The sequence below is a fragment of the Balaenoptera acutorostrata genome, chromosome 17, assembly GCF_949987535.1.
Source record: "Balaenoptera acutorostrata chromosome 17, mBalAcu1.1, whole genome shotgun sequence".
NCBI lineage: Eukaryota > Metazoa > Chordata > Mammalia > Artiodactyla > Balaenopteridae > Balaenoptera > Balaenoptera acutorostrata.
The window spans coordinates 64,089,176-64,233,354 of NC_080080.1; the positions used below are offsets into that span (position 1 = coordinate 64,089,176).

Sequence of the window (144,179 nt, forward strand, 5' to 3'; positions counted from 1 at the left end):
CATTGATTTGGTTGAAATAATTGCGATGGTTTCAACTAGTTTACCAGAGCTCTAATCAACTTGACTCCTATACTTATCACCGTGCTTCTCAAAGTGTGGTCCCCTGACAAGCAGATCAATATCACCTGGGAACCTGTTAGAAATGCACATTCTACTCTGAAGGTGGAGCCCAGCAGTGGTGTTTTTAAAAGCCCTCCAGGTTTTTCTGATGCACGTTAAGTCTGAGAACTATCAATTTAGTGTATAACTGATGAACCATCTCAATTCTCAGTCCCTAGTTTGCCACATCTGTAAAATTGGTAGAGCAGAATAGTGCATGAAAGCCAAAGGCTGACTTATGGTATCTGGAAGAAAAGGTTAAATAATTTGGAAGCACTTCCACAAAATAGCCGGGTAAAACCCCACGGTGCCAAGCCACCAGTTAGAGTTTACAGGCGCAAGATGCCAAGACTCCTTCGCTTTCCCCTCAGAAAATGTAGATTACTCTCTGCGGGCTTCTAGGCAAAAGCCTCAATAACCTTAGAATAGCCCAGACTTGCTTTTGAAACTCCAAAATGCATCCCAGAGCAAAGAGTCATATTTAATACCAAGTGCAACTTACTAATTCAGGAGGCTCTCATTGTGAGGTTACTGTAAACTTATAATAATTTTATTAATTTCCTAGTTTCTCGAAGAATCACTACTAATGTTGACGATGCACTAAACTATTTTTTAGTAGAGAATTCACTTTGAGCCGTATTTCTGGTGGAAAGGATTTGACATATCTGTCCACCCACTCTTACCCATCTCTACTGGTGTACATTTCAGAATAAATACATGGATGGTGGACATTTCAGAATAAATTCATGAATATGGACCAGTATACAGTTAAAACAAAGACGCATTTACACTACATGGTTGCTAATATTTTTTGAAGTGTTTACTGTGTACCAGGAACTATTTTGAAGACTTTATATGTGGATTCTGTTTTAACACTTGCAAAATCCCTTAAGGCAGGGAGAAATATCATCCCTGTTTTCTAGATGAGGATATTAAGGCACAGAGAGGTCAGGAAATTTCCCAAACTCACACTAATAAGTGTCAAAACTGGGACTTAGCCCCACACGTTCATTTCTGGACTTCAGGCTGTGCTCACTGGAGTACTACACTAAAAGAATACTTTGGTGATTACATTAATATTATGCAAATATCACTTATGGGGACAAAAGAAATTAAGGAGGAAAAAAAGGAGTCACTTCGCAGCATGCTTTACTGGTATTTGAATAATAGCTCTAACATTTCTTTCATTAATGTTACAATAATAAAGAGATCTATTCATAAATGTTTGATGAAAGCCTCTAGGATATTTAGATGTGAAAAAAGTGTATTCCACAGAGAATACTTATTGCTTATGTCTGAAATTGCAGCTTTTGATGAGTTATGTTTCCCAAAGTTAATGTTTTCCTACTAATTTACAGTCCGCTTATGTACCAATCACCCTTTCATCATAACCACAGAATTGCCATTCTCTTGGTGGAGGATACCTTTTTCTTCCTGTTTCCCAATAAATGATCCAAGTAGTTTTCCAGGACACCTTCTTTTATCACTTTCTTTTTATGTTTAAAGGAATCTTTCCAGGGATTTAAGATCATTTAGCATTTAGCCTGGTAATTCAAATTAGAATATTTAATAATACATTGGAATTTCTTTTTCCAATGTCCTTGCTTTTGTGTTCTTTTAATCACTAAATAATAAGCAGAGAAGTTAATTTATGCCTGCATTGTCCCTGGCCACATGAGAAAAATGGCATTAAAACTCAGAGACATAAGCTTTAAAGAAAGAAAATGCTAATGTTGCAAGGATTGTTCTAAGTCAGATTTCGCTTTGTGAATGTATAAATAGGACAAGATAAGGTTCTGGGCAGCAGCGGATACCAGGCACCAAACAGTCATCTCTGTTCCTTTGGCACCAACTTCAGCACTCTGGCATGATTTTTTTCTTGACCACCCAACGTCACCAGGGATGTCGAGAGAACAAACATGAGAGCTAGTGCTATAAAAACTACTTCATTTATCTTGCTGGTCTTAATAAAATCCTAAAGAAGCATGAGATAATAGTGACAATAAAACACAGTGCTGAAGTTTATATTCAGATACGAAAGTCCAAAGCAACATTTCCTTTCATTTTTTATGTGCTGTATTTTCCGAATGAAAGCAATATTGTGATCCATGGAGAAAAGAGTCATTTAAATCCTAAGCATGTAACTGAAAGCGTGGAATCGAATCTGTGCCTGTTAAAGCTACGTGAGGGAGACAGGTGACACGTGGCCACAGTGAACCTGTTTCCAGTGACCCCCTGTGTGACATTGGGAACTGGTTGGAGAGACCAAGTGAACCACAGAGATCCAGAGAGAAGGAGCTGGGCTTTATAAGAAATTATATCCTTTTAGAGCAGGGAAGTTTAGCAGAAAAAGGAAAACTGGTCAAATTCAGGTGATGCTTTGGTTTTCGAAACATGGAAAAAAATCAGGTACACATATATTAGCTTAAACTGATTTCAGGCTAAAAGACTACTGCTGTATGCAAGTTATGAAAATGTAAAAGCCCAATTTGGCCAATTCCACGTGGCAAAAGAATGTAAAGATGGTAAAACCACAACCACCCAGAAACATGGCCATATATTATATAAAATTGAAACGTGTCTGAAAAGGGACACAGGAAGATGAAGCACTCGGAATCACAGAAATGGTGAGAGCCCGGGGGGCTGGTCTGCAAAGGGAGACTTGAGGAGGTCTGAAGGGAGGGAGACGCCACTTCCTCCGAGACCTCCCGGAGCAAAGGTGCTGATTCTGTACGATGAAGGGGCTGAAATCCTATGGGCCCGCTTTAAATAACTGATGACCACCGAGAGCCCTCTTTTTCACCTTCCTTCTTACGCATGTGCCCTGATGGCTGTGGCAGCTGCAGATAACAGCAAGTTCTCAGGCAGACATGCAGGGAAGTTCTGGGCTCAGCTCTGCAGAGCCCTGAGCCAGCTGTCAGGAAAGCCGATTTAGAATGGACCCCCATGTGGCCAGAAGGGTGCCTTCGCTCTGCGGTGGGGTTTGTGCCCTCCTTCTTTGCGTGCTAAGTCACCTCTCCAAAATGAAGCCTCTCCGTCAGCGTCAACTTTTGCGCAGGTTTCCTCCAAACCCCTGAGCCAGCCTCCCAAGGCCGGCAGGCGTTGGGTGCCGCAAATGTGATCCTGTCTGTCGTTTCGTCCTCAGCAGAAGAGCGACATGACCATATTTATTGCTGTTGCTATTCTGGGGGCTGGGTGACGTTTTTCTCCCCTTGCGGCTGAGCACTGCCCGTTCATCTTTCACCACTCCCTCCAAGTCTGCAAGGCTAAAACCAGTGATACAAATAGATTCTATCAGGAGGAAAGTTAAAACGAGAAGTTATGAAGTATTCCCAAATCTATTCGCTTATGGCTTGAAAAGCTATAAGTTCTGTGGTCCTGTATTTTAAATGTGTACCGTTAGCACCCCACTATTATCATAAACTGCTATTGGTGGTATCTCTGCTAAGGAAAGAAAACATGGACGGGCGGGGGGCAGGGCGGCGGTGACAATCTGGCTGATAAACACGGCTTGGAAATTTGGCAAATGTTGAGTTTTCCACTGTTGAGTGTTGGGAGTGTCCAAATGTTACCAGAACACTTGAAGCTTTTCGCTTGCCTCATACTCTTCCTTACTAAGACACTCCTCTTTTGTGACGCGAAAGGGACTAAATGACAAGCCACAGAAACTCCTATTAAGGATACAATGGTGCAGGGCACAGGTGACACGGCTCCTAGAAAGTAACTGTATACAGACCTTCTAAATGAAGAACTTAGATACATAAATAACTAATTACCACATGCGTTACACGGTGCACCAAATGAGAGGGATTCTGACTTTACCACGGACCCCTGTTCTTTACCGAGTGGTCAGATCTTCGCCGTAGCTTGTAATCACTCCACGTTCGCGCTCACCTGGCTGATCGTCAGCGCTCGGCAGCAGTTGTGTCTCTAGCTTTGCAAAAGTGACTCTTCAGATTCCATGAGTCCTGCTGCAATTCCACTCTGTAACATACAAGGCAGCAGAACATTCTAGAGGAGGCAGTGGGTTGCAGAGGTGGGTGCATGGGCTCTGGAGCCCGCTGCCAGGGTTTGTCCTGGCTAGCCAGCTGTGGGACCTCTTTAAGCCTCCCTTTCCTCTGCAAAATTAGGACGATAACAGGAGGCTTGCTGTCATCTCCGAGCAGGGACGTTTAACCTCCCTCCAGCATGTTTCTTTTGCCTCAACTGTAGTTGGTCTTCAAACTGTTCACTCTCAAAATCACTATAGGCCATTGTGCTGCAGATTCAGAGGTTTCTGGCTGTCTGCCTGGGAAATACCTTTCCAGTATCCAGGGGGATATTTAAAGTGCACTCTCAGCTGGCAGGTCGGCTGATTTTCACCTGAAATGTCCGTAAACTATAGGAGTATTTCAGTAAAGGGCCTTACAACAAGGCCTAGTTCTTCCTGTTAAGAAAGTGATATATATAAATACATATCACAACGATGGCTTTTTTGCCCTGGTATGGTTTTGGTCTTTCTTCCCTCTTTTCGGTTGCCTATTTCTGTACCATCACACCTCAGATGTGTAAACATGGAACTGTTTTATTTCTCTAGGACCAAAATTAACAGCTCTAGAGACTTATTTCCACTGATAGTGGAAACACTCTTAATTTTGTCCCTTTCAGGGTAACTCAGCCATTCTAATACAATACAGATGTCTTTGGGGGAAATATTCAGTCACTCTTCTTTTTCCCTCTGGTGGTGGTAGGGAGGGTGGGGAATGGATCTAATTTTCTGGTGGTTTACAATTCACCTGACCTCAAGAGAGGGGGTTTGAAAGCAATCCCCTTGTCCTCAATAGTCTCCCCTGAGATGTCTTGCCCAGCTGGATCTTCGAGACTTGACCCCTGGCCTTGCTGCATGTGCTGAAGTTTTCATAGCTGGCCAGTCCTTCCAGCATCAGGCATGGGCAACATGTGGCCATCCAGCCCTCCCCCGCAATGCTGACTCTGTCTTTGCTCTGACTGATCCTCTGAAATTCAACCACACCTTCCAACCAGTCCCTGCCTTTGTAACACCCATCCAAAGCCTTACCTCTCACCACACCAAGGAAACCCACGAGCAGTCCACCTCCTCAAAACCCTCATCAATATCAAGTCAGGAGAACTCATCTCTGGCTTCCTCCGTATTTCAACCCCCAAGCCCCAAAGCTAAGAGAGACCTAGGAGGCCTGTTGTAGCTAATGTTCCCCAGGAAACCGCCGTTGAGATTTGCCTGTAAAAGGTTTATTGGCAAATGTTCTCCAGAACAACACTTGTAAGGGAATGAGGGAAGCTGGGTGAGCAGAGAGAGAAGTTACTACTGCCATGCAGTTGCAAAGAAGCTGATAGTACTGGGAGCTCTGGAACTGGGAGGGCATTTCAGAGTTGTTCCAATAGATGCAAGGGGTCTAGACCTTTCTATCCCCAACAATGGACCAGTCATTGGAGATATGCTGCCTTAGGGAGTTCATTTGACCTTGGGCTAGGAGGCCTTCTTTGGCTAAGGGCAATGCTTGGAGATGGACTCAGCTGCAAGGCATCGGCTGCCAGGACTCACAGCAGCCGGGGAACGAGTACCTGACCCGGGAGGGGTATCTGGGCAGCACATCAATGTCCACTGCACGGCCATCTCAGGCCGCCTGCCCAAATATCCACTCCATCCCCTCTGTCCTAACGTGGCTGTCCTGTGCTGCTTCCAACTGTCTGAGGAGGTGTTGCCACCCTTCTCCCCAGATGTCCAGGAGGGAAGTAGAATATGCAATCCTTGTGCCCTCAGATTCTCTGTGTATCTGGGAATATGTCTGGGAATTTTCATTCCCACTCATCCTCTCCCAGATCCCTCCAAACTGCTCTGATGTCATAGCCTACATCCTCTCTAATCCATGTTCCACCCTAAAAACCCTGTGTTCAAGTCTCCAACTGATGGCTTTGGGGAACCCCACAAAGCATTTCTTTTTCTTAGCAAAGCCTGAATCTTACAAATATTTGGCTTGGCATCTTGTAGACCTTTTCTTATGTAAAATTTGTTTTCAAGCTGAAAGTTTCAAGTTTAGTCCTTTGTACCTTGCCCACCCCTCTCCCTGAAGTAATGGATATTATTGATGGATGGAAGACTAGTGACACCTTGAAACAGTAAAACTTAACTTCAGTTGACATTTCATATATATTAACCTGATCAACTTACAATAATAGACGACATGATATTCTACCTTATCAGAAAATGCACACTTCTTTTCCTGGCTGCTCTTCGTGTTTGGTAAATTATACAAACTGTTGAGAGCTCTCAGTTTTACAGAGCCCCCACTCACACTTCTTTGAGAGCTGCTCTTTATGTGCCTGAGATCAGGGCTCAGGTCTCCCAGGGCTCTTAATATTTTCTTCCCACACCCCACAGGTTTGTGCACCTGACTTGGGAGGCTAGTGCTATAAGCCTTTTTCAGCCAATTGACCAGAAACGTCTGGGAGGCAGAGACATCTCAGTCGCCTCTTTCTAATCTTGTCTGTCCTGAGTACCATAGCAGGAACCACAGGGACTTGTGACCACACCCAAGTTGGTCTCTCCTTTCACTCAAATATTAATGATCCCTCTTGACCCTACCAAACCTTGGATTCCAGTGATCCCTTTTTAGAATGTTAGAAGGAACAATTTATCCTGTCTCCATGGCTCTACGTGAGAAGGAATAGTGCCCTTTTTTCTCCTCTAGGAAGTCTCTGGGAATAATCTTCTCTCATATTTAGAACTATTTTCCAAACGAAAGTCCACACACTTATGGGAGTTCAGCTATGTATTCTAAGGGGTCTGGTAATTTTCTCTAATTTTTAATCTCTGTGGACTGTCACTTGATTTTGGTGGTTAATCTTGTGTGTATGTTCAAGCAGACTTTGCCATTGAGTCTTTCTACTTTAATTGCTTCTGACTAATGAGAAGAGAGACAGATCTAATATGTAAATGATGTATATCCACCAAGCAATAGCCAAATGGTATACCAGCACTCTATACAAAGAAAGACTTCCTAAGAAATCCTATAGAGGAGTCCTCAGTGGCATCTAGCAGGATGCATTTGCTGAATCAGGAGAAGCTGTGCCTCTGTGGGCAGCGCCATAACTTTTTTAAATGCAAGCAGCAATTTTATTTCATCAAAACATCATGTCACATTAAATTCAGGTTGTTAATTTCAAAATTACCAGTTTTCAATTTATGTTGGTTTTATGTTGTAAATAAATTATAAGCATACAGAGGTATACCTTATCTGATGGTTTATATATTTAAGTGCATATATACAAAGAATGTATATTTAAATATATATAAAATTATTGAACCCACCATGGGCAAGAGGTCTGGATAAATTTTTGTTTTTCTTCAAAAGCTATCTGTGCATTTTTCAAGTTTGAAAAACACTATTCTGTAGCAGAGGGGGGTCATATCTTGCTTCAGGGTGTGTATCAGAATCAATAAGGAGGGGCTGGTATTTAACACCCTTTTTATATTTTCTTTCCAATATTATACTTCTTCCTCGTTTCATTTCTCTGCCCTACCCCCAGCTATGGGGGAAGTGCCTAGACAGTCATCATTTCTTATGAGCTCTTAGAATAAGATGACAACCATATCCTGGTGCCTGCCTCCCTCCCCACCATCATCTCTTACCAAGATCCTCTCCCTTGCTCAATGAATCCAAACACACTGTCCTGTTTTCAGTTACTTCTATGTGCCAAGCTGTTTCTAGCTCAGAGTTGTTTCCTCTTCTCCAGCTGATCTCCTCCTTACTTTCCAGGCCATCTCCTACTCATCCTTCAGAGCTTAGCTTACCTGTCACTTTATTGTAAATAACCCTAAAGTTCATACGGAACCACAAAAGACCCCGAATTGCCAAAGCAATCTTCAGAAAAAAGAACAGAGCTTGAGGTATCACACTCCCTGACATCAGACTATACTACAAAGCTACAATAATCAAAACAGCATGGTACTGGCACAAAAACAGACACATAGGTCAATGCAACAGAATAGAGAGCCCAGAAATAAACCCACACACAATCATGGATACATTCTCCTGCTGTGTATTCGACTCTAAGCCCCTCCTATCTCAATACTGCTCTAAACCCCCAGGAGTGATGGACAAGAAAACCAGCTAATCCAGGTGCCTCTAATCAGGAGCAGGGGGCAGGCCAGTGTGTCTGGCTGCCATAGTGCCCAGCTAGTCCAGGGTCATGTAAAATTTGCCAGCAGGATCAAGGCTACAATTCTAAACTACTGAAAACCTCAGGAGCTGGGGCTAGGGGTACTCTGCTGTGTGGTAACCCTAAACTCAGGCCCTATGCCCTGTCACTTATCCAAGATGGGTGAAAGAGATAGACCTGTGAAGGCCAGTGATCTCTAAAGACAGCACAACTCCCTGAGTTCACACTCCAGAGACACTGAGGAAGGAATGGAGACTTCACAAGTCCACCAACTGATTTGGTCTAGAGTTATCAGGTTTCTGTTAAGTTCTGGATTTCAAGGTCACCTCATTAATAGCTTCTTTTACTGCATAAGTATTCACTATCTATTGTACACTTATCCTTAGCAAGCATGCTCTTACATAGCACTTTTGAATTTTGACTTTTAAATGATGAGGAGGATATAGTTTATAATTATTAAAGACTTTGTGAGGGAATTCATGCGAGAAAGATAAAGTAATATTAGGATCACTAATATCAGGCAACTTTGAAATTATTTTATCAGTTTATGGAATCTAAGTTAGCCCACATGAGGCTACATAACCCTACAGTAATGTCTCCCTGAAGACTCAGAGTATTTATTAAAATCACAGATTCCTGAGCCCCAACTCAAACCCACTGAATCAGAATTCACCATGGGAGAAACCTGGGCATGCATATATTTAACAAGTGCCCCCTAGTGATTGTCATCAGGGGATTTTTGGAAATAGCCCTACAGAAATGATTCTTCATCAGAAATACATTAGGGGGACTTCCCTGGTGGTGCAGTGGTTAGGAATCCGCCTGCCAATGCAGGCGGCACGGGTTCGATCCCCGGTGGGGGAAGGTCCCACATGCCACGGAGCAACTAAGCCCGTGTGCCACAACTGCTGAGCCTGCACTCTAGAACCTGTGAGCCACAGCTGCTGAGCTCGTGTGCCACAACCACTGAAGCCCGCACACCTAGAGCCCGTGCTCCACAACAAGAGAGGCCACCTCGATGAGAAGCCTGCGCACGGCAACGAGGAGTGACCCTCGCTCGCCACAACTAGAGAAAGCCCATACACAGCAATGAAGACCCAGTGCAGCCGAAAAAAAAAAAGAAAAAGAAAAAAGAAATCCATTAGGATCTCTGGGGAACATATGTGATGGGGCCTCTCTCACAGATTTTGCCAGGGGAGGGTTAAACCTGGACAAGCATCTTTTGAAAATGCTCGACAAGGGATTCTTACCTGCACTCTGATGAAGTATTTGTACTAAACGAATATTTAGTATGGATCTGAGGTGTGGAAACGAGGCATAATTTAGCCTAGGCTGTAACATTCAGGAAGGAAATGGCAGTGCATACTTCTTTCTAGAAGTAGCAAAACGTTGAGACCAGCAAACATGGCGGGACTGACAACAGTATACAGCTGGCAGTTTCTAAATGTCCACTCTGTCACACTCAGGTAGAGAGGCTATGAATTATTCAATCAGTTGGTGAGTTAGAAATCACTCAGGCCATCTAGATCACCCAGACTGTCTTTTTCCAACTGGGAGACTACATTTTAGGGGGTCCTTAAGTTTATCAGGTCCACTCACTGCTGTACATAAGTTACTGTATCATATGCCAACAGGCAGTTATGTTCAATCACATATAAAGGATTGATTTTTAAGATAATAATGTGCAAAGATGCTGAAGATTGACATTTCAATTTAATTACTAATAGGTAGTACAATTTCAAGGTGCAAAATAAAAACAAATCAAAATGTTCTTTACTGAGCATTGCCATTCCCATCCCCTTTATTTTTCTTTTTCTTTGTATCTTTACAGGGTTTTTTTTTCCCCCCCACCTCTCCTCCCCAACAGGTTTTTACATAGATTCAAGTACAGAAAAAATCATCATGTTACATACACTATTCCATACATTGCTTTTTTCCACCTAATAGATCTTGGGGATTTTTCCACATCAGTACACGGAGAGCTTCCTCATTCTTTTTTAAAGACCATGAAATCTGATTTTCAATTCAATTTTATCAAGTTCTAAAGCAGACTTTCATCTCTCTTTGACCATGGCTCACCTGTAAATGTAAGTGTGTGAGTGTGTATGTTTATATTTGAAAGATCACGGGGTGTGTGTCATTTCAGGGCCTCCAACAAGCAGATGTCAGGACAGAATTAGACATACGAGAGATTTACTGGGGTGAACACATGTGAGGCATAAAGGTCAAAGGAAGTAGGAGTAGGTGGGCAGAGCCTTTGGGTCACAATGCAGGTCTGAAACCTGTGAAAGGAAGGAGGGAAGGAAGGAGGATTGGGTAGAGGAAACACAGAATGCAGAATAGCTCTAAGAAAGTTCCAGCCAGGTCAATGGGGAGCACAGAAAATACGAGCCTGTCAGAGGAGGCCTGTGTTGAGAAGGCATGGTCCAGCTCTAGCAATCCCACTGTGCTCAGCTATTGACTGGAGACAGTCTAGGTAGAGTCCTGGGTTTTTGGTGCCCCTTCCATGGAGGCCATTGACATGTAGCACAAAACTCTGTACACATTCCCATAGGTTCAGCCACATGCGTCTACTCTGGACCTCCATGTCTCCCATCTTCCAGTCCTTTCCCTTCCAGGCCTCTGACCAGATGGCCAGGCTGTTGGCCACTGCCCAGAAATCTACATATTTTCCCACCTCAGGCCACTTTTCCTTTCACATAAAAAAGATGACCAGGTTCACCACTCACAGCTCTGCCCCTTGGAAAGATTTTCCCTCTCTGCATACTTTCAAGACCACTCCTGAGTGTGTCTGTAATGCAGCCTCCATTCATTTTCAGCTTCATCCACATAATAGCCTGTCCATCGATAAACCAAGTGCAGGCTTTTCTTCCTCTTTAGCTGGTTGAATGGAACCCCAATCTTCCCACAGGTAAGAGCTGGGGAAGGGGTGCTAGTGCAATTCTAGGGGACATGGGGCTCTGGGCCACCTGTTCTTGCAGCTTACTTGTGTCCTCTGGTTCTGCTCGGCTTGACCCTGGATATACCATGTTCATCTAACAATAGACTGCTTCTGGGTCTGTACAACTTTGTTTTGGCAGGGTCTACAGGACCCAGCTCATAATAGGAAATTCTAAAGTAACAGTCATTTGGGGTCCCATGGCCAAGCAGTGGGGTTTTTTTTGCCAAAGTCAAGGAACTGATTCTCAGAAGCTCTATAGTCTCTTCTGCAGACGCTATGGCCTTGCTTCAGATCTCCACAGACCCGCACTGTGATTCTTCCACTGGGGCTTGCCACAATCTTCCAATCGTATCTTTTCTCACCACTGACACCAAACGCCAGCACCAAAGGATATACCTGATCGTATGGCCCAAGAGGCAGGGCTGCTTGCCTGGGCCTCCTGCAAAACTCTTTCCTGCTCTGAGCCCTCTCAAAGCTGGCAGCCTTCCATCCATGTCGCTCAGCATATAGGCTGGAGCAGTTTCTAAGTGTGGTGTTGCTTCCAGAATCCAAGAGGCCTACTGGGTCCTCTGCTCTTTGTTGTTGTTGTTGTTGTATATCAGAGGCCACGAGATGCAGCGATTTGCCTTTTACTTTGGGGGGGATGTCCCAGGGCACAGCATGGCCTTGACTGCAAACACCACCACAGATCTGAAGTTGCCGCAGCTGGAGGCTATGCGCCAAGTACCCTCCTCGCCGCAGGTTCTCTTGGAGGGAGATCTCAGCAGTGCACCCCTGCAGCCATCCCATGGGGTGTTCCTCCTTCTCAGTAAGCTTGAAAAAGCGCTTGCTATGTGAAAGTAGTAAGTGAGATGCAAGTGATAACGAACATTCTAGAGTGTGTTTAAGGAAAGGAAGAGGAATTTAAGCTGTATTCGGAATGCAGTCAGTATCTGAAGAATCCACCAGGGCTCTAAGGTGTGTGTGCTGAGGTGATATGTGGATGGGGACTGCAGCACTTGGCAAGGACACAACAGTCCCCAATGTCGCTCAGTTAGAGGGAAGCCTTTCCTATTATTGACCATTGTTTCAAATCCCATTCCAGAGCTCTTGGTACCATTCATTCCCCAGTTATAATTTGCGTTTCTTTACTGCCTAATAATGGATTTGTTTTTTTCTCTCCTTCAGCTATCAGTCACTTGGCAACCACTTACTCCTTAGTTGTGCTTTCAGCAATATTGTGCACCTCCCTTCTTGGTTAAAAAAACATTTTTTATTGAGGTATAGTTGATTTACAATGTTGTGTTAGATTCTGGTGTACAGCAAAGTGATTCAGTTATACATATATATGTATACTTTTTCATACTCTTTTTAATTATATGTTATTTCAAGATATTAAATATATTTTCCTGTGCTTTGCAGTAGGACCTTGTTGTTTATCTATTTTATATATAGTAGTATGTATATGTTAATCCAATCTCCTAACTTACCCCTCCCCCCCTTTCCCCTTAGGGAAGTTTGTTTCTATGTCTGTGAGTGTTTCCGTTTTGTAAATAAGTCCATTTGCATCATATTTTAGATTCCACATATAAGTGATATATGATATTTGTCTTTCTCTGTTTGACTTACTTCACTCAGTATGATAATCTGTAGGTCCATCCATGTTGCTGCAAATGGCATTATTTCATTCTTTTTTATGGCTGAGTAATATTCCATTGTATATATGTACCACATCTTCCTTATCCATTCACCTGTCAATGGACATTTAGGTTGCTTCCATGTCTTGGCTATTGTAAATAGTGCTGCTATGAACATTGGGGTGCATGTATCTTTTTGAATTTTAGTTTTGTCTGGATATATGCCCAGGGTATACGTCCAGTAGTGGGATTGCTGGGTCATATGGTAGTTCTACTTTTAGTCTTTTAAGGAACCTCCATACTGTGCTCCATAGTGGCTATACCAATTTACATTCCCACCAACAGTGTAGGAGGGTTCCTTTTTCTCTACACCCTCTCCAGCATTTTTATCATTTGTGGACTTTTTAATGACGGCCATTCTGACCAGTGTGAGGTGATACCTCATTGTGTTTTTGATTTGCATTTCTCTAATAATTAGCTATGTGGAGCATCTTTTCATGTGTCTATCGGCCATCTGTATGCCCTCTTTCAAGAAACGTCTATTTAGATCTTCTGCCCATATTTTGACTGGGCTGTTTGGGTTTTTGTTATTGAGTTATATGAACAATTTGTATATTTTGGAAACTAAGCCCTTGTTGGTCGCATCGTTTGCAAAGACTTTCTCCCAGTCCATAGGCTGTCTTTTCACTTTGTTTATGGTTTCCTTTGCTGTGCAAAAGCTTTTAAGTTTGATTAGGTCCCATCTGTTTATTTTTGCTTTTATTTCTATTGCTACCTTAGGAAACTGACCTAAGAAAACATTGCTACAACTTATGTCAGAGAATCTTTTGCCTATGTTCTCTTCTAGAAGTTTTATGGTGTCCTTGTCTTATATTTAAGTCTTTAAGCCATTTTGAGTTTATTTTTGTGTACGGTGTGAGGGAGTGTTCTAACTTCATTGATTTACATGTAGCTGTCCAGTTTTCCCAGTACCACTTGCTGAAGAGACTGTCTTTTCTCCATTGTATATTCTTGCTTCCTTTGTCAAAGATTAATTGACCTTAGGTGTATGGGTTTATTTCTGGGCTCTCTATTCTGGTCCATTGATCCATATGTCTGTTTTTGTGCCAATACCATGCTGTTTTGACTACTGTAGCTTTGTGGTATTATTTTCTGATGTCTCAGAGTGTAATGCCTCCAGCTTTGCTCTTTTTCCTCAGGACTGCTTTGGCAATTCTTGGGCAATTTGGCTGAGTCTTTTGTGATTCCATATAAATTTTAGGATTATTTGTTCTAGTTCTGTGAGAAATGTCATGGGTAATTTGATTGGGATCACATTAAATCTGTAGATTGCTTTGGGTAGTAAGGCCATTTTAACAATATTAATTCTTCCAATCCAAGAGCATGTGATATCCTTCCATTTCTTTAAATCATCTTCAATTTCCTTTATCAATGTTTTCTAGTTCTCAGCATATATGTCTTTCACCTCCTTGGTCAGGTTTATTCCTAAGTATTTTATTTTTTTGATGCAATTCTAAAAGAGATTTTTTTTTTTTTACTTTCCCTTTCTGATATTTCATTGTTAGTGTAAGGAAATGCAACCAATTTCTGTATGTTTATCTTGTATGCTGCTACCTTGCTGAATTCATTTATTACTTCTAGTAGTTTTTGTGTGGAGTCTTTACGGTTTTCTATGTATAGTGTCATGTATTCTGCATATGACAATTTTACTCCTTCCCTTCCAATTCAGGTACATTTAATTTCTTTTTATCATCTGATTGCTGTGGCTAGGACTTTTAATACTATGTCGAATAGAGGTGGTGAGAGTGGGCATCCTTGTCTTGTTCCAGATTTTAGTGGGAAGGTTTTCAACTTTTCACCATTGAGTATTATGTTGGCTGTGGGTTTGTTATAAATAGCTTTTATTACGTTGAGATATGTTCCCTCTATACGCACTTTGGAAAGAGTCTTTATCATGAATGGATGTTGATGTACTGCCCTTCTCTATTCAACCTCTTTAGGAAATGGTTATCCGATCAATTTTCACAACTTTTACCACCTTAATAGCAACACTCTCAAGTATGTTTTTATAGTCCCTTGCCCCCACCCCCAATTTGTGTTATTTCAAATTCTGAGTTGCCTTTCATCCATATTTTCAGAATAAAGCATTATGATTTTCACTGTTGCATGAGAGAGATGAACTCATCCTCTTTTCTCCTTCAATTCCAGGGACCTCTTTTCCAGGAGGTCTCCTCTATTCTCCCAATCACAGTCATGGATTCCCCTCATTCCTTCCCTCTGTACAGTGTCTCTTAAGAAGACCATCCCTTTAGAGATATCTGGAAGGATGCCCCTTCTACATTATCCACAAAGCTAAACAGTATGTCCATGATTCCTGAGAATCGTTTCAACTATAGCAGCCCACAAAACTACTCTATCCTCTGAACCCTTATCACACTTGGTGCTTGTTTGCTTATAGTTGTCTCCCTTGCACTTTTATTATTTTTCATTTTTATCTCCTGCCTCTTTAGTTATGTTTTATACCCTTAAGAGCAAGGTCTGAGCTACTTCTCTGTCTCCAAACCTAACCAAGTAATCATATATACAAGTGCATAGATATACATACACACACACACACACACATATATACACACACATAGAAATACATTTTATGGTTTGCTTCAGGTACTAGGTCTTCAATGCACAGACCTAGTACCTGAAACAATCTACTCTGTGTCTTCAAGCTTACTATCTCTTTTAAGTCTCCCTTTAACCTGTCATTTACATTTTTCACTGTTAGAACTTTTCTGAAACTCCCTGTGAGCCTCATCATTGGACACATATGCTAAGTCTAGTGGACCTCCGCTCATTAAAAAGAGCAGGCAGAGAGCCACAAGGGACAAGTCATGGGAAGAAACCAAAGAACTGCCCTTGAGACTTAAACAAGGCTCAGCTGGTGTTTTTATATCAGAATTAGACTATTTCTAAATTAGACTCTTGGGGCCTAGGGCAGGATTGCCTAGTTGTATAAAATAAGCCAACAAGTATCCAGTAATTACACGATATTTGGCTACGCTGAAGCTAATGTTTTGGACACAAAAGATAGCCTAAGGAGATTAGAAAGGGATAAGAAGAAAAATACACAGGGAGTGAGACAGCTAAAGTGGTAGGAGAGGAAGAGGGAGAGAAGAGATAAGCCGAGAGATATGGGTTTTACAGAAGCTGAGGGAGGTTAAGTGTTCACAAATATCAAACTCGCAGCTGCCACTCCTAGCAGGATAGGAATTGAAGAGATGCCATTGTATCTGTCAACTAGGAGGTCCCTAATGGCTAAACAAGCTTCACTAGACTGGTGAGGATAGAACCCAAATCGAGTGGCGTGAGAATGAGAGGTGGGGAGGAAAGACTTGAACATAACCTACTCATTCAGGGAAGTCTGCAGTTTCCAGAACAGACAGGAGCTTGAGGTGAAAGCGGGACCAGGAAATGAAGGCTGTTTTAACATAGAGGACACATGAGCACCTCTGTTGGAGGGAAGAAAAGAAATTAAAATATATCCAAGAGAGAAGGCGTTGACCCAGAACGTGGAGAGGAAAAGGTACATCTTTTCCTCTGGGATGAGGTCATGAAGAGAGGAAGAAAATGAGAACCAATCTGAAGAGAAGGAAGGTGTTCCCAGGGGTTAGCTCTTTTCCTCCATGAGGGAGAAGACAAGTAGGAAAGAAAGAGGGGCTCAGGGATGATGATGGGCTTCTGGAAGTTGCCTGGGAAGAGATCGGCCATGCAGTGTGGAGGGGTTAGCCTGAGGCTTGACACCCATGATTTGCAATGGCAATTGGTAAATGTGATTCTCTCCAGAAGGGGCTTCCTAGGAGCAGGGGATGAGAAACTGTGGCTTAGGCTTGGGGGCTGGGCAGGCAGATGAACTAGGAGGTCACTATAGAAAGGACAGTGCTGAGGAAAGGACGCATTAGGGCCTTCAGGCAGGATAGGGAAGGGCCAGGAGGACATGAAGGGCATCAAAGGAGTGGAGACTTGGCTAAGAGTCCATGGCTTGTTCAGTGAATGGGAAAGACCAGCGAGTGTTGTCAAAGAGAGAGATTGTCAAGTTCTAGTTTTCAGTGGTGGCCTACGTATGGGTCACAGTAAGGGCCACGCTATGTCTGAGGACTTTAAGATAAAGGCCATGATGCTGAGAAAGACGACAGATGGTGAGGCCAGGATGAGGCTGCTTGGGACAATGGCAGGCAACAGCAGGTAGGGGGAGAGCAGCTCAGCCTTTGGTCCTATATAAACAAGGGGAGTGACCTAGAGAAGATGGATTTTCTGAAAAATACAGCACAGAGCAAGTTGCTGGCTTCCTAAAGAGTGGGCCAGCGTGAATGGTACAAGTCTCAAAGGGAAGGGCTACTGAAAGAGAGCTGTCAGAAGAGAAATTCAGGGATTACAGTTGGCCTTCCTTATGCTGCATCAGATTCAACATCCACAGATTCAACCAACCACAGATTGAAAGTATTTGAAAAAAAAAAAAGAATTCCAGAAAGTTTCAAAAAACAAAGCTTGAACTTGCCACTTGCTGGCAACTATTTACATAGCATTTGCATTATATTAGTTATTATAGGTAAATCTAGATCGGATTGAAAGAATATGGGAAGATGTACATAGGTTAGGTACCAATACTCTGCCATTTTCTATAAGGGACTTGAACATCGTGGGTTTTGGTATTGGGAGGGGCAGTCCTGGAACCGATCTTCCACAGATACTGAGGACAACTATATTTACTTATCAACTAATTTATTTTTAGTTCTTGACCTGCATTACCAACTGCCTATTGAACATCTCTGAGATGTATTTCTGGATCATCTTTTCCTATATGAACCTATCTTCCCAACCTCTATAATTTACTCTTCTTCCTCCATTTCTTTCATTCTGGCCAGTAGCATCACCGCCATCTGGGCAGCTATTCTAAAAAATAAATAAAGTCATCTTCACCACCCCTTCTTGCTCTCCACCCAGCCTGCTTCCTTCCTCCATTTGGAAGTTCTTACCCTCACTCTAATAAAGAGTGGTAATAAAGAGCATCAGACAGACTTGGTTTAAATTCCAGCTCAACCATTTCTACCTCGAATGATCTTGGGCACATAACTGTTTTGTTTTTTTGTTTTTTTAAAAATTTATTTATTTATTTATTTTTGGCTGTGTTGGGTCTTCGTTTCTGTGCGAGGGCTTTCTCTAGTTGCGGCGAGCGGGGGCCACTCTTCATCGCGGTGCGCGGGCCTCTCACTGTCGCGGCCTCTCTTGTTGCGGAGCACAGGCTCCAGACGCGCAGGCTCAGTAGTTGTGGCTCACGGGCCCAGTTGCTCTGCGGCATGTGGGATCTTCCCAGACCAGGGCTCGAACCCGTGTCCCCTGCATTGGCAGGCGGATTCTCAACCACTGCACCACAAGGGAAGCCCACATAACTGTTTTAAGGCTTATTTTCTTCTTCTGTAAAATGGTTATAACACTAGTACTACTCACATGGGTTATTATGAGATTTGAATGAATTAATGAATGTAAAGAACTTACCACGTAATCTGGCATACCGTAATTTCCTTCAAAGTAGTGAAGATCATTAATTTCGAAGTCGCTTCCTCTTCTGACTTCATGGTATCTGCAAACCTTATGGCCATATTTCTTAACTTTTTTATTTATTGTGGGCAAGTTTTTAAAATTTTTATGTATCTTTAATCACAAATATGCTAATAATACTCTGAAATTTTACTGAAGTATAGTTGATTTACAATTTGTGTCAATTTCTGCTGTACAGCAAAGTGATTCAGTTATACATATATATGCTTTTTCATATTCTTTTCCATTATGGTTTGTCATAGGATATTGATATAGTTCCCTGTGCTATACAGTAGGACTTTCTTGTTTATCCGTCCTATATATAACAGTAGTAAAACTCATTTTGACTTATATAATAAATCAAGTAATTAAATTCTACTTGCTTTTTTACACACTTTGAATCAATAAACACACTTTGGACAGCATACACCTCCAGATTAGCTTTCTGTCATTTGTAGTTTTATTAAAACTTCTCAGTAACTAATTCTAATATGTAAATAAAATGAAATCACCAATAAAATTTTAAACACATCTTCTATTAAAAAAAGATCAAATTCTAAGCAAAACATCCTCACCAACATGTTGTTACTAGACATTCACACTCAAATGGCTTACTTTTTGTTACAAAATTCTCTAGAATGGAAATCTACAAGCGCCGCGTTTTGAACAGTGGAGAAAAACCAAGCGCTAGCGTGGCTGCTGGCCCCTGGGCTTTAATGGCCTCCCCCACCCCACCTGTCAAACCAACATTCATATTCTCTTCTTACTAATCTCCACCTAAAGCGAAATTCAACTCCCCCTTTATCCAGGGCAAAGGTTCAGAGTGAGAGGGAAAATAAGGACATTAGTAACCCCAACTAGTAAACTGAAGCGTTATTCCTCTACCTCTTACGTGCTGTGCCACCGTTCTCAGCACCTCTTCCTCTTCCTGGTTCTCATTCCCTTGTCTTCTCCAACCACTACCATTGAACCTGAACACTGACGTTAACGAACACATCAGTCAGACTGGGGAAACATTCCACCGGGATGACAGCAGGTAAATGGAAGCATGGGTTATATGCTTTGTATGTATGATTTTTTGCCAAAAATCTCTCAGTGAACTACCAAAAATTCAATACTAATTTTCCCCCGTGAAGAGAGTCAGTGGCAGAGTCGGGTTAGGACTGATTAATTGAAATTTAATAGCAGACACCTGGTGGTGGATTCTTTCTTTTAATGAAGGGTCCTTCCAAGGAAGACACCTATTAGGGATAGCAAGAGGAAAAGATTAAGGGATAAATGGGCATATCATTTACTGTCCCCAAATCTCCATATTCTTCCCAGATGTGTTCGCACCAACGCCCTTTGTCCATCTACCGTAGATGGACTACACATCCATTATAGATCCAGAAACGTACTTACTCTGTGCTGTGTACTTCAGAAAGTCCATCATTTGCCTGAGAGCTAATTAGGAAAAGTGAAAAAGCATTAAATGTTTCCACCATGCTTGCAAACACAAGTTTAGCCCTTAAATGTTCATATATGTAGATCCTAACACACATGGGTGTGTCAAAAATAAAAAGGCAAAGAAACAAAGGTTACTCTATGAAGAAATCCAGTTCAAAATGAGAAAAAAATATGTTGGCCTGAGCAATCATACAGTTTCGCATATCAAAAAGAACCCCAGAACAGATGGAAATGTGACTGTCTACACTAGTTCCTGATCCAGAAAAATGGAATTATGGCTCAGCTGCAAAATCCTGGGCCCTCGTTTTCCCAGTGGCCTAAATCAATCCCCAGCCCAGGACAAGATGCTGAGCAAGGTGCATAATTATTTCAGGCCACTAGGGTAAGCACTATTCCTGGCAACTCTGCAGGCAGCGCCATGGATAAGGGTTTCTAATTCTCTTTGGTGATTTGGTTCTGTGTAAACTGAGATTTTTCTTTCAGTATTTCAGCCAGATAAGCAGGAAAGGCCAGCTCCAGTCCTGAGCTAGAACCAATCAAGGTCAGTTTCAGTTCCTTTTCTGTGCAGTTTACTCTCCTTTTTCCCTGCTGCCTTCCCTGACACCTGTCCTTATATTTTTATCTGACTATCAAAACCTAGTGAGAGAACCTTTGGCAGCCTCTGGTGCTCACTATGTCATCCAAAAGCCTCTCAGCCTAAGGAATACCATGAATACTCTGCAAAGCAGTGTCCTTGAGAGGCTAACCGAAGACCCCTGGCTATGAACCACGGAGAAGTAAGTGTCTCCCATGGGTATTTTAAGGGTGAGGTTGAAACCAGTGCCTGCTTTCCCCAGAGGCAATACTGACTTAGCAACTTGCCTATTAACAAATCTCTGATGTTTGGCTTTACACTGCACCCACAGTATATTCAGTTATTATCTAACATAGAAAGTGAAAGATGAATCTTGCCATTCCCATTTGGAAGATGGTGAAATAGAGGTTTAAAAGTTTAAAAGAGTTGTCTAAAGTGAATTCAACAAAGCAGTGTTGCAGCTGGAAAGTAGATCAGCTGACACCTGTCTCCAGTTTTGTAGGTCAGGGACTCTGTAAGTTTAGAGCAGTGTTTTACTTACCATATTCCTCCTTGAAAGCTTCTATTTACTTTCTTAAACTGTGGATGCCAGTGGAGAGGTACCAGGTGTACATTCCAGACACTTATACAACATACACAGACTGAGCCGTCTGCCCGTTGGGTACACAGCTCCGGGCTGAAGAATTTCTAGGGTTGTTAGAACAATAAATGAGGCATTAGAGGGAACAGGCTCTGAGGTAGAAGCAAATGCCCTACATCCCTGCAAAGACAGGTTAAAAACCCCCTCTTTATTATTACAAACAAAAAAACTCACCAGTTTATTCTGTGCTTTTTCAAACTGCATTGCTCTCCCCCTGTATATTCATTAAATAAATGCAAACACATGTGCTTCGAAATGGGTAGGTGTAAAAGAACATTCTGCACAATTTTATCTAGGCTGTGGCAGACTTATCTCACATGCATACATATATCTGGGGGATGTTAATTCACGGTGACAGCTGAGCATGACAAACGCAACAGTACACAAATTGGAAGGCCGAAGAAATGCAACTACGAACCCCATGCAGTGCAGACAAACACGCATATGAGTTTTCCCTCAACACACACGTGGCCGCACTTATGGGCGCTTCACCACACTGATAAACCCCAAACACAAACACCGGGGCCTCCGCCGCCCGCGAGCTGCCTCCACACACGCGGCCTCGCCTCCGCCTCCAGGCAGGCGGGGACTCGCGCGCGGCCCTGGGCACAATCGCCCTCCCACCCACATCCCGCTGCGCGAACACACGCGCGCCGACCGATCCCGAGCCAGCCCGCCCGCCGGGGAAGCGGCGGCTCCCGGGTCTGGGGGCAGGGCCCGGGGCGGGGGGGGTGGGGCGGTGCGGGAGCGCCGCGGGGCCGGGCCTACGGCGCCTGGGGAGGGGACGAGGGGCGGGCGCGGGGCGGTGCCCGGCTCACGTGGGCGGGCGGGAGCAGCTGAAGGTCCGTTCCGGAGCCCGGGCTGTCCTCTCGCGCGCGGCGCTGGCCAGGGCGGCGGCGGCGGCGAAGGAGGAGGAGGAGAAGGAGGAAGGCGGCGGTGGCGGTGGCGGCGGCGGCAGCAGCAGCGGCGAGAGAAGAGGGGAGGACGGAGGCGGCGTCGGACTGGAGCCGAGCGGCGGCGCGAGCTGCCCGGGGCGCTGTCGTGAGCTCGCCCGCCGGGCCTCCACCCCCGAGCTACACCCTGCCGTGCCCAGCTCTGCCCGCGTCCGTGCCCCCGCGGGGAGCGCGCCGGGGCTGCCCCCCGAATGACGGGCGGAAGGTTCGACTTCGACGATGGCGGCACCTACTGCGGCGGCTGGGAGGAGGGCAAGGCGCACGGGCATGGCATCTGCACGGGGCCCAAGGGCCAGGGCGAGTACTCGGGCTCCTGGTCGCACGGCTTCGAGGTGGTCGGAGGCTACACCTGGCCCAGCGGCAACACCTACCAGGGCTACTGGGCGCAGGGCAAGCGGCACGGGCTGGGGGTGGAGACGAAGGGCAAGTGGATGTACCGGGGGGAGTGGTCACATGGCTTCAAGGGGCGCTACGGGGTTCGGCAGAGCCTGTGCACCCCCGCTCGCTACGAGGGTACCTGGAGTAACGGGCTGCAGGACGGGTACGGCGTGGAGACCTACGGGGACGGAGGTGAGCGGCGTCGCTGGCGGCTCGGCTGCTCCGCGAGCTAGTGCGGTGGGCTTTGCCCAGACTGCGGGGAAGCGGGGAGGACGCGAGGCGCACGTGTCCGGAAACCCGCCAAAACACCTGGGGAAGCCTCCCACCCTCTTCCCGCGCCCGCCCTTCCCGGGAGGGTGCAGTGGGACGCGACTGGTGCGCAAGGGTTGCATCTGACCCGGTTCTTGGAGCGGGCGGTGTGTGCACACCCGGGGGAGCAAGGCGTGAATATACCTGGCCGGCGCCGCGCTGCCACCGGGAGGGAGCGCGCCCGGGAGGGTTGGGCTGGAGAGGGGGACGCTGTCACTTGAGCCCGTCACATTACGTTCCTGATCCCTCCCTCTCCCGGGCGGGTTTGAAATCGCCACTCCCGTGGAGTGAGAGCGAACGTCCTGGGCTTGTGAGGCTGGCGGTCGCTGCGGACCGCTCCTGGGATTGGTTTCACGTGGAGTCGTATTTCGCTTCTGGTCCTCTAGTAGCCTAAAGATAGAAGCCAGAACCCCATTAACTAGGATGTTGGGGAATTGTTCCTTATCTGAGGTGATTTTGGAAACATCCTAGTTATGGGAGTGGAGAGGCCACCTGATGCAGGTGGGATTCGGAGGATGTGGGGTTTTCTTTCTGTTTTTCATTCGGTTTCGTGAAGTATTGGTTTTCCATCAAAAGAAGGTACTCATTGTTGAGCTGCAGATATCTGGACAAATTATGAGGAAAACACTTTAGAAATGAACAATGGAGTCTACGTTTTAAAAAATACAATTGAAAGGTATAGTTGCTAAGTTAACAGCTACTTTACTCTTGAGAATGGCAGTACGGAATCGCCGATTTGCACTAAGGTGTGTGACCGAAATGGTTTGCTGGCTGTGAGCAAAATTCACCTTGTTTTAATATTTAGACAATATTTGCAAAAGAAATTTTGTATATAGGAGGGCAGAGTTCCCCCCCCCTTTTTTTTTCTAACCAGGAAACATATATTATTGAAACAGGTATCAAAATCTGATGAATTCCCTTTTGTACTAAACTGAGAAGCATGAATGTCTTATGCTTTGGCAAAATACATTTTCTTATAATAAACATAATCAGTTAATTGAAGAGGGTTTTAGGAAGCAAGGTCACATTTCAGAATTCTGCAGCTCAGAGTTGGAGGGTATTAAAGGGATCCAGTTAAAAGTTTCTCCAGCGCACGGCAACCCCAGTCAGGCCACTGCTTATATAAAAGCTTATACAATTTGTACACTTCACTTACTCAGAACAGTTGGGCCGTGTTTCAAATGCAAAACGGCAGAATGGTAGGATTTGCTAAAAAGGACATCTTTTCATCCTACAGTATAAATGAAGAATATGGTTCTCATGGATTAAAAGGAGGGGGGGGGGACTTTCTCTAATACTTGTATATGGGCTGCATGAGTTTCAAGTTCCACAGTAGTTAATTAGGGCCCTTAAATGTTCTGAATGCGCATAGAGTGCCTTGGTTGACAGCCTTACAAACATGTTAGCTTGTGATTGGATTTTATTGGAGGCCCCAGGTCTACAATATAAGTAAATTTCATGCTCGAAAGTTGGAATACAAAACTTAGCTTTCACATGTGTGCATTATTTTATAACCTTTCAAGAAGGCCATGGATATTTCTTTTACTTCAGTATTTGGAAGGCTAAAAATAAATGAGTCTTCTTTTAAAGTTACTACTAATTAAACAAAATCTCTTGGTTTAGAGTATTCACTATACCTAGCAATCAAAATATATATGTAGCACAGTAAAGGTCCTCTATGTATGTGTTCTAGAAGCTCAAATAAGTGTCTAGGATGACTGTGGATAATCAGCATCTTGTTTTAAGACTAACTTTTAAAAGAATTTTTTAAAAACCTCAAAATTTGGCATCACTGTAGGACTGTGGTTTTCTTTTTCTACCAAAAACAAAATCTAATATGCTACCAATTAGAAACGGGAGAAAAAACTCTTAAAAATCACTATTGAATTCCTACTCTGTTTCTTTCTTTCATATGCCAATCAGTTAATTAGAAAGTCCTGAATCATAAAATGGGGGTCTAAATGGAAGTGCATTGCTACAATTTATTTCATACAAAGATTTTGGCCAAAACAGGACATATCACTTCCCCTATTTTTTACTTTTTGCCTCTGCACCACAAGTCCATCCCTAGCTACCCTTTCAGACCTAGGGAAAATCTGATCCCATGTATTTTGTGGTGACATTAAACTAGAGGAAGGAAGTCATAATTCCATTGACAAGTATCACTCGGTTTATTTTATTAGTGATTTGTGTGTGAAGTGTTACTGAAATAGAAACCCCCTGAATATTAAGAATAATTTAGTACCATACTCATGAAATCCAAGTCTAGGTGCCCAGAATATTTGGTGCAAATTCTGATCCTGCTGTGGTTCCTTTTTTCACCTGTCATGAAACTATTGAAAATATCTAGGAAGACACATTGTTTTGTTAATTATATGCATACTTGCACATGCACGTACCCATTCATAGCATGTAGATTTAAGTTTGGCATAATAAAGTCTAAATTTGACTGGAATTCTTTCTGAACTGGACGCCTTCCACTACAAGCTTATTTAGTGAAAATGGCTGCATCTAGAAAATCAGCTCCCAGGTACAGAATCATAGAACATAACTTCAAACCCATGAAAATAATTTTTAAACTTGTGAACTATGCATCTATATTTAAGGGATTGCGAGGACCTAATTAGAACTTTATTTGAGCAGCAGGGAGCAGGTGGAAACCACCTGCTTCATAAAGAACTAGAGGCCCTTTTATTTTCTAGGTTCATTGACTAAACTAAACCTGTTTTAAATTTCAGATGAGCCACTAACACTTTGACTGTAAATTGGTTTCTAGCAATTCTGTGGAGGAATTCTTCCATATACTGTTCCTCAACAGAATAGGATGGGAATATAGCCAATGTCATTGTTCTGCTTCTCAACTCGACAGTTAAGCAACAACCTAAACTTTCTAATTATTGCTGTTGCCTTAAACCACTTAGATTTTTCAAGCAATACGTCGTTGGAAATTCTAAATACTTTTTGGAGATAGCAGTTTAAGGAAACTAGCTGTTAATTTCCCCTCAGTGTTAGGAATTCCTAAGACCGTATGGCTGCATTTTAAAAGTGTAAATACTTCTTGATATTAAACAGTATGTTGGAAGTTGTTCTAGCAAAATTAACTTGTCATTATGTAGAAAAGTTAGAAGGATACAATTATAGCATTCCTTGTTTATTTAAACAAAGTATTTAAAAATAAGGTAGTTTTAGTGCATGTAAGTCAGGTTGTGTAACTTTTATCTTAGAACTTAAAATTTTATCAGGAAAAGGGCAAGTCAGTTGCAATTTCCTAATAATTCAATTTCCTTCCCTGTTAGAGAAATAATTATTAAGGAAATAATTTAGTTTCCTTTCTTGTTTGGAGATGGCTAATATTCAGTAGAAAGCTTCTTGATCTGAAATGTTCTATTTGACTATCTTATCCTTTGGGGTTTATGCCCACCTCCTCAGAAGTTCTTAGGTGTCAGGTTATAGATGTTAAGACCTACCCAGAATATGACATTCACAGTACCAGACCCACTTCATATTTCATTGTCGCCCTGCTACTGTCTATTTATATACCAAAAATATATCAGAATGAACAGAAAGAGATGGTAGTCTTGAAATTAGTCAGAACTTTTGACTTTGGAGTCATTATGGCTTTAACTTTTAAGTGCAATAATCAGCCCTTGTTAACACAGTGATATAAAACTATGAGCAGCACTTCTCGGTATTTTAAAAATAAATGTATGCCATGCAATAGAAATCTTTTCACGGCAATATAAAATGGCAAGGTAGCTCTGTATAATCAGAAACTGAAAGAAGTCAAGACAGACTGTTATCATGATTGATCTTCTGTGGTATTGTGAGTTAGGAATAATAAAGAAGTAATTACATCTTAAAATTTCTACATAGCTTCTTTTGGGGGATATTTTAATTTAAAATTTTCCTTTAATTAAAAGGAAATGAACTTGATGTAGAAGAGAAAATTCGAAGTTCCCTAATCTTAACATTCAGTTCCTCCTAAGGTTATTTAAAAAGCTGCTCCAGATTAATTTTTAAACGTCTTTGCTAATTTATGTAATAGAAAAACTTACTGAAAACAAATGCTTTCGATTAGAGATTATCCTATTCCTGAGAAGGCATAATATTCATTGACAAAGTGATCTGGTGTCAACAAAGTTTTAGTGGACACTGTCAAGCACACCTTTGCTCTGAGATGAATTCCATAATGTTAAGTGTGGAAGTTTTCCTCTGGCCTTATCTCAGTTTTCCAAAAGGTAAACAGTGCACGCTTTTTAGCCACCACAGCTGTATACAAAAAGCCTATATACAATTACAGAAAAGGTCTAGACACAACATCTCAGGGACGGGATTCACAAATGGAATTTTAAAAGCATCCCTAAGAGTTGACTTGGCAATGTGCGGGATTGGACCTTGGGCCGCCGGGCCTGCGCGCAGGGCTCCCGCCGTGCGCGCCCCGCGCTCGCAGGCGCCAGCGCCCTCTCGGCCCCAGACTCACGCTGTGCTCTCTTGCGGTCTCTCGAAGGTACCTACCAGGGCCAGTGGGCCGGCGGCATGCGGCACGGCTACGGCGTGCGCCAGAGCGTGCCCTACGGCATGGCCACGGTGATCCGCTCGCCGCTGCGCACGTCGCTGGCCTCGCTGCGCAGCGAGCAGAGCAACGGCAGCGTGCTCCACGACGCCGCGGCCGCCGCTGACAGCCCGGCCGGCAGCCGCGGGGGCTTCGTACTCAACTTCCATGCCGACGCCGAGCTCGCGGGCAAGAAGAAGGGCGGCCTCTTCCGCCGGGGCTCCCTCTTGGGAAGCATGAAACTGCGCAAGTCCGAATCCAAGTCCTCCATCTCCAGCAAGCGCAGCTCGGTCCGCAGCGACGCGGCCATGAGCCGAATCAGCTCCAGCGACGCCAACTCTACCATCAGCTTCGGCGACGTAGATTGTGATTTCTGCCCGGTGGAAGACCACGTGGACGCCACCACCACGGAAACCTACATGGGCGAGTGGAAGAACGACAAGCGCACTGGCTTCGGCATCAGCGAGCGCTCCAACGGCATGAAGTATGAAGGCGAGTGGGCAAATAACAAGAGGCACGGGTACGGCTGCACCGTGTTTCCCGACGGCTCCAAGGAAGAGGGAAAATACAAAAATAATATTCTGGTCCGGGGAATAAGGAAGCAGCTTATACCAATAAGAAATACAAAAACTAGGGAGAAGGTGGACAGAGCGATCGAAGGCGCGCAAAGGGCAGCCGCCATGGCGAGAACCAAAGTGGAAATAGCAAATTCAAGGTACGTACGCACAGGATGGGTGGTTCTGCCCGGGTCCTTCGCAACAGTGGAATATGAAATAATATGTTTGTCAGTCCTTTGGTGACATCACCACATAGGTTCTACAACTGCCAGAATCAAAGGTGGAAAATGATTAAGCCCAATAGAATGAGTCAGAAATGTACCTGCACTCTTCTGAAAGTTTCCGCCCTCAAACAATGTCGAAGGCACATTGCGGTTCCGTCTCTTTCCAGATGCCTTGCTTTAATGACTACTTTAGATACAGAGTTTTGCAACTTGCTCAGTGCTTCCTGGCCCTTCTAGCAGTTGTTATTAATGGTTTTTGCTTTTAAAAATATCAAAAGTTTAAGAACGTAAAGACACTCTTCCCCTTCCCCTGCCCCAGTGATGGCAGAATAAGAACTAGAAAGTAAGACTCCTAGCAGCGGCCACTGTTGAAATCACTAGTTCAACATTAGCAACAAAGGGAGATGATCTGTTAATAGTTATTGACCGCTTCAGATTGCCTCCCTGATAGTGTTAATTATTATTGTATCACTGTTATTTTTTATGCTACAGAGATTTTTGTTTGTTTCTGAAATCCCAGGGAAATGGATCCGCTTTTGTACCATCACCTTATTTTATCTGGAAACAAAGCCTAGCTTTGAGGGAAAATAATTACATTCTCTGCAAATGGCTCCTCAGGGAAATCAGGAGACATGGAACTAACCATCTTCGGCCCAAAGATTCAGGAAAACATGGTAGATCTGTGGATCTTTCCTTTACTTCATTGAAGACGGAGTGGTGTATCTTCCCAGTAAACACAGGAGGCTTATTTCTGAAGGCTTATTAATGGACCCCTGTTTAATTCTTATAGATCAGGGAATACGAGGATGACAGAGAAGAGGTAGTAGATGGTAGAAATAATGCAATAGAATCAGTAGTCACTGAAAGTTTCCTAGCAGGCTAGCACTTAAAGAGTTAAAACTTTATAAAAATTAAAGAAAAAAAAAAAAAGAGTTAAAACTTTAAAGGGATGCTAATAATTTGCCAGCTCCTATAACCTTTCTTTAGGTGTCTCTTCTAATTCCAAAAGTTTATATGATTTTATGCTTATAAGATTTTTTAAAAAATGTTTTGTTCTCCTCTTGTCTTGGCCCTGAGGGTAAAAATCACCACATGGAATTGAGAAAATGTCTCCACCTTGTTTTTTAAGGAATGTGCAAGAGAAAGGGGAGCAACTCTGAACATTTCAAGCGCCTCATTTTCAGAGGCAGAGACTGAGGTTCTGCCCAAGGTCACCCCACTGTCCCTGTCATTTCGGTCATTTTTCTCATTTGGTCATTTTTTACTCCACTAACTCTTGTCTCCAATAATTCCTTAAGAGAGATGTTCAAATGACTGTTCCTTGAGAAAAATATTTTAAGGAGGGATTTTAAGGTGAGGCATTTGGTTGAGGCATTTAAGTGACCCTTGGAGAACCACACTTCCATGGAAATGAATAGATAATTTAGGGAGGGGTGTAGACAGAGGAAGAGCTTTGTAGAACCTGGGCCTTAGAAGGAGTAGTTATGGTAAAGGGTGGAAGAGGTGTGGTGAAAAGGATGGGAGAGCTCTGGCCTAAAGCATCTGAGAACCACAGGTATTTGTTTATACTAGCTTCGTTGTTATTAGATTAGAAGAAAGAAAACTAAGAAGGGAGGATAGAGGGGAATGGGATAGTGACCCTTACTCACTAGCTCTGTGGCCAGCCTCACTGCAGCTAGTCGGGTGGTGGGCTGGGAATCCCCCAGGACCACTGTGAAGTGTCAGTGGTGGGTCGGGCTGGCCAGTGGGGTGGAGCTGTCTGCTCCCAACCTCTCGCCAACCATTAGTGCCACTTCAGGTGGTAACGGCAGCACTAGACAGGGAATGTGCTGTCATGTCCCCTGCCCAGCCCTGCTGTGCTTGTCACAGGTGTAGCTGTACAGGGGGATGGAAGCAGCCAGATAGCACGTGGAGGACCTCAGCATCAAGGGATCTGGTGAGCTTGCTCTGTCCGTTTGCAGAACCAGAGATTGGATTCCCTGTTTGCCGACTTTGGGCTTACATATTAAACTGACAGGTTTTTTTTTTAATCCTACAGGAAAAATATATTTCCCATCCTTCTCTTTTAAAAAGGTACATTACAATTTCATGCCACTCTCCCCCTTTCCTCCATGCCCAGAATGACTCAGCCACTACAGCTTTCCTTCAGGGAAGTCTTTGCTCATCCCTCCCTCTGGCTGGTACCCAGGCCCGGCTCCCCTGGCCAGCCCCTCGGGCTGCTCCCCACTCTGGTTTAGACATAGAGCCTCTTCTTCACAGAGGGTTTCCCTACCCCCTACCCCTCCGACCCCACCCCCTCAGTCCAAATCCCCCCGTTAGTCTAAATCGTCATAGTATTTCAGTATGTTTGTGTAATATCTCTTTCTCCAGCTTAGATTGGAGAGCCAGGCCCTGAAGGCAGCTGGGCTCACTTTTGTATTACCAGCAGCTAGTTTAGATCAGGGCACTTTCATAAGAGCTCTAGTAAATATTTGTTGAATGAGTGAATCACATCCTCACTACTTTGGGTACGTACACTGCCAGTGTTTCTAATTCCATTTTGCCAGACGTTTTTAAACCGCAGTTCTCCGGCAGGAAACCTAGCTCTCACAGTTCATCACCCTGTAATCTGGCAACAGTCAAGGACATGCAGAAAATGCAAAAGTATGTGTTGGAGGTGCCCTTTTCCCTAATTAGGTCAACATCATTAAAGTGTCAAAACTAAAGCATAGCCAGGGAATAACAGATTCTGGTTAAGCCAAGGTGATAATTCCATTCTTCATGAGCTGGTCCAGTGATACCTGTGAGTGTCCGATAAGAAATTTCCAGGAAGTCAGCTTTTACTAACTACAATAACATTGGCCTATCCTACTTGACATCACCAAAATTTGTGATAAGGCAGAACATAAGAGCTTATTGTCTTTAAAAAAAATCTAAGTTTGCTGAATATTCAGCTGTCTATTTCCTTTTTATTTATTTATTTATTTATTTATTTTTATTTTTGGCTGCATTGGGTTTTGGTTGCTGTGTGCGGGCTTTCTCTTGTTGCGGTGAGCAGGGGTTGCTCCTCGTTGCGGTGCGCAGGCTTCTCATTGCGGTGGCTTCTGTTGCGGAGCACGGGCTCTAGGTGCACGGGCTCAGTAGTTGTGGCATGCGGGCTCGGTAGTTGTGGCTCGTGGGCTCAGTAGTTGTGGCTCGCGGGCTCTAGACCGCAGGCTCAGTAGCTGTGGCGCACGGGCTTAGTTGCTCCGCGGCATGTGGGATCTTCCTGGACCAGGGCTCGAACCCGTGTCCCCTGCATTGGCAGGCAGATTCTTAACCACTGCGCCACCAGGGAAGCCCTGTCTATTTCCTTTTGAAAGGTTTTCTTGTCCAGCCATTTTTCTTTTTGGTCATTTTTCTTTAGCTCAAACAGTAACATTCAGTGGAACAGTCCCTCACAAGATTACTTGACTGCATTCACACCTATTAAAGCGCAAAGTCAACCATGAGCCAGTGCACATTATGGATCCAAATTAAACTTACTACCACCAATTTTGGGAGGAAGCTCCATCTGCCAAGTTATCGTAAAGGGCAAGGCATTTGAGGTTCTAAAATTCTGTTGGACAAAAGTTTTCTCTTTCTCTTTTGAAAATCGATATTATAGTTTATATTTTATCTTTCTTTTCTGTAATATTAGTGGCTATATCACATCTTTAAAAACAATTCTAGGTTACCTTTTCCATGAATTTTGTTGTTTCTTCTACTGGGGCTCTGGTTAATTTTCAACTGTTACTAGCATAAGTGATTTTTCATCAGGAAGGTAGATTCCTTGTAATGCCTCATAAGTCATTTTAATGAAGAGGCTGTTGAATAAGTAAAGAAGTTTGAGGGGTACATCACCTGAAACGTGGGAATTTATGGCTGAGAAGAGCATTGGTTATTTTTTTTCAGTTGTGTCTCCTGTGTTCTTCCATATCTGCCTTTGCTGCCTGTCGCCTTTTCCACCTGCTCTCACCAGCCTATGAGCAGATTCCAGAGGCTTGGTTAAAACACTCAGGCCTTGAGGTGCGGAAAAGCTTCTGTGTGTAGGGACTGATATTTGCCTTTTTCTTCACGGGAGGGTTGTTTTAAGGGTTGAGTGAAAGAGTGGGTGTCATGGGACTTGAACCTGTAAATCCCTACGTCTAGTTAATGTTTTAGAAAATGTGTTGATCCTACAAGTACCATTCCCAAAAGTGAAGGTTGATAGAAGACCAAGAAGCCAGCCTGAGATGGAGGTAAATATGGAAGCAGGAAGGGAAGGAAGGCTTGGGGAGCAGAAATAGGGCTAAGCAAAAAGGAACGGAGTTAAGTCCACCAGGCTTGACCGCCTGTGTGCAGACGTGTGTGTCCAGACTCACCCCTTTCCCAGCCTCAGTCGGTGTGGACTCAATATATTGTCAATATATTGTCATATTGTTTGGATATGTTAGCGTCGGTCACCATTATCCTTTACGTGTGTTGTGGTTTCTGTATTGCACATCAGAGTTTTAAATACATGTTTGTCGTTTTTAACCAAAGGTTGCCCATTTTCCATGGGAGCAAGTGAGGCACCCGCTCTAATTTCCTCACGTTCCTCTCCAGGCTGTTGAAAGAAAGACATGCTTCTTCCTATCACGGGGCCCAGGACTTCTTAAGGGGCCGAGCAGTCACTGAGAATTCTCTGGGTGTGTGGAGAGAGCAGCTGAAACCACAAAGATAACCTAGGCGTCAGCCCTGTCCTGCCCCTAAGCAGGGGGCAGAGCTTGGCTATATAATGCTAGTCCAGAGGCCGAACTGGGAAGCACAGAGAAAGCCCTTGCCCTGCTCTTCTCCTTCAGCTCTGACGTCATATGACATGATGGCTTAACAGGTCATTAACGCATGACATGGGAACACATTGTATCATGAGCACCTTATAAAACGTTCTTAGGCCATCTCATCTCTAAATATCTTTCTTAAAAAAAATTCTTCCTCCAGCCCTCCCAGGGCCAGGCCCATTCAGAAACCCTGAGGCATTGAGGTGAGCCTGAGTTTTAAATATTCACAGGTAGGTCCAAGCAATACAGATTTAATGAAACTCAGTCTTGGGCCACCATGATGGGAGGACCACACAGGTATCCAGGCTCTAGGGCCATTAGAAACATTCCTTTTTAAACCCTGAATCGTGTAAGCGTGGCTCTCCACTTTGAACAGGGAGGGCGAGGAGAAGGTGCCCGTAAGTGGTGTGAGTGGCACGTGAGGTAATAGTCAATTCTGCAGAGACCTGCTGGGTGGAAACCAGCTGTGAAGGCTGGAGGGAAAAAACAGTCCAGGGTGATGATAGCCTAGGCTTGGGGGACACACGTTGGCCTGGTTTTAACTGCAGAAATCTGAGCTTGCCCCAGACAGTACAAATTTCGGCAGATTCCATCTCATTTAGCTGTGAAATAGGACACTTTCCTGATTCAGTCAATGTGGAGCCTTAAGGCAGCAGTTACTTTTTAGTACAGCTTCGTTGTAATGGAAACCACCCTGCTGAACTGTTTTCCGGAAAGGCGAAGGTGTGATTGGGTTCAAGTTCCATCCCGTGTGCTCCATAGGAACTTGGGCTTCGCCCCGGAGAAGCTGTTTTGGGGCCAGTGGCAGGGTTCTGTGCGCGTGCTAACCTAGCGGGGCAGCACCTGGGAGCGGCAGCTGCCAGACGGCCCGAGCACCCAGCTCACAACTTTCCGTCATGGATTAAGCTGACTCTACCAATCTCACTTTACTCAAGACACCAAACTGGACGCTTGCAAGACTAGTGCCTTGCAAATCTTTGAGATGCTTTTCTTATTATAGATGAAATATGAACATTGTGTTTAGGAACAGGATCCAACAAATGCCAAAGGTATTTATGTAAGTCACTCAGCTTCAGTCCAGTGGCCTCTTGGGAATACAACCAAATCAGCTTTTAATAATTTTGCCCTTCTGTTTCAGTTGGTGTTTCACATTTATTTGTATAATATGCTCAATTCAGAATAAGCTGCTTTATCAGAAATTTAATTAACGTGTAAGGAATCCAGATTGCCTCAAAAATAGTACAGCTCTTTGAAGTCAAATCTTAGGATTTCCCTGTGCGCCAAAAGAAACTTATTCAAGCCAAGTACAATACAATTAATTTTTAATTTACTTTCTAGTATTTTAAAACTGATCCGTTATGCCAGAGATTAACAAATCATTGTGTTATATTTTTTGTTAGCATCTAAAAACTTTTAAATGAGGTAAAATTTTTTGCTAAATTTTACAGTATCAAGTCAATCAAATTTTGAGCTCAGTTGCTTGGTCTAAGTGTCCCTCTCAGTTTCATTTCTTTTTATTTTTTTATTTTTTACATTGGTGAGGGAGCATTTTGGAATTAGGATTTCAAGATTTCATACGTATACTTCCGTCTATTAGGGGAAAGGCCTGAGATTCATAGGGGGAGCCTCTTAGTCAAAACTTGTTGAGGAAATATCCCATAGAAGCTGAAGTTTAGGGTTCAAGAGCGAGGATGGTGGGGTGTCAGATGATGGGCCTCCACCCACCCTCCACCAGCCCTAGTCACTTGTTCACACCCCCTCCGACTCCTCCCAATGATTTCAGAATCAGTTGAGCTATGGACTGACAGGCTACCTTGCAAAGATGCAAATGCCCTGACAGCGTGGTACCTTTAGCCCGTATCTGTCATCTGTTAACAAGTTAGTTAACAGCCTGGCCTGGATTCCCAGAAAAGACAGCCCATTTTATAAGGTTTGCTTTCTTATCTCAGTGAAATATTAATTCCAGCCACTCACCGATTACGTACTATGTAAATGTAAAATTATGATTAGGACCTAGTCCTTTCTGTCATAGCATCTGGTTGGTACAGATTGAAAAAGCAGTTACCTATTGGATGATAGGCACCTTGCTGTGAGTTTAGGTAGCACACAGGAGGAGCTTAATCATAGGCTGGGGCTGGAGGCGAGATTCTGCAGGTGGTATCAAGCTGGGAACCAAAGGATGGGTAGATGTTTTCCAGAAGAAGGTGGAGGGTGGTGCAGAGGACAGTGGCACTCGTGTATTTGGGAGGCTGTAAAATGTTTGGTATGGCTGGAAAAGAGGGTGCTAGGTGGCGGTTGTTGAGAGATGAGGTGGAGAAGTAAGCAGGGGCTCACTGACCTATAAGGAATTCAGATGTTATCCCGAAGACAGAGGAGACCTGTTGATAGTTTCAGGCAGAAGAATTACATGATCAAGTATTAGAAAGATCAGTCTGTTTGCAGGTGGTATAGAGATTGGGAAGTGGAAGGGGCAGGCAATAAAACTGGAGACAGATTAAGTTGTAATCGGCTGACCAGGAATCTAGGTAAGAGCCCGTGGGGTGAGCTAAGCAGTGGCAGTGGAGGTGGGAAGAAGTGAATGTATGGGCGAGAGCCTCCCAGGCAGACCCAGTAGGACTTGGTTGATGGTGTGGTGAACCCAGAAGAGTCAGTGACTCGGGTTTCTGGCCTGGACAGCTAGAAGGATGCTGGTCCTGTTTATTGAAACAAGGGACCAGGGAGGAAGGTACAGGTTTAAAGAAGATGAGTTTGGATTTTTGACTTCTTAAATTTTGAGATGCCCAAAAGACAAAAGGGGCCGTGGGCCTGGAACTCAGAAAGATTTGTACTGTATGTAAAGAGCTCAGACGGTAACCCTGAGGAACAATGACATGTAGGAGCCCTGCCACGAAAGAGGAATTCCATGTACGTGATACTAGACACAGCTGTTTTTTAAGAAGTACCAATAAAGCAGTCCTCACATTAAGTGCTTGGGAATCTGTTGCCTTATGACAATGCAATTCAGGTATCCGAATGTCCATTCTTGAATTTGTGAAATTACGCTTTCTAAGATTTGTGCTCAAGGGACATACCCAGCGAGCAAGATAGATATGTTGGCCTGTTTCTTTCTTGGCAACGCACGGGAACAAAATATCACTATCAGAAATTATTAGGCTAAAGAAACATCATTTGGCAAACATTTATTTAGTGCCAGCCCTGTCCAAACATGGCACTAGGCCCTAGGAATACAGAGATGAATAAGAAAGGAAACGTGTTGTTAAGACCAGATACGCTGGCAGGTTCCTGTGCAGCAGGACAGGAGCTGGGAGTGAGGCGGGGCTGCAGGCTGGAGGGCCCACCTGGAAGCACATAACCCAGCCTGGGTGGTTTGTTGCAGACCGTTTCCCGTGCTCTTTGCACAAGCAGCTCCCTCTGCCTGGAATGCCCTCCCTGCCAGGCCCCCTTCCTTTGCCTAACCCCTGTTAGTCTCTTGTGACCACTCTCAAGATGCACAGCAGGCCCGGACTAAATTAAGGAAACTTAATAAAACGTCTCTTCAAATATGTGATGTCACCCCTAACAATAGGAATGTAAAGTAAGGGAAGAACGTAAAGTACAGAAGAATTTTATAATGCGGAAGGGCAGATTAACAGTGCTTTCTTTAAAAAATATTAAACTGTTAAAATACTTAAATTATTTTCGTTTAAATCACATTTTTTAATTTAAATTAAGATTTCTGCATAGAGTCTATAAGATGATTTTTTTTTCATTTTATAATTCATTTATTTATAACAAGGCCTGGTCATAACATCTTAAAAATGTACATAGCCTTTAATACGTTCTACTTTGTGCAATTCAACTGAATAATTGAAAAATGTGTTAAAAGATTGTAATACAAAATTTTCAAAACAGCCCGAATGCCCTATTAGAAAATCAGCTTAAAAAGTTATGATCTAGCCTATGCAATAAAATTATAGTCATCTATTGATAAGATTGCAGATGACTGTTTATTACATGGAAAGTTATTAATATTATGTTATCTGAAAAAAGGATTTTTTTTATTTTTATTTTTATTTTTTTAACATCTTTATTGGAGTATAATTGCTTTACAATGGTGTGTTAGTTTCTGCTTTATAACAAAGTGAATCAGTTATACGTATACATATGTTCCCATATCTCTTCCCTCTTACGTCTCCCTCCCTCCCACCCTCCCTATCCCACCCCTCTAGGTGGTCACAAACCACCGAGCTGATCTCCCTGTGCTATGCGGTTGCTTCCCACTAGCTATCTATTTTACATTTGGTAGTGTATATATGTCCATGCCACTCTCCACTTTGTCCCAGCTTACCCTTCCCCCTCCCCGTATCCTCAATTCCATTCTCTAGTAGGTCTGTGTCTTTATTCCCGTCTTACCCCTAGGTTCTTCATGACCGTTTTTTTTTTTTCTTAGATTCCATATATATGTGTTAGCATACGGTATTTGTTTTTCTCTTTCTGACTTACTTCACTCTGTATGACAGACTCTAGGTCCATCCACCTCACTACAAATAACTCAATTTTGTTTCTTTTTATGGCTGAGTAATATTCCATTGTATATATGTGCCACATCTTCTTTATCCATTCATCTGTCGATGGACACTTAGGTTGCTTCCATGTCCTGGCTATTGTAAATAGAGCTGCAGTGAACATTTTGGTACATGACTCTTTTTGAATTATGGTTTTCTCAGGGTATATGCCCAGTAGTGGGATTGCTGAGTCGTATGGTAGTTCTATTTTAGTTTTTTAAGGGACCTCCATACTGTTCTCCATAGTGGCTGTATCAATTTACATTCCCACCAACAGTGCAAGAGTGTTGCCTTTTCTCCACACCCTCTCCAGTATTTATCGTTTGTAGATTTTTTGATGATGGCCATTCTGACCGGTGTGAGATGATATCTCATTGTAGTTTTGATTTGCATTTCTCTAATGATTAATGATGTTGAGCATTCTTTCATGTGTTTGTTGGCAATCTGTATATCTTCTTTGGAGAAATGTCTAGGTCTTCTGCCCATTTTTGGATTGGGTATATAAGGTGATTTTTGACGGTAGCAGGAATCTCATTAGCAGCCTTTGGATACAGAAACACCAAAGGTAGCTGTTTAGCAGTTAGTGAATTTTTTGGCAGTGTTTCCAGATATGGAAGCAGTGTAGACACTCTAAACGGTTCTCCCGTGTATATCATGCATCAGTGCAAGCGCCCTTCCCCTTTTGCTCTGAGGATAGCAATTGGGGTGCTACCTTTTAGCCACGTGCAGACAGACATGTCTTGCTTGACTGGTTACCTGGTGCCTGGACCTGTGCTGTGAGCTTGTCATCTGTCATCTCACCTAATCCCCATGGCAACTCTGTGAGTAGGTAGGAAACTGAGGTATAGAAAGGTCACAAAACAAGTAGACGACCTATCAAGGGAGGATCCCAGACAGCATAACCATCAGAGCCCAAGGCTTTAACCTCCACTGGATTGTGAGAATTAGGGTAGGATTTTTTTTTTTTTTTTTTTCTTTAACCCACATCCTCTCTCGGTTCCTAAAGGAAGATCTGTCTGGAAGCAGAATTATTTAGTCATATACTTCATTTGCCACTGTTTTCCTTTAACAGACATTATTCATTCAACAGCCACAAACCTTGTGCAGGAGACAAACGTAAACAGATACTGTCAACATAGTATGGTAAATGCTGAGGGAAACCTGTGAGCATGCATAGTGGAAGAGGAACACCAAACGCGCGTGGGGCTTAAGGGAGTGGGGCTGAGCCTGAGCCGTGGAGATGAGGCAGGAAGCAGACGGTGGCAAGGATTCTCCAGACCAAAGGAACATCCTGGGAGGCCAGAGTGGAGTGAAAGCGCGTGGGGTGAGTTCCTGCAAGCAGTGCGACTGGAGGGCAGCACTCCCCAGGCGTGCCCCATCCTCCCCGAGGGCAGATCCCCGAGGGCTGCTGAGAAATTCCTGGTCCTCCCCCTGCTGCTGAATTAACTCTTCTTTGGCCGAGGCCCAGAGGTCTGCATTTTGCAAACCTCCCAGGTTACTCTCAGGCGCACTGAAGTTTGCTACGTTGAGATACGATGGGAGACGAGGGTGGTGAGGGTTTGGGAGCTGGGTTTTCCACTGCTGGCCTTGGGGAGTCTTTGAAGGAATTTGATCAGGAAACCATCTGCCTTTGAGATGGATTTAAATGGGGCCAAGGCTGGAGGCCTGGTCTGTGGAGATGACAGAGACCCAGTCGAAGGCTGGGGTGGTAGAGAAGCAGGGGATAAAACGAGCAGAAATTGACAGACTGGAAGTGGTGGGTGAGGAGCAGAGGCAGGTCTGGGACCTTGTGTGTCTGATGCTCTAATGCCCCTAAATCAGGTCAGCAAAACGTGTCGTTCATTCCCAGAATATGGGTGATTTATTTCTGACATATTGAACAAGTAATCGTTCCAGGTTTCTTTTTTCTCACCGATGCAATGGGAGTGAGGAAGTGGGAAAAACTGGACCAGGCAGTCACAGAAAGCCCCGGTCTGGGTCTCTGCCATCCTGTGAATTCACCTCCTTTGCCTGTTTTTGAACCTTGACTTCACATAACTCTACCAACGATGCCTTGTACAGAAACTACTCCGTGAGTAAATCACTCAGTGAAACACCACTGATGTTTTACTCTTCCAACTCTAGACTTGTCTGCAATCAGAAGATGGTGGACTGAAAGGGGAAATGACCTACCGTGCAAACTGTTAGGGACAGGCTTGTAGTGAGGAACATCGAGCCAAAATCAAAACGGTTTTGAAGCACACCTGACATACCAGTCAATGTTGATCAAGTCAGAGACATTGTTAGATGCTCACACACTTACACCTGCACTAGCCCTCAAGGGGGAGAGGAAGCGTGAGCCTGACCCCGTGCCCCTCTGCCCATGCACACCACACACAAGCTTCGAGTTGGTGGGAGGTAACTTGTACTCATAGAAGTCTTTAAATAATAGCACAAAGTAATACATTCAGTCAACTGTTACCCCTCTGTCCCCGTTCCATACAGGTTTTGAAGAAGATTAAAATGTCTTAAATGGTCAGTCTTATAGGTATTAAAAAGAAATAAATTGTTCATGAAACAGGTCCAAAGACTTTTTACTTGGCCACATATTGTAATATTTTGGGTTTTTGTTTTTTTTGTTTTTTTTAATATTTTGAATGTCATTTGGTTTTATTATTATTTATTTATTTATTTATTTATTTATTTTTTGGCTGTGTTGGGTCTTCGTTTCTGTGCGAGGGCTTTCTCTAGTTGCGGCGAGCAGGGGCCACTCTTCATCGCGGTGCGTGGGCCTCTCACTGTCGCGGCCTCTCTTGTTGCGGAGCACAGGCTCCAGACGCGCAGGCTCAGTAGTTGTGGCTCACGGGCCTAGTTGCTCCGCGGCATGTGGGATCTTCCCAGACCAGGGCTCGAACCCATGTCCCCTGCATTGGCAGGCAGATTCTCAACCATTGCGCCACCGGGGAAGCCCCCTGGTTTTTTTTTTTAATGTTAGTGGATAAACTTGACAGTGAAAGCACTTTTCAAAATTATGCTATTCTTCTTACTCCTCACTAAATCAGAATAAGTTTCCACTCACGGTTGGAATGATTAAAATGTGGTTCTAAAGTGAGCAGTCAATAATTCCATAAATGAAAACAAGGGGAAGAAGAGCTTATTTAATTTAAAGGTTTTTCCCTTTTTTTTTTGCTTTGGAGTCTTCAATAATGCATTAATTGTGTGGCATTAAAGTTCAGTCACTAAACTTTATTGTTTAAAAGTTTTCTTTAAATTACAGTTGCTATATTTATAATCGTTACAGGGCCTCCACTGTGTTCGGTGCCCAGTAATAAGACCTTAAAGATATTTCCAGGGAAGTAGAAGGCGTAAGCCAACAAAAGAAAGAAAACAAAACAAGTCTCAAGCATCCCTCCCATAAACGGTATCTGCGTGAACATGTATGTATAGTAGTGCTGGCCCTAAAGAAATGCCCAGTAATGAGAAAAGGGAGAAAAATTAGACGGCGTGAATAAAGGGGGGTTCTTGGTATAACGGGCGTGTCTGATGCCAGGTGGAATTGGTCTGGAGTGATTTCATAAGGAATTTTAGTCTTCAGCAACATTTTAAAGGGAAGCAAAGGCATGATTTGTCACAGAGGCAAACGGAGATTTTGCCAGGTGGGGGAAGAATAGCATATCTGATGACTCACAGCCTGAAGAGAAAGAAAAACCGCTTAAAGGCAGTGAATATCGCCGGTGCTCATTATCTGTGGGCACTATTGTCCTTGTGGCTTGCTGGAGTAGATCTTTCTTTCAGCTTCATAGCCTTGTTAATCATCTAATGTTCTGTGTGGATGTTCCCTAATGACTCCCATTGCCAGTAAAACCTGAAAACAAGGCCCTTTTCATGGGCAAGCGCTTCCCTCTCACCCTCATCCTACCACCAGGAACAATGACCCAGAAAGTTGGTAAATCTGGGGAGGGCAGTCGTGGAGCTGCTCTGAAATTCCTGAAAATTAATGCTGTTGGTTTGTAGAAAAGAATAAAAATACTAGGAAAGTAGGAGGCTGGAGACGCTGGACAAGACCCCCTGCTGTCAGATTCAGACTCCGGGGCTTCATCCCCTTTTGAGGAATCTTACAAATGTGTGTACGAAAATGTACTCAAACCCCTTCTGGATCTTGCACCACCCTCGGGCGTGTGTAATCTAAGCCTCACAATGTTCTGCTTTGCAGTGGTGTAGAGCACAGCTGAGTCATGGCGGGAGAGGAGGACAATTAGATAAGGGGTGCTGACTATTAAAGAATCCTAAAAGCACTAATCAGGTGTTATACAACACACAAGTGGAAGCTGTTTCAGAGTTCTGAGGAAGTTAGTGACATGAGCAAAACAACATGTGAGGAGAATGATTTCAGCTGCCCTGCACAAGGTGGATTTCAAGCAGCAGAAGTTAGGACCATCAGGACTGAATAAGTCAATCCAGGCATAAAGGACTGGATTCTGGACATTTATAAAGGGGAACTCATCTTGTGTACAAGTAGTTGTGTACAAGGGAGTTCAGGCTCTGAGGATCTGAGCATAGGTAGCTAAGAGCACAAGGAGACCATGAATGATGATGGAGACGCTTTGGGGAGGAGCTTTCAATTTATGGCCCTTCAAGGAGGAAGAAAACAGAGAGATGAGATTCCTATAAGAATGGCACTTTGAAGCCTTGTGCATTTAAGAGCTTCCAAAGGAAATGAAAACATCAAAGTTAAAGATATGCATTGTCACTTATAATAAGGAGTTGTTAGGAAAATGAGTAGAGAGGGCTGGGGTAGAGAAATTAATAAGGAAGAGTTAGAGACAGTGGCCTGTATGTGGAACGAAGCAGGGAATTATTTTATACTAAAATAAGATAAACTAAGACAAGATGCTGAACAAGGTTTGGTTGTGGTTATAGCTAACATGTCTGTTTAAATAATTCCACTGTCTGAAATCAAATTAGCAAATCCTTTTTTTTTTTTTTTTTACTCTATTAAGAGACTAGCCATCACACTATCTAGTTGATTAGCCATACTCTAGTCATAGCTTTCATTAACTCTTCATGCTGCCTGGTGTCTTTGACAAAGTCCACATAAGAGAATGAAATTAACACCCATGACTTTCTTTGCCTAAGATGCTTAGAAAAGGCATCTTTCATTTTTTCCCTATTTAAAACATGATTTTTGTCAACAGGTTTACTGGGGAAACTACACTTAGTACAAAATACTCAAATGGAAAAATCAGTAGGTTTATACCTTTATAAACCCAATGAAGTAAACCAAGGATTCAAAAAAAAAAATTCTTTTAAATAATGTACTAATGGCCAATTAACATACACGTTTCAGGTATTTTTCCTGATTAAAGTGATAGTTATATTCGGAAGTGTTTCTAAAACTATATTAAAATGTGACCTGCGTTACAGAAAAAATGTGTACAAAACGGAGAGAATAAGGACATGACTTGCATGAAGATAGCATGCCTTACTAGTAAAAGAGTGTGAAAACTCTGCAGTGGCTGATTTCAGGCCCCAAACCGTATCGTCCAGGGTGTACCTCTAGAAGGACATTAGTAGACATTTTCCCTACATGGAGTAGGTAGGGCAGTGAGTGAGTTAGGAGTCCCAGGAAGAGCACTTGGGTTCAGCTTAGGATCAAAACCATGGGGGTGCTAGGGGTCTCTTTTGTGCTTATGATGTTCCGTGATACCATCTACGGCTTTTCTTTCTCTGCACCCCGCCCCCACTCTAACTCATTGCAGGTTTGTTCTGTTTGATCCCCTCTCTGGCTTGTAATAGAAAATCCACCCGGTCTCCAAGGGCTGGCATGTCCAGGAGCCCAGTCCAGGCTTCGTGCAAATCCTTAGCCAGCTCCTGCTTGGCTAAGAGCCTTCTTCTCAGCAGGATCTGACCAACCATCTGAGAAAACACCACTCCTGCTGGAAAACGGGCAGGTGTGGGAGTGCTCGATGAGGTGCAGGGGTCTCTGTCGAGCAGTCTGATTTTTCCATTAGGAAGAAACTGGTTACTGCTTCTAGTCTGTCAAGGTTTTTCTTGCCTTTAAAACAGGAAAATATGAAAAGAAAAAATATTTTTAACTAAATGATGAATACTTCTTAAGTGAATCAAAATGTAAAGTTGTTTACATCATAAACTCTTCAGATATAAGTTGCTCTTTCAACACCATGGATTACATTGAATCATGCTGTATAATTTTTGTCTCTATGAGGACTGTGAATTAGCCAGAGATGTAAAAGTTTAAGCTTTCAAGTCATGGAGATGAAGAAGGGATATCTTTGTAGGAAAAAAAAATGGAGTTTTTAGGCAAACTGATATATTTACAGTTCCTGCACTAAATAGGTGTAAGGACCTTTAGGAACTGAAGGTAGTCTGTGCAGAACTGGATTCTCTCATGACATTTTCAGGGGTTTTTCCTCCTAGTTTTTCTTTTCCTCCTTTCACCCATCCATTTCATCTCTGATTAGTATGAAATTCTGTTCGCTTAAATTCTAAATAATCTTTAGAAGTCTGAATTACTAAACACTGAACTAGTGAGCTATAAAGCGATACAGAATTACTGAAAGTTTTTCCTAATTCAGCACAAATCTAAAGCTAGCTAGAGCCATTTTCAGTAAGAACTCGGAGGGTTGTACGCCGAATGAAATGTTTACTTATACTGCACACCTGGAAAGAAAATTATCATCATGAGTAGGTCTTTTTTAGACTTTAGAGGCCTGTTTGATGCTTATTAATATACACTGTATAGCCAATAAGAACAATTCAGTTTTTATACCTTGCATTGAACCCAGCACAGGTGTCAGTCAAGATGTTGTTGGCACTCTACTTGGTTTTGATTGATTTGTTGTCTTTAGGTTGGTATTCTTCCTTAGAGATTTAGAATCCACAGGACAAGGCTAAAATCTAATCAGGTTTCTGCCAGTTCTTCTATCAGCTCAGTACTGCATATATGTATCTTTAAAATCTCTATACTGAGATTACTGCATAAAAATTGTTCAGCTTAATAGAAATGATCATTCATTACTAAAAGGTCTTTATGGTTCATGACACTGATTTCCTAGGGCTCAGCTACATAAACTGATACAGCCAGTAGTTGTTGAATACTTCCACGTGGAGTGTTGTGAAAAGACAGCCCTTGCCCTCAGAGAGCTCATATACTAGGGCAGGAGGTTGAGGAGAAAACCAGCAGGTTATTACCTGGTGCGATACAGCAAAGGACAGTATGCGTAAGAGCCCGACAGAGGGTCTTTAAACACCCGGGGGAACCACAAGGGACTTCGAGGGACAGCTCTTGAGAAGACAAGTTGGCGTTTCCAGGAAGAGAAAGGGGAAGAAAGGCTTTCCAAGCAGAGGGAACCACAAGGGCGAAAGCGTGGAGGCTGAAGAGCTCTCTTTTGTTTCTTCCCTGCAAAAAACCTCTATTGTCATGTATATCCACGTGGTTCCAGGGCACAGAGAGAGAGGCGGTCTAAACTGTTAGTGGCTAAGAACAGACACTGCAGCTCCAGTCTGGGTTCAGGTCCTGGAGCTGCCAGTGGGGTGTCCTAAGCAAGTGGTTCGAGCTGCCCAGGCCTCATGCCGCTTCAGCTGCATGTCGGGAATGTGATAGCTCCTCAGGAGATTGTCATGAGGGTTAAACAAGGTAATCAATTGAAGTGGAAAGTGGATGATAACTTTCTCACGTTAGAGTCAGTTTTTTTTTTTAATTATTTATTTTGGCTGTGTTGGGTTTTCATTGCTGCGCACGGGCTTTTTTTAGTTGCGGCGAGCAGGGGCTACTGTTAGTTGCGGTGCGCGGGCTTCTCATTGCAGTGGCTTCTCTTGTTGCGGAGCACAGGCTCTAGGCGCGAGGTCTCCAGTAGTTGTGGCACACGGGCTCAGTAGTTGTGGCTCACAGGCTCTAGAGCGCAGGCTCAGTAGTTGTGGCGCACGGGCTTAGTTGCTCCGCAGCATGCGGGATCTTCCCGGACCAGGGCTCGAACCCGCGTCCCCTGCGTTGGCAGGCGGATTCTTAACCACTGCACCACCAGGGAAGTGCCTAGAGTCAATTTTGTAATCATTTCCACCCTCTCCCGAATGTATGCTCTGTGTAGAGCAAGGGAGGAAGGTTGGTGCCCTGGGAGAAATCAAAATGAGGATGATAGGGACCCATCCTCCCGGAAGCTTATAACCAAGTGACAGAGAGATGGGTATGTAAGCAGCTAGCAAGGCGGCTGGAAATTAAATAAGAGCTACGTGGAGGTTGAGGCAATGTGTGGGAGCATCACCAGATAGGAGGTTTGTTCCAAGGAAGAGGAGAAATTCTTGGGAAAAGAGAGGTTGGTGTGGAGTCTTTGCCTGCCATTCCGCCCAGGCCCGCTCTTGGCCCTGTTTCATTCCTTGTGGCCGACTTCACCTTGGCTCCTCTCCTGTCTACCTGGACAGCGTTCAGATGCTTCCCTTAGAACTGAAGCTGGAGAGGTGAGTAAGGTAGGCTTCTACGATCAGCCTCAGAGAGGTACAGAAAGAGCCAGTGCCGAGGACTTTCTCTCCAGTGCTAAGAGGTCATCTTACAGGTGAGGCCCTGGGCTCTGGAGCCCGTTCCCAGATTCCCCTTACAGCCATTTGGCTGCACCTGTTTCATTGCTGTTGGTTCCAGTGGCTTCACCAACTCCCACAGTCAGAGAAGCTCCCTCAGATCTGCAGGTTGCCGTCCCCATCACTCCCCCAGGACAGACCAGAGTGAGGCCTGCATTGTGCCCGGGAAGCCTGATTTGAAAAAGCAGAGAGGCGAGCGCAACCCCTGCCTGCAGTGGGGGACCACCCTTCTGTGCTCTGCAGGAGAGTCCCCGTGTCTCCCAGGGGCTGCCAGCCACTGCTGGGGGGCGGGCATCTACTGCCGCACCCCACTGCCCACTGTCTTCCAACCGTTGGGTCCCAACTGTCCTGTTTCTGGCAGAAATTTGTCGGGGATGGTGGTGTGTGCCTGGCTCTGAACCATAGTTTGAGCTCTGAGAAAATGCCATCCCCTCTTTTTGGTCAGTCTGGTCCTGGGAAGAGAGGCTCGTAAGTCAACTCTTAATTATCATTGTCGGAAGATCAAGGAAGAGGTGAACGTGAGCTGGCTGCGTCGCAGAGAATTTCAGACGGGAGAAAGGGGGAAGCAGTTCACATACATCTTTAACATGACCGCCTGATTTTTGCCCGGAGAAGTTTAGGGAATTCTTTTGAAATCTTTCTGTAACGTGGTATAGCAGTGGGAGAGCCCCAGAGCAACTACAAGTTTGGCTTCGTCACTTTTCAGCTGAGTGGCCTCAAGCCGACAATTTCACCTCTCCAAGCCTTAGTTTCCTCGTCTGTGAAGTGAGTGTGATGGTTAACGATGCCTCCTCATGGGGCTGGAGTGAGTGCTCCCACGAGTTGTTATGTGTTAAGTGTTTGGAACAGTGTCTGGCACCAGCAAGTGCTACGCAGGTGTGGGCTCTTACCATGGGGCACAGAGAGAGGTTTTTTGGTAAAGTTGTTCTCTTGCTGCCTCGTTGGGCATATCCAACGAGGATGTGATGCCTTTTGAGGCACCATCCAAGGTTTTAAAGAAGTTCAAGTATTATAGACAGGTTCAGTTACTGGGTGACTAGGAGCGCATTGGCAGTCAGTCATAGGTCTCTGAGAAAGAGGGCTGTGGAGATTCTCACTCAATTTTAGAATAGGACGAATGATGTTCTCCTAATACATCACATACAAATGTGAAGAAAGACCCCAGCCTGTTGTGTACGTGGCCAGGCCTCTGGGTGAGGTGCCTGAAGGCTGCCCCAGGGTATGTGCAAACTGTGGCCGTAAAGGTAAAGACAGATTTTTGTGATGCAGGTTTCTTTTTTGAGACCAGCCTGATTCACCATTGTGTTTTGTCTGCCATGGAAGTTTAAACAGCTTTAAGCTAAACACCTGTGTCTTTGTCCTGGTCTCGCCTTGCTAAACAGGATTTGATTGGACTTCTCTTTTCAACACAGTGGCCCACCTACTTCCCTGCATTTCTGTATTCCCACCTCATATTGCTTCAATCAACTTGTTTAGAAGAAATAGCCAGACTTGAAAGTATGAGAAAATAACACTAAAGCTGGATAGAAAATTCTCCTATACTACTTCTCCATTTAATCAAAGAAAAAAGAGTGTGCAGTGTCTATTGTAAGATTATTAAAAACATCTTCACTCTACTCTTCTCTAAGTGTGTCTGCTTAGGCTTTAGGGAAACAACTGAAACCACCCTTCTCTCCATGTAAAGTTGGGTAAATTTGCCATTTGCAAAATGACATCAGAAGAATAAAGTAAAAAATAGGGAGATGTTACTACAGACCCACGTGCCACTCGTACTGTGAAAACTCGTGGAAGACCCAGCACCCCCCCCCCCTTTATCTCAGTGAATACTGTCGGTGCTTCCATGAGGGAGCAATGCTAGGCGTTTGCAAGTGAGCCCGAGATAATGCTGGATCTCCAGCTGCTTAGCATCTCGTGGTGGAACGTGACGGGTCACTGTGATCCAAGGTGACGAGTAAGTGCCCGGATAGAATCAGTTTTTCAGAATCTTCAGTTCTGGATAAAGTTTAAAAGAGCAAAGTGATTTATGCTTTTTGAGCATCAGGAAAGGCTTTATGGGGAGAGGGTTAGAGTTTGGTCTTGAACTACTAGAAGGATTTGGGCGGCAGAAATTGGGGGGGGCGGGAGAATGTGTTCTAAGCAAAGCAAAGAGCCTGAGAAAAGGGCACAAAAGCAGGTGTGAGGGCAACAGGAGCACAATGGGGAACATCTTGTAATGTACCTGATTCCCGGTGTGCTACTGAAGGTTTGTGATTATTGCGTGCTTTTCAATGAAATACCTTTGGGGTTATCACCTTTTTTAAAAATCAAAGCTTTAATTACCATTATAAATCTGCGAGACCATCTTATTGTTCTTGCTAAGCAAATGCATGTTAGCATCTTTAAAGAGGACCATGCTCTAGCTAGTGGCATACTTGTGATGGATACAGATGCCCATTGCCATGACTGCAGTTATGTTAGGCCCTGGTGGCCATTTATCGTTTTAATAATGGAAAGACATGACAATCGGATCTAACTAAACACATACACCCATCTTCTCAAATAAGGTTTCTATAGAAAATCTATTTCCTCCTTATTGAAGGTAGCTTGGTTTAATGGATCCTGTGGTTTTAGAATAGATGGATTTCTTTGGGTTGGTTTGTTGGTGTCTTTCACAGTTTACACAGCAGTCTCCTTTCCGGTATCTCATACAGTCCCTTCACTGAGCAAGTCTGTGTTTGCCAAGCAGCGAACTCTTAGGTAACATTTCCACTCCGTGCACAAAAGAAGTGCATAGTTTGAAAGTCATTTTTTAAGGCCAAGTCAGCTCTACACAGCTAAAATATTTACTAGGTCTTATCGGAAATGTGGGGAAAAAAGATTGTTCAAATAACCTAAGGAGTGTCTCGTTTCCTGACCTGTTTATTTAGTGTTAACTCAGAATGACACACACATTCATCTCTGTTGAGAAATTGACAACGGGTTTAACTTTCTGTTTCGCCTCCCTCATAAAGCATTTCCTTGAGCACTCACGTGTTCCTTTAACTATCTCTTGCCTTCTGTTCACATCTGCCTTCTCCTGTTTCCCACTTTTCCTACTTTTCCACTCAAAGACAGCATCCACCATCCTTCTGGATTGGCCCATTTTTACCATAAAGTCCTGTGTAGATCCAGTTCATTTGATGGATGCTGACCGAGAGCCTACTCCGTGCTGACCTCACATATGGTCAAGAAATGGGTTTTCAAAGGCGGCCCTTGCCCTTTGGGCAAGCCAGACAAGTAAACAGCCGATTAGTGGGCAGAAGTGCTGGTGCACCTGAAATTCTGCCAGGGAGGGTGGCAGGAGGCTTAGCGACCCACGGAGGAGGGGGCACGATGAAACCTGTCCCTGCGGAAGTGTCCCCCTCCCCCCCTGCTCCCCGCCGCCCGGCCTGCCTTCTTTAGCTCCCTCCGTCTTCCTCTCCCCCCCCCCCCCCCCCCCCCGCCTTGGCATTGGGTGCAGACCTCTGTTTCAGTACTTAACAGGCTATAGGTATGTACTTGTTTCTTTAAATAAGTCCAGCCAGTTCTTCTTGATAATTGCATACCTCAAAGTGCACAGCAGATCGAACACATCCAATAAACTGTGACTTCTCTGGACTTGGTTTTTGCATCTGTAAAGTGAGAATGGTGACTTAGAATTCTGACCAAGGTTTTTCTGGCTTAAAGAAAAAAATTCAGTGATTATTAGTTACAACAAGTACATATTTGTATTGAGAACTATTTAGGCGTTCTGTCTTTATTTTATGATTACACAGACATGGCTTAAAAGTGCATTTCTTGGGAATTCCCTGGCGGTCCAGTGCTTAGGACTCGGAGCCTTCACTGCCACGGGCCCAGGGTCAATCCCTGGTCGGGGAACTAAGATCCCACGAGCCGTGGGGCACGGCCAAAAAAAAAAAAGTGAAGTTCTGTAGTAGGTTTAATTTACGAGGATAAAAAAGAGAGAAAATATGGTTTCTGTTTGGAGTGGGGGTTTCAAATGTTTTTTTTTTTAATAAATTAATTTATTATTTATTTTTGGCCGCGTTGGGTCTTCGTTGCTGTGTGCAGGCTCTCTCTAGTTGCGGCGAGCGGGGGCTACTCTTCCTTGCGGTGCATGGGCTTCATTGCGGTGGTGGCTTCTCTTGTTGCGGAGCACGAGCTCTAGGCGGGCGGGCTTCAGTAGTTGTGGCTCGCGGGCTCAGTAGTTGTGGCTTGCTGGCTCTAGAGTGCAGGCTCAGTAGCTGTGGCGCACGGGCTTAGTTGCTCCGCGGCATGTGGGATCTTCCCGGACCAGGGTTGAACCCGTGTCCCCTGCATTGGCAGGCGAATTCTTAACCACTGCGCCACCAGGGAAGCCCTGCAAGTAGAGTTTTTAAAGCCAGATATTTTATCCCTGCTTTCATGAGATTCCAGTGTAATAGAAAAAATAGGACCAATAAGTAAGCATATATCTGGCCAACTACATGAGATTTAGAGAGTTACAGACATAATTTCTGTAGAAGCAAAAGGCAAACAGTATTTAGAGGAAGAGGGGAACGCACTGGAAAGACCTGGATGTGCTCAAGACGAGAGTCGAAAGAAACCAGAGTTCACGGTGACTGAGGGAGTTTGGTCAAAGGGACCCACTGACAGTGGGTGTGAAGCGTTGCCTGTCAGACTTGTTAACAGGATGGATTTTAAGTAGATCGGGCTCTTGTGGTATGCTTATAATTTGTGGTTTAAAATTTTTTAAATTTTCTTTATTTTGTGAATGCATGATACACGCTCATGGTTCAAACTTTTAAAGTTACAAAATGGAATAGACTGAGTAGTAAATCTCTCTCCCGCTCCTGACTCATGAAGACAACCAGTGTTATTAGGACTTTATAAAATTTTTCTGATATTCATACATCCAGATACACATTTTATTCCCTTTGACGCAGATGGTTACATACCACAAGTCCATAACTGCTTTCCAAAACCTTTTGGGTGCAGATTCATTTTAGAATTCAGTTTATTGGATTTTTAGAAAAGCAATATGGTGCATATAGCATAAATTACGTAACACCCCCCAGGGGGTCTGAGCCCCGCTGAGTAATAAAAGAAATTAATTCTCCAGGGAAACTGAATAGTCATACCAAGTGGGATAAATACAAACCATAAATAGCCATAAGAACCATAAATGCAACTCATGTCAGTTGCATTCAGGTGTTACTGTCAAATAAGTTTTGGCACTAAACTTACAAAAAGAAAATTATGGTTTTTAAAGGTTTTTAGGTCTTGGAATTGTATATATAGGACTATAACTGGAATCCACACTATTCTGTACTCTGTGCTTTTTTTAATTAACAGTACGTATTGGAATTCATTCCTTATCAATACATAAAGAGGTTCCTCATCCTCTAAGCAATTAAAACTGCTCATATGCTAGATTTTTTGCAGAAGATACTTTAAATACATGTAGTGGTTTATGTACATACACGTATGTGTGTATATAGACATACAAGATTCATATATATTGGTGCAGTTAAGAGCACAGTAAGGTCTAGGTCACATTATTGACTTCTAAGCTGTTTACAACACTATGCTTCTTTTTAAAAATAATATAGTTAGAAATAGTAATAATACTAGTTTATGAAAAAAAAGCAGTTTAGCCAAATAGAGTAATAATATACAACACTACAAAAAATAAGCAGTTTAGCCAATAGAGTATTAACGTATAACATTATAATTTGTTCAGTGTTGGGGTAAAGGGGGTGGAAAGCCTTAAGAATTAGAGTTTAATTGTCGGTGTTCCTTATGGGAATTCTTTGCCCAGTAGACATGTTCAGGCTTATTTGTAATACCATTACCTGCTGAGAAAGGCAAGAGGCTGTTTAAGTAATGGAGACACTTTTTGTAATTGGTGTGTCAGCACCCATGACCAGGAGGAGGAAGACGTAATAGCATGTGCACTTGTCACTGTGCACCGGTGTTTGGGCACAGAAGTCTGACTAAATAAGGCAATGCCCAAGTGAGCCTTATCAGCGTTTGACCGGGGTGCAGACTAGCGGCTGATACACGGTGCCCAGCCGTTCTCTGCAGCTCTTGGCAAATGTGCATTGATCACAGACATCAGAAGCGCCTACCTACCACGCTCAGAGTTCTTGTGCCTGCATTTTGCTTCCTATAAAGATGAGTATGAAATGTTAAGTCCCTAGAGAGGAGAAAAGAGAGAGTTCAGTGTACTGTTCCAAAAATGTGTCACGCATGTAAGCATACTTATTTTTAGTGATGTGTCAGTGGAGAGTTTGTTTAGGAGTTCATTCACCATTCCTGGCTCCTGACGGCTTTTCCCCCCACCACCGCAGTGCCTCCCCACCCGGCCTGAGGTTAAGAGACGGGCGGACTCGCCAAGGCTGGGGTCCCGGGGAAGGAGAGGTGTGGTCACTGCCACCGCTGGATTCAGTGCGTGCAGGGGGAGGGGAGGAAAGGGAACTTCCAGTCACATCCAGTTGTGAGCCCACCTCTCTCTTCATTTCCTGGCTCTCTGCGCATTGCGGTGTTTATACTCTGCCAGTCTGTGTATTTATAAAAAGAAAATGGAGCATTTTTTATAGGCATCAATCCAAGGGTTCAATTCTCATGCCAACAATTGCCATTTTCAGTTTACGTTAGTATTCCAGCCTGCAAACTGGGTCCAATCCAGGCTTGGCTGTACAGGGGTGGGGAGTGACCGCGTGCACGTGAGCACGTTGAACGTTCCCAGAACTGATGACGGAGTATTACACCAGCACGAAATAGAACTACGAGATTACAGTGACCATGTGAAAGCAAAGCTCTGAGCTAGGTTCATAACTCGTGTCCACCCTCTGACTGTCTCCTTCTCTGTCTTCCCTCTTGCCTCCTACCTTCCCCTCCTCCCACCCGTCCCTGTCCCCCCCATCGCCTTTGCTAAACCCCTTAGTGTAGAAGGTTGAAGTAATCACATTCCTCGGGTCCTGGCCTTCTGTATGCAAGGCCCCCCTCGTCCCCTGTGTCTGTTTACCCAGGCCTGTCCCCTTCCACTCTAGAAGCACTCAGTAATAGATGTTTATTCTATTGAATGAAAAGTGTCATTTCCTATATTTTTTTAGTTTATATGAACGGCACCAAGTCACACAGCTCCTTTTATTTATAATTATACTTAAGAGATTAATAACATTCCTGTATAATTTTTTTAGTTTTGTTTATATTTTTGGCCCCTCAAGACAGCGTGTTCAGATTTATGCTTGTGGCCATATGTACACCTGGGCTGTTGGTTCTCAGCTGCACGGTATTTCAAAGTATGCATGCACTGCGGTTCACTGACCATTCCCTTAGTGATGGACTCTTAGGTTGCCTCAGACACCCCATATCACAAGCAGTGCTATAATCAACATTGCGTTCAACTATCTTTTTAAAAAACCAAGGTACAGTTCAGTAAAGTGCCTCCAGTAAAATATTGTGGTACCTGTTTAAATTCAAACGTATCCATTCTAAAGTTTTTCATTTAAAATCTTTTTCTGCAGTTTAGAGTACTGTTGGTACCCACCACAGCATGAATATTCTTGGCATCTCTGGCCTAATGACACAGAGAAAATTAAAACTTCCTGATAGAGACTGGAATGCCTTGCATGGCTGGGCAGACAGCCTCTGGGTCTTCTGTTTTAGAATAAAATACTCACACATCTTCCCTAATAATAGTTTGGGTCTTTGACAGGCAAAACTTGGAGGAAGATTCTAGACTAGTAAGAAGGACTGGTCTTATCCATGCTGTGATATAAGGTCCTGCAATGTGGGAAAAACACGTGCTTTGGAACCAGGCAAAGTCTTGACTCCGCCTTGGGCGAGTTATTTAACTTCTCTTAGCCTTGGTTTCTTCATCAGTAAAAATAGGATTAATTATGGAGCTCTCCCAGAGGGACATCAAAAGGATTAAATGAGCTAATGTGTGAGATGGATCTTGTGTAACACCTGACGCATGGTGAGCCTTCCATAAGGGGTAATTGTGGAACTTCGGGAAAATGTCCTCACCTCCACTCGGGTTAGACACCTTCACAGACGTGTTTCGGAGGGTTTCTAAGCTAGCTTGGTCGTCTCTGTGTCGCCTCTCCCCATCTTCCAGTCTGTCACGAGGTCAAGGATGGCTATTGCCGGGCACCCCTGGGAAGGCCGAGGCTGGCAGTGGCAGCATCAGGGGTTATAAGAAAAGGACGGGGTGTGGGAGGGCGAAATCCAACAGTGTTTAGGAAGACTTCCTATGGCCTAAGAGCATCGAAGTAGGAATATGAGGGGATAATTGTGGGCTGAGTTAGGTCAGGGTTGGGGTAGGTCCCACTAGCCACACAGGACAGATAGGAGTGCATCTGGTATGGGGAGCCGGGCCTAGACACTTGGATTCCGGTAATCAGAAGAACACTGAGCACCATTTACAAAGTTTCATAAAAACAGAATGTTCGTCCATGAACACTTGCTTCCAGAGAAGAATGGGGCTATTTCAGTGTGTTGGGTACTAAGGCTGGGTCTGTTCGCCTGAAATAATTGGATAAACACATCTGTCCACTTAGTATTTTCGGCTCTCTTGACCAAATTGGCTCACTGAAGAATCAGTAGGGGTTTTGCTCCTACTATATTAAGGCAAACCTTCCATGCCCAAGTGACCACTGGTAACATTCTGATCCTGGGAGGACAACGGTAAGCAGAGTTGGTTTAGGGATGCTGTTTAATTTCCCGTTTTAGTTGTGTCTGTAGCTCGCAGAATTGACAAGAATCTTTATCTGAATGATCAACTTACTGAAAATTCATTTTATCAGGACTATGTGTGACTTAAATACAAAAACCAGTATAATAAGCGAACAGTTATCACACACTGGCAGTTCCCCCCCAACACACACAACATTTTAATTATTCTCTCGAGGAAAGAAGACGGGCTTTTTCATTAAACATACCTGGGTTCAGTTCTGACTCTGCTGTTTTCTGTCTACTTTGAATAGACCACCACCTATCGGAGCACGATTCCTTATACATAATAGAATAATAACCTTGAAGGATTGTAGGGAGAGTCCAGCACCATAATTTTGTTCATAAAGTGTTTCATAAAGTTCCTGGAATATGGATGTTCAGTGGTTGCAGGGCAGTACTGCACGTTTATTATCATTATTGTGTGTGTGTGTGTGTGTGTGCACCAACACACACAATACAGTAGTCTATAAATATTAAAATTTTAATTTTCATGTTTCTCTCGGGGACTTAAGATAGTTTGTCAGCGTTGAGCATAACTCTGGAATATTTGCTGCTTCGTCGCCCTTTGCTGTGTTGAACCCACAGTAGTCAGGGCACCGCCATCTCTCTCTTCCTCTCCTCCTCGCTTTCCCTGTCTGCCCGCCTTTCTCTGGGCTGTTGCTTCCCTCCCTCTCCTCCCTTCCATCCATTTCATCACTAGTAAGAGAAGTGAATGCAGTAGTAGTACAATTAACTAAAAAAAATATTTAGGCAGCATCTAACATTCTGCTTTGCTGAAGAGTAGCCCAGTTCTTGGCAATCAAATTTAAAAGTGCCACCCCGGCCCACAATGCGTCCTGAGTCCCAGGAGGATGGCATGTCCCGCAAGTTTCGCCACCTAATGGCTGGTGGAGTGATACCTTTTGCCCAGCTCGTTAGGAATATTAGTACTTTGCTTCCTGTACGGTGCTGTTCTCATGCCTCCTGCCATGCTGTCACCATGGGTGCTGGCCCTGGGGAGGCTGGGGTCATATAATGCAGACATCTCTGTTGTGGACCTGAGAGAGAGAGAGAGAGTGAGAGTGAGAGTGTGTGTGTGTGTGTGTGTGTGTGTGTGCGCGCGTGCGTGTGTGATGTCACCTTAACTGCTCTAGGCCTGAGCTGCCTGGTCTGCACAAATTAGTTGGAACTAAATGATCTCTGAGGTCTTTCTTAGTTTCCAGATTTTGCAACATATGTTGATATCATGATGAATGATTCCAGGTTTAGTTAGAAGATTACAGGATGTTTGAAGACTGTGGCTAGCATTAGAGATTCACTTACAAAAATAATCAGCCGTGAATCCTTGAGGATGTTTAGGCTTTATGATCATAGGTGTAAACTGTGTTGTTGTAAAAGACATACAACTTCATTTTTCACTGTCCACAGATGATTTGATTGCTGTGTACAGGCCATTGTTTTGGGTGCTTTATCATTCACATTATAGGAAAGTTTTAGTTAGAAGGTATATTCGCCAGTCTTACTTAAATCTGATACTTCTAACTTTATTTACCAAAGAAAAATAATTTAGATTTAGTAGGAAGACTATTATCACTCTAAAAAAAAATTAAAAACCAATAGAGAGGCCTAGATTGTACTTATATATAATAAGCGAATTTCCCTAGAAATAAATGTGTAGCTACCACAGTTATTGAATATTCAAGTTGAAAGGAACTTTAGAACCCTTACTTTCCCAGGGGTCTTCAGGCTATAGTTTCAGACCTTGGAGTTCTCAGGTTTTATGGAAGGGCTGTCAGTAGGAAGCAGGGGAAAGCCGAGGAGGTGGAAATGGGCCCTTGCAAACCAGAACCTAGGCACACTTACCTGATTTCATATGGGTGCGGAAGATATGTTAAATTTTGTTATAAGAATGAATTAGAATTCTCATTCTAACCCCTTCGTTTTATTGATGAGGGAGCTAAAATATCACAGGGAGGTGAGAGGCCTCTGGTCATAAGTAGTAAGGAATCAGCAATAGAACCCGGATTTCTTAAACCCCATGCAGAGCTTCTCTCCACCAGTGCCCAGAGCCCTGAGGAAGGGCCGGGCTGCAGCCAGTGTCAGGATCACAGAAGGGCCGGGGCCCGTCAGCCATGCTTTCAGAGGACCGAACACGTTTAGCTGCTTCTAAGGACGTGAAAACCACTAGAGTCTTCGGGGTCATCTCTCCTCCTTCCCAATTTACCTCTCGTTCATCTGCAGACCTTAAGCCTAGTGTCAGGTAAAAACTATTGTTGACACAATTTTAGAACAGCTCTCAGAGAAACCGGATCCACATTGAAAAAGTTGGACAAGGCAGATCTAAGGCACAGAGCACAGGCCGCGCCAGTTCTTTGTTCCTCAAGGAAATGTAGACCTTTGTGACCCTAGACAAGGAACATCACCTGGCCAGCCAGGTTACCGGGTCAGGAGTAGAGACGTCATATTCTCCACATTCACCCGCTGGTGTTCTAGCGTGGAAAGAGTGGCCTTATGGGCTTTGGTAGCTTCTAACTGGTGGTAATGCTGTGTGTGTGTGTCTGTGTGAGTCTTCAAATTTTCATATCTCATAGTCCCACAGCAAACACATTGACAACCAATTCTGTGCCTCCAGGACTTTTAAGTAAGCTGCGCAGGTTTGCACAGCTTGCAAATGCTGGGGCCAGGACACAAATACAGGTCTTCTGACTGGAACCCCCAGCACCCCTGCTTCCCCTGGGTAGCTACTCTCACTGTCGTCCCTCTCGAAGGTCAAGGGTGCAGTAATTTGGCACAGTATGATACCTAATGCTTGGTTTGGTCGTGGTTTTCTGGCTGCATTTCATGAAGGTACAGAAATGTCGTATATATTGCTTCCTGTTGTGGAGAAAACAGGAACTTGTATTCCTTAAGGAAACTCTGCAAAAATCTTTTTAAAAAGCAGCAACACTGGTTCGCTGTGCTGGGTTAGTACCAGAGTGAGTAAGGAACAAGGGAAGAGGGAGACTTTCCTTGTTGTCTTTTATATTTTATTGAACCATTTGAAGATGTTGCTTATTTAGAAACCTAATATCTGTTTAAGTTATTCAGTTAACTAAATGGATAGATAGTGTCTATAATGATGTTGAGTATTCTTTGCCCAGCTTTATCTGTATCATCTGTTTTTAGGGCTTTACATATATCATCTGTAATCCTCATAATAACTCTGCAAGGTTGGTTCTACCACTATTCTCAATTCACATGTGAAGAAACAAAGGTGTCACAAGGCTAGGTCACTTGCCCTGAGTTACAGGCCGGCGAGTGGTAAGAGCTAATTCACATCCAGGCAGTCTGATTCTAAACCTCATGCTTGTAACCACTATAGGAAGGGATTAGACAAACAGCAAGAAACTCAACTTTGAGTGCGTTCCAGTATGATGTAAGAGATATTTTTAGTTTGGCACTTTCGAAGTCTGTGAATCCTAAATAATGTGTCTACATTTATAGAGCAAGTCCAGGGAGACCGTGCAGTTTCCATTATGCTAATCTAATCCAAGGATTACATTTATGCTGTAGTTGTAACAATATGCCGTAGATTGAGGTATCGGGCTTTCAGTGCCAACGACAGTCACAAATGCTGTGACACCTAAGGACACATCGAGGGCAGTAGTTGGCGGGGGGGGGGGGGGGGAACAGTCAGAGCCTCCAGATGAAGGGAGACAACAGAGACCGGGATGGATGGCGTGGTGGCCTCAGGGTGGCCCAGCAGGCAGGGGGCTTCATATGCCACCAACACGGGGGTTTGGGGTGTGTCACCCACTGAAACCCCAGTGAAAGACAGCAACACCTTAGCGTCTTACCAGGGTCTGAGGGAGATGTTGATAGGAAAAAAATCCCTGATCTTGGAGCAAAATCACAGGGAAAGCTAGTGCAGCTCATAATCACTTGTTGCTTGACAGTGTTGATTATACTTTTGTTTAAACCAAGAATTGTTTATTGCTTAAAGGTTATTATAGACAACGATCAACTCATGCAAAAGAGAAATGTGTATGTTAATTTAGTCGTATCTGGAAGAGAATATTCATCTTTTAGTAATTCAGAGGATGAGAAAAACCAGGCGTTCATGGAGGGAATGAAAAGACCACCATACGGAAAGTCTACAGCCGGACTAGGATTGGGGCGAGGGGTGTGTGCACAGTTCTTGCCTTCAGTTCAAATTAGCTCCCACCATTCACCAGCTGGTAACCCAGGGTAGGTTGCAGGACCTATTGCACATAAAGTTTTTAGAACAGAATATGCAAGTTGAACCTGGCGTATAAAAGAATCACTCAGTAAATGTCAACAGTAATTATCATGATCATCAATACTTGCTGGCTTAATACAATAAATATATCCCAGATATCTGGATTTTCCCAATGGTGATACTCTATAGATCATTGAATTGACTAAGAGGGGCCTGCACCTCTCCTTTGTTGTCCTGTCATATTGTGTAATGACCAAAGGCAGGGGCTGACCTCCAGGCCACAGAGGGCAGAGTTCACAGGTCACCACCCTGCTCACACCTTCCCAGCCTCAGTTTTTTTTTTTTTGTTGTTTTGTTTTTTGTTTTTTTTTAATTTATTTATTTATTTTTGGCTGTGTTGGGTCTTCGTTTCTGTACGAGGGCTTTCTCTAGTTGCGGCGAGCGGGGGCCACTCTTCATCACGGTGCGCGGGCCTCTCACCATCGCGGCCTCTCTTGTTGCGGAGCACAGGCTCCAGACGCGCTGGCTCAGTAGTTGTGGCGCACGGGCCCAGTTGGTCTGCGGCATGTGGGATCTTCCCAGACCAGACCTCGAACCCGTGTCCCCTGCATTGGCAGGCGGATTCCCAACCACTGCGCCACCAGGGAAGCCCCCCAGCCTCAGTTTTTTAGCTTGTTGTTCAGGCTGTGTGAAGCATGCCCACCGCTGGTATAAACTTCTGGGACCTGTCCCATTTATTCACCCCGCCTTATCCTCCGAAACCCAGACGTTGGCCTGTGCCCCTTTATTTTCAACTCCTACCACCTGTGGTTTTTATTTGTCTGCTTAATGTTCGTTCCTCTCCCAGGTTCCTTAAGAAATGTGATAGAATTTCCCTTAACTTCCCCTTTACTCTACGTCATTCCTAGAAATAATGTACTGGTATTGTAATCTTGGAGTATGTGTGATCTATATGTGTGTCTTCTAGTTGGTAATTATCACAGAGAAGCACATAATATAATAAAAGTTGAACTAATACTTAGGAAGTTATTAAAAATAGGTCTTCGAAAGTGCTAAGAATCATTTAAACTAATTTTTTAAGGCCAGAATTGGTCTCTCTTACCTTGATCCTGACCTAAGAAGATGTCTCATCAAGACCTTTCCTCCCCTCTGTTCTCAGGGCAGGGAGTGCTGGTTATGGGAGGAAAGTCCTAATGACTGTTGGAGCAGCGACATTAAAGGATTCGAGGGTCCTTTAGGGACATTATACTCCTGTTCTCTGTTGTGATGTAGCCAAAATTATACTCCCGTTGGCAGCGTTTCCATGGCAGGTCCTTGATCCAGCCTCATAACTTCATGATTTATTCTAAATAGTTGTGTGTAGTTGTGGTGGAAGAGTCCCTCACATTTTTTTTCATTGTCGTGTTGCCTTTAAGAATGAACTTGGACAGTATTTTAGGAAAAGCAAAAAACACTAAGAAGACCTTAGGTTATTTTATTACCTGAAAGAATACCAGGGAGGCTGGGGGAATGCCTTTGGGAAAGAAAATGGCATTTTATCTGTCGAAATTGGGAATTAGCTCTCCTAAAGCTTAGAGCACTAAGGGTAATATGGGATTTATTTTGAGTTGTGTTTCCATGATATTCAGAGCATAATGATAGTAACACTTGTGTGCCTTCTGGTAAAAACAGGCATCTCTGTTTTGATCCATTTTCTTCATCTCTGTTTTGCTACTATGTAGATAAATTTGAAAGCTTGTAGCCCTGGCTACGTGTAACCAAATAGTCTACTAGGGCCCCTCCTTTGTTAGGGACATTTAAAAATGGTTTTGTATTAATTCGTAAGTCTATGTGGGTGAATGCTTTTTTAACATGACATTTCTCAGATGGTTTTCTTGCTCGTTCCAGCAAACAGAAGCCCAGTCTGTTATTTACTACCTGCTTGGGTAGTCAAGTTTATTCAGCAAAAAATCAAGTAGAATCCTGGTTGACTGCAGGTGAAGTCTAATGGCCCAAGTAGTCAAAGTAAATATCACAAAAGTAAATAGGCAGAAATCCTGGTTTCTGTACTTCAGCTCCCTAGATCAGCTAGATGAAGAGGATCTTATAATTAGTCTGGATTTTAATTCCACTGCCAGCAAAATGAGTATGTCCATACAGCATTGGTACGTTAAGGTCTCAAGGCTAAAGTCTTGGACTTGTAACATAGTCCCTTGAAAGTTAACTGTCTTCAGATTCTTCATAATAGATTTTGGCTTTCGGCTAGCTTTGAACTCTGAAAGTTTACAAGACCTCAGTAAGTTTACAAGACCAAGTGCAGTTCTCTAGAAAAGTGTATTTTACATTTTATTTAACTTTTAATGATTTTAAGGGGACGTTTCCGGCCTATTCGTCTTCTCTGAAGCACGAGCATGACTCCAGTGAGGACGTACGCCTTCTGTCTAGCACAGAAGTGTATAAACCAATGGCACGGGACGGAGGTGCGGCCAGTCAGAGGGACCGGTTAGAATCCAAGCGTTTCTAAGAATGTCCACTTTATCGAAAAGCTCAGAAACCTGAGAAAGCTGGCTTTTTATGGACATGCAGTTTCTCTTAAGGCTCTCTCAGTAGATGCATTCTGTTTTACAAAAATTCATATCTGCAGATTGGCCTTTGAGAAATTACTCTGCAGATATTCCAGTCACACGCAGCCAGGAGCTGGGGGCATCTTTCCTTTTCCTTTCATTGTTGTTCGTGTGTCTCAGAGTTTTTGGTGACTGCTCCCTGGGTCCCTGCCATGTCTCCTCCCTCCCAGAAGCCCTCCCCCACTGCACCTTTTGGGTGGTAAACACCTGGCAGGCCGGGAGTGGGAGCTAAGCCAGCATGTATGACACAGAAACTCATGCAGCTTGTGCAAAGCCAGAGCACAATTGGATTATGTCAAAAAGGGAAGAGGTGCCGTGTGAATTTGCCGTGTTTCTTCACAGAGCAGGCCAATTTAAATATAGCCTACTACCACAGCTTGTCCAGAATTAAAATAGCCCAGAACAAGTGGCAAATGGCAGGGAGCAGGGCTGTTTGCCAAGAGATGGCTAAGGGATGGGAAAACGGGCTTTTGAGATGGACTGTACAGGCTCAGATAACAACAGCGGATAGGACACCCTGGGATCCTACTTCATAACTTAAATTTCAGGTCAGCGTAAATGCCCAGAGTGCAAAAGAGAAGACTGGTTAAAACGCTCAGCAACTTAGAAGGCTACTTCAAATGTGCTGTATTATTATTATTTTAAAATTAAATCTGGTCCCTGAATTCCCCTTCAGTGATTTCTCATCAGAAGTAAAGGACAGTACCATTGCAATTAGGCTTTCCAGGCACAGGAGACATTTTGAACCCATGAATTGAATTACATAATAACCCTATAACAAAGCCTTATTTGAGCCTGGTGCTGCACGTGATGAAATTATAATTTAAAAATATGAACAGCCCTGACTTTACTAGTTGCCAGAACAGTGACAGCAGTCAGTACAAGAGTTTTAGCTACTATTTCAGTTAAATTATTCATTCCTGAAATTTTTGGCTTGGTTCGTCGCATTTTAGTTTTTCTTTATTCCAGCTGTCGTGTTCCCTGGGATTCAACAAAACCAAAACACATTTTATTATAGGATAGTTAAGTATTTGCCCCAAATGAGAACAAGCAAAAAAAAACACACTCAACAGTGGTTAACGTTTGTTGGTGCAGATATTTCAAATCACACGTAATATACACATACTAAAATGTGTGTGTATTATATATTGATGTATATTAATGTATTCTTCCCCCAAAATTCACTGTCATATTAAACCTACCAAGCAGACATTTAGTGCTACTTTAGAAAATTTTAAAGATGTGAGGGATTTGTCACCTGATAGCATTTAAATTTCAGACTTTCAGAACCAAGGTCCATGAGCTGGTTTCTGAAGTCATGCTAGCACCATGGGAAAGGTATTTTATTGTATTTATTTGTTTATTTTAACATCTGTATTGGAGTATAATTGCTTTACAATGCTGTGTTAGTTTCTGCTGTATAACGAAGTGAGTCAGCTATACGTATACATATGTTCCCATATCTCTTCCCTCTTGCATCTCCCTCCCTCCCACCCTCCCTATCCCACCCCTCTAGGTGGTCACAAAGCATCCAGCTGATCTCCCTGTGCTCTGGGGCTGCTTCCCACTAGCTATCTGTTTTACATTTGGTAGTGTATATAAGTCCATGCCACTCTCTCACTTCGTCCCAGCTTACCCTTCCCCCTCCCCGTGTCCTCAAGTCCATTCTCTATGTCTGCATCTTTATTCCTGTCCTGCCCCTAGGTTCATCAGAACCTTTTTTTTTTTTAGATTCCATATATATATGTTACCATACAATATTCGTTTTGCTCTTTCTGACTTACTTCACTCTGTATGACAGACTCTAGGTCACTACAAATAACACCACCTCACTACAAATAACTCAATTTCATTTCTTTTTATGGCTGACTGATATTCCACTGTATGTATGTACCACATCTTCTTTATCCATTCATCTGCCGATAGACACTTAGGTTGCTCCCATGTCCTGGCTATTGTAAATAGTGCTGTAATAAACATTGTGGTACATGTCTCTTTTTGAATTATGGTTTTCTCAGGGTATATTGCTGGGTCGTATGGTAGTTCTATTTTTAGTCTTTTAAGGAACCTCCATACTGTTCTCCATAGTGGCTGTATCAATTTACATTCCCACCAACAGTGCAAAAGGGTTCCCTTTTCTCCACACCCTCTCCAGCATTTATTGTTTCTAGATTTTTTGATGATGGCTATTCTGACCGGTGTGAGGTGATACCTCATAGTAGTTTTGATTTGCATTTCTCTAATGATTAATGATGTTGAGCATTCTTTCATGTGTTTGTTGGCAATCTGTATATCTTCTTTAGAGAAATGTCTATTTAGGTCTTCTGCCCATTTTTGGATTGGGTTGTCTGGGGTGTTTTTTGATATTAAGCTGCATGAGCTGCTTGTAAATTTTGGAGATTAATCCTTTGTCAGTTGCTTCATTTGCAAATATTTTCTCCCATTCTGAGGGTTGTCTTTTCATCTTGTTTATGGTTTCCTTTGCTGTGTAAAACCTTTTAAGTTTCATTAGGTCCCATTTGTTTATTTTTGTTTTTATTTCCATTTCTCTAGGAGGTGGGTCAAAAAGGATCTTGCTGTGATTTATGTCAAAGAGTGTTCTGCCTATGTTTTCCTTTAAGAGTTTTATAGTGTCTGGCCTTACATTTAGGTCTTTAATCCATTCTGAGCTTATTTTTGTGTATGGTGTTAGGAAGTGTTCTAATTTCATTCTTTTACATGTAGCTGTCCAGTTTTCCCAGCACCACTTATTGAAGAGGCTGTCTTTTCTCCACTGTATATTCTTGCCTCCTTTATCAAAGCTAAGGTGACCATATGTGTGTGGGTTTATTGCTGGGCTTTCTGTCCTGTTCTATTGAGCCAAATTTCTGTTTTTGTGCCAGTACCCTATTGTCTTGATTACTGTAGCTTTGTAGTATAGTCTGAAGTCAGGGAGCCTGATTCCTCCAGCTCTGTTTTTCTTTCTCAAGATTGCTTTGGCTTTTCGGGATCTTTTGTGTTTCCATACAAATTGTGCAGTTTTTTTGTTCTGGTGCTGTGAAAAATGCCATTGGTAGTTTGATAGGGATTGCATTAAATCTGTAGATTGCTTTGGGTAGTAGAGTCATTTTCACAATGTTGATTCTTGCAGTCCAAGAACATAGTATATCACTCCATCTGTTGGTATCATCTTTAATTTCTTTCATCAGTGTCTTATAGTTTTCTACATGCAGGTCTTTTGTCTCCTTAGGTAGGTTTATTCCTAGGTATTTTATTCTTTTTGTTGCAGTGGTAAATGGGAGTGTTTCCTTAATTTCTGTTTCAGATTTTTCATCATTAGTTTATAGGAATGCAAGAGATTTCTGTGCATTAATTTTGTATCCTGCTACTTTACCAAATTCGTTGATTAGCTCTAGTTGTTTCCTGGTAGCATCTTTAGGATTCTCTATGTATAGTGTCATGTCATCTGCAAACAGTGACAGTTTTACTTCTTCTTTTCCGATTTGGATTCCTGGAAAAGGTATTTTAACAATTGAATCCAAGAAGTTATTTTTCATATTAAAATATGTTACGGTGATTTACTATAGTGTCTCAGAGCTCAGGGTGTGACAGAGGCCTCTCTCAGACCAGCATGAGAACCTTTTTAATTTCACTTTTCCACGCAGGCTCAGTCATTTGAGTTGCTGTGGCTGTGATGTCTCAGAAAAACATTGCAGAGAAGTTCCGTATTTACAATTAACTGTTGCCAACAGTGATCATCTGCCAGAGAGAAATTTAAGGGAAAAAAAGCTTGAATTTCACCCCCAGAATTACAGAGGGGTGAGAGCAGGATGGTGATGTGGGCAATATAAATATAGTAAGTAGGGGGAAGAAAAATGACCATGGGACTTAGAATTAAGTAGACTTATGTGTGCTGCCCGGAGTAGCAAATAATTTGAAAGCATTTCTGGACGTTTGTCAATCACTAAGTACCTTGAGGTTTTGTTTGAGCTAGCAGACATTAGGAGTTGATCATGAAATGACGATTTGGACAGCAGTGAAAGGAGACAGGCCAGGGGTGGTTGTTTTAGAGAACACCAATTCACAAGTGATCTGAAACCCGTAGGGACATGTCAGTAGAAAGACAAGGGACAGCAGGACATTAATAATATCAGTAAAAGCTCCTAACAGCAGAGATGTGGAGCAGCAAGCTGCTCACCAGCTTCCAGCTTCCTTGTCTTGCATGGAAAGAGGCTCCTTAACCTCCCACTCTGTGGAACAAATGCCATTTTCCAGGGCATTCCAGTTCTTCCTTGGGAGAAGCCCTGTCTGCAGGGCGGAGGGGTTCCCACATCCTCCAAAAGGAATGGAGGCCTCTTCAGAATGGGCTTGTTCTGGATTTGATGATTGGCTCTCACAGGCTTCTCCTCTCCATGATGGCCTGTACGTTTTCAGGGTAACTGGTCGACCCAAAGGGACTCCATATGAAGCTATAAAGAGGGCTTTCTGTGCCCCATCTCATTCATGCCAGAGCAGAGTGAAGAATGGGAAGTATCATCCTCCACTGTGTCCATTGCAGTCCATTTGGGACTGCAATTATAATAGTCCAATTATATATATATATATATATATATATATATATATATATATATAATTATGTATATAATTGGTCCAATTATAAATACATGTTACACGTTTCCACCAGAATCCTCCAGAGCTTCTCACGGCTCTGAGGTTCTCTGCCTTCAGTACAAGTGGATGTTTAACATTGCCACTCCCAAGCGGCCATACGACAAGGGCACATCCTTTTGTTATCAGGTCTATTGTCATTCCAGTAGATACTGTGATGCTACTGAAAGGGAAAACAGAACTACCTCCAGTACTCCTGCCATTGCCTGAAACTTAGCGCATGCAGGTAATCTAACTTGGGAAATACAGCCCATGCTGCAAGGTAAACCTGGAGACCTTTAGAGCAGCTGTCAGAGACCAGCGAAGCAGCAGGGAAGGCCCTGGACCTTTACGCTAACACTGGGCAACTCTCAACCAGGCGGTGGGCAGCCTTTGGGGTTTGGCAGGTAACTCTTCCTGTCCCTCCAGAGTTCAGTCTGCTTTCCCCATTACAAGATGGTAGTCAGTAGATTTTGAATTCTTGGGCCTCAAAGGAAACCCCTTCCTAAGTGCCAGTCAGAGCCTAAATGTCTGCCTTGTTCTTGGGATGTGCAGCGTTCCCTCTGTGCCTGGAATTCTTCTTGACATTCTTTGGAGTTGGTCTGAATCTCAGACTGGTGAGGGGTAGTTCCGTTTGGGTCAGTGCATTTGTCACTAAGGAATGGAGTCCAGGAAAGCACACCCCACATTCCCCAGTGGCTGCAGCAGGAGTTTATCCATCCCACCGACGGGCATGGCATTGCTTCCCAGGCCCCCGAGTCAATTAATTCCACTGTGAAAAAAAAAATAAAGGTTAAAAGTTCATCAGAGTGTGTCTAGAATAGAAACTCAAGCCAGCAACAGGCTCCCGGTCAAGAATATTCCAAGTATTGGAATATTATAAGTCCCATAAGGATGTATAATAGTATTGAAGCAGGTCATTGACAGTCTATCAGAACTGAAGGAAAAGATTCCTAGTATTTGAGCAAGAATTTAACATGATTCTTTTACTTATTTTATTTGAATTCTGCCTTGCATTTCCAGCACCATCTCTAATGAAGGAGAAGCACACATTTTTATCTCAGCATACATGTGTTCATTTTCAAAACTGCCTTTGCCCCCCCTCCAAATTGTACCAAGTGTTATTTAAACGTACTAAACAGAAAACCAGTCATCCTGGCTTATATATTTGTCTCAGCCTCCATTTTTCTCAGTGTCCTTGGGTAAGCTATTATCTTACACATTGAGTATGGGATGAAAATTTTCTGTTCTCAGTTAACACAGCAAATGCTTAAAAGCAGATAAAATCAAAAGAAATTTTTTAAGATTCTCATGAGGAAAAAGAAGACAACTTTTTAAGAATTCAGGAAGAACTGGATGATCTTCTGATATTTCCTTTTAAACTTGGAGGCGTTAATTACTAATTTGGTGATTTGGGGAAGGCAACTATGAGATGAATCTGCAGTATTTTTAACACCACCTAAAATGTTCCCGCGAAAGAATAACCTTGATGAAAACCAAATCTTTCCTATAGTCTTTAGTAAGATGTTTTCTAAAGCTGTATTTCATTTGAAAGTCAGCCAAAACTGGTTTTAAAAATATGTAGGAAAAGAAAGCTCAACATTTGCATTTTTCAGTGGAAGTTAAAAATCTATTAATATTAAAGATAACTGAATAGAGAAAGAAGGAGGGCAGCAGACTCAATAATGAGAAAGCATGAATATAAGAAGATAGAACTATGGTTATGAAGGAATATTTATAGCAGAAAGGAAAGTTTATAACTAGAAGATGAAATAAATCACAGAACATTTGCTAAAACAAAATCTGCAGACAGTAGTACAGAAATCTCTCTTGACAGGATAGTTAGCCAGCTTTGCCCTAAAGGTTAGGAGACCTGGCTTCTGCCCGTTCATCCCACTGAATTGCTGTGTGACTGAATATGTTCCTTGGTTTCTCTGAGTCTTAAATCCCTACAGAAGGGATAGTAATTATCTGACCACAGGGGAGGGACTTCGTAGACTCTCCGAGGCTTGTCTACTTCTAATTGTGCTTTTTAATTTGTCTGGTAAAGCAGAACTTTCAAGAGTCACTTCCTCCAATCCAGAAGGTTAACATAAATCAGAGCAAATCCTTTGTGCTCATTGTATTGGTGTCCCCAGTATCTGTTGCAGCAAAAGACTAAAGATTTAAAGTGAAAGCAGTCAAGGACTTCTTAATTGAGCTATGGAACGAGTCATTGTCACAGACCGGGTGTAAAATAAGTGGAGTCACTGAATTACAGTTCCTACAAGGAAACATGAAGTGAACAAAACTGGTTTGCTGAGAGAATAACTGTACCCCTACTATCTTGGCTTTCCTCGCAAAGCAGACCTGTTATAAACTCAACAACTTCAGAACACGTACGTTGAATATAATAAAGCTTCAGATGCAGAATGGCTTTGCGGAAGCCAGTCCCAAGCAAGTTCACGTTCGTACCATTCAGCATCGCGTGCCCAGTAGAGGAATGGATGCCTTTATTGTTCACTATCTTGGCAGGTCTAGACAGATCAAAGTGAAGTGGTAACTGGTAGATTTGGGATCTTTAGAGAGCCGTTTTAGGTAATTTACAAAATGGATATTTTACTACCTAAGAGACTGTTTCAACTAGGAGTTCTACATGGTTTATGTCATTTTAAAGGCATGAGTGATGTCTGCTTATTTGTTTTAACGTTTAAGTATTTATGAAATGGGATTGTTTTAGCACCACCAAGTGCGCATCCCCTGGGCGTTTGCTGCAGTAAAGCGGAAGTTAGGTCTGTCCGTGACCCAGCCACTGGAGCCCCTCAGTCACTCGGCTGAACACTGCTAGTTGCCATCATGTGTTTCGACCACTAGGTAGTCTTACGTTGCTCTTAGTCATACTTTAATCTTTCGCCACAGTGACCATTGGTAAAGGACAAAAAGCATAACAGCACTGACATGCAAATAAAAACAGCCTTGACCTGACAATTCTCGTCAATTCTCATCACAACCCAGATCCCGAAGGTTGTAAAGTTCTTTTTAGGCACATCCAGATGTTTCTGTTACAGCACTAAAAAGAAATGTAGCCATGATTATATCTAATTTCGTTTTATAGAATATGCATCCATTTTGAAATAATTTCACCCGCCTTTTGTTACCAAAAGGCTGCTGGCTGATAACTTGAACTAAAGATAACACCCTTTAGTAGTAAGCCAGATTTAGTCAGAATAGGCCATTTCTATGAAATTTGCCATAGGAAAGAAGCCTTATTTCAAGCAATTAAAAAGCACCTAAAACTGTAATAACTGTATTAATAGTCTGCGTTTATATGACTTTACAATCATCAGATTGACTGCACATTGTTCACTGGATCCTAACTTAACCCTTTGTATTTCATCTGGTCCAGCGTCTATCACTGGCTACGTGCCCTTCCTCCTACCCAAAGCTCTGTGATGGGTACATTTCCATCCTCCTTGCTCAAATCTCTACCCTGCATCAATGGCCCCTTCTTCCTTCTTTGCTTCTCTCAGAAAAGAGACCCCTGCCAGAGGAAGATGCAGAATCATGTTGGCCTGAGATCAGGTCCTCCCCGTGCTCTTCAGCAATTCCAGTTTTCCTTTCTTCCATTCCTTAGAACTTTTGTGCAGAGCTCATTCCAAATCCTCACCTCTTTAAGCACCCAGATTTTCCCTACCAGCCCTAAATTTCAGCCAAGGACTAATAATGGCCATTTATCAACTAAATACTGTCTCTACATTAGTACTCAGTACTTCATATAAATCAGTTCTGATCCAGAGCATCTATACAAGGTAATATCATCCCCATTTTACAGGTAAGGAAACTGAGGCAAAAGTGACACAGCCAGGATGTGATAAACTGGGGTGTAAACCCAGGTCTGTCTGGTTTCCAGAGCCCAAAGCACTCTCTGTCTCTTTCAAGCTTAGGATCCTTTAAATAATTTTAAAACATTGGATCAACCCATCACTGTCCTTGTGTTTTTTTTCCTGTTTGCTTTCTTTTGCTTCATCTAGGACCCGACTCCAATGGTTGTTACCTTCTCAAAGCTCCTTCATTTTCTTCTCTTCTCTGAGCATCTTTCTTCCCACCTTCCAACAGGATCAGCTCTCACCGATACAAGTAAAGTGTCTTTTTCCCTTGGCCCAGCTAATCCTCCTGGTTACCGTCCAAACTTCTTCCTTCCTTTCTGGGTCAGAAATCACCAGCATGTGGCCCACACCTGCTTCCTGTATTTCCTCTGTTCCTTCCTCACCGACCCCCTTCGGTCTGGCTTCTGCAGTGGCCTTCTTGTTAGAACTGCCCTCCCAGAGGTTCTCATCAAATTCAGGAGCCTCTTCTCAGCCCTCACTTTCTCTAGCACATCACAGGATTGACAAACGATCCTTCTCTCAGACTCTTAACTGCACTTGTTAATTCTAACTGCCTAAAAATCAGCCGATCAGGGCAGCTGCCCCAGAGAAGAGACAAATTCAGATCTGGCCCGCTTATCTCCTAAGAGGAGCACAGGATTTATCCAAGAACAAGAGCTTTGAATGGTTCTGTTGGAAGTGCGCCTTCCACCCGTATGCCACTGCCTCTCACTTTACTTAATTCCTTCAGCGGACACTTGTCTCCACCCTCGGTTCTTTACTTTTTTGACTGATGTGTTTGATGGGCTCATCCACCTTCTGTGAGCTCATCATCTGTGATCACGATGCCCACATTCCTGTTGCTAACCTTGACCCTTAACTTTGCACTGCAGCCCTGTATTTCCAAATGGCAGTGCTTGTGTCGTGTAAAATCCTACCCGTCTAAAACTGAGCTTGTCATCACCTTCAAACTGTCTCTCCTTCCCACCTGTACAATTTCTCTCTGTAGTAAAGCCATTCACCTGGACACCAAGTTAGCAACCTTGGGGTTATCTTTTATGTTTCTCTCCTTCTTACCTATGTACTTATTCCACCAATATTTGTTGAGGACAGCCTCTGGGCCAGGCTTTATGTTAAGAGCTGGAAAAACAGATGTGGAGGCTACCCTCATGTTTCAAAGTTCTGACACTTCTTTCCTTAAAGTGTCCTTCGGCTCTTCCTTTTCTTACCGCCATTCCCCTCACTAGACTTAGCTTGCCCTGGTTGGGATTAGTGAAGCAATTTCTCGTCTGAGAGCCCAACCGTTGGTCTTTTCTCCTCACTTCCTCTGGACACATAGGATGTTCTAGAAATACTTGTTCATGGGTGATTTTTTTTTTAAATTTTTAATTGTTATATAGACATAAAATTTGCCATCCTAAACCATTTTTAAGTGCACAGTTCCGTCGTATTAAGTGCATTCACATAGTTGTGCAGCCAATCTTCAGAACTTCTTCATCTTGCAGAACTAAAACTCTATACCCATTAAATAACAAGTCTCTGTTCTCCCTCCTCCCAGCCTCTGACAACCACCCTTCTACTTTCTGACTCTAGGAATTTGACTGTTCTAGGTTCCTCCTATGAATGGAATCATACAATATTTGTCCTTTTGTGACTGGCTTATTTCACTTAGCATAAGGTTCATCCATGATGTGGCATGCATCAGAACTTCCTTCCTTTTTAAGGCTAAATAACATTCCATGTATGTTTATGCCACGTTTTGTTTATCCATTCTTTCATTGATGGATGCTTGGGTTGTTTCTGCCTTTTGGCTATTGTGAATAATGCTACTGTGAACATGGTTGTACAGATATCTCTCTGAGACCCTGCTTTCAATTTTAGGGGGTATATACCCAGGGGTAGAATTGGTGGATCATATGGTGATTCTGTTTTTAATTTTGTGGGGATCACCATACTGTTTTCTACAGCAGCTGTACCATTTTGCATCCCCACCAGCGGTGCACAAGGTTTACAAGTTGTCCACATCCTTGCCAACACTTATTACTTTCTGGGTGGTTTCTTTTTTTCTAACATCTTTACGTGAGCATAATTTCTTTACAATGGTGTGTTAGCTTCTGCTTTATAACAAAGTGAATCAGCTATACATATATCCCCATATCTCCTCCCTCTTGCGTCTCCCTCCCACCCTCCCTATCCCACCCTTCTAGGTGGTCACAGAGCACCGAGCTGATCTCCCTGTGCTATGTGGCTGCTTCTCTGGGTGTTTTTTTTCATGGTAGCCATCCTAGTGGGTGTGAGGTAGCATCTCATTGTGGTTTTGATTTGTATTTCCCTTATGGTTAGTGATGTTGAACACCTTTTCATGTGCTTATTGGCCATTTATATCTCCTTTGCGGAAGTGTCTATTCAAGTCCTTTGCCTATTTTTTAATTGTTGTTGTTGTTCTTATTAAGTTGTAAGAGTTCTTTATATAATCTGGATACTAACCCATTATCAGATATATGATCAGCAAATATTTTCTCCCATAAAATGAAGTTTTAGTCTTATTTAGTGGTAATGTTTTTGACCTGTAGAATAACCCTCATTAAAAGGACTTTTCTCTAAAAATTATTTCAAGAATAAAACATCCCTTCAATTTGTTTTTACATCAGGTTTTTCTCACTACATAAATTATATGGCAAGGTAAATTTTAGATAAATTTTATAAAACTCAGGATAAAGTAGAAGATAGTCATTTATTTGGCATATTCCAGCCGAGGATTAGAAATGTGCTTTTGACCTGGCCTATCCAGAGAATATAGCCTTTAAGCTTATTAAGTTTGACAAAATGTTAGGGAGTAAAGCCTGTAAAGTACTTAAGAATGAGGACTTATTTTCCAAGCTTGAAAATGTTCTGAATATAGAAAAAAATTCTGTAAAGGAAGCTGCATAGTAGGCTCTGATGTCCCCAAGTTATCACGTATGTCCCTAAGCATTCACACACTATGAGGAGCTGAAGTTCAGAAAACTTAGTATAACAAGTAATTTTTTTTCAATATCCTGCCAGTTTCCAAAAAGCATTTTCAGGGCATTATAAGTCACATACATAGTAGCATTCCTGACCAGGGAATGTTAAAGCCGTGTCTTTAGAGAAGATAATCATGCACATAGATTGAGGATAATTATACTCCAGGTATCCTGGTAGCTGTAACAAAGAGAGAAACAATAGATAATGTAGTTCTCATTGTATGATGCAAGGAAGCACACCAGTATATCATCATAGACCCGATTTTTCCTGGCACTAAACTTTGAGGAATGTATTGCCCAGATCTTTATGAACATGACAGTGATACACATAATGGACAGCATTTCACATTCTTCACATGAATCTTGGTTCATATTCCTATCTTGGATATCTTGGTTCATCCTCCTATCTCCCCTTGAAAAAAGGCCAAGGGCATGGTATGAATTATGATTCTAAGAAGGCATCTCTAAGATTGCTAAAGTAATGTGGTTTAACTTCTGATCTCATGGACAAGAATTATCTGTGACTAGACTGGCCTCAGCCTGGTCTCTGGCTACCCACACTTTGAAAGCCTGTGTCGTCATACCTCTGCAAGAGTTTGGGCCCTTGAAAGGTCAAATACCAGATTTCAGTGGGGATACCATGCCCCTAAATTTACATTTTATATCTAAATAACTTGATAATGCTTTTAGAAAAGGAAGCAATGGACCACCCGGGCAAAAAAGACAACTATTTGCTGAAGCTGTAACTTGTTTTTAACCAGGACCTAAGAACACAGTCTTGAAGTTAGTATTCCATGTCCTGTCTTTTACAAAACAAAAAAGCAACTTAGGAAGAAAATTAACATTCAAGAACTAATAAACGTAAAGATTGGACCCGCAAGAAGTAGTCTTCCTAAACCAAATTTACTGAGCTTTAGCTGAATCAGTGTCCATTGCAGATCAAAATCTTCTTCAGCTGTGCCAATGAATAGGTATGTGTATGAGAAATGGAAAGTTAGAAGTCCGGAGAGGCAGCTAAGGGGGCCGTTTGTGCCTTAGCAGGAGGAATGTATGCTGAGTCTCGTGGGGTTGGTCTGACCAGAGAAGCAGATCGATACTGAGAGACCAGTTTCTTTCCGGTACAGGAACTCAGACATCATGCCTTTGCTTTTTAGCTGAGAGCTGTGGAGACACCTACTTCTTGTTCATATCGAGAGTATTCCTTGCTTAACAGACTGATTTCTTCTTTAAAAGGGCCCCCACTGTGTACACAAGATAATTGGTTTTTGCAAGTCTAGGTCTCTCATGAGTGAATAATGTCACAGTCCAAAAGGAAGGCTAACTAAGGTCATTTTTTGGCATTTTCTTGCACGTGATGCCATAACCCAGGAAAGGATTTTGGTTATTGTCAGGCAATTTCAAGAAAACCAGAAGGGAAATAACATGGCGGGCTGCAAGGACAGAAGCAGGGAGATCAGTTCAGCCTTTGCAGGAACCCGGTGAGATGTGACCTGAGCAGGAGCGGTGATGAGAAGGAGACATGGCAGGGTCGGGTGTGTATTTTGAAGGTCCTGCCAGCTGCCTTGCTGACCGTGGATGTGGTGTGAGAGAGAAAGGGAGGCAACCAGGATGACTCACAGGGTCTGGGCTTGAGCAATTGGATGAATGGGGTTGCCGTTAACTGCTGTTTGGAGTCTTACGTACAATTGCTCTTTTTTTTTTTTTTGCCTGCATTGGGTCTTCATTGCTGTGCGCGGGCTTCCTCTAGTTGTGGTGAGCGGGGGCTACTCTTCATTGTGGTGCGCGGCCTTCTCATTGCTGTGGCTTCTCGTTGCGGAGCACAGGCTCTAGGTGCGTGGGCTTCAGTAGTTGTGGCACGCAGGCTCAGTAATTGTGGCTCACGGGCTCAGTAGTTGTGGTTCTCGGGCTCAGTAGTTGTGGTTCTCGGGCTCAGTAGTTTTGGCTCGTGGGTTCTAGAGCGTAGGCTCAATAGTTGTGGCTCACAGGCTTAGTTGCTCCGCGGCATGTGGGATCTTCCCGGACCAGGGCTTAAACCCATGTCCCCTGCATTGGCAGGCAGATTCTTAACCACTGCACCACCCGGGAAGTCCAATTGCTCTTATTTTTAAATGTGGCTAAGAATTTTCTTTAAATATATGGGTATCAAAGCAAATCACCTGTACAGCTCCTGAACCAACTAGATGACAGCCTCTGCCATCAAATTTTCAGAGTCAGGCCAGGAAACTTAACTTTGACTTAATAAGTAACAAATGTTAAAAGACATCAAAAATCAGCATATTTTTTGAAGCAGTTTTTTGTTGGGAAGAAAATATGTAAAAAGTAGAAATAGAAAAGTATAAGTACTGTATACAGTTTTACCTTTAGCAAAATCCTTGTCCATTCTAGATTAAAATCTTTATCAGCTACATCAGTGAATAGGTATATGAAAGATTGAAAGAAGTTGGGACAGACGTCTAAGGGACTTGCATCTACCTTATTAGTAGTAGGCCTATGTGCTGGGCATGTTCAGTATATTGTTTATATGCTTTTTTTTTTTTAAAGCACTGTTATGTTTAAGAAAAACTGGGAAAGCCAGACCATTTTGTTCTGAGTAAGGTGACTTGAGAGTTCGTGAAACACCATTTTAGTCACTAAAGAAAAAAAAAACTCAGATTCTCATCAAATTACTGATTGGAAAGAAACAAGTTGTAATTAAGTTCTTAAGTATAGGTGATGCCTGCCATTCAGAAATTCCACATTGGGCTTCCCTGGTGGTGCAGTGGTTAAGAATCTGCCTGCCAATGCAGGGGACACGGGTTCAAGCCCTGGTCCGGGAAGATCCCACATGCCGCGGAGCAACTAAGCCCGTGTGCCACAAGTACAGAGCCTGCGCTCTAGAGCCCATGAGCCATAACTACTGAACCCGTGCGCCATAACTACTGAAGCCCACACGCCTAGAGCCCGTGCTCTGCAGTAAGAGAAGCCACTGCCTATGCACCTCAACGAAGAGTAGCCCCCCGCTCGCTGCAACTAGAGAAATCCCACGCACAGCAACGAAGACCCAATGCAGCCAAAAATAAATAAATTAAATAAATAAATTAAAAAAAAAAAAAAAAGAAATTCCACATTTACTGTTTCAGCTGTTGCCGAGTGACCTTTGCAGGGCTGATGTCCAGGAGGGGGTCACCTACCTGCTGTACCAGCTTAGCCAGTTGCCCAGGCCTCTCTGTATCTCTTTACCCCAAAATAGTAACTCTCTACAAGTTAAAATTTTGGTTTATTTGTCATAGGACCCTAAAAGAAAGTCTACCACTGACGCCTAACTGAAAGATGTTGCTTTTCACTTACTTTTTGCTGCATGTTATGCGAGAAAGTATAGATGATGATAATGGTATTTGGAGATTCCTGAGGGTCTGAAGATTTATGGATGTCAGCAGTCTTTGGAACAAATGAAAGGCTTCTTGGGCATGCAGGCGTGCTCCTTGTTGGCGCGTGCCAGGCATCCACTTTGAGTTTTTTCCACCGGTCTCCCCAGAATGACTAGCCCAAACCTCCCTCCCCCCAACCCATGAACAATGGCATGTCTTACCCGTTGGATGATTAAAGGGATCGTGTGTTGCTCCAGAACTGAGCCTGGGATTGGAACACATGAATAACGTGGGCCAGGGTCAAGCCCAGATTTCTCCCTGGGCAAAATCAAGATGTTTTAATGGGCTGGCCGCACAACACTTTTGAGGACAGCAAACTCAGATGGCTTCCTGTTCTCTTCTACTTCTTGTGATCAGGTCCAGGGCTACCAAAAGCTCCTGAGCAGATACCTAGTTTCAGGCTTGAATGTGGTTTTGACCATCATGCCAGCCATGCAGGAGCACTGACACAGGGAGGGGTGCTAGATGGAAAAGTCCCCCCTCCTTGTCTGGTCTTACAGGAAAGAACAAGTAAAAAAGTAAAGGGTTAAGGCTTCACTGATGCTGTGCTTCCAAAATATATTTGCAGAAAGGTTAAGCTACGTTTGTCTGTTCTCCAGTTTAGCGTGTTGTCAAAAGTGGTGGAAATACTACTACCATTTTATTCCACTCCGTGGTGGTGGGTTGTGATTGTTTTGGAATAAACGGTACTTGAGTTTTGTAAGTTTATCATTGAAGGGCTAGCAGCTTTTATTAGAGGGCAGGATAACTTTACTCCTGTGGCTTCATTAATTATGATACCTAGACATAATTAGGCTCTAGCTAAGAATAGCAGATAAAATGGAAAATAATTCTGGGAAAAAAAGAGCTGAGATTCTGAGAAACTGAAAGAACATAGGAGAGGGCATCCACTGAGTCTCAGCACGACACATGGGACTAAAGCATCATGACTGATGGCTCCCTGGCAGGGGTTACCACAGCCAGGTTTTTTAGGAATATGTGCTTACCCCCTTGATTTTGCCTCTGTACTCCGTACCCTGTAGACAGAGATCATCTAAAACATCCTCCATGATTCATAAATAACAATTTCGATGATTAGAATTTGATTCATTCATTTTTAATTAATAGACTTTATTTTTTAGAGCAGTTTTAAGTTTACAGAAAAATTGAGGAGCAAGTACAGTTTCCATATACCTCCTTCGCCCACACCCAGTTACCCTTGCTATTAACATCTTGCATTAGTGGGGTACATTTGGTACAACTGATGAACCAATGTGGAACATTAGTATTAACTATAAAGTCCATACTTTACACTAGGGTTCACTCTTTGTGTTGTACAGTTCAGTGGGTTTTGACAAAAGCATGATGTCATGTATCCCCCCCATTAGAGGATTATCCAGCATAGTTTCACTCCCTTAAATATCCCTTTTGATCTACCTGTTCATCCCTCACCCACTTTCCCCTTGAACCCTTGGCAACCACTGGTCTTTTTACCGTCTCTGTGGTTTTGTCAATCCATTCATTTTTAAGTAACTACCCAGCTGTTCCTGAGGGCATTCCTTTATTTATTTACCATTCCTTTATTTATAAAGTGGGCCCTCAGTAAATACTACGTGCCAGGCATTGTTCTGTGCCTTGGGAGTATAGTAGAGAACCAAAAACTAAAAATAAATGCCCAAAATGATTGACATGTATACACTGATGTATATAAAATTGATGCCTAATAAGAACCTGCAGTATAAAAAAACAAACAAAACAAAACAAAACAAAACAAAAAATGCCCAAAATAAAAAAATCTCCCTTACACTTATATTCTAGTACATCAATCCTCCAGGCTCAGCTGGGTCCTAAGTAGGAGTGAAATGGGACCTTCCCCAGTTAGCCCCACAGTCTCAGGTCAGACCCCTTTTTCCCCGTCTTTTCTGCCTGCAGTCTAGTTCCAGGAATCCCGTCTGCTGGCCTCCTCCAGATGCCACCTGGGTTTTCTCTCCTAAGACCAGCTAGGGCACGATGCCATTTCCCAACTTCCTCTCCTGCTGTCTCTGAAATGCCTGCAGGCACCTCTTTTAGACTCCCCTTAGGCTTTTACCACTAGTTATCTATAGACCTGCCTAGCGCTAATAAAACAAAATAGTTCGCAAAATTATAAGAAGTAGGTGCCCATGAAAATTGTCTAAATACTAGCTGGGAGGCAGACATCAGTCCCCCTATCTTGCCATAAGGAGCCCCATTCTCATCCCTGCTGCCCTCTCCCTAGCCCTTGTCCTCTGGAAAGATAAGCGGTTTCAGTGGGTGAGGACGGGCCAGGGAGAAGGTGGAAGACTGAAAGAGATCCCTTTGCTCTTTCCAGCTCCACCTCTCTGCCTGCTTTCGGTTTCACACAAGAAACGTGCTTAAAGAACAACTAAATGGACTCCTTGGAACCCTCCTGAGCACATTCTTCCAGCAGACCACTGGGTCTGCTCCTACAGGCTGGGGGGAGCCCACGGTGTGCGTCTGTTCCCAACTACACATTCAGCAAAGTCACGCTGATAGTGTGAATTGGCCATGTTGGGAGCATGTACACCACGGAAATCAGTCAGTGCTACAAATCAGTTTTACTCTTTTTTTCCCCCAGAGAGCTACTTTACCAGCACACCACTGGGCAGATCTCTCTTAATCAAATCCTTGTATTGATTCTACCATAGAAATTAAATCCATGAGCACTGTATTAATTCACATGCTCTAATTCTGCTCTCCATGGTTGGGGGGCGGGGAGGGGGAATGCCAACCAAAGTCAACGGGGGATTTCATCCTCTAAGTCTTGAACACCAGGCTTTGCGTTAAGCTGCGCAGAACTTGTTATACTTTCATACAACGGGTTATATACTTCCATTAACCTTGAAAGAAAGATTGAGGCAATGCACAGGTGGTTTCATCCGCTTTATTTTCATTGATGATGTCTCACAACAGTATGACATCTCACATTGATGTCTCACAACAGTATGACGTCTCACATTGATGTCTCAACAACAGTATGATGTCTCACAACTTTCTGTTGCAGGTGTGGGGCGAGGGTCACGGTTAGCATTTCTTTCCACGCCCTGCCCGCCCCGTAGACCGTTTGCCCGGCCTGTGTAATTAACTAGGTGCCGCCCCTGCTGACGCGCCCTTTGTGCTCCTGTAGGACCGCGCACGCAAGAGCCAAAGCTGACGCCGCCGACCAGGCTGCTCTGGCCGCCCGCCAGGAGTGTGACATCGCGAGAGCTGTGGCCAGAGAGCTGTCACCTGACTTCTACCAGCCAGGTAGGTCAGGTGACCTGTGATGGGAGGGGTAGGAGCACTGCCTCTGGTTTCCTTGTTTCCTTCTTTTCCTTTTAATCCAAAGGTCTGTGCCCCGTGAATTTCAGCAATACTACAGAACAAGTGGCAGCTTAGAGTGACACGTGCCTGAAGCCTGAGTGTTAGCACGCTTGAGATGTGGCTTCTTCCCAGGTGCCTCTCCCCCCACTTCCTGCCTGCCCACCCCCCAGCAACAGACTTTGAGCTGATAGCAGTAAACAAGACAGGAATCTAAAAGAGAAGTGTTTAAGAAATTGTGTTAGTGTGTTGGGGACCATCTCAGGTGCTCAAACAGATACCTCAAAATCAGAAACACCTAGAACAATCACATTAGCAGTAAGAGAAGAGCCAGTAAGTACTGTGACTTTTTTTTTTTTTTTTTTTAATACACCTCAAAGGAATTTGGTTAGGACGTAAAGAAATATACCACTTAAAGACAGATGAATCTGCACAGATTAAGAGGAGAAAATCAATCCAGATCATCTGGCTCAGATGTTATAAAATAGCAGTAAACAGATATTTACAGTGGGTTTAAATAGTTCACTCACTTCTTAGTGGTCTCCTAGTAGACTGCTTCCATCCCTTTCTTTAATATACTGGTGTTAATAAAATGGCAGTCGTCACCTTTTTATATGTTTCTCCATTGTTTTAGAAACAGCATCTTCCTGTTGATTTGAGGGATCAACAGATTTCTAGGCAAGAGAGACTAAAAGCAATGTTCTAAACTCTAAGTCTCGAAATTTATATTGTCTTGGTAAAGAGTGTTTTCACATTGGTTTCTGTTAATCAAGCTGGATAAGTAGCACCCTGCACAACACATGTGTCCAATACCTGTTTGGTTCCAGTGAAGGCGATATAATATTGGAACCCGCAGGGCATTAGTGTGACTACGTGAACAAGGTAAGTCACAGTGAATAGAAGACCAAGTGTCCGTGTATTCTAAAAGCTAGGAACTGGGCTATAGTAAAGGATGGGAGAATGAAAAGGAAATGACAGGATTTTTTTTTTTTTTTCCTGCAAAGAATGAAGACAGTAAAAGGCCATGTTAACAAGACTCAGTTTTTAGGAGCGAGAGCTTAGGGAGGGGGCCCAGTCCGGTTGCTGAGTGATTGAGTTATCACAGGGTGACTTCTGTACTAGTTCAACTCCAAGGGAGGTAACCAGTGATAATGGGTGTCTTCTTTTGTGTGCATCCTTTCTAAACCTCTGGGTGGGACTGAAATCATTTAATACGTATGTGTATTTTATCAGGAAAGGGAAATTCTCCATTTTTTTGCAGTAGGAATAAACGCTTTTCTGGAAACTCACACGCGTTAGCAGCTACCTGTTCTAGGGTGTGAGAGCTGGGGAGGGGATTCAGTCACCCGGGAGGGATCATCTTTTTCCTCCCCAGCAGTGAAGCTATTGGAAGCAAGCAGCTCAGCAGTCAGGAGACGGTGCAGCCTCACGTAGCAGCCCTGGGCTTGAGCTGCTTTGGAAGCAGACAGACTTGCTGTTGTCTGCAGACCGTCATTTCTTGATTCTGTTGTTAATTCTGTTGGGGAATAGGGTCCCTGTAGCTTGCTGTTAGGTGTTAACAAGACGTAAATGATATGGGAGGTCATCTCAATTTTCCAGGCTAAATGGTTTTAAAAACCTTTTATGATGTGAAAGCATTTGAGGGGGGAAAGCATATTGTGGGAAAATGTAATTCCACCCTTTCTTAGCTAAAACAGCTTCATGTAAGCAAGTTGTCTGTCAGTAATGAATATATCACAGTAGCACGAGATGACAAGGGGTCTGTTTGAGACAGGAGCTAAGGGCGGCGGCTGCAATCCCCTTTGACCCGCAGCCAACACTTCCTTCGGCAACTGTACAGAGAGCCTTTTCTGTACTGAGTATTACTGATCTTCTCACGGGAGCATAACTCATGCTTTCCACTCTGCATTTACAGGGTGATCAAATCAGATAAGACATTTCTGAAAGGGCTTTCAAGTACTTTTTCTGAGTCAGGCTGCTTGTTTAATTTACATATCTCAGATACAAATGTTCCCTTTGTTTGGAATGGATGTGTCTTGTATAGAAGTTGTTAACCCTGGGGAAAAAAGGATGTCTGTCATAGCTTATATTTCGAACACTTTCATAGTAAGTTACCTCTCTTCAGGAGCTGGCGGTATTTTCAGATATTTCCCATCTTAGCTCAGTCTTATACTTTTAGTTCAAAACTGTATTATTCTATAGTTTAGTTTAAAACTACAGAAAAAACGTAGCCATGTAGGACGGCTTTATCACTCAAAGGGCTAAGTCGTAACATATAAGGAAAAGCATACAAATGGATGTGTATGAATGTGTATGTAGATAATTGCATAGTACCCAGAAACCTAACTTGCCATGAGTATGAGTGACACAGTGAGTTGTCCCCCAAGAACTTAGAAATGAGGTTGCCCTCTGGGAGTTAAAATGAGCCCATGAGACTGCACAGAAGTGTATAAAGTGATCACAAGTGATAGCATGGCTATAGTATAGCAAGATTTCCTTGTAACCTGATTGAGTGTATTGAAACCTCTAAAGACTTGGTCACCCAAAGTAGTGTAGAAAAAAGAGTCACAGAGGCAAAAATAGGCAGTGCCCATCCAAATGCTATCTAGAGGAGAGCAAACCCATGGCCCAAAACCTTGGAGTACTGCAGTTGCATTGGCAAGGACGTTTCTGTTATGGGGAAGGATGCAGGGAACTGTTGCCAGCTGTGTATGGCGTTCCTGGCAAGATCATCCGAGTGAGGAAATGGATGCATCAGGTTAGCTCAGCATGATGCCATTAGATACTTGATTCATCTCCTGCCTCTGTCTTAATTCCACATCCACCACTCACCTTCTCATTTTCGCTGAGCTTCTCGTGGAGGTCTGCCAACAGGGAGAGCACGCACTGGCGGTTATCAGTGCAAGTCTCAGGCCTTGGTGACATTTACCTTGCTCATTGTAAACTGATGAATTGGTCTTCTGGCGTCAACCATCAGTCTTGTGAGCTTTGGTGATGTGAGTCTGCCCCAAGGGATGGCTCTACTTCAAAGTGCTGATGAAATTGGGTTTTTAAGCCAGGAAAGCTGAGGTGAGACTTTGGGTGATCACTGAGGAGGTAGTGGGGAGTTGGACATGGTGGAGAATGATTGGGAAACTATATGTGTGGCTCATTTCCCCACTGTTTCAATTTCCTTTCCATCAAGATGCTTATTTTGTTTTTAATTTCCAGTGATGTTTATCCGTTGTGGGGGGGTCACTGGTCATGGGTTGAAAAAGAGAATGTGGTAAATGTATTACTTAGGGCCCTCTTGCCAGGTGGCCTAGGCAGCACCCTCAACGAGCTTTGTCTTTCTGTGTTAAGCGTGTGTATTCGTCAGCTTGGGCTGCTAAAACAAAGCACCATGGGCTGCGTGGCGTACACGATAGACATTTATTTCTCGTAGTTCTGGAGGCTGGAAGTCCAAGATCAGGGTGCCAGCCTGGTTGGGTTCTGGTGATGCCCATCTTCCCGGCTCACAGATGGCCTTTCCCCAGTGCATGCACCTGGAGAGAGAGAGAGAACTCTGGCGTCTCTTCCTCTTTTCATAAGAGCATTAAGCCCATCGTGAGAGTCTCACCCTCGTGAACTAAGCTATCTCCCAAAGCCCACACCTCCAGTAACATCACATTGGGGGTTAGGGCCTCAACATATGAATTTGTGAGGGGCAGGGAGACAAACAGGGTGTAACACACACACACACAGTGTGCTGATTACTTAAAGTGAAGTCTTTTAGTATAGATTATCTTGAGACAATGTTTTAACTAAGCTCACACTTCTGGTATGGATTAAGAAGTCTTAAGAATTGTCCGTGCCTATCGTTAATATGTAATATTTTTGGTGAAGAAAAAAGAAGCATCCTGGAATAGATGCCTTCTAAACTCACTTTCCAGACGCAAAATTCTGAGTAAATTTTTTTCATAGGAAAACTGAACAGTCCACTAGTTGACGTGAAATTAATAATTCATGGGTTTGCTGGTTATTCTTACCACTCTTTCCAGTGTATCCCGTTCCACACACGTGTGTTATTGAAAGCCCACCATGTGCAAGGGGCCCTGGGCTGGGTGTCCCACGGCTTGCAGACAAGGGTGCTGTGGCTGTGTTCTCAGAAGTTGCGGTATTGTTACCGATGGGACTCTAAAGTCCTATGGGAATGTACCATTCTTTCCACATAGAATATAAAACGGATCCTGCTATCGGTTATATAATTGTTTAAAAATCTTTCCATCTGGTCTTCTTTTACTGATTGGCAGTCTCCGTAGAAAAATCCTACTTTCTATTTAATGACTTCTGATGTTGCTACAAAGCATTTGCCATCAGCACTGCCCTGGTAGACATTTGTTTGGAGGAGTCTTCGTGGTGCTTCCTCTGCCCACAGCCGTTGCCCTGAGGCTCAGCTATGAAGAACTAGCTGAACGCCCTGCTGTTTCCATCCACCGTTCGTGCCAGCTGTAACGCGTAACCTTTCCGTGTGGGTGCATGACACGTGCTCAGTGTTGTTGTTTCGTGTTGTGTGGCATGTCAGTGAGCAGGTGACCCGTCTCTGACTTCTTCCCAATACAAATCCCCAGGGGAAATAAAATCCCTTAGGATTTAGAAATACTGTCTGTAAAAACAGACAAAAACGCTGACTGCAACAACTATCAACACTTCTCATAATTTCCCTCCTTGGTGATATTCTGACTAGTCTTTTTAATGAACTGCTGCATCTCATCAACTTTATGCTGCTGGCATTGCAACACTGACACACATTACTACACAGACAAGTAGTAGTCACACCGTGTGCCTTCCAAGAAACTTGTCCAGGAAAAACTTCTGCCCTCTGCATTATACTAAATATCTTGTTTTAAAAGCACTTAATCTTACTCTGTAAAATCTAAGTGTATATCCTCATTTAGCTGGCCAGTCCCCAGTTGACTATGCCATGTTGGAACCATTTCCAGCTGGATGCAGGTAAGGAAGGCTAGAGTTGGGTTTACCTCTAGTCAACATACTTTTTGCCATGCTTTAATTTTTTTTTTAATTAATTTTTTTTTTTGAGTCAGAAGTCTTTATTTCATGGTCTCACCCAGGTGCTTTTTCTTCATTTATTTTTATTCTAATTTTTATTTTATATTGGAGTATAGTTGATTAACAATGATGTTAGTTTCAGGCGTACAGCAGAGTGATTCAGTTATACATATACATGTATCTATTCTTTTTCAAATTCTTTACCCATTTAGGTTATTACAGAATATTGAGCGGAGTTCCTTGTGCTACAAGAACAGTAGATTCTTGTTGGTTATCTATTTTATTTTATTTATTTTAATTTTTATTATTTTTTTATTATTTATTTTTGGCTGCGTTGGGTCTTCGTTGCTGTGCACAGGCTTTCTCTAGTTGTGGTGAGCGGGGGCTACTCTTCGTTGCGGTGCACAGGTATCTCATTGCAGTGGCTTCTCTTGTTGCGGAGCACAGGCTCTAGGCATGCGGGCTTCAGTAGTTGCAGCACACGGGCTCAGTAGTTGCAGCACGCAGGTCCTAGAGCACACAGGCTTCAGTAGTTGTGGCGTGCGGGCTCTAGAGCGAAGGCTCAGTAGTAGAGCACATGGGCTTAGTTGCTCTGCAGCATGTGGGATCTTCCTGGACCAGGGATTGAACCCATGTCCCCTGCATTGGCAGGTAGATTCTTAACTGCACCACGAGGGAAGTCCCTGGTTTTCTATTTTAAATACAGCAGTGTTTACATGTCAATCCCAAATTTGCCATGCTTTTATTAAATGCCAATACTGGGTACATGAGAGTTACCTGGAGCATTTGTTAAACATCAAGATTTCTAGGCTTCGATTCATACTTATTAAATTCTCTGGGAATCGCACCCCAGGTACCTCTGATGGGAAGCAAATGTGGAGCGACTGCTTTGGAGTGCCTTTATTCCCTTATCCAGCCAATTTTTTTTTTTTTTTTTTTAAAGTTTTTACTTGATTTTATTTATTTATTTATTTATTTTTGACTGTGTTGGGTCTTCGGTTCGTGCGAGGGCTTTCTCCAGTTGCGGCAAGCGGGGGCCACTCTTCATCGCGGTGCGGGGACCGCTCTTCATCGCGGTGCGCGGGCCTTTCTCTATCGCGGCCCCTCCCGTCGCGGGGCACAGGCTCCAGACGCGCAGGCTCAGCAATTGTGGCTCACGGGCCCAGCTGCTCCGTGGCATGTGGGATCTTCCCAGACCAGGGCTCGAACCCGTGTCCCCTGCATTAGCAGGCAGATTCTCAACCACTGCGCCACCAGGGAAGCCCTCCAGCCAATTTTTAATGCATAATAAAGCTGGGAGGGATTTTTTCATCTGAAAGGTGGTACTAGTAAATTCTTTGAGCTCAGCAGATTTTGAATATCATTAGAAGCCCTGTAGATAAATCTGAATTGAATACGCCTGAAAACCATGTCTTAGGAGATGGGCAAAAGAAATGCCTTTCCTAAGACATTTAATACAGGAAAACTGTCCAAAGGAGCAATGCGTGAGATTTCTAAAGATCTAAAGGAGTGGTTAGACCGGTATTTGAGAGTTAATAAACATAATAAATACATTCAATGGAATCCAAAATAAAGCTTCGTAAGTCCGTTACTACAAAATCCTCCAACGGCCAAATCATTCTCTGCTTGGCCTATTAATGATAGCATAAATTAAAACGTAGGCAGAGTTCTACTTACTCTTTACAAAGAGCATTTGAAACTGTGCTTTGTGTTCAGGTATTGTAAGTCTTTGATCTTTTTCCAGATAACTAAAGCATATCACTTTTTTAAAAATTATTTTTCTTGGACCCGCTATTACTGAATTGCCTGAGTTTCCTCCCAAATAAACGATCTCTTGTCACTGTTAGCGTTTCAGCAGTCTCATCCTTTGCTGGCAGCTGTCACTTGCTGGGATCTGTCAAAGCAGCTCCCATTTCAGCTTCTAATCTGCTCTCTGCAGTAAACGCAGGTGAGACCAGTGGTTACCCAGATAAATCCTGAACTTGTGTCACTGTTAGGGTCTCACATTTTCAAAATGGAGCACATAGGCTTTGTGACAGCTTTATTTCTCATGGTTCAGTGACTGTCTTCTCCTTCCAACATCAAGAATGTATAACTAGTCATGTTTGCCAGAGGTTATTTTTTCCCGTTCTTTTCTGTTGTGTGTATTTAAACATTAGCTTTTAATATGACTTAATCTTAAGATAGAAGGATTTGCAAAATTAACTTTTGCACTTACCCCTTAAGATTGAAGACATTAAAAGTACTTCGTAATTTGTGTTTCAGAGTTAGGTGGCTTAAATGAAAAATGATTGGCTCTAAGAGTCTTGACTATTAATTACTTTTGCACGGAACACTTACTACCATGCCTAGATGGGTATTTCAGTAATGCTGTGAAATTGGATAACAGGGAAGCACAAATGAAACCAAGTCTGATGAAATCTGGGGTAGAGGGGTGGGAGAAAAATATGTAAACAGCACACTGCAGAGGAGGGGTTGTGTGTAGATGAGGGGCTTCTCCATGAAAGGCCAGTATGAAAGTTCTTCACGGGTTTTTGAAAGTAGGAGCAAGCCTGTTGATGAAGAATGTCACTTTCTGGTGCTGCTGATGCTTCTTTCTCTTGGTGGTATGTCCCAGTCACAACACCAAGGAAGAATCCAGAAACAAAGACAGCACCTTTTGAATCATTGCAGTTGCCTCTTTTTCTTCACTCAAGTGAGATACATCTCTCTGTGCCAAGAATTCATACTGCCATTTTTGATGGAGGATGTAAAAGAAAATTGCCAATTTTTTTTAAAGGGGGTACTTAACCAAGTTTAGAAAGGAACTCTCAATTGTCGGCGATCTTGACCTGTTTGGGAAATTTGAACCCTCTTTGGCTTTATCTTCTGGAGGATGGAATGTGAGATAATGCTCTTTTTATGCTTTTGGCCCTGAGTACAAGCTATAAATGTGGGTTCTTGGGGATTCTCATTTCTGGGCTTAGTATATTCCATGTTGCATTATATTTTATCTTAAGGATACACAGGAGCAGTGTGACTTTGGGTTTTTTTAGCTGCTACAGCTGTTTCCATATCAGTAAAATCAGGATATTGCCTGCTTCCTAAGATTTTGGTGAGGCTTTACATTTTGGAAAATGCCTTGTATAATAAATGGCAGTCTCACAACAGTAAATTATTATTCAGACCATCATGGGAAGAGCAATTACAAGTCGGTGGTATGTAGTATTTTTATTTACCTTTTTGAAATTTTTTATTTTTACACAATTTTTAAAGGTTATTTTCTATTTACAGTTATTACAAGATATTGGGTACATTCCCCTTGTTGTACAATACATCCTTGAGCCTATCCTACACCCAGGAGCTCTTCTACTCCCCCACCTAATATTGGCCCTCCCTCCCTCCCCACTGGTACCCACTAGTTTGTTCTCTGTGTATCTGAGAGTCTGCTGCTTTTTTGTTTTTTTCCCTAGTTGGTTGTATCTTTTAGATTCCATAAGTGACCTCATATAGTATTTGTCTTTCTCTGACTTGTTTCACTTAGCATAATGCCCTCCAAGTCCATCCATGTTGCTGCACATGGGAAAATGTCATTCTTTTTTATGTCTGAGTAGTATTCCACGTGTGTGTGTATAAAACCTCTTCTTTATCCATTCATCTGTTGATGGAGGCAGTATGTGTTTTTAACAATTTTCAGGATAATTGTTCTTCAGCCCCTCTGGGCTGAGAGGTGGGAGTAGAGACAGGAAGGGAAGCGAACAGATGCAGTGCTCTGGAGTTGACAAGAGCTGGTCAGCTCCTGTAAGCAAGTTGGTGGGTGATTTCTTCCTTGATACTCCAGAGATGACATTGTCAGCTCCTGCCCTTTTGCAGGGAAGAGGGCCAGCTGGACTGTGTGACCTTGACTTGACTTCCTGTGATGAAAAATGGCTGATGGGTGAAGTGGTGGCCAGAGGATGCGCAGGACCTAGTTACTGGGGAGGGGCTGAGGGGCAGAGTGCCTAGAAAGAAGGGCACTGCCTTGGAGCATGTCTCTGACCACTGGCCTCCTTAAGCGCTCACTGCTGGTACCATCTTGTGATGCACATTCTCCCCACTCCCCACTCCCCCCAAAATCTGCCCATAAAATAACAGTGGCACCAGGGTCCCTTTTTTTTTTAAGTGACATTTTTTTCTATTTATGAAAATAACATATGATAGTTACACAATTCTAAAGTACTCAGAAAAAGAAAAAAAAAAAAATCCTGAGACTACAGAGCCAAAGACAACTGCCTTGTCTTGACTTTGATGCCTGCAGAAACGCTGCTGATGCAAATCCAGGCTGTGAAGGGACTCCGAGTAAGTTATCTTGTAAAGTGTAACCCAAAGCTCAGAAGTCGTTCCTAACTAGGCAGTTTAAAAGCTCCTTTGATGAAGGGTCATTAAAAATATGTTGTCTGCATGTTCTCCACCTACAGTGTAGATACTTTATTAAACATTAATTAAGTGTTCTAATATATTACATATTAAACATACGAGTCGGTTTATTTTTGTATATGAGTGTATACTCTGTATTTTAGTTACACCGTGTAAATTTGAATGTTCAGATTAATTACGGTGCTGTCCCCAGCGCTCCATCCATGTGATTTCTGCCTCTGTATTCTACCAGCAGCAAAAATCAGGACTGTTTAACTTTTGTGGCTATCACAGTAGTGTAAATAATGGTATATATTAATTTAAAAACTTTTCATCAGTAAATAATCTTTTCTCCCAGGGAATGAAACATCCTTATGCTTATAGTCAAAGCCTCGTAAATATGTTTAAAACAAAAAAAGAAAAGGCTAAGCTGATTTAGCAAAAAAATATATGAGTAGTCATGAGGAACAAGCCTTTATGCCTTATTATTTTTTTTTATCACCTTCCCTTGTGTTGTCCCCTTTCTCCCCAGGCCCAGATTATGTCAAACAGAGATTTCAGGAAGGTGTAGATGCTAAAGAAAATCCAGAAGAAAAGGTCCCGGAAAAGCCACCTACACCAAAGGAATCTCCTCATTTTTATCGCAAAGGCACGACACCCCCAGGGTCTCCCGAGGCAAGTCCCAAACAAGGCGGCTCTCCCTCCCCAGAGCCCGTGAAGAAGCAGAATCCCAGCTCAGGGGCAAGACTCAACCAAGACAAAAGGAGTGCAGCCAAGGAGCAGGTGACGGCCACCGTCAATAAGCCCTTGACCTCCAAGGCTCCCACGAAGGAGGTGGGAGCAGCTGTGCCCCACTCCAGGTACTCTGGCCGTCACCACGTCCCTAACCCCAGTAACGGGGAGCTGCACACTCAGTACCACGGCTACTACGTGAAACTGAACGCCCCCCAGTACCCCCCGGAGGACGTGGAGGAGGAGGAAGGGCCAAGCCAGTCTTCCTCGGCGCTGGTGCACAAGCCATCGCCCAACAAATGGAGTCCCCCTAAATCTGTGACAAAACCAGTTGCCAAAGAAAGCAAAGCTGAGCCAAAAGCTAAGAAGTCTGAACTTGCTATACCAAAGAATCCAGCAAGCAGCGATTCGTGCCCTTCTGTGGAAAAAGAAGCCAATTCGGTAAGTTGTGCGAGACGTGTTTTTCTCTCCCTTTGCTCCTTTTGGTTCTTTCAGGTGGCAGCGTGGGGCGTCTGCGCCTTGATGATGACGATTTGCACCTAGGTTAGCAAAAGTCCCCGGGAGCACCGGGCTGTGTAGAGTAGAGCCTAGCACTGGTAGCTTGAGCCACAATGGGCTCTCGGGCAGAAATTCCTCTGTGCTCACTCGGCCACCCTCAGGCTTCATGCAGGTAGGCTGACGTGACTAGCTTGTTGCAGCTCCACTTTTACAAGCCTTTACCAGCATTTCTTGGTGAGCTTCATGGTAGCTGTTGAATTCCCTGGCGGTCCAGTGGTTAGGACGCTGCACTTTTGTTCCTGGTGGATTTAAGGTTCTTTCTTCGTTGTGAAAGAATTCGGAGACAAAGTGATAGATTTACTTAGAAACACACTCCACAGACAGAGTGTGGGCCATCTTGGAAGGCAAGAGGCTTCAAAATATGGGGTGGTTCATTTTTACGGGCTGGTAATTTCATAGGCTAATGAGTGGGAGGATTATTCCAACTTTTGGGGAAGGGGTGGGGATTTCCAGGAATTGGGTCACTGCCCACTTTTTGACCTTTTATGGTTGGCCTCAAAACTGTCATGGTGCTGGTGGGTGTGTCATTTAGCATATGGTAATATATTACAATGAGCATATAATGAGGCTCAAGGTCTTCTGGAAGTCAAATCTTCTGCCATCTTGGACCTAGTTGGTTCTAACCAGTCTTTGTCATGTACTATGGCTATATCATTCTTTTAAAGGTTGTGCCCTGCCCCCTTCTGTCCTGTTTCACGTTCATTGCTGAGGGCCAGGGTTCAATCCCTGGTCAGGGAACTGAGATCCCACAAGCCATGAGGCACCACCAAAAAAAAAAAAACAAAGGACTACAATGGTAGCTGTCTTATTAGCTCTGGCTGCTATAACAAAACTACCCTAGACTGTGTGGTCTAAATAGCAAACATTTATTTCTCACAGTTCTGAAGGCTCAGGAGTCCCAAGATCAAGGCACCAGCAGATTCAGTGTCTGGTGAGAACCCACTTACTTCCTGGTCCATAGAACACAGGCCATCTTCTCCCTGTGTCCTCACAGGACTGAGAGGAAACAAGCTCTCTCTCTGGCGTCTCTCCTTGGAAGGGCACTAATCCCATCCTGAGGGCTCCACCCTCATGACCTGATTCTCTCCCAAAGGTCCAACCTCCAAATACCATCACATTGGGGGTTAGGGCTTCAGTGGATGAATTTGGGAGCAGGGGATAGATCCAAACATGCAGTCCCTAACAATAGCTAATTCTGAGGGCTGGGAAGTAATCACAGCCCACCAGCCCCTGCCACTGTGCTCTAACCAGGAGGAGGGCTCCACTGCCATTTGCTAAGTCCTTAACCTGCCTTTTGACTCTGCACCCACAATGGTCAGCATCTTTAGACAAAAGAACATCTTTTCTAGCTATTATGAATTATTCTCATAAATAGTGTGGATTTTATTTAATGGCCAGGCTTTGCAGCTAGAACTTTTTCTTTCCCATATGAGAAGTGAAATTTTTCAACTGTTTAAGAAAATCACTTTGGTCTCTAACTCCTCCGAGTGTCAGTGCTCCTAAAATTTCAGTTTTCTGGTAGATGCTAGTTTTATTATGAGTCTGGAGCATTTAAGGTTTTTGTTATTCAACCAGAAAGCTTTCAGGTATTGATAAATATCAACATCCTCATTCAATGAGATTTGTTAATGATAAAAGGAATTAGTATTTTGTCAAATTCTGTAGAATTTATAAAATCTGAAGCTAAGTAATTTTTGATAAAAAGCTGACTGATCTGTTGACTTAGTCATATGCCTTTGGAAAAGATTGTAATTTAGGGAGGAAGCCATAGCCGACCCAGTATTTACTAGTAATTTCAGAAACATATTTGCATAAAGGTGTGGATTAATATTTTGGCCATCAATACAACCATCAATTTCTTACCTTTAAGAAAAATTTTTCTTACTGTTCTATCTACTCATAGGGTTAAACATTGAAATTCATTTTTTAATTAACTTATATTTGAAATTTCTTAGGTTTATTTTGCTAATATCTATCAATACAGGTTCCCACCTTTTTAAAATTCTCACCATTTTAATTATCTAAATATAAATAAATCAGGTTAACATGATTAACTTTCTGAGAGTTAACCTCCATATAGGTAAATGGTTTTCAAAACAATAATTTTGAGACTGTTCAGTGAGCATTCATCTTTTAAAATATTTTAACACTGGTATGTCAGTATCCTGATATTATAACTGTCTGTGCTAATATCATTACTGAATTTGTTAAATGTGATAACTCACTTCTCATTTGGCTTTCAGCATTTACAGCCATAGGTTAATAAAGCCTCACATACGTATTAGTATTGGTTTGCCTGATTTACGAAGGGGAGATTCAAGCAATGCAAGGCTATATCGTTTATACCTTTGGGTACCCAGTAGTGGGGTTCAGCTGATTTCCAGAACTCCCCAAGGAGAAGTGTGTGCCCCAGTGTTCCTCATATTAGATGAGTTACCTAGTTCTTATCTGTAATAGTCTTTCTGTAAAACGTTACTAATAGGTATATTTGGTAAATTCACAGCCTTCTTGTTTAGAAACAGCATCTGTCTTACGAATGTGCAGAACAGTCGGATCCTGGGAGTTGGCCAAGCATCGTGCAGCTCTGCAGGCCAGTCTCTAGGGTTTCCCCAAACACCCCAGGAGAGAAGGGAGGCCAGCAGCTCTGCACCTCTGTCAGGAGCTGGAAGGCAAGACTGAGTTGGCACCTTCACGCGGAGAGTTTAACAATGAACCTTCTCTTCCTTAATAACGTAAAGCTGCCTCTCACACCCCTTATCACTGTTTTCTTCACAGAGAGTTAGGAAGTGACAAAATCATCCTAAAGGTAGTCGGTGAATGACCTTTAAAACAAAAGAGCACTGCGTACAATTTCGAGGTAAAAAGACACTGTGTAAGTTAGAAGTTTACAAATAACAACATGGAAATTGATGGAAGAGTTCACACTAAAGCAGACATTTGAGGGGAAGCAGACTGAATCCATCTTCGGGAGCAGCTGTGAGAGATCCACTCTGAGTCAGTATCACCGTCTGTAGGGTGGCTGACCAAACAATCTGCACAATTTTCGGCAGCCAGCTTACTGGGACAGTGCCGGCTAGCGGCTAACGGTGTGGCCTCTGGTGCCAGACTGCATAGGTTCACGTCTCAGCTGTGTTACTTACCAGCCCGATGACCTCAGGCAGGTTTCTTGACTGCTCTGTGACTTGATTTCTTCATCTGTACCTGTATCAAGGGTTGTGGTAAAGATTAAATGAGTTGCTACTTCATAAAGTTCTCAGCACAGTGCCTAGCACAAAGTAAGTACTCAAAGAGCATTGACTGTTAACTGAGTTTGCTTTAACGCTAGTTGGAGCATAAATAGTTCATAAATATTCCAGCAGGTTTTGACCCACCCTCAGGATCACCCTGGATATTGATCTAGAAATCCAGAGACTCTTCTGGGACACAGGCAGACACTTAGGGGAAGGGAAGCCCTGGCAAGGATCACTCTGCAGCGTCCCTCCAGCCTGTGACTCCTGTGGACACAGGTCCCAGGAGAGCACATTCTATGGGATGCCAGCATTTTTTGTAGGATTTTGCAGTATGGCAGCTTGTCTAGGAGGCAGTAGAGGTATCTTTAGAACCTTATCATCAAATAGACTAGTGAGGAGTCTTCTCTTTAGGAATCTCAACTCCTGAAAACTACCTGCACTTTTCTGTTAGCAAGTACACCGGTCAGCCTCCGGGTTTGAGATTTACCCGACCTTTCTTCTGAATTGTCGTAAAACCTAAGGCATTCCTATCCCTGTTAGATCAGGTTTGAACCACACACACACACACATTCAATAAGTACATATAATTAAACTTTGCTTTTTCCATGTTTTTGGAGAAGTTTGAGGTTTAACATAATCTATACTAACTCTTCAGAAAGTTCTTCACAATTTTAAATAAGTGATAGTATCTTGAAGAAAAAAAATTTGAGTTAGAACATCTTTCCATATTTTGACTTCCTGCACTTTATTTTCTAACTGCCTGCAAGTTTCTTCCAAACAAGACTCGCACTTTGCCCTGCCACAGCTTCTTTTATTACACCTGTCCCAGTCAGTCTTGAAAATCAAGACTGATTTTTTTTTTTCATTTTGCTATTTTAAGCTACAACTGGCCACCACAGTCATATTTATGAGACTTCACCTTAAAGCTTTCCACCCTGCACCCAGCCCAGGTATCTGAAGAGCACAGAGGTCACGTCTTGGTATCTGCCTATTAAACATAGCATCCCAGAATTTATTTTTTACCTGGTTGCTGTTTGAGTCTTTTATTGCTGGTTTACCCTCATCTTTCATCTTTAAAAATAGCTTTATATAATGGAGCTATACTAGTAGGATAAATATACATGTATTTGTATATTAGAATATATACGGGAGAAATACATGTTCAATAGTGTATGTATATAAATATATACACACACACAAGCCCAAAATACTAACCAATTCAAAAAGGTTAGATGAATTCATAGACCCTTATAAGGATTTATGAAATGGGAGTTAAAGGTCCAGGCACACCTTAAGTCTTTGAAAGTAGCTTTACTGAAGGTGCTCTATTATTCTGCTTTCCTAGGGTCCGTGTAAGTCACTGAACTCCACACTGTATTGCTCTGACCCTGTTACTTTTCTTCACCTTCTTTCATATCACTGTCTTTAGGAATTATGAAATGAAATCCACTCACCCAAAAGAGTTGAGACGATCCCCAAATTCTTAACACATTCATGAGCAAGATCTAATCAGTCTGTGTAGTAATAGCATTTCCTTCATCTCCATGCTGAGTAATAATGTTGAAAGATCATCTCAATTATTTTCTGAGTTATAAGAGTTTCCTACATTATTTATATGTTCTAAGTTAACCATAATTGAGGAGTTACATAGGTTTAGAACACAACTATACTAAAAGAACCATTGGTCATTATCAGGATTTGATGTTTTTCTGATACTACAGTATCATAGGATGTAGATGAAAATGCCATTTTAAAGAAGTTGATGGGAAATTATTTTTAAACTAAGGCCTGTGGGTTTAATAGAGATAAAAAGAACATGTAGCTCTGAAGTGAACAGACTGAAGTTTAATCCCAGTTCTAATTTGTTCAAACTGGCTTGAGTAACCTTGGGCAAGACACTTACCCTCTCGGAGCTTTGTAAAATGGAACTAATAGTCACTGTGAAGAATTAAGTGTTTGTTTTCCTCCCATTTACTTGGGGTTTAGGAACTAGGCTTTTTCTTCTTCCTAACAGTCCCTACATCAAGGGCACCCATTTTTATTCCTCCTGTCTCACACCCTGATTTTATTAATCACCCTGTTCCTCATTTAATACAGTGAATATATCAGTTCAACCACCACCTCCATAGCACTTGGAAAAGTACCAAAAGATTGGTTTTCATTAAATATTGGTTGCCTGGATGAATTGGGCAGCCCTTTATGTGTGGGTGTAGAGTGGTGAACAAGGTCGTGCCCCTGTGGAACTCAGTCTAGGGGGAAAGATGGCAGTTAACAAGAAACGACAATGAAGTATGAAGAGTTAGGGTAAAGAACAGGGTACGCTGACCTCTACCAAGGAGGTTGTGACCTCATCAGAAAGGAGGCGTCCTTGAAGGACATGAGACTCAAGCCCTAGGTCCTGCGAGATGAGCACTGGACCAGTGGCAGTTCCAGTCTCCCTTACTCACTTACCCACCCCTCCCCGCAAAAAAAATCACATCAATACGACACTTGAGGACTCTGACCCAGTTTCACTGTAGTCTCATTGGATAGTCAAATATAGTACAACTGTTTCCTCATCTGTAGAATGAGAATAAAACTACCTACCCAACCTCTCTTATATGGCAAGTTTTAGAACACTTTTAATGCTACTTAAGAATTAGACACGGGCTTCCCTGGTGGCACAGTGGATAAGAATCCGCCTGCTAATGCAGGGGACACGGGTTGGAGCCCTGGTCCGGGAAGATCCCACATGCTGCAGAGCAACTAAGCCCGTGCGCCACAACTACGGAGCCTGTGCTTTAGAGCCCGTGAGCCACAACTACTGAGCCCGTGTGCCACAACTACTGAAGTCCGCGTGCCTAGAGCCCACGCTCCCCAACAAGAGAAGCCACCGCAATGAGAAGCCCATGCACCGCAACAAAGAGTAGCCCCTGCTCGCCACAACTAAGAGAAAGCCCACGTGCAGCAACAAAGACCCAATGCAGCCAAAAATAAATAAATTTATTAAAAAAAAAAAAAGACACTATTTTAATAGTAAATACTAAGATCGCGTCTTTGTAATAAAGATGGCCGAGCACGGGCAGATCTAAGAAGATGGGTCATTATAAGGTTTCTTTGTTTTTTTAAAAAAAAAAAAAACAAGTAAATTTTGGGTACCTTGGGCGATGTGGTATTTATTATAGCAGTATTTAGCAAAATAGGACTCTGTCATTTGTTAAAATGTAACCTGATTTCTGAAATGTTGTGGCTTTAAGCAGAGGAGTTAAAAATTAGACCTGCACAGGGGCTTCCCTGGTGGCGCAGTGGTTGAGAATCTGCCTGCTAATGCAGGGGACGCGGGTTCGAGCCCTGGTCTGGGAAGATCCCACATGCCACGGACCAGCTGGGCCCGTGAGCCACAACTACTGAGCCTGCGCGTCTGGAGCCTGTGCCCCGCAACGGGAGGGGCCGCGATAGTGAAAGGCCCGCGCACCGCGATGAAGACCGGTCCCTGCACCGCGATGAAGAGTGGCCCCCACTTGCCGTAACTAGAGAAAGCCCTCGCACGAACCGAAGACCCAACACAGCCAAAAATAAAGAAATAAATAAATAAAGTAGCTATTTAAAAAAAAAAAAAAAATTAGACCTGCACAGTAATTTCTGAAAGGGCTCAATTTCCCACTTGCAGCTTTTACCTTAAGGAAGGGATAGTATCCAAAAAGAAAACCAGGAAAAGCAAGAGTCAAAGAACCGCATTTTGAGTTTTTCCTAAACTTTTCCAGAGCAGCCTCTTTGTCCTGCAGATTTCACTCTCCCGTTCTAACTGCCTTTACGAGGAAATGATTCTTCCTTATCCGACGACTTACACCTTAACCTTAACAAAAATGCGTATCTAATTCCCATCAGTTTTTAAACCCTTTATGGTGAGCTGTGTCTCACCCAGACTGTTGCCCAGTGTTTCGAGGTGAAGTCGATTATTTTTTAAGTCGTTTTTTAGGTTTAATCAAGACCGGATTCATCTTTAAGTGAAAGTTCAGAGATGGCCCCATTTAAATACAGCGTAGCTATTTTTAGTTTATACCTTTTGGAACTGCCGTCATTCTTCATACCTTATTTACTGCAACTGTGTTGGGTCTTTCTTAATATTTTTTGGTAACTGGTTTTGTGAGCTCATTTATCTACTGCTATCAACATGGAAAAGTGACACTTGTTTTGTTCTATTTCGTTTCCAGGGCCCTAATTCAATCATGATTGTCCTCGTCATGCTGTTGAATATTGGGTTGGCAATTCTTTTTGTTCACTTTCTAACTTGATTGGAATTAGGAAAGGTAAGAATAGCCTTAATTTCTCTCTAAAATCACAATATATAACTTTTTTTTTCCCATATTCAAATTTACTTTTTTTTTTTTTTTTTAACAACTACGTATTGTCCTTCACTTTAATTTTGGCTGTGCCTGAATGTGATTCAACATAGTTACTTAATGATATAACTGTTTTGACCCTTCAGTGAAGTCATGACAACTAGTGGTGTTAGCCCACAGTTCTCTGCAGTGGTGTCATCAGCCCTTTAAATGGTACGCCCCGGTCAGACTCAGACACAGGGAAGGAGGCTTGGAATTAGGATGGGATCACCAGAGAGAGAGAGAGAGAGAGAGAGATGAAACTTGGAAAATTCAGCCGGAGGACCCGTTCGGTCCCCCTGGGAATGCTTTGGGGTCCTCTGGGAGCTGAAGCAAGCAGCCATGTTGGAGAGCAAAACTTAATAATCATTCTTTTTTAAAATCTGCTGAAGCAGCCCCATCCGGCGAAGTTCCTGGCATTGACTACTCCATCTGTCCTAGCAGAGTGTGACTAAACTGGAAATGTATGGAGCTGCAATTTTTTTTTTTTTTTTTTTTTTTTTTTGATGGAAGTCAACAGCTGCCTTACTATTTTACCATCTGACGTTTCTAGTAGGGAGCTGGGGAAACAAACGACTGCCCGAGGAATGTGGTCGGAGGATTGTGTTGCTGTGGCCATGGTTCCAGCATTCACTCCTGTCTCATTAGAAGAAGTAGGTAGCAGCATCACTCACCAGTCTTATGCCATGACCTGCTGCTTTCTCATCTCCTGGAACGCCCCGGGAGAGAAGGTTTCGTTGGCTTGTGCACGATTATGTTCATTTCTGCTGTTTATTTAAGTCCGACGTATAGTCATCTACAACACGCGGTCCTGGCTGGATGAAGCACATGTGTCGCATCTCAAGGAAAAGAAACAACAGAATGCTAGAGAAAATGTGTTTCTTTTGATAGCAATACATCATTCTTCATGTCGTTTAGTCTTCCTAAACCTGTAAAAGGCTATTTAAAATTTAGCAATTTGAAGGCATTACACCTACCTAAGAATAATTTAACTTTAAACATTTTTAACACTACTGAGATGAATTATTTACGCACTTAGGAGGTGCTAGATTTTAAAAGCTGAAAGACAACAGAATTCTAAGAAGTATCGTCAAAACATTGCATGGATTGCAGTAATCGGTGTTTAAAGGATTCAGTTTCACTGCTGACGTACTTCACCAACCAAATAAAATCTTGTCAGTAGCTATGTTAATTCCCATGAAAGTTAAGCAAGATGCTATTAATAACTGCTCTTCTTTTTTTTTTCCCCAAACTTAAATTTTTGTTGAATACATTCAGGTAGAGCATAAAGCTTTGTTAAATCAGTGCTTCTCAATTTTACGCCTTTCATGTTTTTCAAAGTCCTTTTGTAATTGTATTTCACATTTTAAAGGCTTAGACAATTTTTAAGTATCTGTCTTTTGCAGTCCTTTGTTATTCTGACATAATCTGATTTTTCTGCTGTTTTATAATTTATTCTTTATTACTCAGAAGCATGCTTATTTAGAGAAACTACGTGGTCTTTATAAAAATAATTATTTGAAAAGAAAATCAGGGGAGGTAAGTTATCTGTCCAATCTTGGTAAGACGTTATTGAGGAGAGGGAGCTATTCCTAAACATTTTCACGATCTGCATGGTTTAATCAGATTTTTACCTTATCTGCTGCGGTTCCGATGCAGAAGAGACAATTCCCATATTAGCACAGGTGTGGACTGAATGCTTTGTCACCTGCAGGGCAGTAACGCAGTGGTGTTTTTTGCAGAAGTACAATATGTTGAGAATCCTGGGTGTGACCAATATGGAATAAAGAAGAAAGCAAAAAGAGAGCAAATAAAAATTACAACTTGTATATTTATTTATTTTTTACATTTTGCTTTGACTTTTAAATTTAGGAAGTATACGTTTTTACCCAAGAAACGTTTCAGTTCCTGCGTCAGTCTCAATATTCTCACTGCTCCTTCCTAACCCCATAGCTCTTGATGCTGGGAAAGCTGATTTTTTAAAAAAATTAAATAAAATATTTAATCTTAAGTGTTTATTTCGAATGTGTAATGCTTTGGAAATAATGGGTAACAGATAATAAAGGATATGTTTATAAAGTGAGCATGTTGGTTCCATTTATAAATGTATGTATGATTTATAAGCTTTTTTAAAAACAAAGCTCAAATTGTTGGTATTTTTCTAAAATGTGCACAGCTGTATTTTACATGAAAGGCTCTTTCTAATGGGTTGTTATACTGTACTCTACATTTTGGACAGCACATGAAGTCTGCCAATGTACTTAATAAAACATGACTTTGTTTATTTAAAGTTTCTTGCTGTGAAAAAGAACTCCCTAACTGCGAGTTCCGTTATTTATAATCCTTGAAACCAAAATGTATAATGTACAGTTTTCACAACTGTATCTGCTCTAATAAAAAAAAAAAAAGTTGGTTATTAATAAAGTTGCAGGTGTGTTTCCTTTATGAGTAAATTACTGTCTTGAGTTATGTGGAATTTTTGGCTGGTGATGGCGGTGAAAGAAAGATATGCTGAGAAATTAATAATAGAAATGGGGGGGAGCAGTGCTCAAAGAACCCACCTGGCAGAAGGTCTTACGCTGCACCATTACGTTTTTTCTTCGTCTCTTTCATCTTGGGCCTTTGGAATAATTTTGCAAAGTAAGATTCATCGCTCTGCTTTACTGTCTTCGTTAATTGTATTAGTGCCTTATCCCGGAATCTGCTCCTGTTTTTAAGGAAAACTTAAAGATGGAGTAAGTCTCTCTCCTGCATGGGCACTTTCCAGTTACAGTTTTTGACCATTGTGGCCCAAAGAAATTACTATGTTGCTCTGGCCCCTGCTGCTTAGGTCCAAAGTGCAGCTGAATAAACTTGCTGCCACTAGAACCTGCAGCCTTTGAAGCCATCCTCGGTGCTGGTGTCGGCTAGCTCCGTGCATCAGCAGGCAGCCTGTGAGGTACAATAAACGGACCTTCTCCAGAACAGCTTCCCACGGAGCTGCCACGGCGCTTTGAAAATTTTTTAAGTTAGCCACTCCTGTTGAGGGCTGAGGTATCGAAGACCCCCACGTAAACAATGCCCGGTTACCGCCTCTAGGTGTTAACAGATTTATCAACTCACATGATTCATCTCCTAGCAAATCCTAAGAGAACAGAACACAGAACAGACTACTTTGGAGCAGGCGGGAGAAGCACAGGGTGCTAGAAAGATTATTGACTCCAGATTCGTGTCCAAACCACATGTTTTGGTGGCTGAAGCCAAAGCTAGGGTGAAGACCGTGTGGTTGGGAAATCTGGAAAATATTCTCCGTGCCCTTTTCGTACAATAACTATTTCAAGAGTCGTGGTGAGCAGCTTCCTGGGCTCAAACTGTGCACTCGCAGCCCTCCCCCAGGCTTTGGAAAGCAGTGTAGGCTCTTCTCTCCAACTTCATAGGCAGCTGTGGACGTGGCATATTCTGCCAGGACAGTGTAACGATCCATCAGGCCGTGTTCGATTATCCCAGGTGTATCAATTACCTGTGTCCAACATTTCCTCCTTACCCCCAAAGTACCAGAAAGGACTTAGGATTCTGTCATAGCCTCTACAGGGGTCTGACATATGGGAGTAGGAGAAAATATCAGCATATATAGAATGCAGTGAATACTGATGAATGCAGTGAACATGGATGAAGTTTTGGCTGTGGTCATGATTGATTGGGGATTCTTCTCTAACCTGTGTCCCTGGTTTCCTCATCTGTAAAATGGGTATAACCATAGCACCTCATAGGAGGAGGAAATGAGCTTATTTACGTTAAGTGCTTAGTACAGTACCTGGCGCATAGGAACTGCTTTGTACCTGTTAGCCTTTACTAATTGGAAGAACTAGGGGAAAATTTAATTCCTGTGTCTCAAACACATTAAAAAAATATAGTAAGATCCCACTAAAGGCCTCTTTATAAAGGTTAATTATGCCACAGGTCATATGTTTTTTCTTCAGTGGTAGTCATTGAGTCTCTCTCACTGTGAAAATCAAAGGCCACACTTACAGAGCTCCGTCTCTACACTAAAATGTGATTTTTAATATAGTAGGATACGAGACATTTGCTTTACAAAGAACTTTCTCGTCTCATTAGAGTCTTACAAGGTCCCTGTGAAAGATTTCCTGCAGGTAAATGACTTGCCCAAGGTCATGTAGCCAAAAAGTTATGAATATTTGTATCAGAGTCCCAGATATGACTAAATGCTGTGCTTTTTCATTTCATATATTGACTGGCATCATTCCAGACTATCATACTGATCAGCCATGAAAAGGCAGAAAATATGAAATTCAAGGTAACAGTGTGGGTTGAATGAGCCCATTTCCGTAAGTTCCTGAATGCTACTCAGTCGATGTAATTATAACAGAGTCTATCAAAAGTTCTGAATAAGGTACTTAAAATCCTAAATGTTAAGTGTATTTAAGTTTCCTAACTTTCAGTTAGGTATTTATATAAGATGTTGATTTTTGAACCTTAAAAAATACTAAATATTACTAATAAATAAACGTTTAGTTCTTAAGTGCTATCTTGCTTGGTACTTTGGAGTAAGAGGCATATTACAAATGAACTTGGTGTGGGTTGTGTTTGAACCTGATCTCTAGGATTACCCCAGAAACTGCACGTAGAAGGCCTAAAAGATTTAGATATATATCATGATGTTCTTTTGATACTTTATCTTAGTGTTCCATAGACTTGCCTTGGTATTCTCTTGAATCCCAAGTCGGATTTAGGTAAACTATTAGCAGAATTAACACAAGTGAGGGCCAGAGATTTGGTCAGCTAGTGATTGATAAGGCTGTTTGCTTACTGTGGTGAAGAGTATTATCGATCTTTGAAAAGAATTTTGGAGAGAAGGTGTGGAGGCAGAGATAAAATCAGTGGAAGATGACCGCAATGTTGATGTACAAGTCTTCCCTTGTCCCCATCCTTGCCCCAAGCAAACTCATTCATGAAATAATCAAGAACAATACTGAACATTCAGTGGAATTCATGATGATACTTGCTTCAGGGAAAGCAGTGGAAGAGGGCTTTAGTTTAAGACTGTATGTATCACATTCCTGCCACTTATTGCACATATATGAAAGAAAAGAATCTGATAGTTAAGTATCATGTCCCTAATTCAGTAAAAGTGGAGGCAAAGGTGAGAAGCCAAAAGTCATCTAATTTTCCCATGTTCTAGGCATGTTTTAACGATCGCTCTGACCACTAGAGCAAATACCTAGAAATCAGGTAGCTGTTTCCAAAGGTGATAAAGGCCAAGAATATGTTCAAACGTAGCATCATTGTGGAGCTAAGAGGTGGTGGACCCCATCACCTAAGAACTAGGCGTGGCATTTGAAAAGCAGTTTTATATCAGATAACTGAACCAAATAAAAGTTAGGAGAGGTTAGAAACCTACAAATCCATACAATATTCAAAAGGATAAACAAGTATCACTTAAGTCTTGTTATTCATCAATCCACTGAAACCAAGCAAGAATTTGGGAAATAATCTCAACACAAGAAAGCACTAAAGAATGAAACATATTTGTGCTTCAAATAAAAGTTTTGGTGTTAACTACATCCAACGGGTTTTGTCAGGATACAACAAGTAATGTGAGGAATTCTTAATTTTTTTTTTTATTTCTCATTGGGCACTAAGAATATTTCCTTACTTTGCAATTTGGCTTTCTTCTATTAGAATTTTTGTGCACTGAATTATCTTTCCATTTTTTTCTAATAATCATGTCCATTTTTTTCCTTCACAAAAGAGTATTACTAACCAGAATAGATCCTAGCAGACTATAAGTTTTTATTGGTTTACTCTATAAATTTACCTGTACTTGTGTTGACTTCCAAAGACTACCTGAGTAAATTATAAAGGAAGTACTCGAAACCTATTTGCTGCCCTGCTCCAGGCCCTCAGGAGTTTTCACGCTGCCTGTGTGTTCAGTACACTGCCCAATGCCCTGTGCCCCGGGAGGCCCCAGCTCTCCATCTCACCTAATCGTAGCATCACTCCTTATCACGCTCCCCAGACCAGGGGCAAGCTTAGACACACACAACGCACCAGCGCAGTGTGACAAACAGGCCAACTTAACTGAGGATATTAATTCCAATAGAGAAGCTCAAGAAGGCCTCAAAATCAGGCACATCACCTTCTCAGGTGCGGTTTTATGAAACCGGCGACACACCTCCTTTTGAGTCGTCCCCATATTCACTGGATCTGCCAACACCAAACATCTCATGTCCATCTGGGGACCCTCTAAGGATACTTTTGGTGTCTGTAAAATGGAAACAATAATATCTGCCTCACAGTGTTTTTGTAAGAAAGTAGGTAACTAAAGTCAGGTTCTTGGCACCTGGTAGACTCTCAACATATAGCAGGTATGATTACACTTAACACTTTCACCTTTCTTAGCAATGTTTACTTATTCCTTCATCAGTAAACTTCTAGGCCCAAGATGGACTCTTTCTTGCCAAGGGTGCCAGTTCAGCAAACCGAAACGTAGATAACTTTCTAGTCCCTGCTCTACTTGACCAGAAACACAATATATACAGTCAGCCAATCAACCCCCAAACATCAAGCCCACCTAGACCTTCTCACCCCAAAGTTGACTCTGTAGCTCCAGCCAATTAGATACGTTCAGTTTCTCTTTTCCTTGTTCTTGATTCTTCATCCTATAAAAGCTTCCTACCTTCTGCCCCATTGTGCAGTTCTCCAAAAGAAAACTATCTACTTCATCAAGTGTAAAATAAAGTTTGTTTGTATCACCTAAATTGTTTTCTTTATTCTTCATGATTACTCAATTCATGTTTGTTTACATTCACTGAAATGAAATTCTTTGGCTAATAAGTATCAGGTCCTGCCCGAAGGAACGTATCTGCATAGAGAATCAGTTGTACTTTAAATCATTTAAATGAGTTCCTTAATCAAAAGCAAAAGGCAGACAGTTAAAAATCAAAGCTTGTCATGATCATCAGGTTTACTGCTGAGTATTGATGCGTTTCTCCTAAGAAGCTTAGGAATGTTTAATAATACGGAACACTCATTATATACACTAGGTACAACTATTCATTAATGTCTATTGATCACAGAAACTTTATAATAAATGATACAGTTAAGGTGTACTAGAAACGAGCTTGACAGAGGCTTGCCACGGTGATGACACTCTTGGCTGTAGGAGCGAGCTTCCTGATCCATGTAGAGCGTCAAGATTTTCACTGATACACAGAAGTGTGTTAATGGGCCCCGCTATTATGTTTAATCCCTGTGGTTATGAACATAGGCAAGTGGCTGTGCCTTTAAATTAAAATATATTGAATCAGAAATAACAGCATGGCAAAAACAGCATCATGTCAGATCTCCCAGAGCTCAGGAGTTAGTGTAGCATGCATTAGTTTATAAGTTGTCATTAATATTTACAGAAAAAGAACAGAAAAGAGGGTAAGAAGGTATCTGCTCTAGGTCAGTGGATAGCCACGGCCAGATAGCTTATCTCAAACCCTGCATTCAGCTAAAGGTGGTTGCTTTTCTCCAAAGGGTAACAGGAAACAGTTCTCCTTCTTGAAACATCGTATTCACTATTTTAAGGAAAACCTAACATTAGATGAAAGTCACCTTCTGGGACTTTAAATAGCTTTTATATCATTAAACACACTTCTTTTCCCCTCTCGCCAAATCTCATTCTGTATTGACCACAGCAGGAAGGAGACTTGCAGTGGTTCTTAAACTTGAACGAGCCTTAGAATCACCTGGAAGTCAAACGCTGCTGAGTCCCACAACAGTTTCTGATTGAGTAGGTCAGGGTTTTCGCATTTCTAACGTGTTCCCAAGTGATGCAGATGCTGCTGGCCAGGGGACCACACTTGGAGAACCACTGCTGTATGTAATCAAGCAGTACACATGTATCAAGCACCAACTACAGCCAAGGCCCTTGGCTTGGCTGTGTGTGTGGTGTGGCAAAGAGAAGAAAGAAGAGTGAAGAAGAATACATGCATACCTAATGTGTGTATAGCAATCATGTTATTTGATCCTTAAAATACCTCTGGGAACTATAAAGCACTCTCCCCATTTTGCACAGGAGAAAACCAAGGCCCAGAGGCGTGGAGAGAGTTGTTTAACAAAACACAGCTGATAAGAGCAGAGCCACGACTCCCAGCCAGGTGCCTCTGGCTCCAAGTCCTGGATGTTCCCTCCCCTACATCTCAGCGGCTCTCTCCTCTGGCCACCAAGAGATTAGAACACAGGGCGCAGGTGGAGAGCCCTTCTGGCTGCCATCAGGCAAGACAACATGGAGGTTGAGTCCTCAGGATTAGTTGGGATGAAACACTGACGTCTCAGGCATTTTCTGTTACACGAATGAGAGTCATTCTCAGATCCATGTAGTAGTTTATCTATAGATATTTCTCTCAAACCAGATATGAAATTGGACCTCATTCTCTGAGATCTGCACGCTCAAAAACTTCCGTTTTATCAGACAGTGCTCACATTTGCAAACCTACACATAACTCCCTCTGTCCATCTGTGTAGACTTTCTTCCCTAGTTTTGACAGACGAAAAAAAACTACGCAGTTAAAGATGACGACAGTGTCTGCACACACAGATTCCGTCATGTCCAGCCGACCTTCCTCAGCGACCACCAGGCTAGAAGAGGAAGCTCAGTTATCAGAGAGAAGACAGATATTGGCAGGAAGCAGGGGGGGTGGTTAGGAAAACATCCTGATCCTTATTTTTTGTCAGGAGATGTGTGTAGGACTTAGGAAACCAGTCCTACAATCAGCATCAGACAAGTCCCCTATCTGCCTCTGAGTTTATTTTCAACATTAGGATTTTCCACAAATGGCAAAAATAGACAATACGCAGAAGGGAAAATGCACACTGTCAATAAACATAAAATGATGCTCAACCTGACGGACAGCCAGGGAAATGCAAATGAAAATAATGAGATTTTTAAAATCCCGTGCCTGCCACATCGATTACATTCTTAGCTGAAATGGAAAAAGGGCTTGATCTGGAGGCAGCGCTGGATCTCAAATCCAGATCTTCTTTACTTTCCAGCTCTAGGAAGCTTTCCCGGGTTCCATGGAATGTCCCTCCTCAATGACTGCAGACCACCTTGCTTGACTCTTATAGCACTTCATTGCATAAATCATCTGGTTTTCAAACCTGTCTCTACTACTAGGCTGTGCGCTCCTCATGGGTGGGGAATTTGTCCCATGTCTCTGCCCCAACAGTGCCTGGTACACATATATGTCCAATAAGACTGATAAGTGAATTAATAAAACTGAAATCACCTTGCCCACTTGGGCAACTCACAGACTAGTGTAAGATAGCCATCTTCCACAACTTGCCCTGAAGATATCACTCCCCCCCCCTTTTTTTTTTTGTCTTACAGTGTTAATATTACTATGCTAAATGGGGGGGGGGTGAATATTTTGTGGAAGAGTAAGAAGTTTTAGATAGTTTTAGAAGTTTAGATGTCACTCATTTCCATTTGGCAAAAACTATGACTGAGTGCCTTTGTAAAGTTTGCTAAGCAATTTGATGATGTTTCCACGAAAGCCAACAGATCATCTATTGGTTAAGAAAATGATTTCTAATCAACAGGTATGAAGTTTCAGTAAAGCAAGACATTCTAGAGATCTGCTGTACAACATTCTATCTGTAGATAATGATACTCTGTTTTACAGTTAAAATCTATTAAGAGAGCAGATCTTATGTTAAGTGGTCTTACCACAATAAAACGATTTTTTTAAGTGTTTCTTAACACCTTGAATGTTTTTCAGGCATTAAGATAAGTGGATGGCAGAATGGATGCTGGGAGCTCATTTGGAGAGGAGAGTTCCTGATTCCTTATTTACCTTAGAGTGGCAACTGTGGAGGTGAAAAGAAATGGACAGATTAGAGCAACACTGAGGAGACAGAATTAACTCGAAGTGGTGTTTGATTGGGTGTGGAGGCTGAAGGAAAATTTGGATTCAAGAACGACACCCAGGTTTCAGGCTGGAGCAGTTGGGTGCTTCTTAGACCCCTTAACTAAGACAAGGAAGGTGGGAGGAGGAACAGGTGTGCACAGGTAAACTGAAGACACTGAACTCAGTTTGAGATCAGAGGTGTTGGTGAGACAGGCCAAATGGAGAGAACGCCATTGGGTATACAGGTCCAAAGTGCAAGAGAACACTGCGATCAAGATACGTACTGAGCGTAAAGAGAAAACATCCACTGATATGCAATTATTTGCTCTTCTCTTTACAAATTATTCTACCTATTCATTAGAGTAGGTCCCGCAACAAGACTACGTTCAGATTTTTTTTTTATTGTGGCAAAATATACATAACTTTACCATTTTAAGTATACAATTTAGTGGCATTAAGTACATTCACATCATTGTACATCCATCGCCACGATCCATCTTCAGAAGACTTTTTGAGATATTTAAAATTTGCCTCCCTTCAAAAAAATGACTATTTTGTCATTAATTTCACTAATTTGAGGGTTTTTTAATACAAAGGTGTTTCAAGTTACTATAATAACTTGTTTTATCCCTGAGTCTGAGGTCCCTGAATATCACATCAAATGCACAATTTTTAAATCGATTCTATAACAAGGAATTTGATGACTAAACTACTGTAAATATCTGTGAATGCTTAAGCTGTCTTCCATGAAGGGTCAAGAAAGTTTTTCTTTACAAGGAGGAGCCTAGGCTTTGCCACCGAGTCCAAGGGCAGTAAAGGGGCAGCTGCTAATCACTACTGCACAAGCCCCTTCCTGCACGAGGTGGAATTGGCTTCTTTGTCCACCTTCCTGTTGTCTCAGCTTCCTGTGCAATTGAGCCCACTGCTGCACTCACAGATAAATTTAAAAAGCAACAATTTAAATTTAAAGTCCACCAGTCATTTTTAATCATTATATAGAGAGCACTACTATTTATTTACTGAAATTTAAAAAGAGAAAAAAAAGGAATGAAAAGAAAGGGAATTAGGCTTCTGTAGGCCCTAGGATACCAAAAAGGCAAAAACATCTCTTCTTCTAAAATGGTCTTTCATTTCTCTTATCCCCTAGAAAACAGAGAGACTACCTACTTACCCATGAACATATCTACTGATCTACAGTTAAATAATAAATCACTGGATAAACCAGAATTCTAAGTTGCCAAAAACCTTATTCCAAAACCTCAGCTGCTTAAAAAATCTCCCACTAGGGTAGGGAATGATTATCAGGCAATCTTGCTCTTCCTTGCCAAATTTTTGCTTTCTTGGCCTTTTTTAATCCTTGGAGGTGGCCGTGTGATCTAATTCTGGCCAGTGAAACTCTGCTGAATCTTCTGGAAAACTTTTTGCTTTCCTGATAAAAAAAGATACAGAGCAGAGAACTCAATGATGCTGCAACATGCACTTTTGTTCTATCTTGGGTGTAGATGTGATGTTATTTGCTATGGCAACCATATTGCAATCATGAGGGAACAAGCATAAGAACAAAAACTCAACAAGAACAGGGGAGCAGAAAGTTGGAAAGAGCTTGGATCCTTAATAACACTGTTGAACTTTTCTTGTTAAGTAAACAGTAAATTTTCATTATCATTTAATCCCCATTAAAAAATCTCAGCTCCTAATAAAATGGTAACAAAAAATAATTTCAACCTTACATATATGAAAAGATAAAGTTGACAAAGGTTTAGCTAGACTCACCAAGAAAGAGGATTCAAAATCAGAAGTGAAGGAGGAAACCACTGATACCACAGAAATACAAAGGATCATAAGAGATGAAATTTATATGCCAACCATGAAAATTACATGCCAACAAATTTGACACCTAGAAGAAATGGATAAATTCCTAGAAAGATACAATCTACCAAGGCTGAATCATGTAGAATTAGAAAACTTGAATAGACTGATTATTAGTAACAAGATTGAATCAGTAATGAAAAACTTCAACAAACAGAAGCCCAGGATCAGGTAGCTTCACAGGGGAATTCTATGAAACATTCAAAGAAGCATTAATACCAATCCTTCTCAAACTCTTCCAAAAAATAGGAGAGGAGGGAACACTTCCAAATTCATTTTAAGAGGCCAGGATTACCCTGATACCAAAACCAGACAAGGACACCAGAAGAAAAGAAAATTATAGGCCAATATCTCTGATGAACATAGGCACAAAAATCCTCAACAAAATATTAGCAAACAGAATTCAATGATACATTTAAAGGATCATATGCCATGAGCAAGTGGGATTTATTCCAGGGCTGCAAGGATGATTCAACATCCACAAATCAATCATTGTGATACACCACATTAACAAAATAAAGGATAAAAATCATATGATCATCACAGTAAGATACAGAAAAAGCTTATGACAAAATTCAACATCCATTTTTGGTAAAACTCTTAACAAAGCGGGTAGAGCAAGAACATACCTCACCATAATATAATACAAGGCTATATATGAGAGGCCCACAGCTAACATCATACTCAATGGTGAAAAGCTGAAAGCCTTTCCTCTAAGATCAGGAACAAGACAAGAATGCCCACTTCTTGCCACTTTTAATCAACACAGAATTGGAAGTCCCAGCCATAGCAATTAGGCAAGGAAAAGGAATAAAAGGCAACCAAATTGGAAAGGAGTAAGTAAAATTATCACTGTTTGCAGATGATATATTATATATGGAAAACCCTAAAGATTCACCAAAAAACTGTTAGAATAAATTAGTTCAGTAAAGTTGTAGGATACAAAAATCAATATACAAAAATCTGTTGCATTTCTATACACTCTCAGAAAGAGAAATTAAGAAAACAATCTCATTTACAATTACATGAAAAAGAACAAAATTCCTAGGAATAAATTTAAGCAAGGAGGTGAAAGAGCACTGAAAACTCTAAGACATTGATGAAAGAAACTGAAGAAGATGCAAATAAATGGAAAGATATTCTGTGTTTACGGATTGGAAGAATTAATGTTAAAATGTCCACAGTACCCAAAGTGATTTAAAGGTTCAGTGCAATCTCTATCAAAATTCCTATGGCATTTTTCACATAAATAATCCCCAAATTTGTATGGAAACACAAAAGACCCCAAATAGCCAAAGCAATGTTGAGAAAGAAAAACAAAGGTGAAGGCATCACGCCCCTTGATTTCAAAGTATATTATAAAGCTATAGTAATCAAAATAGCATTTTATGGCATAAAAACAGCAACGTAGATAAATGCAACAGAATAGACAGCCCAGAAATAAACCCATGCATATACGGTCAATTAATCTGAGACAAAGAAGCCAAGAATATAAATGAGGAAAGAGCAGTTTCTTCAATAAACGATGTTTGGAAAACTGGACAGCCACATGCAAATGCATGAAACTGGACCACTATCTTACACCATCCACAAAAATTAACTCAAAATGGATTAAAGACTTGAATGTAAGACCTGAAATCATAAAACTCTTGGGAGAAAACATAGGTGGTAATCTCCTTGACATCAGTCTTGGCAATGGTCTTTTGAATTTGGCACCAAAAGCAAAGGCAAAAAATAAACCTAAAGCAAAAATAAACAAGTGGGACTACATAAAATTAAAAAGCTTCTGCACAGCAAAAGAGACCATCAACAAAGTGAAAGGCAACCTACTGGATAAGAAAAAATATTTGCAAATCATATATCTGGTAAGGGGCTAATATGCAAAAATATATAAATATATCAATTCAACACAATAGCAAAAAAAATCTGATTAAAACATGGGCAGAGGATCTGAACATTTTTCCAAAGATGACATACAGATGGTCAACAGGTATATGAAAAGATGCTCTATATCACTAATCACCAGGGAAAAGCAAATCAAAACCACAGTGATATATCACCTCACACTTGTTAGAATGGCTATTACCAAAAAGATAAGAAATAACAAGTGTCAACAAGGATGTAGAGAAAAGGGAATCCTTGGGAAGTATTGTGGGGAATGTAAGTTGGTGCAGCCACTATGGAAAAAAATATGGAGGTTCCTCAAAAAATTAAAAATAAAACTACCAATTCCAAATCTGGGTATTTATTCAAACAAAACAAAAACACTAATTCAAAGATGTATGCATCCCTCTGTTAAGTGCAGCATTGTTTACAATATCCAAGACATGGAAATAAACTGTCTGCCAACAGATGAATGGATAAAGAGATGTGGTATCTATATACATACACGTATACATACAGTGGAATATTATTCAGCCATAAAAAAAGAATGAAATCTCACTATTTGCAACCATCATGGATGGACCTTGAGGGCATTATGCTCAGTGAAATAAGCCAGACAAAGACAAATACCATATGCTCTCACTTATATGTGGAATCTTAAAGACAAAAACAAAAGCCTCATAGAAACAGACCAGATTCGTGGTTCCCAGAGGTGGGGGCGGAGGTGGACAAAATGAATGAACAGGGCCAAAAAGCAAAAATTTCCAGTTATAAAGTAAATAAGTCATGGGGAATATTATGTCCAGCCTGGTGACTATAGTTAAGAATACTATCTTATAGTACATTTGAAAGTTGCAAAGAACAAATCAAAAGTTCTCAGAAGAAAAAAAAATTGCACCTATTAATGGTGATGAATGTTAACTAGACATATTGTGGTGATCATTTCACAATACATATAAATATCAAATCATGATATTGTACACCTGAAACTAAAGTTATATGTCAATGATACATCAATAAATAGCTAAATAAAAATCTCAGCTGCAAAAAAACTGCAAAGTTAGCAAAAGGGAAGAAATCATAAAGATCGGACCAGAAATAAATGAAAAAGAAATGAAGGAAACAATAGCAAAGCTCAATAAAACTAAAAGCTGGTTTGTTGAGAAGATAAACAAAATTGATAAACCATTAGCCAGACTTATCAAGAAAGAAAGGGAGAAAAATCAATAGAATTAGAAATGAAAAAGGAGAAGTAACAGCTGACACTGCAGAAATACAAAGGATCATGAGAGATAACTACAAGCAACTACATGCCAACAAAATGGACAACCTGGAAGAAATGGACAAATTCTTAGAAATGCACAACCTTCCGAGACTGAGCCAGGAAGAAATAGAAAATATGAACAGACCAATCACAAGCAATGAAATTGAGACTGAGATTAAAAATCTTCCAACAAACAAAAGCCCAGACCCGGATGGCTTCACAGGAGAATTCTATCAAACATTTAGAGAAGAGCTAACACCTATCCTTCTCAAACTCTTCCAAAATATAGCAGAGGGAGGAACACTCCCAAACTCATTCTACGAGGCCACCATCACTCTGACACCAAAACCAGACAAAGATGTCACAAAGAAAGAAAACTACAGGCCAATATCACTGATGAACATAGATGCAAAAATCCTCAACAAAATACTAGCAAACAGAATCCAACAGCACATTAAAAGGATCATACACTATGATCAAGTGGGGTTTATCCCAGGAATGCAAGGATTCTTCAATATACGCAAATCAATCAACGTGATACAACATATTAACAAATTGAAGGAGAAAAACCATATGATCATCTCAATAGATGCAGAGAAAGCTTTCGACAAAATTCAACACCCATTTATGATAAAAACCCTCCAGAAAGTAGGCATAGAGGGAACTTTCCTCAACATAATAAAGACCATATATGACAAACCCACAGACAACATCGTCCTCAATGGTGAAAAACTGAAACCATTTCCTCCAAGATCAGGAACAAGACAAGGATGTCCACTCTCGCCACTATTATTCAACACAGTTTTGGAAGTCCTAGCCACGGCACTCAGAGAAGAAAAAGAAATAAAAGGAATCCAAATTGGAAAAGAAGAAGTAAAGCTGTCACTGTTTGCAGATGACATGATACTACACATAGACAATCCTAAAGATGCTACCAGAAAACTACTAGAGCTAATCAATTAATTTGGTAAAGTAGCAGGATACAAAATTAATGCACAGAAATCTCTTGCATTCCTATACACTAATGATGAAAAATCTGAAAGTGGAATTAAGAAAACACTCCCATTTACCACTGCAACAAAAAGAATAAAATATCTAGGAATAAACCTACCTAAGGAGACAGAAGACCTGTATGCAGAAAATTATAAGACACTGATGAAAGAAATTAAAGATGATACAAATAGATAGAGAGATACACCACGTTCTTGGATTGGAAGAATCAACATTGTGAAAATGACTCTACTACCCAAAGCAATCTACAGATTCAATGCAATCCCTATCAAACTACCACTGGCATTTTTCACAAAACTAGAACAAAAAATTTCAAAAAAATTTGTATGGAAACACAAAAGACCCTGAATAGCCAAAGCAATCTTGAGAAAGAAAAACGGAGCTGGAGTAATCAGGCTCCCTGACTTCAGACTATACTACAAAGCTATAGTAATCAAGACAGTATGGTACTGGCACAGAAACAGAAATATAGATCAATGGAACAGGATAGAAGTCCAGAGATAAACCCACGCACATATGGTCACCTTATCTTTGATAAAGGAAGCAGGAATATACAGTGGAGAAAAGACAGCCTCTTCAATAAGTGGTGCTGGAAAAACTGGACAGCTACATGTAAAAGAATGAAATTAGAACACTCCCTAACACCATACACAAAAATAAACTCAAAATGGATCAAAGACCTAAATGTAAGGCCAGACACCATCAAACTCTTAGAGGAAAACATAGGCAGAACACTCTATAATATAAATCACAGCAAGATCCTTTTTGACCCACCTCCTAGAGAAATGGAAATAAAAACAAAAATAAACAAATGGGACCTAATGAAACTTAAAAGCTTTTGCACAGCAAAGGAAACCATAAACAAGACCAAAAGATAACCCTCAGAATGGGAGAAAATATTTACAAATGAAGCAACTGACAAAGGATTAATCTCCAAAATTTACAAGCAGCTCATGCAGCTCAATAACAAAAAAAACGAACAACCCAATCCAAAAATGGGCAGAAGACCTAAATAGACATTTCTCCAAAGAAGATATACAGATTACCAACAGACACATGAAAGAATGCTCAACATCATTAATCATTAGAGAAATACAAATCAAAACTACAATGAGATATCATCTCACACCAGTCAGAATGGCCATCATCAAAAAATCTACAAACAATAAATGCTGGAGAGGGTGTGGAGAATAGGGAACCCTCTTGCACTGTTGGTGGGAATGTAAACTGATACAGCCACTATGGAGAACAGTATGGAGGTTCCTTAAAAAACTAAAAATAGAACTACCATACGACCCAGCAATCCCACTACTGGGCATATACCCTGAGAAAACCATAATTCAAAAAGAGTCATGTACCAAAATGTTCATTGCAGCTCTATATACAACAGCCAGGACATGGAAGCAACCTAAATGTCCATCAACAGATGAATGGATGAAGAAGATGTGGCACATATATACAATGGAATATTACTCAGCCATAAAAAGGAACGAAACTGAGGTATTTGTAGTGAGGTGGATGGACCTAGAGACTGTCATACAGAATGAAGTCAGAAAGAGAAAAACAAATACTGCATGCTAACACATATATATGGAATCTAAAAAAAATTAAAATAAAAATGGTCATGAAGAACCTAGGGGCAAGACGGGAATAAAGAGGCAGACCTACTAGAGAATGGACTTGAGGATACAGGGAGGGGGAAGGGTAAACTGGGATAAAGTGAGAGAGTGGCATGGACATATATACACTACCAAATGTAAAATAGATAGCTAGTGGGAAGAAGCCACATAGCACAGGGAGATCAGCTAGGTGGTTTGTGACCACCTAGAGGGGTGGGATAGGGAGGGTGGGAGGGAGGGAGATGCAAGAGGGAAGAAATATGCGGACATATGTATATGTATAACTGATTCACTTTGTTATAAAGCAGAAACTAACACACCATTGTAAAGCAATTATACTCCAATAAAGATGTTAAAAAAAAAGCTCAGCTGTTCTTATAATGGAAATGAACAAAAATAATTTCAACCTTATGTAAGTATGAAAGAGATTATCAACAGTATTCATGCTTGTCATTTGTATCTACTCTGAAAAATAAGAGACTGTTTTCTAAATAAATTCATTTCTGTGCTTGGGAAAGTCGAACCCCTTTAATATCAAAGTCATGAAGAAACACCAGTGTAAATTCTCGAGTCCTCCATGGGTTTTCCCTTCCCCAAGCAGCTCAGCTAGAACTGTCCTCTCTCTTCTACAGGACCATCTCCCTGCTACAGCCTCGTAAGTTGTGCTAATCAGGCTCTATCCAGTCACTACCATCGGAGTGTGACGTGTGCTGGCCTACTGTAAAGGCTTCGTGAAATTTTCTCCCTCCATTTATTCTTTGCAATAAAAAACTCTATGAAGTGATCATTGTCATCCTAGATTTTACAAATTAAAAACCAACAACAAATCAGACTTGTCTATGCAATGGTTCGCACACAGCTAGTAGTAAACAGAGCTAGAATTCGAAACCAGATCTATTTTTGAAGACTGTCTCATCGGGTTTGTGAGAACTAACTTCCTAGTTTCTTTTCACAGCTTCGTCAGCCACCATTCCCTCGGGGCTGAAACCGGACTTCTCCCTGTTGGAGCCACTGTTACCTCCCCCCCAACTCTGCCTCCAGCGTGTCTCAAATGATCCTCTCTCCCAGTCCCACTGCCAGCCTTCCAGCTCGGCTCCTCGTGACCACTGATTGGTCAGATGGATGACAAGAGCGTCCGAACCGGCCTCTCTGCCCCCAGTCTGCCCTTTCTGTCGCTGCTACTAGGACTCGCCAGAGGTACCAAAGCCAAAGCTTTCTCCAACCTAGCTCTGAGCCTGTGGCCTCCTTATTAAAGAAGGTACACCAACTCCTTCACTGCCCTGAAAATGAGAAGAGACGGGGAAACAAGCCCCCGTGCATTCGTGGAACCAGGCCAGACCCTTTCGATACAAGGTTCTCAGCATCTGAAGAAGAATTGTCAGAGGGTGGTATATGGGAGCCAGTCCCCTGCTGGGTCTTGACTTTCCAACTGGCCAACACTTGGCCGTGAGAACTTGGCCACAGAAGGAGCAGAGAGCCACTCAGAAAACTCACTGGAAAGTGTGTGTGTGTGTGTGTGTGTGTGTGTGTGTGTGTGTGTGTGTACACAGCCATAGGCAAGACATGCAGCCCGGAGAGATCTTGTCAAGCATGTGCCCTCCTGTCACTAGTGTGCAAGAGGGTTCCTGGGGTCCCTGAGTTCCAGGAGCTGCTCAGCACCAACGGGGCACCCACAGCCCCAGCCCATCAGACGTTCCGGCTTCATATCGACACAACCTCAGGCTGCTGTGCTCTACTAAGACAGCGTTTCCGATGGGGAGTCTCAGTTTTACAAATTAGAATTTTGTGTGCATAAAGCTTCTTTCATCTTCCAAACGACTGAAAATCAATCCCAATGGAACTCTCCTGGTTGGAGATTTGCAGATGTTGGGCTCTCTGTTCTGCATATTAGTGATCCTTTCGAGCAGGTGTTTTTACATCCATCAAAAGTGGGCACAGGTTAGAAAGACTGAGACCACTTAGGGGTCCTCCCCAGGCTTGAATTTCCCTTCCCACTCAACACGGAACCCCATTCTCAGCCAGTCCCTCCTAACTATCCTCTCCACGCTCTGCTCCTCTCTCCGTGCGACAGAGCAGCTGCAAAGGCGTTTAGAAGATGGTACCTCCCCCACTTGACGCCCCTCCCATCCCCCTCCCATCCCCACCAGCCACTGTCTACCACCCATGCACACTCAGCTCCGTCCCACCAGGCATTAAGGAATGGGTCCATCCCAGACAAGAATTTTAAGGGGGTAGGCAGAAGGTGGGGGGCAGGGACAGGCCCCAGGTCCTAGAAGAGCATGCACGGGTGGGCTCTTGGGACCCATCAACCTTCTACGTTGATCTCTGCCCTCTCACCACACAGCACCCAGGGAACGTCTGAACCACGTAGACTCAGCTGCAGCCCAAAGCTACGAGTTATCCTCTGAACCCAGATGTCACAGATGGGGTTCTCCAAGAAGCCAGCGGAGACAAGGATTAGCAGGCAGATGTCTGTTAGGGATGCTCCTGGGTCAGCACCTGTGGAAGGACCAGGAAAGGAGGAGCAGGAGAGAGAGAGGCTGAGCTGTGATGCAGCCCCAAGGAGGACGTCAGTGGACCCTACAGAGAGCTTGAGGGCTGAGCTAAGCTTCCAAGTTGTCCCAGGTTGGGGAAGAGGACAGGTCTATCACCCGGCCTTGGTCAGTCACTGAGCAGGGACTTCCTCTGGAAGGAGATGGGACCTTGAGTGAGTGAGGCAGTTCTCTTCAGCTGAGGCAATCCCCAGAGGGTGACAGCTGAGGGCCATCTTCCCACAGCACGTCCAGCAGCTGAAGGAGTAAGTCCCTCGTTCCTAAAACGGGTTCGGGGCAGCACCTCAGCGTACCCACCACCCTGGAACTCCCTCTCTTCAGCCAAGTCCACGGGGAGGTTGGCTGCCTCCAGGAAAGCCCCCCCGCCCCCCATCACCACAGCCTCTCTCAGGGACTGGTCCTCCTCTGATTTCACTAGCACCACAGCCCGGAGGCAGCTTCTGCTTCGAAGGCCAACTTCCCGTGCTAAAGAGGCCAGATGGTAAACTCCTCGAAGACAGCAACACACACGGGTTATAAACCCCTCTGCGTCGGCCTCTGTCTCCACGGAGCAGTGCTATTCAAGGGGCAGAACGTGGGCTCTGGGCTCGAATCTGGACTGGAATTCTGACTGGCTCAGGCAACTCAGACAAGCTACTTTCAGCCTCAAATACGCCGACTATAACCTGACTCTATCACACCCAAGCCTCTCCCTGGGCTGTTTATTCAGGCAGCAGACCTACACCGAGAGGCCACGATGTACCAAACACACTTTACATACATGATTCCTAGTTCTCAGGACATTTCTCTTTTTACATCAGCAATGCCAGAACAGAAGGGCCACCAGCTGAGTGGGAGACAACAGGCCTTGAACCCTGAGTGCGGCCTGAGCCCAAGTCCGGGTCCTTCACGCTGCTTCTACCCCTGCGAAACCCCTCAGGGGTGGCCTAGGTCTTGCTTTGTTCATCCACCACCATGGCCCTCAAATTTCTCAATATGGGGGCTTCCCTGGTGGCGCAGTGGTTGAGAATCTGCCTGCTAATGCAGGGGACACGGGTTCGAGCCCTGGTCTGGGAAGATCCCACATGCCGCGGAGCAACTGGGCCCGTGAGCCACAATTGCTGAGCCTGCGCGTCTGGAGCCTGTGCTCCGCAACAAGAGAGGCCGCGATATGCTCCGCAACGAGAGGCCACGATAGTGAGAGGCCCGCGCACCGCGATGAAGAGTGGCCCCCACTCGCCGCAACTAGAGAAAGCCCTCGCACAGAAACGAAGACCCAACACAGCCAAAAATAAATAAATTAATTAATTAAAAAAAAAAATTTTCTCAATATGGCATCCAAGACCCTTGATGCGACTCCTCACCACCTTCCAACCTCATCTCCACGACACTCCTCGGCCTCAATGCTCTGCTCCCAGAGCTCTGCATTCACTGACCTGCCCGCCCTTCCCCCAGGCTGAGACCCTTCCATCTCCCACCGCCCAGCTGGCAAAGTATTCCCTCCGTGAAGCTTCTCTCATCTGCCATTTAGAACTAATGGCTCCTTCTACGTGCAAAAACACTTTATTCCTACTTCATATAAGCTCTCATGTCACCCTCCTTTGCACCATGTCTAGTTGCATATAACTTTTTCTTCAAGAGACTGTAAACTCCCTGAGCAAAGGGGTAATCTCGGTCATCGCTGTACTCCTCGTAGCACTCAGCATAAGGTTTTTAAAACAGTAATAAGAGCTCGGAATACATCTATTGAATTGAATTTCTTCAAAAACCAGAGTTCTTTAGTTCCAGAAAGCCTCTTTAAAGGTCTAATTTTATCTCAAGAATTTTCATGATTCTTTTTGGTTAAAGTTCTTTCTTACCTTGTCTGTAGAAAGAGCTTTGCTTTGGACAGAGCCACCTTGGCTTTTGTATCCAGTGGCTGTGGTTCTTCCTTGGCCTGTTCCTGATTTTGTGTCCCATACCCTGACCCCAGCCCTGCAAGCAGACAAGTCAGGCCGTTGTGGGCTCTGGTACACGAGCAAACCAATTAAGGGTTGAAGGTGGGCCTTCGGTGAACAAGCCAGCAAATCAGTACCACTCACCTGAGGCTCGTGGAGGGGGTGTTCCCAACGGCGTCATCAGGACCTCCAGGTGAGAGAACTCCTGTAGGCAAGAGTTCTCCAACTTCAGCCTCCTGGGCAACTATAAAATGTCAGTGTTTGTCCCAGGCCCCAAGGCGAAGCAGGTTCTCCCCTCTTCAACCAGTCCCTCAGCCCTCCCCAGATACCAGGCAGAAGGCAGTCCTTTGTCCGCTGTCTCTAGAGATCCGGGAAAAGTGGTGGCCCAAAGGCCTGCTCCAAGTCCCGCAAGCTCACCTGAGGGTGAGCCGGGGAAGAGAGGGTCAAGGACGTAGCCAAGCTGCAACCTTTCCAGAAGGCACTTGGAGGAATGACGTGACCTACCTTTTCTCCTGGAAGAATACTGCTAGGTGCTACGGGAAATGCAAAATTAAATTCCACTCCCCTGACTTCCAACAGCTTGCACCCTAGCAAAGGGTGACCAACCTGCACTGACTCCCCGCTCCCCTGGCTTTCTCGGGCCTGAAGATGAAGCGCAGGTGCCCATTATCTTGCCATTGAAAAGTGGGGTCACAGCAAAGCAAAAGCAGCAGCAAAAAGCTGGCTCGCTCACCACCCTGACGGCCCCATCGACTGAACTGTCAGATGACATATGCAGTTGGACTGTTTTTAGCCATCAGCTTTTACAGCTCCGATCAATGTGTTTCTAATTCCCAGAGAACAGACTCTGCGTGCTGAGAGCCACAGCTGCACTGCGGAAAAGCTGTGCTCCGTGGAGGCTTGTTTTCAGGGCAGCATTGGCAGATGAAGGAAGCATGCCAATTATCCGCATTTCCTATGCCAACAACAGCTTTTCCTCCTTATGAGGCATCTGCTTGTTCCATGCAGTGCTCTTACCAAGGGAACCAGCAGGAAAGCAAATTCCTTTGTACCCACTGGGATCTGGTGCACTCCCCAACATACAGAGGAACCGCAGCCCAGGGAGCAAACAAGCAGTGCTGGAAAGTCCTGGGTTCTTTCTTTCCCCTGCCTGCAATAGGCTAGCTCGATACAAACTTGCAAAAGAGTATTGGAAAAGGAAGGGAATTAGGGGAAGAGGGAGGGAGGGAGGGAAAGGAACATGAGCCTGATCCAGTAACGTGTTAGCAAGGGTATAAGAAACACCTTATTCCAGAGCTCAGATGGAAGAAATTGAATTGGGCTTTGAAGGAAGAGTAGAACACTTAAGCATCTTTGAAGCCTTTTGAAAGCTTTGGACCTGGCCCAGGTTTACTTAAAATGTGGTTGATGTTTACAATATTTAGGTCCCTAACTAAATTCATCATTTCAGTGAATTAACTGCACCCCTGTCCCCCCAGTTTCCCAGGGCTATAATGCTAGGCCTCTCTTCCTTTTCACTGGCAAATCTCATCCATCATCAACTCTCATCAGTTCAATATCCTGAAATATTCCTTGAATCTACCTCTTGCTTCATTTCCATTGCCCCTGATTATGAGAGTTGAGCCTCTCATAACTTCTTATCTGTATAGTAACAAAGGCCTCCAGGAACAAGGTCTACTCACCTTTGTTTTTTAGCTGCCAGAATTGTAATACAGACCCCTAATATGGTACTTCGCATAATAACAACCTCATGTTCCTGTCTACACACATACCACAGTTCCTCATGGGCTCCATGACTTTCTTTACATGTGCTTCCACTCTACCTGGAATGCTATCTCTCTCCCACCGCACTTCTCCCCCTGACAAGCTTGACCTCATTCTTCAATGCTCAAGTCAATCACAATTTCTCCAGAGAAACATTCCCCCGACCTTCTCAAGATGAATTAAGTGCCCCTCCTATTGCCACAGCATCCAATAATTGTTGGTTGCCTTGTCTGTGTTCCTTCTCCACTGTTAGCTCATTGAAAATAGAGACTAGTCCTTACTCCCCTTTGCATTCTTCTATACTGGAGCCCGGCACAAAGCAGTTGCTCAATAAATATTAGTTGAATACGTGAATGAATGAAGAACTCTCTACTGCAGGAAAATGAGCTAAAGCTAAGGGAGGATGTATACCATTTAAATGTAATGAAGAACTTCTTGTTTTATAAAGATGATTTTTAAAATGTTTTACCCCAACCTCACATCATATATAAAAATTAACTCAAAATGAATTAGAGACTTAATATAAGAGCTAAAACTCTAATCTTTTAGAATAAAACATGAGAGTAAATTTTAATGATCTTGGATTAAGCAATGGTTTCTTAAATATGATACCAAAAACACAAGCAACAAAAGAAAAACTAAATAACTTGAACTTCATCAAAATTTAAAATTTTTGTGCATCAAGGACACCATCAAGAAAGTGGAAAAAACCACAGAATGGGAGAAAATATTTGCAAATCTTATTTTTTTAATACATTTTGCAAGTGACTTCTATCCAGAAAGATAAAGAACTCTTACAACTCAACAATTAAAAGACAAATAACCCAATTTAAAAATGTGCAACAGATCCGAATACACACTTCTCCAAAGAAGATATGCAAGTGATCAATAAGAACATGAAAAAATACTCAACATCATTAACTGATTAGGAAAATGCACACCTCACTTCATACCTGCGCCTACTAGGATGGCTACAATTTTTTTTTTAATGGAAAATAACAAGTGTTGGTGAGAACGTGAGAAGTTAGAAACTTCGTGCATTGCTGAGGGGAATATAAAATGGTGTGGCCACTGTGGAAAAGTTGGTGGTTTCTAAGAAAGTAAAGCATAGAACTACCTTATGACCTAGCAACTCCACTCCTAGGTATATATCCAAAAGGGTTGAAAGCAGGAACTCAAATAGACATCTATAAACCAATGTCCTTAACAACATTATTCACAAGAGCCAAAAGGTAGAAACAATCTGTCTAGCAACAGATTCATGGATAAACAAAATGTGTTATATACACACAAGGGATACTAGTCCGCCACAGAAAGGAACAGAATTTTGATATATGCCTCAAAATGGATGAACCTTGAAAAATCATGGTCTAGTGAAATAAACTAGACACAAAAGGACAACTACTGCATGAGTCCATTTATATGGAGTACCCAAAATAAGCAATTCACAGAGACAGAGACAGGTTACCAGTGACTGGGGGAGGTAGAAAGGGGAGTTACTGTTTAATGGTTACAGAATTGACCCTGAGGATGATGAAAAAGTTTGGGGTATAGATAGTGGTGATGGGTAACCAACACTATGCATTATTTAATGCCACTTAATTGTACACTTACAAATGATTAAAATGATAAATATTATGTTATATATATTTTACCAAAATAAAATAAAGCACGAGGCACTGATCCATACTCCATCATGGGTGAACTTTGAAAACATTACGCCAGGTGAAAGTATCCAGTCACAAAAGCCCACATACCGTATGATTCCACTTATATGAAATGCCCAGAATAGATAAATAGGCAAATCTACAGAAACAGAAAGTAGATGAGTGACTGTGAGAGGTAAGGAATGGGGGTGACTGTTAATGGGTCCAGGGTTTCTTTTGGGGATGAAGAAAATATTCTGATATTAGATAATAGAGTCATGACTCTGTGACTATACTAAAAACCATTGAATTGTATACTTTAAAAGGGTGAATTTTTTGGTATGTGAATTATATATCAATAAAACTGTTATTTTTAACATGTATAAAAATTATTTAATCCACTAGAATGGACTGCAAATTGAAAATTTTAATCTTTCCTCCTGAATTTTAAGAGTAACATGAATACCCATTGACCTAAACTGCTTTAGGACAAGGAAATGGGTAAAATTGACAACTTCCAAGATCAATTAAAAAGTTAATGTCACAATGAGTAAAACTCAAATTGATGGGATACCATTTTTACCTATCAAGTTGGAGGGAGTCATAAAGGTTAATAATACACGGTGTTATCTGTATTATTTTCACAGTGCTTATCTGAAAGGCAATAAGCACTCATATACTGTTGGGTAGAATATAAATTAATGCCAACACCTTGGAAAGCTATTTGACAATATATGGTAAAATGTAAAATAGAGTTACCCTTTTAACCCAGCCATTCCTCATTTGTAAATTTATCCTGGAGACATATACTCAAATAATGAGTAAATACATATGTAGAAGGATGTTAACTGCAGCACAGTTTATAATAGCCAAAATATTGGAAATAATTTAAATATCTACCCACAGAGGACATGTTAAGTCAATTTTAGTATTTCCACACAATAAAATACAATGCAGGTATTCAAATTAATGAAGTAAGTTTACATGCATTACTTTGGAGCAATACCCAAGATGCACTAAATTTTTACAAGCAAGGTGTTGAATTTGTGTAAAATGAAGCTGCTAGCTGTCTACCCAGTACTCATTCTTTCCTTTATTCTTACTAAATGAACCCTGATTTTATTCCGGGCTGCAGGGTACCTGCCAAGAGGCCTTATTTCCCAGCTCCTTTGCAGTTAGGGATGGCCAATGAGACATAAGTGGACATTATTAGGCAGGGCCTCTGAGAAAACTGCTTAAATGGGGTTCACTCAGCTAGGAGAGCACCTCTTTTTGTTCTTTCTTTTTCCTTTTGGCCTGGAACTGGCTGGAGCTCCAGTAACTATTTTGAAAACATAAAGCAACTTTGAGGATAGAAGCCATGCTACATACAATGGAACACAGTGATAACCAGCAAGCTGCCATTGGTCTGCCTTCCTCTTGCCTTCCCGGCTTCCTCTGACTTTTATAGATAAGTCTCTATCTTGTTTAAGCCACATATCTGGGGGGTTTGCTACAAGCAGCAAAAATACAATCTTATCAACATAGATGAGAGTTTGGTACACATGGGATATTGTGGCAAATTACAGACAGTGCCTTGAAGGTCTGCAATGGAAGGGAAACTTATTAATACTCTTTAGTATTGCTTCAATGTCTGCCATGTCTGTATCGACACATCTGAGGGGCTGCCTTGGATTCTCTAGCTTCAGCTCTCTCCTAGACCTATGATGCTTGCCCCACTCACCTGCTGCCCTTGTAACACACTGGTTCCACCAGGTGAAGTAAATGGCTAGCATCTCTGGCTCCTCCCACTGCTTCAGATGAAGTACCACACCCTGGGGTCTGACTTCTCTGCAGCCGCTAAGGGGTCAGGGGGGCAACCTGGGAGTGCAGGGGAAATAATGTCCTGTAGGTGAACTTCACCGTATGGAAACACAGGAGATGGGAGGGAGCCAACCAATAAATTTATTCCTCACTCATCCTCCGAGACACTGCTCAAGGGTATGGCATTTCTGCATATCTCATCCAGAGCCAACACATGGGGCTGAGAAACTGGCTAGATCCATCCGTGAAGCAGCAGTCACCTTCTGTGTCTCTGTGAAGTAACGCCCCACCTTATATCTGCTTCCCATTCCTCCCAGCCTCTGCAATTCCAATTCCCTCACTCTGGCCACCTTGGCATTGTACCTCCCGATGATGCAACAGCACTTTCATTCAAGCTCTTGTTTCCTAGGCTAAGGCAATATGCAGATATTTCTTTTGCAATTAAAAAAGAGAGAGAGAAACATGAGAGAGGCAAGCGGTGGGCAACGTAGGAGTAGGGGATTAAGGGGCACAAACTGTTAGGTATAAAATAAGCTACAAGGATTTATTGTACAATGTGGGGAATATAGCCAATATTTTATAATAACTATAAATGGAGTAGAACCTTTAAAAATTGTGAATCACCATATTGTACCCCTGTAACTTATATAATAATGTACATCAACTATAGTTTAATTTTTAAAAGAGAGAGAGAGAGAGAAAGAGAGGGAACTAGTTAAATTTTTAGAAACCCAGCAAGCAACAAAAATGAGGGCATTGCAGCCCAGGCACTGGGTTTGGAGCTATAGCGTTCCATAAACTCTTTTATTTGTACAGTTAACCAAAAAAATGAAATTTAAGTCCTTTGTTTCCTAACAGCCCAACATCCTTATTTTTCTTAGTGTGTCTTATTAGGGTTTTTACACAGTCTAGCAAGCAGTAAACACAAACAGTTTACAACCACAACGCATGAAAGGATCTGAATTTTTACCGAATGATTGAAACCCAGAGGGACAGATCCCAAAACCAAGGTCATATGAGAACACCTGCCTGTACTGTCCTCATCTGACTCCGTCTGAGACTCAAAAACGTTCAAAATCCCATCATCCTGGAATCTGATCTCACAGACGGCAGGATCAATGTGAGAGACTTCAGGGCCGTGCAGTGCTTTCTCTGTTGACACAGATTGGAGAATTCATTGGCAGCTGGTATAAAACCTGCAGGCCTGGGGAGCTGTGTCTTCGGAGCTACATGACCTAAGTAAGAATCCTCCTGATTGCATTTCTCAGGAGTCGGACTAATGGCCACATTCCCCGCGCATTCTTCTGCCGTAACATGCCTTCAGAGTCATCAGCTTCTGCGTCTACAACAGACGGCCAACGACCAAAGGCTTATCAGCCAAACACATACAGCACTTACAGTCCCAGGATATGGAAGCCTGACCTCTAGCTCCGAGACACCAACCTCTGATTCTTCAGCAAATCAATGCACACCTTCAGCCAGTCGGCCCAGAGCAGGTTGGACATGTCATATCCAGGAAAGGACAGGAAGAGATCCACCTGCACAAACACATGCTGTGCCCATCCACGCCGATGTCACCCTCCCTGTGTTCTCCCCGTCTCTTAGAGGCCTTCCGTGCAAAGTAAGGAGATGGCCGCAAACTGTGAACATTCTCATAGTTGTGCCAGGGACTAGATGTTGTGACTAGGCATCCACAAGACCCTTCCGATATCCCAAGCACGCCTCCGACAGAAACACTGGAGCTGTGTCCCAGCGCTGCACTGCCCCAGAGAAACACAGGTGTCCATTCCAGACGTGAGGCCCCAGTTGCTGCTTTAACATCAAATTAAGACTTGCACATCCATGTTCACAGCAGTATTATTCACAGCAGCCAAACAATGGAAACAACCCAAGTGTCCGTCAATGTAAGGATGGATAAACAAAATGTGGCATATACAGGCAATAGAATATTATTCAGCTTTAAAAAAGAATGAAATTCTGACATGTGCTATAACAGGATGAACTTTGAGATAATTTATGCTGAGTGAAATAAACCAGACACAAAAGGACAAATGCTGTATGATCCCACTTATATGGGGTACCTAGAATAGGCAATATCATAGAGACAGAAAGTAGAGTAGTTCACCAGGGACTTGGAGGAGGGGAGAAATGAGGAGTTATTGTTTAGTGGGTACGAAGTTTCTATTTACAATGATGGGAAAATTCTGGAAATGGATAGCAGCGATGGTTATACAATGTGAATGTACTTAATGCCATTGAATTGTACACTTAAAAATGATTAAAATAGTAAATTTTATGTTATGTATATAACAACTAAAAATTTTTAAATCAAGATAAAATGTCACTCTGTGAATAGAAGTATCCCACTTAAAAATAAGCTATGCCTTATATACACTATTGACACTATGTATAAAATAGATAACTAATGAGAACCTACTGTATAGCTCAGGGAACTCTACTCAGTGCTCTGTGGTGACCTAAATGGGAAGGAAATCCAAAAAAGAGGGGATATATGTATACATACAGCTGACTCACTTTGCTGTACAGTAGAAACTAACACATCGTAAAGCAACTATACTCCAAAAAAAATTAATTAAAAAACAAAAAGCTATGCCTTCAACACATATTCACTAAGTATCTATTATGTGCTCAATTTTGAACTAGGTCTTTTGGGGGATTCAAAGTCTTAGAAATGGTCAATGCCCATAAGCAGTTGAAATAAACAAGAAATCAGCATGGGAAAAATTAAATAATAATGCTTATAGACATATAACAAAGTTTAAAATAACTAACATTTGTATTCTGTTTACTTAAGACTCTCTTATTTCACTTACTCCAAACAACGTGTGGCACCTGAACCAAGCTATGTGCTCAATAAAATGTGAGAAGCTGGTACCATTATGTCTATTATTATTTTACAGATGAGGAAACAGACACAGAGAGGTTAATAACGTCCCCAACAATTATTAAGTGGCAACACCAAAATAGCCTTTCAGTATCGACATCCAAGCTCATTCCGCTAAATTACAATGACCTCATCAAATGGTTCCCATGGTGTATGGAGCTGTCTGTCCTTACCAGGGCACAAAATACCCTTTCTCACTGGACTGACTAAGACACAGTCGCTAAAACAAATGCTAAAATAACAGAGGCTTAAACAAAATAGGATATGTTTCTCCCTCATGTGACAGGCCAAGTGTAAGCAATCCATTACTATTCACGATGTCTCTATGGTGTTGGCAACACTGGCTCTTTTGATCTTGTTGTTCTGCCATTCTCAGCAGGCAGTTTCCATTGTATAGTCCAAGTTCACTGTTACAGCTCCAGCCATGATGCCAACATTCCAGCCTACAGAAAGGGGAGGAGACTGAGTAAAGACCTCGTCCCTTTGTGTCCTTTTTTAATTAGATTCCACACATGAGTGATATTGTATGATACTTGTCTTTGACTGACTGACTTCACTTAGTATGATAATCTCTAGGTCCATCCACGTTGCTGCAAATGGCATTATATCATTCTTTTTATGGCTGAGTAATATTCCACTGTATATATGTACCACATCTTCTTTATCCATTCCTCTGTCAATGGACATTTAAGTTGTTTCTATGTCCTGGCTATTGCAAATAGCTAGTGCTAGTGCTGCAATGAACATTGGGGTGCACGTATCTTTTCGAATTATGGTTTTATCTGGATATATGCCCAGGAGTAGGATTGCTATAAAAGAACTTATTTACAAAACAGAAACAGACTTACAGATATCAAAAACAAACTTTTGGTTACCAAAGGGGAAACGTCGGTGGGGGGAGGAGATAAATCAGGAGTTTGGGATTAACATACACACACTACTATATAGATAGATGTATAAGATCGATAACCAACAAGGACCTACTGGAGAGCACAGAAAACTCTACTCAATATTCTGTGATAATGTATATGAGAAAAGAATCTGAAAAAGAATGAATATATGTATAACTGAATCACTGCTGTACACCTGAAACTAACACAACATTGTAAATCAACTATACTCCGATAAAATTTTAAAAAAAGAAAAAGACCTCATCCCTTTAAGGGCATAGCCCAGAAGCTGCACACAGCATCACTTCTGCTCACATCACAGAACTTATTCGCAAAGCCACATCTAAGTGTAACAGAGCTTGGCGGTCATTTGCTCAGCTCAGACTGAGCGCTCTCTGCATAATGGAAGAAGGAAGGTTGCTATGAATGGCCAGTGGCCAGTCTCTGCTACACTCACCCCTTACATCTGGGCGAAGGTCGGCAAGGTCCCTCACTCCTAATCTCCTGGGCCAGGCCACCCTGGGGGCTTCTCCTCCCCGTCAGCAGCCCACACCAGCATCTACTCTGCTTGTGCTTCTGTACTGTGCCCTTGGTCGCTGACAAACGAATGCTGCTGTTAGGAAAATCTACACTAGGAGATTGAAGTTTTGCACGGGAAGAAAGAAGGTATTCCCTTAAATCAACTCAAATCTGCTCTTTGTGTACCATTAACCAAGGGAAGTGATAGAAATAGGAAAATATGTAACCTGCGGCAACGGGAACACTCAAGTCAAAGGCAGCCTGGATGCAACCACAGGGCTTCAAGAAGACAGCATTTCACAGGCCAGGCCCGTATCTTCTTTCTTACATTCCCAGCCACTAGGAAGGCACAACGTCCACCACAATAACTAACATTTGTTTGGCACTTTGCTGTTTACAAAGTGCTTCCACAGACATTATCTAATCTTTACCAAAACCCAAGGAAATAGTATTATTGTGCCCATTTGATAGGTCATGAAACTGCAGGTCAGTGAGCTGAATGAACCACTGCCCAAGGACACACAATCAGGAAAGGTGAGAGCTGGGACAAGAGTGATCCTGGGGGGAAAGTTGAATATGAAGAATTTCCTACTGTGGCCAGGTCTTTTTCTAAAATGACCAGTGCTTAGCTTGACCTTTAAAATCTAACACTAATCAGATCTATGTTACGATTTACTATTTATTCTTCATTACTACAGAATATAACTACCGTGCACATCACTGAGTGTGTCTCAGATTCGCTGACAACACTAAATCCTGCTCCCACGTGCTCAGTGTTCCTGCCTGGGGCTCTCCCTTCCCCGCTGACGCTCTGATCCGCTGGTACAAGCGTGGAATAAGCTGCAGAGACAGGCATTGAAAACAGGATGGCAGTGGGAGTCTCGGAGCCAGTCCTGATGGGACCTCTGTCTCCTGGCTCCCCACCAAAGCCACCCACCTTGCAGTCCCTGATGACAGCAGGCACACGAGTGGGGCGAGAAGCAGATGTAAGGATGGGGCGAGGGCTGCGGAATGGAGCAGGGTCAGCTGTGCCGATGACAAATAGCACTGAATGTGGAGTCGGGTCTAATGGGTCTAATCCTGGCTCTAACGCTAATTTGCTAAGTGACTTTGGGCAAGTAACTCAACTTCTCTGGCTTCAGTTTCCTCATCTATAAATCAAGGGTGACACCAGCTCCGCAGAGAATTAAATGAGAAGATGAACTCCAATGAGATACCACAAAGGTACCCAACACATAGTTAGACCCACAGTAAAGGTATCCATAGAATTCTACAGCTGCAGGCCATTTGTTCCAACCCTTCTGTTTCATAAATGAAGAAGCTGAGGCTCAGGGAGGTGAAGTATATTTCCCAAGGTGATCCAGCTGGGCCATACAGAGCCGAGGATGGATACCAGCTCTTTTCACGCCTGGCCTCGTGCTCTGTCCCAAACACCATGCTGCTCTGACGTGTGGAAGGAGAGGTTGTGGAAACTCAGATGAGCATGCGTGTTTCAGGTACAGATTTAGAGAGCTGCAAATCTCAGGGTTGGATATGTGCACAGACACACACACACAAACACCCTGGCATTCTCCTTGAGGGCAGGGACTTTGTCATCTCATTCACTGTTATATTCCCAGGGCCTAGAACAATGCTTCGATGATAGTAGATCCCAGCCAATATTTTTGACTAACTGAAACAGACACGCATACACACACTTCTGCAAAGCAGAGGACTCATTAGAACTCTACTGCCTCGTCCAATAGACAGAGTCAGTTCTAGATTTAAGCCAGACTCCTTGTGCCTCTGAACTTCCTGTCATCTGATAGAAGCCCCTCTGCCCAGTGCTCAGTGCCTTCAACTTTCTAAAAGCTTTCAGGCTCCAAACAGTTTCTCCACCACCAAAGCTTAGCCTTCTCTCATCACATTGCTTCTGGGCCCTGACCCTTCAACAAGCTATATGGCAACAAGTGGGATCTGGCTAATTAAATAAGCCAATGGACAAATTAGCAAGAATTAATAAAAATCTTCATTTGTCTAAATAGTACTATAAGGCAGGGTAGTGAGATATAGCAAAAGGTCAATGGGAAGTTGGCCATGGAACTTTCCAAGAGAATTAAAAAAAGACTATGTCACCACCGTTTCCCCTGATACCCAGAAAGCAACGTTAAGAGAACACAAGGGAATCTTGATCTAAATGGTATCTCCTGTGTTTTTCTCTTTCCTTGAGGCTCTTGACAATTATACATTGTTACAAAAGCAGGCTGGTCCCCACTCTTGAGAACAAGCACTTGAGGAATGTCTGTATAAACCCTGGCTTGTTAACCACCACGATGTAGGATTCTTAGGATGTAAAGTGTAATTCAAGGAAGCCAGAAAGGAAGATAGTCTGTAGGACAGAATGGAATTGAAAGCATCCAAAAGCTGATAAATAGAAAAGGAAGTAAAAGAGACAGTTATCATCCAAAAGAGGAAGTAGGCTTCATCCATTCCTTTGTTGATCGATTTATTTACTCAACTAGGACCTACTGAATACTGTCTATCTACAAGCCCTGAGCTTGGCACATGGAAACCTTATACACAAACAAAGATGCAATCTCTAAAAAGAGATTACGCTCCAAAGGAAGAGACAGATTTTGACCAAACAATCACACGTGTAAATGTAAAAGTTTTACTTGGGCAAATTCTATGAAGACAAGGTTCTGGCTGGTGCCCCATCCAGCCCTCTGAGATACCTTTTACTGGTTGGGCTGGTGAGCCCATCCCCAAAGTCTTCATCTAAGGCCTCAACGTGCAACAACCTTCTCAAGAGGATTGCCCATCAACATCTGCAGGAAGTGCTTGGAAGTTAACCCACCCCTACAGCCCATGACCACTACACGAGTGGGGAGTATAGCAGCCCCCAGCATCTTCCCAAAGGTAGGACAGACTCTACAGTTCAGTCAACCCTCCAGAGCTCCCCTCCAGATCAGGCTGAAGCCAGAACATAACACCACATTCCCATGCAGCAACTTCTCCATCCCTATCTTGCTTCCTTCCCTCCCTCCCTTCCTTCCTTCCCGCTCTCAGTAAATCATGAGTACACACATCCCTGCCTCAGGCTCTGCTTTTGAAGAACCTCATCTAAGACAGTGATATTCTGAAAGTCTATGACTGGGAGATTTGATCAAGTCAGAGGAACTAGGGAGGGCTTCCGTGAGAAAATGACTGAGCTGAAGGGAAAGGAAGAGTCTAAATTAACATAATGAATTGGAAGAGAGGTGAAAACCTTCCAGACAGAGGAAAGCTTGGTCCTTTGCATGAGTAAAGGACCTGCGACAGCAGAGCATGAGATCTTTTTGATTGCCTGAAAGAAAGTTGGTGTGTCAAGAGCCCACAGAGTGAAGGGACCTGTTATGAAATGATGAGGAGATGGGCTCAGGAACAGAGGAGTTCAATTTGTCTAGCTCCAAGGGGTAGAAATAGAAGTTACAGAGCTGCAGATTTTCAGCCCACTAATTTGGCAATGATAGGTAGGTTTCAAAAGAGGGATTCTTAGACACTTCTCTGAGAGGGTCTTCTGGAATGTTCTGAGTGCTCTGGGTTGTTTAAGGGCTCTGCATTATTTCCTTACATCATTCATAAAGGAATGGCTGTCTGGAGGAGCAGTGAGCTTCTGTGAATGAGAAAGTACAAGTAGAGGGAGAGTTGGCGTCTACCAGGGAACTTACATATGGCATTAGGTGGGATGTTGGGATAGAAGACTTTTAACCTTCCTGATTTTAAAGTTTAGTGATAGAATATTTGGTCTATTAAGTAAGGTTCTAGTAGATAAGAGTATTCCCACAAATTCTCAGCTGGACAGAGGGCAGAGTCAGCCCCAGGTATAACTGAGGAGGGAGAAAGGTTTTTTCCATCCTGTCCCACATCCCCTTCTCCCCAGGAATGCTGCAGAGCCCGCTCGCTCCCTGAGGAAACGTTCCTCCTGGGCATTCCATGTCATGCTCCCACCCAACTGTACGTCACAGTCTAGTGTCCTGTTGGACACATGGGCTTTGGAATTCAACTACCTGATTTCTTGTCCTGCCTCCATATTTCCTGCTTATGTGGCCTCAAGTTACATCTTTCTTTATTTTCCTCACCTATAAATGGTAATAATAATGGTACCTACACTACTGGGTTTTATTAACAATAAATAATAAAAATCACTTAGTGTGGTGTCTGCAACACCATAAATACTTATTAAATATAAGCTAATGTCATTTAAAGAAATAATTGCTAATAAGGCTCAATGTTGCTCTTTCTAAAATAGCATAGTATTAATAGCATGAATTTGGAGCCAGTCTGCCTGGATTCAAAACTCGTATCTACCACTTTCTAGTTGTGGGAACTGCTTTGGACAAGTTACTGAATAGCTCTGTGCTTCCATTTCCTCATACGTAAAATGGGGAAAATAGAAACACCTACCTCATTAGGTTGTTGTGAGAATTACATGAGTTAATAGTTGTAAAGCACTTAAACCAGAGTCTCAAGGAGGAAATATCAGTAGGTGTTAGCTATTATTAGTATTTGCAGAATTATTCACTTTTCAAATGATCCTCCATTGATCATCTGAAGGAATGCATCTATAATAGTGAAAGGTCAAATGATATGGGCTTCAGGGGAAGTTATCTGTAATAAGTGGGAATGTCTTTGGTGTCGATCAAAGAGAACCACATGTGTGAGCAAACATTCTCTCGGGGGGCTTGAAGCTCAAACCACACAAGTGGTTCTGCCTCTGAGCCTCTGGGATGCAGCTACACCACCATGGTGTAGAGACAGGAGAACAGATGTCCTGTCAGTCACGCACTTATGGGGAAGGGGCTGCATGGAGTGGGGACCAGGCCAGGCTTCCTGTACACCCTACACCAGGCAGCCTGGTCCCTGATCTCTGCAGTGCTCAGTGGTGTTCATCCACTAAGGAAAGGACCACATTGCCTTGGGGCATTCCCCTCCTACAGACCCTGCTGATGCAAAACCGTTTCTCCCAGCTCCTCCACTACAAGCACAAGCCATTTCTCATGAACCTTTGCATTCCCAGAACTTGACAGAGAGACTGACACATAACAGTTGCTCAGTAAGTCTTTTCAAACAGACTTTTTTTATTGCCCTACTTCTTTTTTTTTATTAGTTATCTATTTTATACGTATTAGTGTATACATGTCAATCCCAATCTCCCAATTCATCCCACCACCACCACCCCACCCCCCCGCTTTCCCCCTTTGGTGTCCATACGTTTGTTCTCGACATCTGTGTCTCAATTTCTGCCATGCAAACTGGTTCATCTGTACCATTTTTCTAGATTCCACATATATGCGTTAATATGTGATATTTGTTTTTCTCTTTCTCACTTACTTCACTCTGTATGACAGTCTCTAGATCCATCCACGTCTCTACAAATGACCCAATTTCGTTCCTTTTTATGGCTGAGTAATATTCCATTGTATATATGTGCCACATCTTCTTTATCCATTCGTCTGTCAATGGGCGTTTAGGTTGCTTCCACATCCTGGTTATTGTAAATAGTGCTGCAGTGAACATTGGGGTGCATGTGTCTTTTTGAATTATGGTTTTCTCTGGGTATATGCCCAGTAGTGGGATTGCTGGGTCATATGGCAGTTCTATTGTTAGTTTTTTAAGAAACCTCCATACTTTTCTCCACAGTGGCTGTATCAATTTACATTCCCACCAACAGTGCAAGAGGGTTCACTTTCTCCACACCCTCTCCAGCATTTGTTGTTTGTAGATATTCTGATGATGCCCATTCTAACTGGTGTGAGGTGATACCTCATTGTAGCTTTGATTTGCATTTCTCTAATAATTAGTGATGTTGAGCAGCTTTTCATGTGTCCATGGCCATCTGTATGCAAAGAGACTGGTTTATCCACATACAGGCTCTGTCCCTGCTCCTGTCTCCTGCCCCCTCTGTTCATTTCTGTAGCTGTTACACAAGACAGCTTCTGGGCCTCTATGTTTGGAGCATTCTTTGGGGGCTTCCAGGATTTCTAAATCACAGCAGAGACATCTTCATCTGTGATCATCAATGGCCTCAGAAGAGGACGTCAGCAGAATATTCCAGGGCAACACCCTGAACTCATCCAGCCCAGAGCTCACAGAGACCCAGTGAGGCAGACACGTCCCAGTCATCACAGCTCCACCCCAGAAAATTCCATCTCAGCTTGTCCAGGTTTCAAAAGAGGGATTCTTAGACCACTTCTCTGAGAGAGTCTTGTGGTATGTTCTGAATGCTCTGGGTTATTTAAGGACTCTGCATTATTTCCTCACGACTTCACCCACAATTTTTGATACGGCCTCTCCTGATTCAAAATAGCAAGACCAGGCAGCCATGCGACACGTGTCCCTCTTTATTTCAAGATGGTATAAAATGTAGAAATATGTGGCATAACACCCTAAAGAGGTTGCCTTGCATGTGAGACTTTCAGTACTTGGTTAATCTTCAAAAATATGTAGAAGAATATTCTTCCATTTTACAAAAGAGACAATCAAAGCTCAAGGCTAAGTGACTTGTCCGAGCTGCTTAGTGGCAGAGCTGGGACAGGACTCTGGGGCCCCTAGTTTCTATTCCCACTAGATGTGATTATAACATCAGAGTCTAAGAGGAACTTACAGATGAATTAGTCCAATGTACGCCCTCCAATGTGATTCAGGAGAAAAACCAAGCTAGTTCTAAAAAAAAAACAAAAATAAAAACTGAAGCCTAAAACAAGTCTAGAACCAGTTCACATGCAATAGGGAGACCAGGATGGAATAAGGCAAAGCCAAATCTATCAGCAGCTTCAATGTGCTAAAGGATGAGAGAGCACATGTAAATGTCAGATCTTCATGTAACACACCTGAAACTAACATAATATGTAAATCAACTATATTTCAATTTTTTAAGTAAATAAACTTAAATAGATAGGTAGATAGGTAGGTAGGTAGGTAGGTAGGTAGGTAGATAGATAGATAGATAGATAGATAGATAGATAGATAGATAGATAGATAGGATGAGCCAGTGTACTGTAGTAACCCAACCATTATTTATTGAGGGCCGGGCACTATGCTAAATGCTGCGGAATCAGAGGTGAATGCCTCAGCAACATTCCAGTCTGTAAGATGGCACGAGAAACAGGAAAGTCAATGGGTTATGGTGGAGAGTGGTAAGTCTTACAAGAAGGGCATGTGCAGGTGGGGAGGGACTCCAGAGGCTGGTACTTTCCCCAGCTTGGAAAGGTCAACAAAGCTTCAAAGAGGAGGTCATGTTCATACTGGGCGCTGCAAGGCTAAGCGGGGTTTACCAAATGGACAAGGGAAAATGAGGATGTTCCTGGCAAAGGGAAGAGCTTGGGCAAGGGCAGGGGGGCTTGTCGTAACCCAGCAGAGTGGAGCAGCTGCAAGGGTAGCTGAGAATGGACCAATTCATGGAAAGTCGTCTATCATGCCAAAGAGTTTGAACTTGAACCTGAAGATACCAGGTAACAATCCAAGGATTTTGTTTTTAATTGGACATAATATGACCACATTCCCATTTTAGAAAGTTCACACTGGAGGATTATTTAGAAAAGAGAGCACTCTGAAGGGGGAGACCAGATGAAAATACAGGCAGTCAAAAAGAGGTGAGAAATGATTAGAGTTGGAATTAAGAGACCAGCAGGGAGGGTAAAAATGTTTAAAGGGTATTTAGAAATTAGAAATTATTGGGTTTACATATGATCCAACAATCCCACTCCTGGGCATATATGTGGAGAAAACTATCATTTGAAAAGATACGTTTAGTTTAATGTTCATAGCAGCACTATTCACAATAGCCAAGATATGGAAGCAACCTAAATATCCACAGGTGAATGGATACAGAAGATGTGGTACATATTTACAATGGAATATTACTCAGCCATAAGAAAGAATGAAATAATGCCATTTGCAGCATTGGATGCACCCAGAGATTATCATACTAAGTGAAGTAAGTCAGAAAGAGAAAGACAAATATCATGTGATATCACTTATATGTGGAATCTAAAAAAATGATACAAATGAACTTATTTACAAAACAGAAACAGACTCCCAGACATAGAAGACAAACTTATGGTTAACAAAGAGGAAAGGAGTGGGGGGAGGGATAAATTAGGAGTTTGGGATTAGTAGATACACACTACAATATATAAAAGAGATAAAACAACAAGGTCCTACTGTAAAGCACAGGGAACTATATTCAATACCCTGTATTAAACCAGAATGGAAAAGACTATGAAAAAGAATGTGTATATATATGTATAACTGAATCACTTTGCTGTGCACCAGAAATGAACACAATATTGTAAATCAACAATACTTCAATAAAAAATAAATAAATAAATAAGAAATGACTGGGCTTAGTAATACAGAACATAGGAGAGAGAAAAGTGAAAGTCGACTCACAAATTTCCAGTGAGCGTCTGAGAAGGTACCATTCTCTAAGACAGAGGAAGAGTGGTTGGGGGAGCAGAGAAATTCATTAGTTGAGTTGAAACCCATGAAGTTGGAGACGCCAGAAGGCCATCTAGGTGGAGAGGTCGGAAGGCAGTGGGAAATAGGAGTCTGGAGCCCAGGAAGGAGGACTGGGAGGGGCCTGAGGGGTTTTAAATCATCAATATACCGATGGCAGCTGGGGTCCTAGGTGTGGATGAGATAACCCGGGGGACACACAGTAGCAGAAAAAGAGAACAAGGCTAAGGACAGTCTTGGGGAGCAACAGTCATTCCAGAGGTGGAGAAAAGGATAAAGTTAAGTGTGCAAGGGACACAAAGAAGTGACTAGACTTGAGCAAAAGGAAGAGTGGAGTCATAGAAGTGTGAAGAGGGAGGGAAGAAAGCAATGGAGCCAACATTTACTGAGCTCTGAGGAGGTCCCCAGCCTGGACCAGGAGTCTCACATATGTTCCCTCACTTAACCCTCCTGGAAAAATCCCATGAGTAAGGTATTAGTACCCTAACTTAACTAAAATGGAAACTGTGGCCCAGAGAAGTGAAAGAACCTGCTCAGGATTACATAGCTACTAAGCGGCGCATAGCTGCTAAGCGATGAAATAGCGTCAAAGCCAAACCCATCTGGCTCCAAAGTCCATAATACTCTTTTCATAGCATAAATTGCTTCAGAAAGTCAAATAGAGCTGAAAAGGGCTGCATGAATGTAAGAAGTCATCATCCAGCCAAGGGTGTGGCTTCACTGCGGTGAGTGACTGTGAACAGAGGTGAGGTGAGTATACAGTGAAGGGACAGTACTTTTTTGAGAAAACTGCCCTCACCTATTCAACAAACATTCCAAAATATTTTTGACTGTCCCTCTAATATGCCACACAGGGTTCTAGGCGCTGGGGATATCATGTAACTGTTCTCCAGGAGCTTGCATTAGGGTGATGGGAGAGACACACTTAGCTATCATATCAAACACACAACACATGTCAGACAGTAGGAAGAGCTAGGGAAGGAAACAAAGCCAGGAAGAGGGTACCAAGTAAGAGGCAAGGCAGGGAGGAGGGAAGGTGGTATGTCAGGTAAGGTGGTCTCTGATAAGACCTTGGAGCTGACACTTGAATAAAGCACTTGAACAACAAGGCTTGCCAAGGACGCCAAGGCATTTGCCAAACACAAATGCCTTGAGGCAGGATTACTCCTGACTCCATCCAGGATCCACGACTGACAAAGAAGCCAGCTGGGCTGTCACGGATTAAGCAACAGAGGGAGTGATGGAGAGGAAACTCACAGGGGCTACAGAGCACAGGACCTGGGAGGCCATGGCGAGAGATCTGGGTTTTATTCTGAGATGGGAATCCTCTGGAGGCAAGAGGGGCTGTCCTTCATCATCCATCCCAAAGGGAGAGGTTATGGGTCAGGATTCCCAGAAAAATGGTGCTCCCGTCCTCACCTCCTTCCTGGCTGGAGTGGCAGGAAGAGGATCTGGCATGGAAGCACGGCAGTGATGAGCGGAACGGCTTGGGGAGCCCCTGCTCCAAGCCCAGAGCGGGACACCAGGAGGGCTCCCCAGCCCCAGCCTCAGTCGTCAAGGCCCCTGCCCTTGGCAGAGTGCGGTACTTATCAAAGCCACTACGTGGGGACTTCCCTGTTGGCATAGTAGTTAAGAATCTGCCTGCCAATGCAGGGGATATGGGTTCGATCCCTGGCCTGGGAAGATCCCACATGCCGCGGAGCAACTAAGTCCGTGCACCACAACTACTGAGCCTGCGCTCTAGAGCCCATGTGCCACAACTACTGAAGCCTGCGCACCTAGAGCCCATGCTCCGCAACGAGAAGCCACCGCAATGAGAAGCCTGCGCACCACAACGAAGAGCAGCCCCTGCTCGCCGCAACCAGAGAAAGCCCGTGCGCAGCAACGAAGAACCAACATAGCCAAAAATAAAATAAATGAAATAAAAATAAATTCATTAAAAAGAAAGAAAAAGAATCTGCCTGCCAATGCAGGGGACACGGTTTCAAGCCCTGGTCTGGGAAGATCCCACATGCCGTGTAGCAACTAAGCCTGTGCACCACAACTACTGAGCTCTGCACTCTAGAGCCCGTGAGCCACCACTACTGAGCCCGCGTACCACAACTACTGAAGCCCACGCACCTAGAGCCCATGCTCCGCAACAAGAGAAGCCACCGCAACGAGAAGCCCGCACACTGCAATGAAGGGTAGCCCTCACTCACCACAACTAGAGAAAGCTCGCACGCAGCAACAAAGACCCAACACAGCCAATAAATAAATAAGTTTATTTAAAAAAAGAAAAAAACACCACGTGTAGAGTAACCCTGGGTGAAGTCTGTATCTGAGCCCACCCCTGCCACCCAGAACTCTCTCCCAAGCAGATGTACTTAGACAACAGAAACAAAAACAGAAACGGAACTATTTAAAGCCACCACCTTGAACAACCTCAGAGAGATGCTCCGTCCCAAGGCACCTTCGGAGACTTAAAGCCTGATCCTCTGATCAGAGGGTTCACTGGGTGTGTGAGTTTCAGCCCTGCCCCATCAGCTCCTAAGGCAGGGAGTTAATCATAACTGTGCAGAAGACACGAACTCCCCAGCACAGGGATTACCAAGGGCATCCTGCAACAGGGCCCTGAATCTGACCACACTCAGCCTTCTCCACACCCCAGGAAGGTTTCATGTGAGGGAAGCAAGAGACTTGGGGGCAGCCTTGGCCCAGGGGGCATGTTAGCCCTGGAGGTAGTCTTCCAGCAGAAGACCATTTATCATGATTTTGCTGTCACCCTTTATATTTTTTCTTCTGAGTCTATTGGAAGTTGGGAGCATCAGTTGAAGTCATATACTAGTTACAGCCTCCCTGCCATCTCTTTAGGGGTAACAGAGGCCAGATTGCAAAGGAAGAAACTCATTCTGGGGGATTTCACAGACTGACTCTCAGGAAAGGGCTTTGGCAAACACTGAGGGCCTCCCAGGCACGAGGGGCAGTGGAGGCCTTGTAACTGGTGTGACTCTTAGTCTGTTTGGGCTGCTATTTAAAAAAAATGGCACTGACCGGGTGGCTTATAAACACAGAAATTTATTTCTCACAGTTCTGGAGGCTGGAAGTCCAAGGTCAAGGCATGGTCACATTCTGGGGCGGGCCCTCTTCCTGGATCATTTTCATGCATCCTCACATGATAGAAGGGTAAGGGAGCTCTCTGGAGCCACTTGAATAAGGGCACAAACCCCATTCGTGAAGGCTCCACCCTCATGACCTAAGCTCCTACCAAAGGCCCCATCTCCTAATACCACCATATTTAGAGGTTTAGATTTCAACATATGAATTTGGGGGAGACACAATCAGACCATAGCACCCAGGCTATTAGCATACACTGGCATGCCCCTCCTCCCATCCTTAATTATGTCTTGAACATCTGCTTGGTTTTTTTTTTTTTTTAATTTTATTAATTTATTTTTTATTTATGGCTGTGTTGGGTCTTCGCTTCTGCGCGAGGGCCCTCTCCAGCCGTGGCAAGTGGGGGCCACTCTTCATCGCGGTGCGCGGGCCTCTCACCATCGCGGCCTCTCCCGCTGCGGAGCACAGGCTCCAGACGCGCAGGCTCAGCAACTGTGGCTCATGGGCCCAGCCGCTCCGCGGCATGCGGGATCCTCCCAGACCAGGGCTCGAACCTGCGTCCCCTGCATCGGCAGGCAGACTCTCAACCACTGCGCCACCAGGGAAGCCCTTGTTTTTTTTTTTTTAATTGAACACCTTCATGATGGGATCAGTGCCCTTGTCAGAAGAGGAAGAGACACCAGAGCTCTCTTTCTTTGTCATGTGAGGACACAGAAAGAAGGAGGCCATTTGCAAGCCAGGAAGAGAGGCCTCACCAGGAACTGAAACTGCTGGCCCCCTGAACTGGGACTTCCAGCCTCCAAAACTGTGAGAAATCAATGTCTGTTGTTTAAGCCACCCAGTCTCTGGTATTTCATTATAGCAGCCTAAACTGATAAGCATCATTTGTTGTTCTCTCTCTCTCTACTCCACGAGGCTATGAACTTCTTGAGATAAAAAAATAAAACTTTTTTGTGTTTCTGGCATCATTACATTTCTAGAACAATCCACAGGTCATAGGAAATGTTGAATCAATGCACTTAGTGGATGAATATGTGTCACACACAGGAATGGGGTCTTTCCACAGAGAGACTTAATTTGAACGTGTGGCTCTTACGGTTGGAATTTCAGGAATGAGACAAGTGAGAATCTCTGGGCCCCTCTTATATCCTGGAAAGGCAGCTGCTTCGTTGGCTCTGCTGGGTGAGCCCTAAAAATACTGGTTCTTCTTTCTAGCCCTCTCCTCACTCCCTCCTTAATGAGGCCTTAAATTGAGCCCCATTTTTCTGCTTTACCCAAACCAGTGTGCTTGAGAAGTTTTCTCCACGTAGAGATTCCGTTTCATCATTCACTTTTCTATTCTGGGCTTCATGCTTGCTACAAGTGATGTGCAGTTTGGAAGAAAATCACTAAGTGCACAGAACTCTGAGGCTAAGATCGTCCATAATACAATGATGTGGAGCCTTACATGATTTTCTTATCAAAACTCCTCAAATCATTTAAGTTACAAGTGGCTGCAAAATTCGCTTATGTAGAAAGCCCTGTTTTTTCCACTCACTCAAAATGAGATGGAATCCACCTCTCTGAGTCAGTTATAAATTTTGTTTTCTTTCGTCGTCTACATTTTTGTTTTTTCCCAAGAGAAACATTCACTCGCTTTCTTAGCTACCTGGTAGAGTCAGGCTGGAAAGTGAGATGAATCATCAAGTTTCCATGGCAGCTATAGGGAACCTGAGCCAGGCAACTGGACACTTGTGTAGAGAGGGCTGCTAACACCCATTCTACCCAGATGGAGCTCACTTATTTTCCATAGCATTTTAAAACTGGGCCGGGAACCATTATTCACCCTATTTATAGTTGAACATGCCACATAATATTTACTCCAGGCTCCAATAGGAATGCTTCTTTGAAATGTCAGTGGATTATTTACTATGGTAAACTAATTAGTTGCATAAATGCTTCCCTTTTCAAGGTGGGTGAGGAGGAGGCCATTAATGCTTATTGGATTAACCTAGTATTATTGTCATTTGAAGTTCTTTTACATTTAAGAGAGTTATTACAAGACTGTCCAACTTCGCAATGCATAGTACTTCTGTTGCTTAAGTGACGTGAAGCTTGTTTATTTTAACTCGTGTGGGTGAAATACAACAACAGAATATGAATGCCATACATCCTGAATTAAGAGAGGATCACTGCAATTTGAACATGGAAAAAAATCAACAGTCCGTGTTCTTGGCTGGCAGTTTTAATGCACGCTACTTTTATGACAATTAGATCAACATGCAAAATGGTTAGAAGTGAAAGAAGCGTTGCAGGTCAATGGTCCCTAAGGAATTATTACAGTGGTTGAAGGCAGTTTTCTTCTTGGACTTCGAAGGAATTCGGCTCAATGATGAGAGTAAATAGCAAATGAGATCTATGTGGGGAATTGTCATGTACCAGTATGTTTCATCTTGGGGAGTGGGAGGACGTGTTTTTCCCAGTCCTGATCACAAAGGGATTATCAATATGAAAAAAATATGTAATGGAACTTAAAATATGGTGAAAGAGAAATTTTTTTCAAAAAAGAAAACAGACGTGTGTGTTTAATACTTTTCACCTCTGTGCCTTACTTTTTTATAACAAGAAGATTTTAAGTAGGGGGTGAATTCCTGACCAAGGAAATAGCATGAAATTAAATCCTCTATATGAACAATATCACAGATTAAAAATAGTCATAATCAACTTCTGTATTTAAAAATCATACTAATGACTCTCAAGTTTTCTCTGTACAGGCTTGGCTGTAAATGCATCACATGAATTGTCATTTGATCCTCACAGCCACCCAGGGAGATAAGTACTGTTATTCCCTCCACTTTAAAGATGAAGAAATTCAAGCCAAAAAGGCGAAATGACTCTCCCCAGGCAGAGTGATGAGGCTAGAATATGATAAGGGAAAGGTTCTCAAACTGTGATTTGGGGACCCCTGGAGGTACCTGTGACCCTTTGAGGGGGTCCATGAGGTCAAAACTACTTTGTAATAATGCTAAACTGTTATTTGCCTTTTTTACTCTCAATCTCTTACAGGTATACAATGAACTTTTCCAGATGCTACACGATGTGTGACACTGCA

General features: G+C 42.7%; 1 protein-coding gene across 6 annotated transcripts; it reads left to right on the forward strand.

The window, feature by feature from the left end:
* The first annotated feature begins 21,993 nt into the window (after window positions 1-21,993).
* On the forward strand, window positions 21,994-100,401 carry JPH1 (junctophilin 1). Of its 6 annotated transcripts, none has more exons than XM_007185066.2 (6): window positions 22,010-22,606; window positions 27,231-27,990; window positions 79,521-79,639; window positions 89,628-90,268; window positions 97,809-97,904; window positions 98,530-100,401. In XM_007185066.2, exons 1-5 carry the CDS (start codon window positions 22,228-22,230, stop codon window positions 97,887-97,889), a joined length of 1,980 nt encoding a protein of 659 aa, XP_007185128.2. In that variant the 5' UTR covers window positions 22,010-22,227; the 3' UTR covers window positions 97,890-97,904; window positions 98,530-100,401. The 6 variants fall into 6 exon arrangements, with proteins under 6 accessions (XP_007185130.2, XP_007185131.2, XP_007185128.2 ...); XM_028167181.2 differs by lacking the exon at window positions 98,530-100,401 and adding an exon at window positions 98,369-98,488; XM_007185065.2 differs by lacking the exon at window positions 98,530-100,401 and adding an exon at window positions 98,372-98,488.
* Window positions 100,402-144,179: the final 43,778 nt, after the last annotated feature.

Excerpts from the sequence above, each read along its gene's own strand:
- JPH1 (XM_007185066.2), top strand. The coding sequence starts at position 22,228 with ATGACGGGCGGAAGGTTCGACTTCGACGATGGCGGCACCTACTGCGGC. Across the intron at positions 22,607-27,230 it reads GGAGACCTACGGGGACGGAG|GTACCTACCAGGGCCAGTGG; the intron begins GTGAGCGGCGTC and ends GGTCTCTCGAAG. Across the intron at positions 79,640-89,627 it reads ACCTGACTTCTACCAGCCAG|GCCCAGATTATGTCAAACAG; the intron begins GTAGGTCAGGTG and ends CTTTCTCCCCAG.